At 38.3% G+C, this 144,179-nt stretch overlaps 2 protein-coding genes across 6 annotated transcripts; one reads left to right on the forward strand and one right to left on the reverse strand.

Annotated features, from left to right (window-relative positions):
• Positions 1 to 21,612: 21,612 nt before the first annotated feature.
• On the forward strand, positions 21,613 to 48,645 carry PITRM1 (pitrilysin metallopeptidase 1). Of its 3 annotated transcripts, none has more exons than XM_066200384.1 (27): positions 21,613 to 21,683; positions 21,844 to 21,946; positions 22,746 to 22,852; positions 23,402 to 23,553; positions 23,972 to 24,086; positions 24,198 to 24,294; positions 24,694 to 24,854; positions 26,099 to 26,225; positions 26,881 to 26,969; positions 27,494 to 27,622; positions 29,383 to 29,496; positions 29,878 to 29,974; positions 33,701 to 33,835; positions 35,762 to 35,900; positions 37,316 to 37,432; positions 38,522 to 38,654; positions 39,336 to 39,456; positions 40,235 to 40,311; positions 40,611 to 40,776; positions 40,900 to 41,000; positions 41,957 to 42,077; positions 42,862 to 42,933; positions 43,991 to 44,103; positions 44,568 to 44,693; positions 45,900 to 46,045; positions 47,625 to 47,727; positions 48,212 to 48,645. In XM_066200384.1, the coding sequence occupies exons 1-27, from the start codon at positions 21,646 to 21,648 to the stop codon at positions 48,303 to 48,305; spliced, it is 3,093 nt and encodes a 1,030-aa protein (XP_066056481.1). In that variant the 5' UTR covers positions 21,613 to 21,645; the 3' UTR covers positions 48,306 to 48,645. The 3 variants fall into 3 exon arrangements, with proteins under 3 accessions (XP_066056481.1, XP_066056490.1, XP_066056498.1); XM_066200393.1 differs by having other exon boundaries at positions 42,862 to 42,927; XM_066200401.1 differs by lacking the exons at positions 21,613 to 21,683; positions 21,844 to 21,946; positions 22,746 to 22,852; ... (1 more) ...; positions 23,972 to 24,086; positions 24,198 to 24,294 and adding an exon at positions 24,553 to 24,598 and having other exon boundaries at positions 24,698 to 24,854.
• A 679-nt stretch (positions 48,646 to 49,324) lies between these two features.
• On the reverse strand, positions 49,325 to 92,374 carry PFKP (phosphofructokinase, platelet). 3 transcript variants are annotated; one of them, XM_066200431.1, is made up of 23 exons: positions 92,017 to 92,374; positions 84,149 to 84,222; positions 76,735 to 76,812; positions 74,313 to 74,502; positions 71,670 to 71,835; positions 70,962 to 71,006; positions 70,759 to 70,867; positions 70,213 to 70,308; positions 69,383 to 69,475; positions 68,891 to 69,016; positions 68,251 to 68,315; positions 67,481 to 67,550; positions 65,115 to 65,261; positions 64,186 to 64,256; positions 63,652 to 63,739; positions 62,629 to 62,781; positions 57,292 to 57,444; positions 53,618 to 53,782; positions 52,545 to 52,606; positions 51,929 to 52,040; positions 51,081 to 51,180; positions 50,346 to 50,451; positions 49,325 to 49,857 (listed from the first exon to the last, which is right to left on the reverse strand). In XM_066200431.1, exons 1-23 carry the CDS (start codon positions 92,099 to 92,101, stop codon positions 49,707 to 49,709), a joined length of 2,505 nt encoding a protein of 834 aa, XP_066056528.1. In that variant the 5' UTR covers positions 92,102 to 92,374; the 3' UTR covers positions 49,325 to 49,706. The 3 variants fall into 3 exon arrangements, with proteins under 3 accessions (XP_066056528.1, XP_066056520.1, XP_066056511.1); XM_066200423.1 differs by lacking the exon at positions 62,629 to 62,781 and having other exon boundaries at positions 92,017 to 92,373; XM_066200414.1 differs by lacking the exon at positions 57,292 to 57,444 and having other exon boundaries at positions 92,017 to 92,372.
• Positions 92,375 to 144,179: the final 51,805 nt, after the last annotated feature.

Raw genomic sequence — 144,179 nt, forward strand, 5'->3', positions numbered from 1 at the left:
GAAACATTTGCTCATTCTAGGTGCAGAATGGATAATGAAGTCATCCATTACAGGCTCTGGTCTACTCTGTCATACTCAGTTTATTTAGCGGAGATCTGTCTCACGGATACAGGCACACTCTTGCTGTCCTTCCAGCAGGAGATACAGTCCTGGCTGACAGTATTTTTGTTGATGAACTCTACAAGCCACATTCCTGTAGGTGCCTTTGCATGCTGCCTGCAGGCCTGCTACCTGCCAGCTCAGGCAAAAAAATCACTCAGGCACTCCAGGAATCAGTTCCCAGGAGAGTATCCCGTGTATTTCCCCAGGCTGGATGGCAGTGTTCCCCAGGGAGCTCGGGGTTAAGGCTCCTACTCTGCCAATCTCTTTGCAAAGTGTTTTTCCTGAGTGTTATGCCCCAAAAGCTTACCCCTGCTCATTGCCTATTTAAGCTAATAGTTGGAAAATTTGTTTTGTAACAGAGGAAAGACAGAGGAAAGTCCATAAAAATTACGTATTCTATGTTACAAATCCAGACAGAAAAGTCCAGCTTTGCAGGGAAATTGGAAAAAAAGATTCCTGAAACCCTGTCAATAGCGTCCCTTCATTGGAAGATGCAGTTTAATGCTTAACATCAAGACAAAACTGAATGGACTTATTTTCACATGGGAATGTCAATAATCTTTATTTAGAAACTTTTTATTCTGTGGATCATTTTAATTATATTAATGGCCAAAAATCCAGATTTTAAAAAAGGACTGAACTGAAGGGTCTTCCCAGAATATGGAAGATCCAATTTTCATTTTGTTCTAATCCTAAAATTCACGATTAAATCCCAAGAGATTCCTACCTGACATAAAAGTCCCCACAAAGTCTCAGTGAAGAATGATGTATCATTGTTTTTTAACTGGTTACAAGCATTAAGAATAGCTGACAAATTCAAAAAGCTTCAGAACAGAAACAGTTTCTATCACTGTAAATTGAGAAGATGAGCGAAGAGAGAAAGAAAATGCATTTGGAACTTCAATTCATGTTCAGAAAAACACTTAAGTCCGTGCTTAGCTTTCAGCATGGCCAAGCTAAAGTTAAGTTTAACATGGTTAATATGCTTTCCTGAACAGAGATAATTTTCTGCATCAGGTTGTTAATGGACAAATAGTGAGACTTTTTCTCAGCTACACATTTAAATGAAGCACAGTAATTTCCAACCAGCAAGTAATAAAACTATATTGTGAGGAATACCTTGCTAAGAAAAATCTACTATGAAATGTTATATAAAAATAACAGATTGTTCTGCATTTGATTTCTCCAAATGATCTCATTTAAATGTAAATTTTAACTAAGTTATGCTTCCCTTGGTGGTATTACTGTTTAAACTAATTGCTGGCTGTTAGAACTCAAAATCGTGTGTATGCAGCTGTGAATAATAAATTTCTATCATCTCACTAAAGAGCTCAGGTTTGTCTCTCATGATATCTCTTTGTCTTCATGGTATTATTAGAACTAGTTTTTTACACCAAATAAAGTTCAAGAAAGGTCACATAAGAAATCTTGAAAATTGATTTTGTAAGAGATTAGGTAGGTCTCTTCCAAGTGAAACATCTGTAAGTTTGAAGAATTTTACCTAGAAGTCACTCTAAGATCATTTACTCCTGTCAGCACAAAACAACCTCTTGCAAATCTATGATGTCTTGCTTTTAGTTTCCATGTACCTCATTTTTTTCCCTCAGAAAAATCAGAGCAGTTTGATTTTTGCCAAAATTCACAATATAAGGAGAGGAATCAACTGGACAGCTAACGGATAAATGGTATTACTATGACATATCTTTTTTTTTTTTTTTTCTCAACAGATTCCCTCCAATTTGTATCAGGGAATGCTGCACATTCATGGATCCCCACGTCTGTTTGTCCCTTACAGTGGTGACCAAGTGCAGAGACCTAGACTTACCCCAACAAATACACTTCTAAAACCACTCCCTTTTGAGGCTAGCATGTTCCACCTGTCCCCAGTGCTTAGCTTGCTCTCCAAGAGAGTAACACAGCAGTTCAGTAGCTGCCATTTGTGCAGAAAAAAATAACGACAATATATAAATGGTTTGGCGTAGGAAAGACATAGCCAGGAAGTGGCAGGTGATATAATCTTTTCCAAATGTACAGGTCTCCAAGGGGGACCTTGGAGAATTTCCATTTCGTATTGTGATAATTTATTTGCAAAATTGATCAAAAAAATTGTAACAGGAGTGTTCTAAGTGTAAAAAACAAATTTTGTGAGGTGCTTAGATAGTACAGCCACAAAACCCCCAAACCAAACAATGCAAAATCAAAAAAACAGCAGAACACAAATAAATAAAAAAATCAAAGTAAAGTGCAGACAGCTAAAACTTCAATGAAAGCACAGACAGGAAACAAAGTGTGAATTCCAGCTACTACTGAGAAAGAGGAGACCATAAAAAAACCCAAAAACCTGCTACTTGAAAAACTAGGTGATCTGACTGGAACCCAATATAGAGTTTACATGCATTATTCAAAAGCCAAACTACTGGTCTTCCTTTATGCATCTCTTGCCAGCAAAGCTGAAATATTTTACTTTGTCCATTTCCTTTTTTTCTGCCAATGCTACAAAATAAATTAATTCATTCATCCTGCTGTCACTTTGCTTTAAATGAGGTTTCCAAATATTCATGTAACTTAAAATATGAGATGAAGATGATAAGTTTTGACCAGAGGTGGGAGCTTTAATGATTTCAGAAACCAGCAACTGGGCAGAATCTTTCTAGTTTGATTACCAATTAAAATCTAATCAAAGGGTAACCTCTCAGGGGCTGGTTATGAAATTCATCGACACCTTGCACCTCATTCTTTGTGCAAGGAACCACTTTGTAACTGGCACTTACTGGGTGACTTGTTTGCCATCCAAGCAGAACAAATTTTAAGATTTAAGAGAGTTTGAAATTGAATCTTTTTCCAAGAGCTGAAGAGTGTGCAAGGTCCTGCTGCTGCTGTAGGTGATGGGAGCTGGAATTGCTGGGAGCTCTTCCACTTCCCACATGGGCTTAAGTTCACAGGTTAAAGCCCAGCTTTAACTTTTCTTGGCACTTTCTCTAGGACTATCAGCAATGAAAATGTCATTACTTTATCACTGCAGCTTGTTTGCTGGTGGAGGGTGTGTTTTTAGGTTCCAGCCCTTAGTGCTAGGAAAACACTAACACAATGTAAAGAAACGGATCCTTCCACAAATGCCATAAACTTTATGGTTGCCAAGCCTAACACCTATATTTAACACACCCATGGACAGTTAAATTGCAACCCAGTAGTTACCAAGTCACCACAGAGCTACAATGAAGCGCTGCACCCCTTTTTATATAAGTTTTTAACCCCCCACATTTAGAGAAAAAAGGATAGTGTTACACAGTAGCATCCAGAAAGGTTGATTTCTCATGCTTGCTGCTGGAATACAAACTGTGATTATTGCAGTCAATCAAGTTACACTTTATTTCTACAATGATTTTTGTCTCAAAATAAATTAGAACACTTCAAGAACCATAAATTCTGCTCTGCTTTCTAGTCTCCTTAAACGAATGGAAATTACAGGAAAGTGTATCCCAAAGATACAATGATATTTTGAAAATTAATGAGGGAATACAAAATTATGGTTCTGACAACAGCCATTATATTTTCCACATTGCATAATGTAGTTGCTGCATAACTTGTTTTACTCCCTTTAAATCAGAGTTAAGGCAGCTTAGATGAAGTTTTATTAGTGTTAACTTAAAAGATGCCCACTGAATCTTCAGTAGCCTGGGACAAACCTAAAAAGATTTTTATTTTATTTGTTCTTGTTCTTGGGAAGTGAAATTACATAATTCTGACAAAAAAATATGTGCTTTCTCTTTGTCAAAGGAGATAGCATTTTTCACTGTGCAATACTGTCTTCATTGATTCAGATTGACCAGGAGAGTCAGCAATTGTTACATTATAAAATCAGGAAAACAGTGCAGAAAATCCCTAGAACAGCATAAAGCAGGATTTGTAGTGTGGAAAGAGTAAACCTCAGCCCTCCTTTTGGAGAGTTGCTCAAACACTCTCCATAAATTCTACCAGAATATCTTTTTATTTACTTTTGTGGACTGCCTATGCAGCTATGGAACATCAGTTAAATTGAACCAATACAGATATATCATTTGGTACTAGTGAAGGCAATTTTCTTTAATTAGCATAATAAGAGGGAAATTACATATCTTAGCAAGGGCCACTTGTGCCATTTCCCTGTGTAGGGAGATCTTTCCAGCTGATTGTTTTCAATCAACCTGGAAAGCACCAGTGCAGGAAACTGCTGCAGTGGAGCAGCCTCACTTCCAACGTAATCCCTTCCATACACGACATTAGCAAACAGAGTTTCTGAGATCCAGACCACATGAAAGGATTTCTTCTGACTGTTTTGGAAAGTTTGCGGTCTATCTGTTCTCTAACAGTCATCACAGAAAGGCTGATCCAATGACTCCATGTTTTCAGTGGTTTGGAGGTTTTTTTGCCCTTTCCTGTCTTGTGAGAGAAGATGAAAGAAGAACCTAATTACTCTAGGATTAAACTTCTTTATATGAAGGACACTTCTCTGTGACTTTGAACATTAATACCGCTAGAAAACACAGAGACAATAATTCTCATTTACCATGCAGGTTCAGATGATGCAACGCACTGAATGAAAGGATGTAAAACTATAATTATATATGTATATATACACACACCTATATGTCTTGTCAGAAAGTGAAAGGAATGTTATAATAGCTGCTAATTAACTTTTAGAGCATGAGTAAAGTTGGTAAAGTATTTTGAATTATAAGAAGGTGAAAAGCCTTGCTGCTTCTGAACTGTGAAAAAAAAGTGATATGAGCATTTTTGCCCCCAGAAAGATCACTCAAAAAACAGATAACGTTGTATTTGAAACTTGGCATGTGAAAAATGGCTAGTGATCCTGTTCTTTGATGCACTGTAAAAGACTTGGTTGTCAAGCAACACAGGGCAACTGGCAGCTAAAGAGGCATAGCTCTGAACTTCTAAAAATATGTTGTCATATATGCACATTAAAAAGTAAATCTAAGAATCTGTCACTGGAAATGTAGCAATACCACTCTTCAATTACTATGGAGGTTTTTTCATTTTCAGAATAAGGCTTCATTTTTGTTAAACACAAGAAAGAGAGCAATTTAAAGGAGATAGAATTAATTTTTAAGAGAATTCAGAAATTAAAAAAATGTAATTTTTGTTGATAATTTTACTTGACTATATAAAAATGATTTTTTTCATTTTTCATAGTTCTTTTATTTTTGAGTAGATAAAAGTGTTATTTTTCTCAAACAAATGTTGTAGAAAAATACAGAAACTTCTGACACATACATTTATATGTTATCCATGTAGCCATGATTCACAAGCTTGTAACAGTGGAAAACTAGGACACGAACACAAGGACAAGGAGCTAAACTCTGTCTTTGGCTAAAGGTTCTCACACAGATAAGTCCTAATTACTCACTTAGAGCTCGCTTGATAACTTTATCTAGAGTAAGCAACGCCCAGCTTCACTAGGAATTTTATGAAGGCACTGGAGAAATGCTGACTGAAAAGAAAAATATGAAAATCTGCCTTGCATTATGAATTCAGTCAAAACTCGTATGTACCACAGCCTGCATTCATTTTGAGGAATCTAAGTCAGACAAAAACTGAAAGTAAGTTTTATTTGTGTCACAAAGTATTGTTCAGTACCTCTGAGCAAAATGCTGCATTTTATTTTTAAATGGCCCTTCTGTGTAAAAAAAAAAATAACACCCCCCCCCCACTCAAAACACCAAACTCAAAACAAAACAAGACAAATCAAAATTCACCAAAGAAAATTCCATCTACAGAGGATATTTGCAGTGGAAGTTTTATTCTACTCAACCCGAATTTTCAAATCTCCCAATTCTCTTTTGATTTTTGGAACCTTCCTCCTGCTTCACATGAAGGACATCACTCATTGACAGTGGGATCATCAAATTATCCACATTTCAAGTAAATCAATTTTCTTCTTGGCACAAAACATGCAGGATTATGACAGCTTTGCCCACCACCAAAGCAGTCCTGCCATAAAGCCACGTGTCACTCACACTACTTATTGCCCACAATCCTGAGGTATGCTGACATGCACTTCACAAGCCTTTGAGCCAAACCTTTCTGTTATTCATTACCTGGCTTTCCATTCTCCCCAGTACAGGTGCAAGGTTGTAGCACCTGAGAAAACATGCTATTTTCTTTTTATAATAATCAATATCAACATCCCCTCCAGGTTGCATCCTTCTCAAGTAAGAGACTTCCAAGGAACAAATAAGTATCACTTTATGCTCCATTAATTAGCATTTATTTTTCAATGGCCAAAGACAAGGTCACATAGACTTGGAAAGGAAGTACTTTTATAAACTTCAACAAATTTAGTGCCCATGCTTCTCTGAGCAAATCAAAACCAAGGTGCTTTTTGCCTAGATTTTTAAAATGTGAATTACTCACGAAAAGCTTCTCTGGCTTTGATTCTCCATTTGGATTACCTGCAACTGCTTGCAAGCACTTAGATGCAAATAAGCACAATTTCCCTTCAAGATCAAAGACTTATTGGATGTCAGATTGTATCTCTGACAATCACAACTCTGTATGCATAAGCCTAATGCTGCTGTATGTTCGTGCAGTCAGAGCTCTGCGTTTACTGTGTTAAACAGAAAGTAGGTCATTGCCACATAGTAAGTGAATGAGCATAACAGTATAAGAAATCAATAATTCTCTCTTGAGGCTTCAACAAGAGAAGTAGGAAAAGAGATTGGATTAATTCTACTGAAACAGTGTGGTTGGTCATTATTCTTTATGTGGATCAATATGAATTGAGTCTGAGCTATTCTAAAACGTACTGTTACTTTCCAGAAGGCAGGGAGCTATTTTGGTGATGTGCTCAAACCATAATAGTTACATTTGGCAGATTATCCATTACACCTCACATCTCCATAGAAATTCTCAGTGCTGTGATGCGCTGATGGAATCATCTTGGGTACTTTTACTTGGAGGTGAGATAATATAGATGGAGCTATTTTGGGCAATTTTTTAATGACCTTTATTATCCTAATGATTCTTTAAAATATATTGAGGACAATTTGGTTGTAATTATCCCTAGACATTTTTGATATTTAAAAAATTCATTTACTGTCTAATCCAAGAATATCAAAATATGACAAGATTAGACCTTCAAATATAAGATGCCACCTTAATATTAGTAACAAAGTAGTTACTGCTCAGATTTTTCTGCCTCTTTAAATTGTGCTTACTTTCTTAGCTCCAGAATCCTGACAGATACCCAAGATGTATGAAATCCCACCTGTCCCTTGGGAATATGCTTCATGATGCTGTTGATGCCTGCTGATCTGATCCTGTAACAAATGAACAGCTTCTGGAACTTTTAAAATCCTTTTTCTAAGGACTAGGATTTTTGCTGGGATGAACTGTTACTGAAACAAGGAGAAAGACTTCAATGGATCTACAAGTACTTAAATCAGCTGATGTTTTGCCACCACTTTCAAGATTTCAGAAGGAGTTGCAGCCTTTCAACACCACATTGCAGGATGAAGCCCTGAGGAATAAAAGTTAAAAATCCCCTTACAACCTCTATCATAGGGACTATGTGCTCAGAATGTACATTCAAGGAAGTGTTTAGAGCTGCATAATATATGCTGTGAAAATGCCCTTCCTCCTTTTGACATTGACACAGATTGCCTCAACTCGTCGCGGAATTCTTCCTGCTTACAGCTAACTTCTTTTCCATTTATTATCTTCCCTGTATCTAATGATAGTGGGTGCAATGTGCAGTCATTTGGACCAAAGCAGTGTTCTTATATTTATACCCAGTAAATGGGAATGAAACAAGGATGTCCAGAAGCAAAGAAGGACTGCATGAAAGATATGGAGGGCACTGAAAAGTCAGCTTTTTGAAGGGAATGTGTAAGGAGATTATTGTAATCATCTTCATATGAAGATAAAGCACTTGACCTTTATCTTCACTGCAGCATTTAAAGGATGGGTGAAGTGTTCTGGTTTTTAATTCAAAAGACAAGGAATCAAATCTGAAAAAAGCACCTATTTTCAGTGTTAGCTATACAATAAAGTAAAACCTGTTTTCTCATATAATGTTTAGTAGACTGAGCTGCTCAGTAGATATCACTCAAAATGAATAAAAAGCATTATGAATAGTGGCTAAAATCCTTTCTTCTCTCATTTGCACAGACTTCAGTCTCTTTTCTCGTGAGATGTCATAATTTCATTGTATCTCCAGTTACTATAGCATTTTTCACAATGGACAAGAGCTGAAAGTACATTAAAGAATAATAAATGACTAAGCAAATAGAAGAAAACCCTTTTTATTCTTTTTCAAAATTATTAATATATGAGACTTTTCTTCCTGAGAAAATAAATGCAATGGATTAAATTAAAGCAATGGTGACATTGTGGCTGGAAAATGCAAGGGCATTATTCATTTATTACTTCCCACTGAGTCACAGAATTTAGAGAGTGAGCACTACCTCACAGTGTACTTAAGGTCCTTGATTCTGCTAACATGCACTTAAAACAGGGGAGTAATTTCATGTGATTGCAATGGCAAAACTAGCATGCTTCAAGTTAAGAAGCTGCATATGTCTTTGTGGGCTGGAAACCCAGATGGACAAGGCAGCTGATACGAGTACCAAAATTTACCAAAATTTCTGTATCCTAGACGTGGAGAAATAGATCTTAAGTTTACTTCTGCTGAAAGTTATAGGTTAATTTTGCCTTTTGGGTATTCTTACACAACAGGAATACGTGGAGATTAAAAAATATAATAAATTTTCAAACTGAACCCTTTAATGTACAGAAATTCCAGGAACAGCGCTGCCTAAAGGTAACATTGCACACTTTCTCAACATATTTGCATTCAGACAACAGGGAGTCCAAATATGCAGAACTCCTAGGAATCAGGTCATTGAGGCAAGTGACTGAATGTGGATTTGGTATTAGAATTTCCAAAGAAGTCAGATCCCTCCTCTGCAACACTATCCTCAAACCTAAGTGATTTAAATTACTTAAATGCCTGAACCTTACTGTTCTTTCCTTTGATCTGCTGAAACTCCTAGTCTAGCATTGAAATCCAGGTCCCATTAAAGTCCATACAAACCTAGCCATTTGATTTCAACAATCCAGGATTTCAACTGGAATGTCTAGTTTTACCCACCCTAGGAGCTTGTTCCTTTATCCTGTAATGTCTTCATTTTGCACTAGAATGAACCAGAGTAATTACCTTGACTTGAATCCGACTTGAGGTAAACAATCTTTAAGGAAAACCATCATACAGTGACAATAAGACATGAACAAAATAGCCCCAATAAAAATCACAAATTTCTGCAAGGACACAGGGATTTATTATGCTTTCTACGGGCAGAAGGCGGTATTGTTGATCTGTGCTGCCACCCTGTGTCATTCCACACACTGCCTGGTGATTTCAGTTGCTAACATATGGAGTACTTTCTGTGCAGCTCCAAATCCCTTACGATATTGGCCCCTTTTCCATTTCCTTTCTGTTGAACTTCGCCCACAGAAAACACCTCTCACTAGATTCCATCAGTGAGTGGGATGTATATTCCAGTTGGACATATTTGATATCAGTCTAGTTCCAAACACGTGCATGCACCAACCCTTGAAAAGTAAAAGCTTTCATCATAGCAAAGTCAAACCGATATTTTTTTACCACTAGGGACAGACATCATTGTGTGCTAATTGTCAAATAGGTTATGCTCCGATTTAATTGGAAAACTGTAATTGAAAATGATGGAGAATGTTTTCATTACATTTTTTTTTAAGGCACTGCTTAATCATAGTTCATAATGAGGAAATATTTCAACTGAATTTCTGTAGGCAAGTCTGGGGACAAAAACTGTCCTTTCATGTTCATGTGAAGTCCTTTAGGCAAGAAGATTGCAATCTTTAATCATGGCTTTAAACACAACTACAACTAATAAATGCACAGTTTACATACGTATGCATGTTTATAACTTTTTATAACTTTTAATTCTGTGCAGATGTGCAACAGCTTGAGTGGCCATGGGAAAACCGAGCTGGCTGTTTCCTCATGGACAATTAGTGTTTCCCTCTGTTTGAGGGTGCAAAGGGCAGAAACATTCATTCCTTTCAACCACAATCCTTCAGTTAAGAAAATATTGTATATAGAGAAACCTACAATCTATTTGTTAAAGACAGCTGCCAGCAAAACCACATGGTGTCCTCTTCTTTGGCAGACAGGATGAGTTTTAATTAAAGAATGATGTTTTGCACAGGGCAGTATTTACCGATCAGTGAGTGCTCAAACTTTGTTTTCTTACATCTGAAGCCGAGAGGCCTCCACTCTTTTCTTGTTTGGAGCTGTAACAGCCAGGAAGTTTTACAGAGACTCTGCAGTGTTGGCTTCAACTCTTCAGGTTTTTTCTTCATAATTCAGTTATCTTCCTTCTAGATTATCTCCTGCCCAGACTGCTGAGTGGGACATTTCTCATAGGTCCTGTCTCCTTTAGAGAAATACTCACTAGATACCAATCTTTGCATTTTATTTCACAACAATTTATTTCTAAATTAAGTTCAGAAACTGGTATACAAAACCCAGCACACAGAACATACAAGACTGAAGATTGTTAACTAATCGTTCATTAATGAATACTGTCTTTGATCACACATTGTTTTTTCCACAATATTATTTAGCGCTGATAATAGCAAGTACACCATAAACTGATATTTCTGGTAACTCTCAAGACATTCAGTGTCGGGATTTTATTTACTATATGCTGTTTATTTACATGCCAAATGTGCACACAGGATGTTTTATCTCCTCATGGCCTTTTCATGCTATATCTTAGCTCCATTTTTCACAAGCATTCATTAATAATCCTAGGTATGTGTGCACCAAGCAGTGGAGGGATGGACAGGCCAGCCACAAAACGAGAAGCATTACAAACGTACCAGAGTCAGATTGCACCTTGTCTTAAGGAGATGTTTTCCCCATGGAGTGAGAATCACACTGTTTCTGTAACTCAGATGAGTATCTCTGCATGGGAACGTGATCTGCCCTTCAGTCATACCAAACAACTTGAAGTTGGCAGAGGGATCTGGAACACGGTATTGTCTTGTATCACATAAATATGGCCTTATCTTCACTGTGCTGTGAAAAAGGAGATACTGTTCTTGATTTAGGAAAAATACTATCTGGTTTTACTCCTATTATGGAATACATTCAGCTTGGTTTTTCAGTGATGGCAGCACTTCTATGGCACTTTAAAATGCACTTCTTTTTTGCTCCATTTGCAAACCTAGGTTTTGCTTTCAGTTTCAAGTTAAAATAATCCCATTGCAAAGTTCTGTCATGGCATGGACAGTTTTCTAGAAAGATAAACAACAAAAACCCAGCCTACACCACATATTAAAAAATTTGTATCATTTCAGTGGAAATCCACATCTCTACTGAGATCTTTTAAAACAGTAAATCACAAATCCCACATACAGTAACTACCTTCAGTTTTCAGAGAAGGTTGTGAATAGCATTGGAGGAGTTTTATCACTTTGGTGCAGTGTCAGATTTTAGCTTTAGAATCTAATCCCACCCACCTAATGAGCTCTAAGTGCTCGGCTTGTCTCACTGCCAACTGTGTCAAACAAAAGCTCCTCCTGGAGGCAGCCCAATCGATAATGCAATTGGAGCAGCAAGAGGAGGGAAGCTAAAACCAGCAGGGTGACAGGCAAAAAAGTGGAGGTTAAGTCAAGGCTTTGCCGTAAAAAAAGGTGATAGCATCACCTTTAAACAAGACTGGGGTAGAAGTAATGCTGCAAAACAGGACTCAATCCTATATCCAGGAAGTTTTAAGATATGAGGGGGAGCCGTCATTCTCCAGAGGTTTGGTGACCAACAACTAACCTGGCTCTCTTGGGCTCACAAATCCTTCATTGCTCATGAGCGAAAAGGCTCATGTCATGGAAATTCCTGGGCTGCAGGGATGCTGGCAGGACAGGGATGTGTGCAGTCCTGGGAGCTGTCCATGCTGGTTTTGTCCAGGACAGAGTTAATTTTCTTCCCAACAGCTAGTATGTGGCTGTGCTTTGCTTTTGAGCTGGAACCAGTGTTGATAACACAGGGATGTGCTAGCTATTGCTGGGTAGTGCTTACAGTGAAAGCCTTTTCTGCTTCTCTCGCTGCCCCACCAGCAAGGAGCCTGGGGAGCAAGAGAAAGGGCACAGCTGGAGGGGACAACTGACCCTAGCTGACCCAAGGGATGTCCCACACCATGTGACACCATGCTCAGTGTACAAAGCTGGGGGAGGAAGGTGGTTGGGAGGGGACGTTCAGAGTGGTGGAGTTTGTCATGCTGAGTCACCATCACACATGATGGAACCCTGCTTTCCCGGGCATGCCTAAACACCTGCCTGCACACGGGAAGCAGGGAATGAATTCCTTGTTTTCCTTTGCTTGCACATGCAGCTTTTGTCCCCCCTATTGAACTGTTTATCTTAAACCATGAATTTCCTCACTTTGACTCTCCCAATTCTCTCTTCTATTCCACTGTGGGGAGGGTGTGTGAGCAGCTGTGTGGGGCTTAGTTGCTGTCTGAGGTTAAACCATGAAACTGACTGCAAAAACTGAACACTAAAGCTATCTGTAAGATGATTCAGGAGCTTCCGGAGCTACAAACTTGCAAATTGTGACTTTTCTGGAACAAATCAGAGCAGGTGTCACTTTCCAATATCATTTCTTGAGCATTAAGTCTGCCATGATCCACAATCTCACCTAAAATTGCTATCACCCCTTCCCATGGCATAGCCTCAGTTTAGCTTTCCTCTCCTTCCCTGTTCTCTGGCCAAGTTTAATGTCCCTGTGTGTGGCACAAGTACCCACCAGCTTTGTCTTGCATTCTATTAGTTTTCCTTCTACCTTCCCCACAGGCTCCAAAGGTGTGGAAGATGGGGGAGTTTTTTAATTTTTCACTAATTCAACACTTCTATCATACCAATCTAAAATTCTCCGTTGTCTGTATTGGTTCCTTAAAAAATAAACCATTAATACACGTGAAGAAAGCAAAATTTTCATCCAAGGAATGGACTGCCTATAGCAAAACCTTTTTGGTTGCAGAGGACAAATAATTTTTTGATAGTTCCAAAGTCACCAAACTAAAAGAGTATTCCCGAGATAATTTAAGCAATGCTAAACGCATCATTTAGCAGAAAACTCTTAAATATGCATGGCATGTAATAGCACTTCAGAAGCAGTTTGTACTTTTATTTTTGAAAGATGTGTAAATTTGACCAGAGTTCCCTAAGGTGTAAGTTTTAAGGCTCTGTTGAATTTTAATTGCTTACCAACAACATTATGTAATTCTCCAATTAATCTTCTCTCAAAACAAGCTTACCCATGAGATATTATTTCAAAGCCTATTTGGGAAAAATTGTTATTTTTGAAAATGAAAATGTATTTGAATTCCTAGGTGGACTTAATATCTTCTATTTTTGAACAATGTTAAGCAGGATCAGAAACTGTAGCTGTTCAGTTTTGCAAATAAATGTAGCCCTTCTCATAATTTAATGACATCAAACCTTCTTCTGGAAACTGTTGATGTACCAGAAGAAGATTTGGGGCCCATATTAAGAGAGCAGAATCTATAATCTAATCTATAATCTCAAACCAGATGTATTCTTGGTATGTTTGCTGATTTATTTAAATAGTTTGCACATGAATAACATATACATGGGTGCTTGATACATTATGTAGCACACAGTTAAATAGTTTATTTAAGCCAAACACAGTTATCTGAAAGCAAAATGTGAGTTTGGTGAGCTCTATTATTAATAGATAAATTACTGAGAGAAGTGTGTCTGTAAGTAGGTCTGGGACATGTATATTCAATGATTTTTCCATATATGGTGATTTTTCTAACGGTTGATGTTGTTTCTGACATTCAGGATGTACATTATTCCATTTATTGAAAGCTCGGTTGGTTCTATTTTGAATGGCAAACTCTATGTGCTTGAGTTAACCACAATAGCAAAGCTTATCATAATAATGGCACACAAACTGCAAGAGGGCAAAAGCTTTGGCCTATAGCAGCACTGTATGAGACATTGCCTCATCTGGTTGCAATTGCACCCTAACTTATGTTTAAGAGTTGAAAAAGTCAAAGTTATTATCATGTTCACTTTTGTGCTCAGTTGTCACTCTAGAGACAGAGTCTCCTGACACTTACACATTGCCTGGCCTTAATGTTTTTATTGAGTATTCATCTTATAGAGAAAATTAAAAAACTATATTTGATGTTCCAGAAACAGAGTGCCTTTTTCTGACTTGCTAGGTACTGAAATGTGAAGTATATAAAATGGGTAAGGTGAAAAATATTATATATATGTTATTGACAGTAAGATTTGGAGGTTCCAAGGATTCCATATTTCTAGCTATTTTTAATTTGAGTCTTCCAATCTCTTTTCAGTACTCTTTTGTCACAGCCTCACAACTTCATGCTGGAATTTTCCTGTTTGTGAATACATACCCCATTAGCCATAGACCAGTCCAGTTTCTCCTGATAAAATGAAAGGACAAACCCATAACTGAAACCCTGCTGTGCTGACCCTATTTGCAGAGTGGTCATTGATTTGATCAGCATTTTTTCACATACTCTTCATCCTCCATTAGTTTGTGAAAGACATGGGAGATGACATTTGAAACAGATAGAAGGCTGAATGACATGTATATTCCACATACATATGGATGAAATCCACACTGAAATGCTCCTCATTTTTTTTTTGTTTTAACAACACAGGAGGCTGTAGCTACAAAGCTAACAACATGAATTCTTTTAACATTGGTTTGCTAAGATTTTGGTCAAAATGAGAAAAATAAGATTTAGAGAATTTGCTGCTCTTGAAATCAAGATTCACTACTGAATTACTTTTCATGTTGCCAAGAAAACTAACACAAAAAAAACCCCTAAAGTTTTCGAAATGGATAAAATCACCACAGAGGTGACTTAGAAGTCTGTGTTCAAAGTAGATCCATTTGTTTAAGATATCCATTTATGCAAAAAATATATTTCAGAAAATTTCTTTGTTTGGAAAGTCATAATGAAGGATTAAGAGCAACATATATTTGAATTTCAAATATATACAAATAAATTTGCATTTCTGTAAAAAGTGTGCCAACTTTCCAGGAACTCCAGAAGTTTCACCCATATATATCAACACATAGGTGGTATGTGATTCTGACAAATAAATTAATATTGTTCCTGAGTCCTACTGATCAATTAATGTAATCCTATTATATATAAAACAGATAAGAATAGCAACCTTAACTCATGGTTCCTTTGACAAATAGTGAGACTGAGAGACTTGATGACTGAAGTAAAGATTATAGTGATGCAGAAGTCACCATTAACCCTAGCAAAGTCAGGGTTTCCTTTGGTAAGTCAGTGGCAAAGTTAAAAGATTCCTGGAGTCATGACATACAGTCTTCAGTTTTAATAACTACTAAAGCCATCAAAAATACTAACTCTATTTTCATATTACTGTTGCAGGCAGTCATCCAACACTAAGCTTCTGTAGTAGGCTGCCTTCAATTATTAAGCAGTAAAAGGTGGCAGGTCTTTATCAGGAACAGAGATGAAAGAGAATATTTTGCTTTAATACACGAAGGGAGAGACGTTGCTGAACATAATAAACTGTATACTATGTGGAGTACATCATAATGCCCTCTTTATTTGGGTTACATGTGGAAGATGAAACAAATATGTTCATACATTTCAGAGACATCTTTTCAAAACTTCAAATAATCTCATTTCATTCACTTTGGATAATATTTTACATCTGACAAAGCATGAGATCATTCAGCAGATTAGGTCACATTGCCTATTTGAAGACTTTATAGATTATTTAAAGGAGAGAGACTTACATGTCCTAAAAACTGTAAGTAGAAATGAAATGTGCATGATAAAAACCCTGCCCCAGTTCTGCAACCTTACCTAGGTGCAGCTCCCAGGAGATTTATAGGAATGCCTGTACCCTGCCTGAAACTCAAGGATTGCAGAGGCTGCAGCTGTCTGTCAGAAGGATGCTTCTCTGGTGGTAGCAGTACTTGTGCACCTCTCGTTCCACTCAGTTGCCACTGTAACCACAGCTATGGAGGAAGCACCATAAAGAACAAAAGCCATGGGACAGCATTGCACTGGTTTGTGCTTCATGAAATGCTATTTATTTCAGTATATGACTTACCATGGCATATGTAAGTTAGCAGAAATTGTTTGACCCATGAGACTTGAGGATTAATTGAAAACAAGGGGGTTTAGAGAAAATTAAAAAAAAAAACAAACACACAATCTTCAACATTTCTGAAGTGTTTTGACTCCAAATCTTCAGAACAAAAACCCGCATTTTAAAGTTTCATTTAAACGGTACAAAATGATGACATGTAAAAGACATTTAACAAGACTTGAAATTGTGTCTCATGTCTACAATGTGTTTATAAGAGCTGGCCAACTGCAGCACCATGTAGACATTAACAGTAGAAGATACAGATGGTTCCTGCTCAGCATTTGCTTACAATAATAAAGTGTAAATCAAGTTGCATTTTGTTCTGCATTTTAAACAGCTGTTTAAGACCCAGTACAAAATCTAAAACCAAGTACTACTTAGAATATAACATGTCTTGCTTTTCAGAAAGAGTCAGTGAACTGGAGAATGTTTTGATTACTTTAACTGTACATCCTTTGTACATCTTGGTTTGTTAAGAAAATTAGATTTGCAGCTCATGCTTTTCCTGCCTATCACTGAGTTCCCCTCTCCTCTGCCAACTAATTGCAATGGAACCTGATGAGCACAGAAGTCCCAGGGATATTAGATTCCATGTTTTGTTTAAAGAGACAAGATGAGCAACACAAAAGCTGAGTGCTCAGATGAGGGAAAAGCAGGAAGAGCCTATCCCTTACATGCTCATTTTGCTGAGCAATCTGTCCATGCACCACTTCAAATCAGCTGCAGCATATGATTGCCCAGGTGGCCTACATGGTGCTCAGGTAGCCAAGAAGGCCAACAGCATCACTGTTTGTGATGTGGTTTTACCCCAGCCAACAACCAAGCCCCACACAGCCGCATGCTCACTGTCTCCCCAGTGGGATGGGAGAGCAAATCAAAAGGGTAAAACTTGTGGGTTGAGATAAAGACCTAGGGAAAGCAAAAACAAAGGAAAAAAACCCAAGGAATTAATTCAGTGCTTCCCATGGCAGGCAGGTGTTCAGACATCTCCAGGAGAGCAGGGTCCCATCACACATAACAGTGACTGGGGAAGACAAACTCCGTCACTCCAAATGTCCCCCTTTCCTCTTTCTTTCCCCCACTTTATATACTGAGCATGACGTCACATGGTCTGGAATATCCCTTTGGTCAGTTGGGTCACCTATCCTGGCTGTGTTTCCTCCCAGCCACCCAGTGACCCCCAGCCTCCTGGCCACTGTAGCCATACAGAAAGCAGAGAAGGCCTTGGATCAGTGTAAAACCTGCACAACATTGCTAAATTATCAACTCTGTATTCAGCAAAATCTAAAATACAACCCCATACCCGCCCCCATGAAGATAATTAATTCTACCCCGGTCTAACCCAGCCCAACTTGTGTGGACAGAAAGACTGAGCAAGTTATTGTTCCCCTGCACTCCACACTGGTAAGGCCACGCATCGAATCCTGTGTTCAGTTTGGGGCTCTGCTGACAAGGAAGACATTGAGGTGCTGAATTGTGTCCAGAGAAGGGTAACGGAGTTGGTGAAGGGTCTGCAGCACAAGTTCTGGGAGGAATAGTTGAGGGAGCTGGAGGGCTCAGCCTGGAGAACAGGAGGCTCAGGGGAGACCTCATTGCTCTCTAACACCAGCTGAAAGGAGGCTGCAGCCAGGTGGGGATCAGCCTCTTCTCCCAGTGACAAGAGATGAGAGGAAATTGCCTTAAGGTGCACCAGGGGAAGTTTAGATTGGCTCTTAGGAAAAATTTCTCAATGAAAATCACTGGAACAGAGAAGTGGTTGAGTCACCAGTCCTGGAGGAATTTAAAAGACATGTAGATGTGCTGCTTTGGGACATGGTGTAGTGGTGGCCTTGGCAGTGTGAAGGTAATGGTTGGACTTGTTAATCTTAAAGGTTTTTTCCAAACTAAATGATTCTATATTTTACACTGCTAGGACAGGAAATGAAAACTCAGAGTAGGGATGAGAGCCTTTGACAACATTGCAATATGGGGCAGATAATGGGAATGGCTTTACTTCAATGTAATGTACACAACTTACGCAAGCACCTGTCTCTTCACATAACAAACGTCTGATACCTTAAATAGTCACAGATGCAAATATGGCATTTTTACTGTCATTGCTACTTCAGCATGTCAGAATTCATCCAGCTGAGTACACTACGTGTTCAAACATAATAAGGAAAGCTGAAGATCAGTAAAAAATTGCTCCTCTGGCTATTGGAGTATAGACTCTGGCAGTACCATCCCCTGGTGGTTCAGATCACATAAACGTTAATTCACTCTCAGGCTTTTGAAGTAAATAACCTAGTCCAGAAATGAAATCTGGTAAAATTATGGAGATAAGTTGCTCAAAAACCTTTTCTAAAGGCAACTGGACTAACCTCTGCTGCAGAGGATAAAGAATAGAACTTCTGAGTTAAACACAAAATAGCATTTCCATTCCTGAACAGATTATGTTGAAATTTTTTGAAAGAAACAGCTTGTGTAGGCATGGGACTTTTTATACCAAATATCTGGATAAACATATGATTGAAAACAAAATCTTTTGAAGGAAAATAACACTAAGTATCTCTCCACTCAAACACTGAGAATTAAATTATCATCTCATTCTCACCATTGGAAAAGCTCATTTCCCCAATTGCAGTTACACAGAATTTTTTACTAAATAACTGAAAGCAAAATCTGGTCATGGTAATCAAAATGGTTTTATGCCATTTACCAAGACAAGTCAAGAAAAATATTTTTAGATCTGTTATATTTTCATATGCCAGTGGTTTTTCTGAATTACTCTTCTCTTAAGATGCAAAAGTCATGTTACACATATATATAGATATTTATGTGTGTGTGTGACTATACTTCACAAAGAATATAATGTACTACTCTATCAGCGTAGCAGAAATCTTACACAGCAAGAAAATTAAAAAAAAAAAAGTACTGTAACATACCAATTTCTGTTTTGTTTCACAGACGAAAAGCTTTGTTGTACAAAACATATCAGAGACAATAGCAGGAAAAAGAAAAAAAACCCTTAAAATTGTCTAGGGGATCATATAAAAGACTTCCATCTTGTGATTAACTTTAGGAATAATGTATTTTGAAACTCCGCTTGCTCAGACTGGTTCAGTTTGTGAAAGGTTGCCTGTCAAACGCTATGTCAGTGATATGAAAACAGACAGCCAGAAAATCATCCTTCCAATATAAACATCAACTAAAAGTAAATAAATGTCTGCAGCAGAATGTCAGCCTGATGTTCCATTAAGATGAATGTTATAAGTCATGAAGAAAAACTAAATATTGATGACAAGAAATCTGCAAAGAGAGACAGTAGCTTATGGTCAGATTAGAAAACTGTTAGTAAAATGAAGAAAGTGAATAGTCAACAGAAACAACAGTATACCCTTGAACACAAAAATTGCTAGAAATTAACCTTGCTGTGACCAATGATAAACCATAAGCATATGAAAACATTTAGCAATATTTGAAAACTGAGCCATGCAGTGTAAACTCATGGTTCTACGCAAGGCTCAGAAATACTTCTTTAAATATATTCATTCCTTTGAGAACGTTGTTCATTATATGTTTACATCATTGTTTGGTTTTAATTTCAAAAAATGTTGAAGTCCCTATCATGACTGGTTCTTCATGGTGTTGGCCATAATGTCTGGAAATATATGGTAAAACATGTACTGAAAAGAAACACATACTGGAAGCAGGTCCTATGAAAAGGGTGTGATTTGTACCTAACCTGAAACAAACACAGAAAAATAGGACAAAGAGAGGAGGTGAATTGGTAGAAGGCAGGGAAGAAATCAGGTATAATGAAAATAGGGAGCAAACAGATTGCATTTGCTAGTATCCAGGATCTAAGATTTACATAAGCTACTTTTCTAACCTTAAAAAAGAATGAGAAAGATTAGTAATTAAGATAGATAACAGGTTATATCGGTTAATGCACAACATCCACACTTTAACTACAGCCAGTTACTGGCTTTTTCATTTAATTTAAAAATTAATGAAATGGGAAAATTACATGGAGAACACAAATGAGACAAGCAGAGAAAATGAAGGGTCTTGGAGCAATCAGGAGCCATGTGGCCACTGGGGAGGTGGTGGATGTGCCCTAGGACAGCATCCAGAGCCACGAGAGGGTGATAAAATCCCCACAGTGACTGACTGCAGGGGCAGCTCGAGGCAGGTAACTCCTGCCGGAGACGAGGAGGAAGAGATAAGAGATGGTAGACACAAAAATTCCCGGCATACTTTAAATGCCTTTTTTTTTCTGTTTGGTTGGTTGGTTGGTTGGGGTTTTTTGTTTGTTTTGTTTTGTTTTCTGAGAAATTGAGAATTGAGGACAAGCGGTGTGAGACATGCCGAGCACCTGCCTTTACTACATTTAAAATCCCGTGTACTCTCATTTGGCATCAGGCTTCTTACGTCTAAATCAGGTAACCAGGCTCTTATATCCAGGAACAAGAGACTGGCAATGCTTGGTGGCAATACTTCACAGGTGCTGTCCTTCTGGGCAACCTCATATGAACATGCAGTATGAAATCAAATTTCAAGTTACTATCTCAAAAGCTTATTCATTTACAAAACGGAAAGAATAAAAGCCCAGGCAAGTCCAAGCACTTTCCCGGTGGGTACGGCATCCTGCGAAGCCTCAGCGAGGTCCCATTGCGACATTGACATGGATGGCTCCAAGCTTATCTGGGCCGTGCAGTCGCTGTGCAGAGGCTTTGTGCGGCTGCAAGGGCTCTGCACACCCAAGGAATCTGCACACCCAGGCACAGCCACAGGTCATTAAAGGGCTTTTTACCTCCCCACTCACTGCTGCTTGCCCGTTTTCCTCACCAAGTCTTCGCATTAACATATCGATGCACTGGCAAAGGCATGGGCGAGCAGCGATGGAGCCCTTGGAACACACTGATCTCTTTTGTTTTGCTGTTTTCTTTAATTTGGAAAAGCAAACAATAGACTCTGCTCAAAGGTCGCTCCTTTCACAACCCACGGAGCTTTTCGATTTTCCTGAGAACTTCGCGAACAACGCAAAGGCATTTCCAAGAGACTGCCCTGTCATCCCAGGCGAACGCTCCCCCAGACGGCAAACAGAGCAGTGGAAACCAGACCCCGAAGGCCAGTCGCCGAGTCCCCGCAGCCCGGCTGCCGGGCGCTGGGGCCGGGCGCGGAGCGGCTCGGGGCGGGCGGAGCTGCGGGGCGCCGCCAATGCGGGCGGGGCGGCGGCGCCTGCGCCGGTGTGCGCTGCGCTGCGCTCCGCTGTGCGGCCCGGCCCGGCCCGGCCCGGCCCGCCTGGCCCGCTCAGCCATGTGGAGCCGCTACCGAGCGCTGCTGGGCCGCGGCCGGTGAGCCGGCGGGAGCGGGCGGGACCCTCGCCCTGCGCCGCCCCGGTCCCCGGCCGAGGGACGCGGAGCTCCGGGCCCAGGGCCCTGCTCCCCGGGCCGGCGTCGGTCGCGGCACCGCCGGCTGGAGCGCGTTCGTTTAGAGGGAATGGTGTCGTTTCAGGTCCCTGAGCCGGAGGGCGTGGAGGTGGAAGAGCGCTGCCGCGAATGAGAGAGCGCTGCGGTACCGGGTGGGCGAGCAGATCCACGGCTTCACCGTGGAGCAGGTGAGCGTCGCCCGCCGCCGGCGTTTCCTCTGTTTGTGTTCATAAACTTGGAAGGCAGCTGGGGGAGGCCCGGCGTCTGCGCATTAAATACTTGCTTTGCGTGGTCAGTCATAAAAATGACTCGGGGGTTCCTTCTCTGTAAACAAGTACTTCAGGTGCCATTAATACATATTCTTGTAGGGGACTAATTCTGGAGTAAAAAATGCACCCCACGAGCTTGTGTGTCTGCCGCAGATGTGACCATTCAGTGGGGCCTTCTAAAAGTCCTGGCAGATAACAGAACTCCAGTGTGTGAGTGTGATAAACACATTCAAGTAATATTTTATTTCCTAAGGTACTTAGAATACCTCCGTTGGAAACCTGCTGTGGAAATATGTTGAACTTCTTTCTACTTTTTTTAAAGGAAAAAAGCAGGAGTAGTGAGTAAATGTTATTTGTGAAAAGTGATTGCTAGTGACAGAGCTAGTGGTAGAACAGAGTCCTTGCTTTTTCTATATCTGCCCCAGCACTGACCTTTGAATATATGTCTTTTCTTCTAGTATTTCTGATTGAATTTTTATCTGTACCATAAGAGTATGGTTCTTTTGTGGTAGTATATTTTCATTGGGTTGTAAATTTCATTTAAGTTTTATTTTCCATTTGCATAATTATTTTTCTCCCTCAAACCACAGGAGCAAAAATTTAATACTGTATAAGCTGGTATTATATATAGGACCAACAAACTGATTCCTGTATCATGCACAGTTTATTTAACCTAGTTGAAGTCACACTGCAATACAGATGTGTTCTTCCAATGCAGGTGACAGCTGTTCCTGAGCTGTTCCTGACTGCAGTGAAGCTTAGTCACGATGGTACAGGAGCCAGGTATTTACATGTGGCTCGGGAGGACTCCAATAATCTGTTCAGGTAAGTCATTATTATAGGTATTACACATTCAATCTCCGCGTCACCTTGTGTTTTTTCAGTTGTAATCCAGCATCATGGCTGCATTATTCTGTGATAACAGGGAGGACAGTAGTTCCTTTATAGGGCTTCTTAGAATTTTTCAGGTTGGAACAGATACCATGAACTCAGTTGTTTCAGTCTGCTGCTCAAAACAGGGTCAGTGTTTAATTGAGGTCCAGTTCCTGCCTTGCAGACTCGCAAAGACAGAGATTATGCAGCCATAACCTTCCATTAGGTTTTTTATTTGAGCCTTTTGGGTATAAAGAAATGTGTTTACTCATGTGCAGATAACTTCTACACTAGCTCCAGAAATAGAACTGCAGAGGCTGCACACCCTCTGTAAAAGATGGCTGAGCACTCAGGAGCCTGAAGAACTCAATCTCTGCATCCTGTGTGTGCCATGTTTGCTGTTAGGCAGTGATGATGCTCCCATAAATCACAGGTGCTGGTAGGGCTGGCTGGACTTCTCCTCCCAAATGACTGCATCCCTCTGCATGCTCTCTCTTGCAGTATCCAATTCCGAACCACTCCAATGGACAGCACCGGAGTCCCACACATTCTGGAGCACACGGTGCTGTGTGGTTCCCAAAAGTATCCCTGCAGAGATCCCTTCTTTAAAATGTTAAACAGGTCACTCTCTACTTTTATGAATGCATTCACAGGTAAGCCCAAAGGAAATAATACCACTTGAAATGCATGAGGTTTCATTGCAGTAGAGCTGTCTGTTGGCTCTCCTTAATTTGGCTTTGGGGAGCCATTGTTATTGGGTGTGAATGTTGTGAGATATTAAAAAGCTAACAAGGCAAGACAGCAAAATAAGTCTTGTTCATTTGTCAAAGTCCCAGTAGAGCTGGAGCTTTGTAGTATACAAAAATGCATTTAATTATTTATATGGATATATGGCTAAAGCAAAGTTTTCATGGTAATATAGCTGCAGTGTTAAATACATGTATTCCTCAGCAAAAATACATTTCTTCTCTTCCAGTTATTTATGTGGATGAGAAATTTAAAATCAGCAATGGCAAAATGCGTCTTAGACTTTCTAAAATTCCAATTATTTTTACATTTATTTATATGCAGCTAGTGATTACACACTCTATCCATTTTCAACACAAAATCCCAAGGACTTTCAGAACCTCCTGTCAGTGTATTTGGATGCAGCTTTCTTTCCATGTTTACGTCAGCTAGATTTCTGGTAAGACAGTTTGATATGTATGCAAACTTTAAATTAAAAAAAAAAAAAAAAGCCCCCTCCCCCAAATCAACAAAACCTTCAAACTCTCAACACTTGTTACTAATTTTTCAGGCAAGAAGGTTGGAGGTTAGAACATGAGAACCCAGCTGATCCTCAGACACCTCTAGTCTTCAAAGGAGTTGTTTTTAATGAAATGAAAGGGGCATTTGTAAGTTTTGTGCATGTTTGGTTTAAGTTCTTACAGATGGTGAAGTAGCTTCAGCTGTAGGTTATCAATGGCATTATTGCACCAGAGATTCCCATTCCTCCTTTTGACAATTTAAGTCTTCAGTAAAGTCAACACTGTTGCATAGATTTTTTTTTTTTTTAAATTAGCCTGTCAAAAGTTTGTTTGTGTATAGAAAGGCACCTTGTTAATTGATTTTATTGTGAAATACTCCCTTACATTAATATGGAAACATAGCTAGTTTTATTAAAGTACATGGGACTGCATGCTTGTGTGGGGAAGTTCTGTAAGTTAAAGCTCTGAGATCTTATTATTGAGCAGCTTTTGTCTTTAAAATGTGTTTTGATGGCCTTTGCTGAAATGTGGTTTTTTCCTATTAAGACAGATAATGAGAGGATATTTGCACAGCACCTGCAGAACAAAATCCTTCCTGATCACACTTATGGTGTAATTTCTGGTGGAGACCCATTGTGTATTCCTGACCTTACATGGGAGCAGCTTAAGCAGTTCCATGCCACACATTATCATCCAAGCAATTCCAGGTATGTGAGATTGGTGACTAACTTCTAAGTTATTTGGGTGAGCGCTTGCTTTGTATTTTTGTGAGAAGAAAACCAGAAGCACAGTGTTTTTATCCATGTGGCCAGCAACAGAGATAACCTGTGCCCTACAGCAGCTAAGAACGGTGTGGAAGCAAGGATTTTTTTTCTAGAAAGAGCAGAGAAGAGTGAATTGAAAGCAGGAAAGAAAGGAGGCTGAACTTCTCAGCTATGTCTGTTTGCCTGACCATGTGGATGTGTTTTGGGGATTGATTGACCTGAACTCATATGAGCTGGGGGGGAAGGGAGCATACTAGTAAATATTTAGCAGCAATGTTAGGAAGTTAAGATAGAAGTAGCACAGATGAGTCTCAGGGCTCTTGTCCTCTTTGAAGTAACACAGATTCAGTTAGAAGTTACAAATGATTGATTTAATTTCCTCCTGCATCACATACTACTGCAGTGAGTTCTAAATAATGGATAGTCATTTGATTCAGGTACTGATTTGGTTGGTATTAATAAGGTATTTAAACTGGAAGTCAATTTGAAAGTTACATGCAGGAAAATAATTCTGTCTTCTGTACAGATTTTGTGGCCAATCTGTTATTCTGCTTAATTCACTTGTGGAACATCAGCTTGTGTCATGACAGGGAATTTACAATCCATAGATTTTTCTCATCATCCCAAGTGTTCTGCTGTACTGGTGTTGAGATTTTAATCAGGGGATGAGATTCACCTGAGGCATAGCTTGTGTTCATATTTGGTCCAGTGGAAGTCATTTAGGGGTGGGAATGTGTTTGGTGGATTGACCCATGGAGCACAGCCACGTTTTATAGACGGACAAAACCTAGGACAGGGATCATTGTATTATACACGAAAGTGTGAGGACCATAAGAATTTTGTTATCTGAAACTAAAGAGCACTGGGTTTCTGGCTTCAATTACTAATATTTCTTATCTGGAATGTTGTATATTCCTGCAGCTGTACAATTTTGAACATAATAAAACTGAATGTAGTGAAAATAATAAGGTGTTTCGTGGCCCACAAGCTGAGAAATGTGGATTTTTATCAAGAGATCTGTGAATTTTATCTATGTTACATAGGTTGAAGACCCACCAAACTATTTTCTGCTCCAGATGTAACAGAATTGCTGGAAAGCACATGAAATTCAGAGTATAGTACAAGTAGCTACTGTAAATTTCATATTAAATCAAATTCTTAATCCCAATATTTTATTTGAAATGCAGATTTTTCACTTATGGTAATTTTCCACTGGAGCAACATCTGAAGCAAATACATGAGGAAGCGTTGGTCAAATTTGAAAGAATTGAATCAAATACTGACATCCCAAAACAGAAACTCTGGGAAAAGCCTGTAAGTAAAACCAACAAACAAACAAACACCACTAAACCCAACCTCCCCCAGGTTAATATTTAAACCTAACCTCCTGGAGTTACTCTTTTGTTTGGAATTGTGTAAATGAGCTGAAGTATTTTTATTTTGGTTACATGGGGGACAAACTACACTTACTTTTGAGTTTCAGTAATGTAATGATTGCCTGCAGTTGTTTGTTTTTCTTATTTCCAATTTTCAAGTCCCTTGCCGTTTGAAGCTCTGAAGCACTTATTAGTGGAAAGCATTTAGGGCTAATGCTGATACTTAGTGTCAGGAAATATGCTTTCTTATGGTGTCAAAAATAATTTTCACGTTCTCTTCCTCCCTCCTCCTCCTTTTCCTCCCTCGGTTGCCCAGAAGTGTAAATATTTCTTCTAAAAACAGCTTAGATTGTTATTTATGGCCAGACTTTCTTCAGCCTCTCCTGTATTGTCCACTTCTAAAAATTGAGATGCCATGCACATTTTTAATATAACGTGTGTTTGTTTATTTGCTCATGGATCTTGAATTTACTCATGAGCCTCTCTAAAATTATTTTAAATAATTGGAAAGATGATGCTGTGAAGATGCAAGTAATTTTTTGTTTGTAACTTCTGCTCTGAGTTTAGTGGGGGTCATTTATTGTGCTTTACAGAGAGAACACAGGGTAACATGTGGCTTAGACTCCTTTGCTGCTGATCCTTCCAAGCAGACCACGGTCAGTGTCAGCTACTTGTTGACAGAGTAAGTATATCAAAATGAAATTCTGAATAAAAGGTTCATTTTAGATCTTTTGGCAAGGTGCAGGCATGTTTCTTGTCCCCAGTCCCTCTTGATAAATGTCATCTCTAAAGAAAATAATGCCATTGGAAAATAAGTCAGTCCTGCTTTAGTAAATGAAAGTGTAATTGCTGAATAATTAGCTTTAGCAAGTAGACACAAGAAAAATCAAGTGTTGCTTTACAGAACTGTTCAGTGGATGAGACATTTGAAAGCATTATCTTCCTTTTAATTCCCATGTGCCAGCTCTTCTCTATGACCCTCCTACTAACTTATCCCCCCTTGCAGCGCAATTTAAATTGCTTTCCTGGTAGTTACAACAAGTGAAAGATGCAAAGCCCCCGTTTCCCGAAGGTCTGATGCAGGGCTCACAGCTGACAGTTATTTCTCCCTTGCCGCCTCTGCCTTTGTTTTCTAGTTCTTTTGAAATGGACTCAGTGATGCTGGGTGTCACATACGGTTTTTAAGTACTAATACTTTTTCTTCAGTATTACAGACACTTTTGAAACGTTCACCTTAAGCCTGTTGTCTTCACTGTTGGTTGATGGGCCGAATTCTCCTTTTTACAAAGCCTTAATTGAGTCTGGTGTTGGTATGGATTTTTCTCCTGATGTTGGGTAAGTTGCAATTCACATTTCATCACTGTGAGCCATGTTAGAAAAACTAAAAAGCAATTTTAAGTTGGAAGAATTAATCTCTTATACAGGCAATTTACACCAGAGTAATCTTACTTTAATATTAAAACATTGTAAGAGTTTCTCCTGGTGAACTGTAAAGCATTCTCAGATGTAACATTTGGCTCATCAAAGTACTTGGATAGAAGCTATATTGGTTTAATCAAAGTTGTATTGTTCACAGTTTATGAACCATAAAAATGTATAGATGGAATAAAGTATGGAATACCTTCAGTGCCTTAATTTACCTGGGTTTTTCATCCTGGACATTTAAGTATTACTCAGAAGTGTTTGTGAGCTCTTCTCTGTAACCATGTTGCTTTTATTGCTTTAAGTCTGTGGTTTTGAAGTAGGTAGGTTTGTGACAAATGTGCCTTTGTGCAATCAGGTGCTGTTAACTTGCCATCACCTCAGTACAAAAGGATGTTTCCGCTGACACTTGCTCCAACGGGAACTCTCAGTCCTTGGTTCCAGCTGCAGCTCCCAGCCCATCTCCTGAGCGCGCTGTGGGTGCACTGTCTGCACTGAGCTTGGACTCAGCTGCTCATCACATTTTGCCTTTTTTGTCAGCACAGAGAAGGAAGTGCTTTCCAGGCGTGATTCATCTGACTGATTCCTAGACTTGAGGATGACAAAAATCATGCCTTTTTCTCCAGTGACTCCCTCAGGTGTTTGAATGCAAAACCTTATTATGCTCACCCATGAATTTAATGTCTTACTCTGCCTGGCTTGACCTGTCTCTGCATGAAGTAACTGGCTTCATGCAAGTCCTGGGCCTTGTCGACATCTTAATATTCGAGAGCATGGCAGTAGAAATCAGTCTTAAGACATTGAAGTAAGGTTGTTATATTTTTTGTCAGCTGCTCCCTTTCCAGGTTGGCTGGATTGATATGGAGTTGCACTGTTCGGTGAGCTGGCTTTCATTTGCCTTAGTGACTGTAGTGATGAATCTACAAGAAAAAGGTTGAGTCCAGAAATGAGCATTGCAGAATCCAGTGCCTGAGCCTTCCATTGAATTCTTTTTGTGTTTTTTAGGCGTGTAATGGTAGTTGTTTATGAATGCCTGAGCACCTATTGCTTTTTGTTTGTTGGCTTTGGTTTGAACTGCTAGGTGTTCTGTATTTCTTCAAGTGCCAATATGTCTCTTTAAAGATGACCTCTGTGATAAACCCTGCCTAACAGCTTGGACAAAGTTGTCTGTACTGTTAAATTTTTTTTTTTAAGACAGTTGATAACAATTGCAGCAAACATGGGAAACTTCACCTTAACCACTTACTATACAAATACTGCTTTAGAAATATTCCGCTCACCTGCTTAAGTTGAATGTATGTGTTTGGTGTTACATGCAGCTAAATTTTCACCTTAAAAAGGGAGACTTCTTTACCTGAAAGAAATTACAGGTGAATGGGAAGATTAACAGCAAATACTGGCTTTACATCTGTAGCTGTTTTTCTTTCTCTAAAACTGTATGCGGTAGGTTTTCTTAACAGTGGCTACTACTACTGAAATAGAACTAAAAATGCTTTTAAGTTCCATTTCTTTCCTCTTTGGTAATGACTTTACTTCCTATCTAGCTTTTAAAATCTTGTGTGTTTGTATATGTGGAAACAACGGGTGTTTTTTCCCTTCTCTTGCCCTTGTTGTCAACCTTAATGCTTAAGTTGTAGTACCTGTCATAACAGTTGGTTATGTTTTACTCTTAGGTTTAATGGCTCAACAAGAGAAGCTTATTTCAGTGTGGGTCTACAGGGTATTGCTGAAAGAGACATTGTTACTGTGAAACAGATAATTGATAACACAGTTGATGAAGTTATTGAGTAAGTAATGCTAAATTTTTAAGAATACTTTGTTAATATAATAATATGTAAACATGTAATAATACAGAGTTATGTGTAATAACATGCATTAAAATTCTAGTTATATTACAATAAAGGCACCAAAGCAGAAGTAATATTTCTGCTACTTCCTGTATTGTAGCTTGTTCTCATTAGTGTAACCTTCAGGAGTTTAATGATGTTAGTTCAGTTTCTCTAAATGACACAACATGATTAGATTATTTCACATCAATTTTAATTCAGTGTGAAAGATGTTATGTTGTAATGCTTCCTTTATCGATCTAATAATTCATTTTCATAACTTCACTTTAAGTGATCAGTGTTAATGGATATGATTTCCTTTTCTCTCACCCCTTCCCAAAGGAAAGGATTTGAGGAAGATAGGATTGAAGCTCTACTTCACAAAATTGAAATACAGTTGAAACATCAATCTACAAGTTTTGGACTTGCCCTGACATCTGTAAGTCTGTGTGTGTGGTTTTTTTTAGAACAGTTATAAAAAACCTGCTGCCTGTGTCTTTATAAAATACATTTTGTCGGGTCCTGATGTATAAAACTTTCCACTTAAGGGCTCTTCCTTTGTTCTGTTGTGTACATCTTTCTTCTTTCTTTTCAGTAGCTGTCAGACTGTTTGTGGACTTCCACTGTATATGAGTTAATCAGGCAGTGAGCCTGTTGTCTTTGCCTGCATAGCAGCTTTGATTGTAGTAGCACTGGTTACTTCTGTGAGGGGCGTATCATACTGGCTCTGGGAGCTGTATGTTTTGGCTGGATGCCTGTGTATTTTCTAAAAGCCAAATAGAAGGACTGTATTTTTCTATGGACTTTAGGATTGTACTGCTGTAAGTTAATTTGTAGATTCACAAGGGAAAATGTACACCAATGTGATTCTTGGCCTCTTAATACCAAACTGTTACAGAAAATCCATTCCACAGCAGAATGTTGTGTCTTGAAGCAGTCTGCAAGTCATCTTATATTTGGAATGAGTGAGGTGCAGTATTTGCAGTCACTGTGGAAATCAGGGTCTCCTGCAGCCACTCATTCTTTAATCTGCTCTGTTCCTTTCAACTGGGCACCAACTTCAGTTCCTCAGTGGCTCTTTTGCCTTCTGTCTCTCAGGTGATGTATTTTCTTTGCATGAGCAGGTTTTCATTCCTAGATATACACAGAAGAAAGAAGCAGAGCCCTGGATTAACAGGACATTTGTAAATGGGAGAGCACAAACAAAAGCTGTTTCAAATCAGATTGCCATGCAGCCAAATAGGCAAATTGTGGATATTAAAGTGTCTGTCGTGTTTCATGGTAAATCTGGCAAAATATGCCTGATTTTAATAGTCAGTACTTTAAGGCACGTCTTCATATGTTGTGAGTAATTCTGTCTGATGAAATATTTATGCATAAAACTTTATCCCTCAACATTTTTAAGTCTTGAAATTGATTCAACTGCTGTGCCTTCATTCTAAAAAAGAAAACTCTTGAGTATTTCTTGCATTTAAAGACCAATCTTGCAGCATTTAGTGTTAATTGTCCCATAGAGGAGAGTTATGTGTCAGTTTGTTTCTGTGAAGTCATATTTTAGAAGTTGGCTTTGAAGTTGGCTTTTACCACCCTCATAGTAAAGAATTTCTTCTTTATGTCCAATCTAAATCTGCCCTCTTTCCTTTAAAACCATTGCTGCTTATTCTACCTGTATGGGATGTGTCTGTCTTCTTACAAGCCCTCTTCATATATTGAAAGGCCACAGTGAGGTCTCTCCAAAGCCCCTTCCTTTCCAGGCTGAGCAGCCTCAAATCTCTCAGCCTTTGTAGGGGAGGTGTTCCAGCACTTTGGTCATTTTTGTGGTCCTCCTCTGGTCTACTCTAACAGGTAGATGTCTGTCTTGCACTTCAGGCCCCAGAGCTGGATGTGGTACTTCACATGGGGTCTAATGGGAGTGAGGAAAAGGGTAGCATCACCTCCCTTACCCTGCTGGCCCTGATTCTTTTGATGCATCCCAGGATACAATTGGCTCTCTGGGCTGGGAACACACCTTGTGGTCTCAGTTCCAGTTTCTCATCTACCATTGTCCCCAAGCCCTTCTCTGCAGGTCTGCTTTCAAACCTTAAATGACTAAACTTGTACTGATTATTGGTCATTGCCCCAGCCCCAATGCAGGACCTTGCACTTGGCCTTGTTTGAACTTCATAGGGTTCACATAGGTGCACTCCTCAAGCCTGTCCAGGTCCCTCTGGATGGCAGTCCTTCCCTCCAGAGTGTCCACCCCTCCTTTCAGCTTGGTGTCATCTGCAAACCTGCTGCCAGTGCCCTCAGTGCCACTGGCTGTGTAATTAATAAAGGTGTTGAATAGTGTCGGACCCAGTACAGACCCCTGAGGGACAGGCAGTGCTTCTTACTGATATCCCCTTGGATCAGCTGGCCATTGGACTGCAACTGCTTGCATGTCACCATCCAGCCAATTCCTTATCCATCCATCAAATCCATAGCTTTCCAATCTAATGATAAAAGATGTTGCGTGGGACTGTCAAAGGTCCTGTGAAAGTCAAGGCAGGTGACGTCAGTTTTGAAATTAGGAAAAAGCTGTTACAGGAAGGTGGTCACACATTGGAACAAGCTTTCCCGGGTGGCTGGAATAGAGTGGCTGTGTTCTGGGTTTGTGCTGATAACCGGGATGTTTTCATTATTGCTCAGTGTTGGCACAGTGTCAGGGCCTTCTCTGCCTGTCCCCCCACCCCACCTGCCAGGAGGCTGGTGATGGGCAAGGAGCTGGGAGGGGACACCAGGGGACAGCTGACCCCAAATGACCCAAGGGTTATCCCACCCCATGCTCAGCAGTAAGAGCGGAAGAAAGAAGAAAGGAAGGGATGTTTGGAGTGGTGGTGTTTGTTTTCCCAAGTCACCAGTGTGTGTGATGGAGCCCTGCTGTCCTCGGGATGGTGAACATCTGCCTGCCTGTGGAAAGCAGGGAATGAATTCCTTGGCTTGCTCTGTTTGCACCCAGCTTTTGCTTTACCTGTTAAACTACATTTATTTCAGCACATGAGCTCCTTTACTTTCACCCTTCTGATCCTCCCTCCACATCCTGCTGTGAGGGGCAGAGTAAGTGGATGTGTGGAGCTGAGCTGCCAGCCAGGGATCAGCCCTGACACCAAAGAAGTGGTCATGGCCCCAAGCCTGTCAGTGTTCAAAAACTGCTTGGACAATGCTCTTAGATACATGGTTAAACTTTAAGGCTGCCTACTGAGAACCAGGACTGAACCCCACAGCAGCCTGTAAGGAGTAATTTCTAAGTAAGGAGTGACTACTTTTATTTCAAGAGAATTAGCTCAAGCGTGTTCTAAAAGAATACTATGCTTTGTATCATATTAGGGAATTTCCACAGAATAGATAGAAATAGTTATTACTGAAAAATGCTGAAGGCTTATGAACCTGCTTGTAATTAAAGAGGTAAGAAAAGAGAAGGTGGATTTGACAGTTATGGTGCATTTGTTCTCTATATAAAGCCTTTAAAAGGCTTTTTTTTTAATATGTGTCTTGGGATTTTTATACTTTGCTCTGGTTTTGTTTTTTTCCCCATTCGCACAGAGTAAAAATGGAAAAACTTTTGGTATCTCACACTTGTGGTGTTTTGGAGAACTTTCAATAGCAACTTGAGCAAACTCAAATTAGAAAATAAAAGAAATATCCTGGAGATATTTCTGGTTATTTAGTATTTCTCCAAAGTCTCATCTAAATTACATACTTTGCATGTTTGAGTCACCTTCCTATAAATCATTTTATCTAGTTGATACTAAACTGTAGTGTGTATGTACTACTTTGTCTTTATCACCTGTTCCTGTTTTCCTTCTTTCTTGAGCTGAAAAATTAATTTATTGTGAGGGACTAAAGAGTATTACAGTATATTTCCAGATATGCATAGCTGTGCAAAAAAAAAAAAAGACTAGTAATTTAAGAAATGGTAGTTTGGTATGGTGAAATTAAAGGCAAAAATGGAGAGAACAGGGGATAGATGATGATGGAATATAATCTTTATCTGAACAATATTTTTCCCCCTACAGATACATTAGGAGTACTCATTCTGTGTCTGCTATTCAAGTATAAGTGTTAAGGTGGTTTGGAACACGGATGTTGTCAGTTAGAGAAATGCAGATGGATTGTCCTGCTTACCTAATTATTCTTTCCCATTCAGTACATAGCCTCGTGCTGGAATCAAGATGGGGATCCAGTGGAGCTTCTGAAGATTGCAGATAAAGTCTCTCAGTTCAGGCAGTGTCTTAAAGAAAATCCCAGATTTCTTCAGGAAAAAGTTAAAACATATTTCAAGGTAGGCAAACTTGCAGAAAATTATCTTGTATTAATTTTTAAATAACAGTTTTGTATTTGAAGTTAAACTGAAGGCTCATTTTTTTGTCACCATATTGCCTGTTTCCAGGTGTAGATTGAACAGCAACATACTCAAATGAAACATGTTGATTTTAATGGTTTGTGTTTCGACTTTTCAGAGAGGAAAAAAAAATCTGGCTGGTCATTTGGAACCACATTTAATAGAACACTGATGAAATGCTAATGTTTCACCAAACTGTGATTCACATAGAAGGGCACATCTTATTCCTGATAAGTTCAGATGTGAACAGAGAATTTTGGACCTAGTTATGTGTTCCTTAGTATTGACATAGCAAGGTGTATCTCCTTTTCCTTGCAAAGGATTTGGTTACAAGGGAGATTGTGTTGGTGTTCCTCATGTTCATTGAACTGCTGTCTGAATTTTGCTGTCAGTGCCAATTACCTTCTGCTCTTTCTCTTCTTTTCCTCACCATATGTTCTTCTGGAGTTTTTGCAGAAATAAAAAATAAGCCGTAAAGGCATTATAATGTTGAATAGTTCTGAAGCCCTGAATTAGTTAATTCCAGGGGAAAAAAAAAATCCAGTGACAGCAATGCAAAAGTGGTGTGGGTTTTTTGTGGGGTTTGTTTGTTTTGTTGGCTTTGTTTTGTTTGTTTGCTTTTTTCTGAGATTTTTGTTTGGGTTTTTCTTTTTTTCCTAGTTAACTTGTTGGTTTTGAAAGGCAGATTTATTATAAGTAACTGTCACCCTGATTGGAGTAAATCTTGATTCTAATATACTCAAAAGCAACAAGAGGCGGTGGCATCAGTTGGAATCAGTTTTCCTAAGAACATTTACTAGTGTCTGGAGGTAGTAGGGAGCTGTGTAGGGAAGAAATACAGGTGCAGTATTTTTGTGAATGTCCTTTATTGTGCAGTTCTGTTGAGGGGGCTGAGGCAAAGGCACATCTCAGTAGGAAATGATGAAAATAGTTGGATGTTCTTACATCATAGGATTATGCACTGTTGTACCTTGTGCTGGGAAATTATTAAAGCAGGCAGGCGGGGAGTAAGGGAGAGAATGCCACTGACCCTATCCATTTTACTATGGCTGGTTAATTTTGCATTTCCCACTTTTTTACTCTGCAGTCAGGTTTCTGTAGTCGTTTCACACAAGGCACGAGGGAGATAAACTCATAAAACGGAATCTGATTACCTTGTCCCAAATTATTGGTGTCTATCAGTGCCAAATGTTGCTGTTTGACTCCTGCATTGAAATGGGCATTTTTTGAGGTCACTGTCTTTTGACTTTCCTATTATGGAAAATGGAAGCTGCTTGAGTAATTTTGATATTGAAATTCCACAGTCTGGTATGAACAAAGAAGAATTCAACAGCAGTTAGGACACTTGCATAATGCCTGGAGTTCTGTGGCAGCAAGGCTGATGTGTAAAGCATTTCTGAGCAGGATAAGGCATGCACATTCTACATCATATGGGATCTCTGTGCACTCAAGCTTGGGCAGGTTGAAAGAGGTGTTGAATCAAACCGTCCTGCATTTAACTGAATTGCCCCATCTCAAACACCCTCCAGATAAAACTTAGAGCATGTAGCTCTATAGTGTTATGTACAGTTGTTTGACCTGGATTTAATTAAACTAATGAGTACTGTGTGCTGTTGAGAGATTCTGACTCTAGACTGAAACTTAGCAGAAGGCTGTTGGTGCTTGTCCTTGTGGTGAGCAGCCTCTTCCCCCATAGTGTCTTGTGCTGTATGAAACCAAGGGTTCAGTCTGTGTGGTTGGGATACTTTTGATAACATGCAAACCAAATGGTGCACAAGCTGTTTATCTGTTGCTAATGGAGCAGTAATCTGAGGCAATGAAGTTGCCCTCAGACTTAATGCTTTGTTTTGCGATATATTTCTGCAGGATAATCCCCACAAATTGACTCTGTCAATGAGTCCAGAGGAAGACTACCATGACAAACAAGCTAAAATGGAAGCAGAAAAGCTGGAAAAAAAGGTCAATGCACTTTCTGAAGAAGAAAAAACACAAATATTTGAAAAAGGTTGACTTGCTTTTTCACATTTTTATTTGTATAACAGTTTTTTAGCTGTTCTTCTGTAGAATATCTTAAATTCTCAGGTACTCTCCAGCATTTGCTCTGTAAAGGATGGGGTGTTTTTGTTGCAAATTTGTGTATATTTGTTACAGGGCTATGCAGTGCAGTGCTTACACTACAGTTTGTGGTTGTATATTCTGTTAGTTTTAACACTCAAAAATAGAATAATCAATATCTTCATTAGGGCAGAAGAAAGGAAAATGTTTTAAAATACCAATCTGTTTATTCTTTCCCATGTTAACTTGCATTGAGTGGAGAATGAATTCACAGAATCTCAGAAGGGGTCAGATTGGCAGGGACTGCTGTGGATCATCTGGGCCGGCCTCCCTGCTCAGGGAGGGACATCTTAAAGCATGTGGCACAGGATTGCATCCAGGGGGTTCTGGAATATCTCCAGTGAGGGAGACTCCACATCCTCTGTGGGCAGTCTCTTCTGTGCTTGGTCACTGCACAATAAAGAAGTTTTTCCTCATGTTCAGTTGGAATTTTTTGTGCATCAGTTTCTGCCCATTGCCTCTTGTCCTGCTCAGCACCACCAGGCAGAGCCTGGTTCCATCGTCTGGGCACCCTCTCTTCAGATACTTACATATCATGTACCTTGAAGCTGTTTATTTATGAGCCTGAGGTCTGCTCCATGCTCCTGCAAAACTTACATTTTATAATTATTAAATTTCTTGTATTTTCTGGTTAAAAGCCAACGGTAAAAGTAATGCTGGGTTTAACTTATTCTGGAGAATAACTTACGCTTAAAAACCGTGGGCAGTCATCTAATTTTGTTAAAGCGGTGTCTAGTCACAGAAATCCTCAAAAAATGTGGCATTAATCTTCTGAAGCTTTGGTGTGTGACAGGAGATAGGGAAGCACGAAATCAGAGGAGGTTTTCTACTTACAGAGATAAATTGGAGAGTACTCAGAGGTGACCAGCTAGTGTCTGAAAGTCTGAAATGTGAAAGTAATCACAACAATTTAGCTGCATCAGTGTTCTGCCAGAGCACTTGAGTAAGAGCTGGAGTGGATGGGGTTAGAAAGAAGCTGCTTATCTGCCAGGTCTGGGTCGATGCCTGCAGAACTGAGTGACAGGACAGACTGGCAGATGTCACTTAAAGATTAAATTACATGTCACTGTAAACACGTTGTGAAGAGGGGATGAGAAAGAGAATCTAACAAAAGTGTTCTCTTTGCTGTTGTTACATGATAATCTGCAGAATTTGCTTTAGTAAAGTATTTGCAAAATAGCCAATAGAAGACTCCAAACTTGACTCTTGAGTTTTTCTGGTCTGCATCATCTCAGTAGGTTTTAGGTCTTGACAGCACTTTCGCTACAAGCTGAAAATGACAATTTGATATTCTCTCCTTACTAGGTTTGGAATTAATTGCTCTTCAAAGCAAACCTCAGGATACCTCTTGTCTCCCAGCTTTAAAAGTGTCTGACATTGAGCCCAAAATCCCCTTCACTGTGCTGGAGACAACACTCACAGGTTGGTGTCACCACTGTCTCGTGTCCCAAAGAGCAGCGCTGTTGGGTCCTTCCCTGGCTGCTGGCCTAGCTGTGGCCCCTTGCCCAGCACAGGGACTGGCTTTGTGGCCCACAGTTGTGCTCTTTTCCCTCCACTTCAGCCCAGCACCTCTGGGCACACACGGCAGTGGATCCGCAGAGCCGTGGCCTCTGAGGGGCCACAGAGAACAGCCTCCAGGCCTCCCCAGGGCTGGCAGGAGCTCCTGATGGCAGCTCCCTGCTGCAGGCACGCTCCCACCTTGCCCTGCAGTCAGAGGAGTCTTTGCCTGGCACATTCAGTGCACTTTCCAAAGGCTTACCCAGGTTGCAGAGCCCTTGGCAGCTGGGGCAGCAAGCCTTCCTTGCTGCTGTCCCTCCCTACCTGTTTTTTACCCGAGCAGGACATTCAGGAGCCATGGGAAAAAAAGTAAGTTACTGTCATTCCTCATAACCTAAGTGCAGGTTTTTCCTTGCTTTGCTAGTTGGTTCTCCAGGGACTGCTAGGAGATGGTAGACCTGAATTCTGTTACAGTTATGTCAAAATTTTGCAGGTAAATACTGTTCTGTAGTCTATTTCTAACAGACGAATCTTCTTCAAAAATTACCAGCAAATGTTAAGACTGTATAATTTTGATGCAAAAAATGCCCTGGTTTTGTGAAAATTCTAATGTCTATATTTTAATGGCCTGGCTTAGGAAGAGTGTACAGTACAAGAAGCTGCTTTCCTCAGTTTTTAAAGGGGTGAAGGCAAAAATAAGGAGGAGAAACTCTTTGACTTGTTTAGGAACAAGTTACTACTTCTTTTGTTTGAATGTTGTCTCTAAAATTCCTCTGATAGAAGAATTCTCTAATCAGATTGTCCAGATGTCCATTACCTTACCATAGGCAGAAACAGAAAAACCCCTTTGGTCCAGCATTCAGTATAGTGTGCAAAATTTAAACAGGAAGTGGCTCTGAAACACCAGCAGGAAATAATTCTTAATGAGAGATTCTTGTAAGAAATCATTTTACTTTTCTGTGTTTGTAGTAGGAAGCTGCTGGTTATTCTTTGCTGTTGTTTGTTTATCCCCAGCTGATGAAATTCCTGTCCAGTACTGTGCTCAGCCGACCAATGGGGTGGTGTATTTCCGAGCTGTTTCCAGCCTGAACACGCTTCCTGAGGAGCTCAAGCCATATGTGCCACTCTTCTGCAACGTCATTACCAAGTGAGAGAGTGACTTTCTTAGAAGCTGAAGCAACAGGCTGTAACACAGCTTGCCAAAATACTAATACTGCCTTTAATAATTCCAGCATCTGTTCTTACTGTAAAAGGGAAAGGCTGATAAGTTGGTTTCCTGCAGAAAACTGTCTTATTTCCCAGTGTTGCCAAGTTGTTTCCCCTTCTGCAAAAAGTCTCTGCATTGCCTTTTTCCCAGTGTCAACACAAGCGTTCCCTCAACAGGTCGGAAAATTTCTATAAATGAGAAATAGCCTAGCAGAGATTAAAGTTTTCACTTAAATAGACTTTTGGTGCAATTTTGCCACGTCAGGACAGAAAGAGTAACCCCACCACAGGGGAAAGAGGAGCGCAGAGCTGAGCAAGTGATCTGGGCTGGGAGGAATATGTTATTATTGATAAGAACAACTGATGTGATGTTTTTAATGTAGTTCTTACGGATGCTGGTAGCAAGCCTGCACATAAAGCATGGTTTTTAATACAGCGTTTTAAATTAGCTGATGCTTTACTTGAAAAGCTTGGGGAAGCTTTTATAAGGCATGAGGTATTATGTTTGTTTGACAATGCCCCAAATTCATATTATCTTAAGTAGACTACTTTACAAATGCTATATGGATTTTGGTTTTGGCATACACTGAAAAGGGGAACAAATCTCTCTTGTTTTTTACAGGATGGGATGTGGAGCCCTGGATTACAGGGAACAAGCCCAGAAAATAGAGCTAAAAACAGGTGGTATGTCTGTCAGCCCACATATCATTTCAGATGATTCACACCTGGATGTCTATGAGCAGGTAAATTAATCGTACGTAACCTTGCAGATGTTACACTTGCAGTAAGAGTTCTGTAGCTGAGGGACAGTCAGGGCTTCCGGGTAGAGGGTCAAGCTAATGTGCATTGTAAACTTCATGTATGAAAGGACTCTTGCCTCTCTTGTAAGATATAATTTAGATAAAAACAGTAACTTAGTGTTTTGTGTTAGAGGAGTGCTTGATGTGGGTGTTCTGTCTAAGGCAGTGCTTCACTAGCATCTGTCACCATATTTTTGAGTGCTCCAAAATACTTTGGAAGCAGAGGGTAGGGGCCATAATGGTGTGGTGTTACACACAGAGATTGCTGTTAACGTGTGATGTCAGTGTTGGCAGCATCATTAGATCTGTGTGTTGGGCATATCAGTTCTGGCAATATTTCTGGAGATTTCTGCAAACTTGCTGGGGGTCTGCCCTCTGTGGATCCTGGAGTTAAATTAAGGGAATTCCCTTGGAGAAAGGTGCACCCCAGAACAAAACTTGTATTTCATGGGAAAAAATTGGAAATTTTGTGTCTGAACTGCTGCCTGCTGTTGAGAAGAAACTGAGGAATTACCAGGCTTGCTTAGCAAGAAGAGCAATCACATTTCATGTCTGCTCTGATTTCAGTAGCACAGCCTGCATTAGAGTGATTTTGTGATGTGTAGCATTAGCTTGGCATCATTGCATCACTTCATGAAAAGTTACTGTGCATTTCTTGGGCCATTGCTGTGGTTGTCTTGTGTGAAGGGTTTTTTGTGTTTTGTTTATTTCTTTCCTTCAGGGTGTGCTCTTTTCATCTCTGTGCTTGGATAGAAATCTGCCAGACATGATGAATTTATGGAGTGAAATATTTAACAAGTACAGTACATTGGGTTTTGTTTGTTTGTGGGCTTGCATGTGTTTTGGGGTTCTCTTTTTCACTCTTTCCCCAACCATTCTCCTCTTCTTAGAGATCCTACTTTGGGATTTATTTCCGTAATTCTATCTTTGATGTCCTTCTAAACTTACGCATTGCATCAAAAGCATGACTATATAGTGGATTAAATGGACAATCAACAGTTTAAAAGCACTTTGTTGAACTTGGGATGGTGAATGTTTCAGTAAAATATATTTCATTGGTGTCCTTTTGCATGAGACCTGCTTGTATTCCTTTTCAGCCCAAGATTTGAGGAGGAAGAACATTTCAGAGTGCTAGTTAAGAAGACTGCCCAGGAGCTGTCAAATGGCATTCCAGATTGTGGGCATTTGTATGCCTCTATTAGAGCCAGCAAAAACCTTACACCTTCTGGAGAGCTGCAGGAAATGTTCAGTGGGATGGATCAGGTGAGAAGTTAATAATGCCCTTCAGCAAGGCCCAAATCCTTGACTGTGGAGTTACAGGCTGGTTTATGTTAATTCTTCCTGTTGATTTAACCTGTGGTCTTTCTGCCATCCCTTCCTGCACAGGTGAAGTTGATGAAGAGAATAGCAGAAATGCCTGATATTAAACCAATACTACGCAAACTACCGCGCATTAAGAAGTATTTATTGAATAGTGACAACATCAGGTGAGCTAAAAAGAAAAGGGGCATTTTGGTTAAAGAGAGTTTATGGCCTGTGGATATGCTTTTCTCTGTGCACTTCATGGTGTACTGGGGTTTTATGAAATGGGACGTCTGCGGAAAAACTACAGAAATGTTCATTTAAATCCCCCTTGCTTACAGAGGTAGCTCATTTTGTTCAGTTTTTAAATGGAATGAGAAATTTAAAGCAAATTTTATAGGTAACAGTTGTACCCAAAGCTTGTAAGTGACCTGTATGATTGTACAGAAATAGTCAAAAATCTACCTTTTATTTTTCCCTTAAAGGTGCCCATTAGACAGGTACTGATACGTTGTTTTGTAACAGTCAAATTTGGTTTGGTTTGGATTTTTGTTTCTCTCCTAAAAGGAAAGCAGTGACATTCTGAAACTTGCTTTATGCATATATTGGAAAAAGTAAAGAGAGCTTTACTCTCTTAAACATTAGGGTGTTTAATGTCAGATGCATTAGTTCCAAAAATAGATCCATTTGAAGTGACATAAGTTGCAAAGTTTTGTTTTTTAAAGCATGAAATGATAAATGAAATTACGTAAATATCTGTAGTGTTCAGAACCACGTTAGGGCTGCCTGTAAGGAGAAGATACAGAGGGCATTATTTTCCTTCAGAGACATATTTATTTGCAAAACTGAATTAGTTCTGTGTTGTGCACAGAAGTGGTTTGACAGCTACTGCTCAATTATTGGTCTGAAAGTGTTCTGGGTCAAGCAGAAGAACAGCAATTGGACTGTAATTTTTTTTTTTTAAATCAGATGCTAGTTTGAGTATTATGCCTTTCTCTCTCTTAATGATTACCTGGGATCATTGACCTAGCATTCTCATGATTTAATAGAAAATGTTTAGAAAGACAAAGTGATAAAAATTATAAAAGACTCTATGAAAAGACAAAACCATATTTAAAAACTTGATATATATTTTTGACAGATGTTCCGTGAATGCAGCACCTCAGCAGATACCAGAAGCATCTAAAGAAGTAGAAAACTTTCTAAGGGGCATAGCCAGAAGTAAAAAAGAGAGAAAACCTGTTCGTCCACATGTGATTGAGGTGAGAAATTGTCATTTGTCATTAGGGCATCAAATACAGTTGACTCGATCATGTCAATACCATTGTGCAATCAGGAACAATTTGAACTCAGATATTGCGTCCATGTAAAGATGTCTGAAGAAATCTGCCAGACATCTCTGTGATCAGTTGTTCTGTGTTTTGCCATGGAGTGTCCTCACTGCAGCACAGTGGACAATAGAAATGCAGTTGATCAGCTGTTAAGCCTCACCCTGGGGTTACTGCTTTGGCGTGGGGCGTGGAAGAAGAATTTCTTCCTTTCCCTGTTGCATAAAACTAATTCTTTTTTAGCTGAGCTTTACTTGAAACGTTGGCCAAAAGCAAATAGGGCATGATGTGCAGTTCCTCTGTTGCATATGAGTTTGTTTTGTTGTCAGGGTGTTCAGGACATTTGGCACAAAATATGCTTGATTCAGTGGTGTTGACAAAGGATCTGCTCTGTCACTGTGCAGATCTGTCTTAATTTCTGATGAAACTGGAATAAGCTCCCAGTTCCTTACCCATGGGTGAAATGATAGTTTGTAACTTTATGGGCCTCATTTAATCTGGGTCTTGGTGTTTCTCAGTGCTGGATTACTCTTGGAAGAAAATTAATTTGGCATTTGTTTAAGAAATATAAAGAAGTAATTGAGTACCTTGCTTATGTTTGTGAAGGCATGGTTTGATGATTACCTTAAAGAGGTTTGAGTGGAAGGGGTTGCATTTGTAGTAGTCTTGGTCTAAATTGTTAAATCATCTTTTAATATGAGGACTGTCTCTCTTGTAGAAATCTTCAGAAGTGAAACCTGTGGGATGTGAAATGGTTACTGGTTTGCAGATCACAAGGAAGTTGGTTAGTGTAAGTACATTATTTCTGGGGGATATTGGTATTACAGGGCTGTTACTGATGGTAATGGTTCATCTTAAGCTGTTAAAGAAGCACAGCACTGAAACATAATTCATGCCCTCCAGTTCCACAACTAACATCAAACTTAATCACTTCCACTTAGTCCCTTCCTTTCCTTGGTCTCCTCCCTAAATGATTCTGTGAATGACACCTGACAGAGGAGAATTAGTAAAAATTAGATGAAAATGAAGATCTGTATTTGGCTACAGGAATGAAAAGCATACCCTGAACTCTCCTTTTAGAAGAGAGGGGCAGGGAGAGCCCAGCCCAGTGTTGTAAATACACTGCTCTGCTTCACCCAGCCAGAGTTGTGTGAGGATCTGGGAATGGGGTTTCTGAATTTAAGAAAGGATGGGGAGTTCTGAAATAGCAGCACTGAGGTGTGTAAGGATCTGCTTATGGTTAAGGGAGCTCACAAGCAGATGTCTGTGTGAAAGGGGCAAAGGAGTGAGCTCTGCAGAGGCCCAGAGACATGAGGAGGACTGGAAGTTTGGAAGTGAGGTTGTAAGGAAGAATTGAGTCTGTTGCAGGGGCTTGTTGAGCAGGAATTTATACTACAGCAGCAGTTATAAATAGTTAACTTTTTTTGTGGGTAGACAGTTTCTGACTCTGTTTTCAGTGTTTAGAATGGATGGATTGGGACATGATGTGGTGACGTGTGACACAAATGGAGAGTTACAAACACGTGTTTCAATCAAAGTAAATCTGTGGCTATATCCTAGCTCCTTGGTAGTGATTCAAAATCTGCAGAACTGAGAAGGGGGGGGTGCAGGGATGGGCAGCTGATGGATGGTGTCCCTCTCCTTTAGTTTTCCAAGGCAATTCTTTGTACTGGATTGCTGATACAGGTACAAGCAAAATGTCACTGGTTGCAGAGTAGGGTAAGTGGCAGCTTTAGCATTTGTGTCTGTATGTTTAGCAGAATTTCCTAGTTCTCAGAAAAAGTGAGTTCTCAGATGGATAAATTGTCTCCACTGCTAACTGTGACAATAATGTGTTCATCTCCTAGGATCCTACTTTCAAGCCATGCCAGATGAGGACCCATTTTGTACTTCCCTTCCCAGTGAACTATATTGGGGAATGCGTTCGAACGGTTCCCTACACGGCTGCAGACTATGCCAGGTGGGGAGCAGAACATAAGGGAGCTTCTCTGTGCACTGCACAGCACAAAATGGAAATGGTTGGGCTGACTGCAGAAAATAGTAGTGATAGAAAATGATTTGCAGTGCATTTGTTACAGTCTTTCCAAGCAACTGTTGCATGGCTGTGCCCAGAGCACCCCTGTAAATGCTGAGATTAAGTAATGAGGAGCTGCTCTCCCCTACCTTGGAATAAACAGCCGTGCCTACTTGGACCTGTCCTGATTGACAGTCCTGTTGCATGTGACAAAGCTCAGTGCCCTTTGCACAGTGATGTGACACTATTCAGCTGTTACTAAATACTGAGTATTGCTGCTGTAACTGTCATAGTTTACAAGAAGCAGTGCATTGCCAGTGGGGATCTGGGTGAGCTTCAGGGGCCGTTGACACTGTTACTCTTGCACAGTTCACTTCACATCTTCCCTGCTTCTGTTTCTCTCATTTCAGCCTTCGAATTCTCGCACGGTTGATGACAGCTAAGTTCTTACACACAGAGATCAGAGAGAAAGGAGGGGCTTATGGTGGAGGTGCTAAACTTAGTCCCAATGGCATATTCACATTCTACTCCTACAGGTAAACAGCCTTTCTTTCCTCTTGGTGGCTGAGGGGACCACTGACTGCATTTGGCTCTGTCTTATTTTTGACTTCATTTAGCAGTCTTGCAAGAAGTGAAATAAAAGGGATGAAATTAAGTGAGTGATTCATTGCTGATGAAGTTAGATTGCCTAATAAAACCATCCTTGCTTTCTCTTGTTTGTGTCCTTGGGAAAGCTTCATTTATCTTTGGTGGTAGCAACCACTGCTGCACCTCTGCACTTCGGTGTTTACCGTCTCAGTATCAGATTTATGTGTAACTGGCTTTCACTTGTTTCTGGGTTAAGGAGGCCCTAAAAAAGGAATTCAAGACTACTCTAAATTTGAGACCACGGAGTAGAATGGTGATGTTCCCTAAGGTCCTGAGTTTGAAAATGTGCAGCTTCCTTAAAGCAACTGGCTGAAATCATCAGAGATTCAGCAGAAAACATTGCTGGTGATGAGCTAGAACTGCTTTCTCTTTCTTTTCTATTCCTCTCTTTTGCCAGTCCAGAACAGTTACCTTGTATTTGGCTTACCAGGGCATTTTCAGATGAAATTTGAACTGGAGGTATTATAATTGTAATCCCCCCTAGAAATGTTGTGTGGATGGAGTCCTGGCTTCAGTTGTTTTCCTAGCCCAAAGGCAGCCTGGCACAGTGCTTGGTCAGGGATCCTAACTGAGCTTTGAGCAGCCTGGCCTTTCTGTGAAGCTTCAACAAGGTAGGACTTGTCCTGGTAGTCCTTAACTTGCCAGTAGTAGTTAACCTGTGGCACCTGTTATACAGAAAGTAAAAACAGGTGTGGCAAGAAAAGCAGCTGAGAGAAGATAGGGCATATCATAAATATCCCTGGTGTGGGCAGTAATGGCAGTGGTGCTTTTGGGGCCCACTGACCTGCTTTTATTACACCACTTCTCTCTACACTGTCTTGGAACTACTTTTAGGCAGCTGAACTTGTGTACCTGTGTATCTAAAACTGTAAATCTGCTTGGTTTGTAACACCACTTTCTTCTGGAAAAGAAACACAAAACCAAACCCCAAAACACCTTTTTGTACAAAAAAGGGAAGTTTAAAATTTGTTTTCACCCGTGTATGTTTGTGTGATGCATAGTAAATTACAAATGAAGTGAGAACAAAGGAATTGCAGTTTTTCATTTTGTAAGAACTGATGTAAGCAATTTTTATGTTTCCTTTTTCTTCTAAGAGACCCAAATTCTTTAGCCACTTTGAAAGCATTTGAAAAAGCAGTGGAATGGGCCAAATCTGGAGAATTCACACAGCAAGATATTGACGAAGCTAAACTAGCAGTGTTTGCTGCTGTGGATGCACCAATAGCTCCTTCAGACAAAGGTACATTCTCATCATCCTCCCAGGGCATTTGCTTTTTAATTTAGGCTTAAAGGGAAGAAAATAGTTTGCTAAACTGTGTCAGATGATAAAATTTGTGTTTGGCAGCTGAGGGGTAATGGCAGTTTCAGTGAATCCATCGGTTTCTGTTGCTCCCTTTCAGAAACGCCACATCCACGCAGGCTCTGCTTAAGTTTTGTGTTCATACTGCTCCTCTATGTCGAATGGAGGTAGATTGAGGAAATTATTTTAGGTTTGGAGAGCAGACAAATGAAAAGAAATCCTGGTCCTCTGCTTAAAAATGAGCCGAGGGATTACGTTCCTGACTCAAACTGGCACATTGACTGTGAATGTCACTAGCCCTTTTTGCATATGTTCTCTGAAGAAGTTAAAGCACAGAAGGCTGGCTGCTGGGGTGGAGGGTGTTAGCTTCTTTGCAGATCTGCACTCATGATTCATTGGTAGTCTCTTTTCAGTTTACTGACACGTAGCTTTGCTGTCCTCACTTCCCTCCCCCCTCCCTTGTTCTCAGCTGAATTTCAAGCCAAAACTTGCCCAGTTAAAATACGTTTCCTTCCTATACACAAAGGAATTGCAAGGCTAAGATTAGTGGTATTTTAAAATGTGCTTGTATTAACACTAACTTTCTAAACAAGAACATTTCAAGTTAAGCTTTTACCTGTCAGAATCTGGTTTTGGTCTGGGCAGTTAGAAAGCAATCAGTGTGAGGTGCAGAAGAGTGCAGTGCCTGCATGTTGGGTGTTGATGTCAAGAAGGGATGACGAACCTTCTTTGGCATTTGAACACAGATCTTAACAGAGCACTGAATAGGAGAGCTCTGTTCCAGAGGCCTGGGAAATGGTGCAAGAACGCCTGTCCCTTCATGCTCTTGAGTCACTGAGCCCTACCAGATGGATGTGAAAACCTTACCTGGCTGGGAAGTCAGCCCTGCCTTGGGCAGGAGGTTGGACTAGTTGACTCAAATCCTCCCAGCCACCTTTATTTCCCTATGGTTATTTGGCTGACAAAAAGCTTTTCTGTGAGTATTTTGGAGTTCTTTGGTTGTTCAAGGAGTAATATTTAGTATTAAAACGCTGTGGGCAAGTACTCCCAACAAAACATTAAAGCACTTTTCTGCAGATTGCTGTGTGTGTAGTACAGAAATCTGAGCAAACCTTCATGTCACAGATACATCAAAACGGATTGAAAATAAAAAATAGTTCTAAAAATAGAAGCTTCATGAAATGAAGTTTGTTTTAAAAGTTGTTAGAACTGACACTCTTCAGAATGAATTATGTCTTAAGTTTCCTGGACCACCGTTATGTTCAAATTTTTGACAGACTAAATCATTTTCTAAAATAGATTTTTTTTTTTTCCTAAATAGAAAACTGTTACTAGCTCACCCTGGTTTTAACTTAGGATGCTTGATTCAGTTGGATATTCTCTCAGAATGATGGTTTCATGGTAGTCTCTGTTCCTTCCCAGCACACATTCCTATTGTAGTTTGCTCTCATTCCTGCATGTGGCTGTGACGGATTCCAGTGCACCAGAGCAGTGTGTGGTTTTGTTTTCTTTTCCCTAGGAATGGGTCATTTCTTATATGGGATTTCAGATGAAATGAAGCAGTCGCACAGAGAACAACTTTTTGCTGTCAACAGTGATAACCTGGTTGATGTATCAAACAAGTAAGCCTGTGCTCAGTTGTCATATTTAAGTTACTGGATTTCTTCCCTCTTTTGTACTACTTTCACTATTTTCTTCTGTAACCTAGAAAAGAATATGTTAATTATATCCTGCTTATTATTGCATGTTTAGCACATACAACTCCCTCCTACACTCTGAGTTTGTGGGAGATTAGGTTTGATTTACTTTTGAAAGGCCCAGAAACTATCTGGGTAGACTATATGCGTAGGCGCGGGTAGAGACTATATGAGCTGGTTCTACTCCACTTGTAGCATTTTGTGTCTGACTTCTCTTCCAATGTGGATGTAAGAATTAGACTATTGCCAAGTTCAGGGTTAAGGAGAGACTGTCGTGATTGAGCAAAACGCAAGGTGTATGTAGCAAAGGACACTTCCTGAGACCGGAGCATTTTTAACTTCTATAGCAGAGCTGTGGTTAACTGAGTGTAGCAGTTTCTCACTTGTTTGTGGTTTGTTTTTTTTCAAGGTACCTTGCAGTTGGGAAGAGCACTCGTGGTCAAGCTATACTTGGCCCAGAAAATGCAGATATCACCAAAGATCCCTCATGGGTCAAACGATGACTTTGCAGCTGAACATCCACAGAAAACAAGCCAATCTGTGTGACTACAGCATTAGGGGTTTTTAGTAACTTCTGGCAGTGCTATGGTCCAACTGAAATACTCATTGCTGTTTTTCAACAGTGTTCACCAAACCAGTTAGAAGCTCCCCTTCGCAAAATAACGATGTGAAATTTTTTCTAACCATACAGTATTTGAGAGCAAGAATTACATGCTCTACATGGCAAAGACAGACTTTAATCTTTTAGTGAAGCCTCAGTCCTCCAATCACACATGAGTACTATATAAATGAAATATTTTTGTATATGTAAAACTCTAGTATTAAATGGTGTTTTGTTTGAAACCATGTCTGCTGTTTGCTATAAAAAGAGCTGTCTCTCATACTGACAGATTTCATTCTGTGGTGTGGTAATTCCAGCTGCCTTTGCATCAGCCACCTCCAGGCTGAGCAGCGTGACAGTAAATTCCACCAAGCTGAGTGCGCAGTGCAGTGCAGTGGGCGAATCCCTAATCAGTCAGGGGAGTCTGTTTTGTATAAAGTTCAGTTTAGCTTGACAGTTTGGGCAACGTTCAGTCAGATTTCAGTATGCCATCTAGTATTTACCTTACTGTCTAGGTCCAGTTAACATAAACTGGCACAAGAAAACATTTTTGGCTGTTTGTCAGCCTCATTACTCTTTTTTATCAATATTGGGGGTGTTCATAATCTTAAGCTGTGAGATAAAGGAAACATGAAGCAAGGGCCAGGTTACACCCTTAGGAATCTCAGGTTGCTAACACTGCTCCTCCCCACTACCAATCCCAAGAACTAGTTTTATCATTCCTGTATAAGGGGAAAGGATTCCAAGTCCTAGCCTGACCCTGATGCAGCGATGAAAAATACTTGGCCTAGTGTGACTGACTACTTCCTGGAGAGCTGAGGAAGGAACGGGAGTTTCTTCTTCCTTCACTGCAGTCTGTAGAGAATAGCCCTTCACGTTCTATTCCCACAGTTGTTTAAAAGCGAGTGAACACACATGGGATGTTTGCAACAGTATTTTATTTTACTTCAGAAACATTAAGCACATCCTGTAACTCAACACAAGAACTAGCCATCTACACTTATTTTTGGGGTGTAAGTTCTCTGAAACAAAGTGCAGTAGATGAGTAACTTACGGAGTGCATAGAACAGTGTTGCACTTGCTTGTTAAAGGGCAGTATTGGTAACTGGTGTTTTCCATTAGATGCAAGGGTTTGTTTCAAACATAACACACAAACAGGACAAAATCTGTGTGACAGCTGAACGTTTTGTTTCACATAAAGTGCTGGAACAATAATTTAAATGTTACAAAACAAAGCTTTAACGATTCTAAAGCATTGTTACTCACAATGTGCATCTATGACAACAATCTAAATGTGGTGTGTTTAGATGGCTCCGGTCTCAGCTTCCTTTGGGAGCATGGCCACGTGTTCCAGCTGGCCTGAGTCTGATACATCGTAGCTGGTCTTGTACTTGGCCAGGATCTTCATCAGCGGTCGCAGCTTTAGCCACCACTGCTCCTTGGGAATCCTGTGTCTGGGGGGGGGGGGGAAACAGGGAGGTGAAATACACAGGAGGTAAGGCAAACACCTTCCTTATACACGGGATCAGGCATTGACTGTCACGGGGGGATGTAAAACACTGACCCAAAATGAGGAGAATCAAGGACAGAATCCCAAAGAAATGAACAGGTCTTACTGGAAGATGTTAAGCATAATACCAAATTCGGCATAAAAATTTTGCCCCGCTGAACTGAAACAGAAGTAAAGTAATTCTAGGCATTAAGGCAAAGGCAATCACACAGAAGTTACTTAGCAGGACAGCAGCGTCCCAGACTTCATGAGACTCTGAAGTGTAAGGAGGATGAAGTAAAAGCACAAAGGCAAGAAAGAAGCAAACAATCCAAGTGGATCTGGCAGAATTCAGGCCTAAGGCAAAAGCAGTAAGGTGTTGGGAAGTGTTTGTTTGAAGTGCTGCAGGGCAGACTGTGGTGAGGTGTTTGCCCCCAGGCAGTGCATACGTACACAAAGTCTGTTTCACTCTTGAGCTCAGCCACGGGTTGGAAAACAAGGTTGCGTCTCCGCATTCCCAGCAAACAAACTGAGTCATCGGTATTGGCAAATACTTTCCCTGAAAAGAATGAAGTAATTCAGCATCTTTCTTACATCTATAAGGGCAAATACCATTTATCTGTAATTAAACTGAACAAAAAAATTTACAGGAGCCTAATTTCAGCAACTGATTATTTAACAGAATGATAAAACAACAAATTAGTGCTTTAATAGGGTTAGAGCTTCACTTTTTTAGCTTTTGTTGATTAGTAATGAAATAACAGTGCAATTAAACAACAAAAGGACTGAATTTTAGCATCCAGTTTTAAATCAGATTTTAGGAAGTAGTGCTTTACAAAAATTCCCAAAGACAACATATTACCTCCTTCTGTCTCCCATGAAGGCAGCATGAAACAAAAAAGAACAGATGTAACTATACGGATATCAATTCCTGCATGCATGAAAACCTGCAATCATACTGGCTATTTTATTGAAGAGGATGATGAAACAACTATCTGAATTATTGACCTCACTCAAGTGGAAAAGCTCCCACAGCAGGAAGCACAGCAAGGCACTACTGAATAATAAAATCACCAAGAAGGGAAGGAGTATGTTGACTAAGAAACATTCATATGTTTGTGGAGGAGTGGTACATACTGACAGACAATCAAAGACAGTGGTAAGAGACTGCACCAAACATTTGTGCACCTTTCCGGTAGGTTTCTTTCAGTTTTTTGGAGATCCACTGCATCGCTTTTGCTGAAATTTTTGTCCCGAAATTTCTATCAAATGGGGAAGGTGCTCCACCCTGTGTAGAAATTGAATTCTGGGTCAGCTTATCAAACAAGGATTGGTGTGTGTTTTATTAGTTATCTCTGCTAAAGGCCTGCTCTACCTCTAATTTCCATTTCCCCCACTTAGAAAAACAAACCATAAGCCCCACCCCATAAATCAATCTAAGGTGTTTGAAATTTGTGTTCAGCACCTATGGAATTCTCACTGAATCAATGCTACTTCTCACTTAGAAGAATGGAGGGGTCTGTGCACCTTTCCTTCATCTCAGCCTTGGTGATAGGAGTAGCCGAATCAGGAACTCCCTTTGCCCACCAAACAGCTGCATAGTGAGATAAAGCAATGCAGATAACACAGGCCAAAGGAGTAGCTCACTTTTGTCTCTTCCACAAAAACACCCATCTGCACAGATTTTCTCAATGGAATCTCTGCAAGAGGGTTTAAGAAGCAGATACATTACATATGGGCAGATAATTGTATTATGAAGATGGTATTACAATTAGTTGTAAGAAAAAAAGTGGATTTATTAATATAGACAGGAAAGGAATATAAATAAAATTAATAAATTTAATATTTTCCCTAGATTTTCAAAAAGGGTTTGCAATAAAACCTGATGCTAAAAAAACCTTTTGAGTAGCCTGCAAACAAAAAATCCACACTTCTCCTTAATTTTGAGTCAGACTTGTTTGAAATGCCTGAATAGTGTAGTGTATATATTCTGTGCATACAAAGTTGTAACTTTGTAACTTTAGGGTTATATTTACCTGCTGCATATGGCCCAATACATTTTTTCGACAGTCAAACACTCCTTTTCCTTCTTCAGAATACAGCTGATAAATGAAATCAGTTGTGTAGTTTTCATTGCAGTTCTCATTTCTGTAAGAGTTAAGGCCAGATAGTTAGCAAATTTACTCTAAAGCACTGGATATCTTTCCAGCTACTGAATGACAAGTCTTTTCCCTTTTCTTGATAGCAGTAATCCTGGCTTGACATTTTCACCTGATCACATACACTCACTTCCATGTAACAGGCTCATGATTTTTAGGGTTTTTATACTGAAAGCCATAGTGTGTGTGACACACTACCTTTAGTAAGAAAGAATCTAGAATAAAAGACAAACTCGATGAAAAAACAGACTGAAAACAGGATGAAGTATTAAATTACACAGCAAATTTATCTACATAGAAGTAAGTTTTGGACTTGAACTTCCAGACAGGTCCCAGAACTGCCTTTTGGAGCAACAGCTTTTCTAAAAACCTCAAGTTACAGGAATAATCAAGGAATATAGACTTGGAGTGTCATTCCAAGTGGCCAAGCAGCCTACCCGGCTGGGAATGCTCAGTATCACTTATGCCATCTATTACAACTGCTTTTACCTACCTCAGCACTAGACCACGCTGGATACTGGTTTTCATTTTTTCAGTCAAGTGTTCCACATTAGCCTAGAAACAAAAGTATTTTTAAAGATCCATAAAGAACTCTTTATCCAAAACAACTTTAATGAGCCTGCATTTCCTGACAAGAACTATCAGATATTCCACGTAAATGTGCAAATTCAAATTACCAAGATTTTTGGAGATTCAGGATAATTTAACCCAAGATGTGTATTGCTATTCATCTTGGGTTAAAATTAACATCTTTCTCTATATCAGAAGTAACAAATTTTATTAACTCAAAGGTGGTCTTAATATACTATACTGGTACAGCATACAGCTTGATATACATAAAAATACAGAAATTGCCACTGAAGTTTACAGCCTGCCCTTCCAGTCCTACCAACAACTGCATGGGGATAAATTCTGACTCATTTCACATCTCTGTGCTTCTCAGGAAATTTCTATCCTTTTAGCTTTGTGTTTGTCCATGACTGCAGCTGGCAACTAAGCATCTCAAAAGTGTAAAGTCCTCACAGCAGACAAGTTCCACATCAGCTTGTGTATGTACTACACCATAATCCATAATCCTTAAAGCCTGAGGGCTTTATTTTAGTAACACCTCCAGACATGCTCTGAATAGCTGGGGTAAGAGTCAGTATCTAATAAACCTGACATACTGGTCAGTTTCTGTCCTGAACAGCCTTTAAATACAACTCTACCATAATGAAAGAATATTATCTCTTGTTTTTGGCTTTATTTTAAACCTACCCAGGCCTGTTCATTTAATTTGAATTTTAATCAGAAGACTAAAAATGAAACAATTCATTTAGTAGTGCTTAATGGCCAATACAGTTATTTTTGTCATTTTACTGAACTGGGGTGTCAGCAGTGATTGTGTCTATGTTCCTTTAAATAATGTTATGGCACAGGAACTGGCATGACAAGTGCAGATTTTAGGTCCAACCTCAGCTGTTTTTTTCTTTCATGGGTCATCTATTTCAAGTATACACATTATGATATACATGTACAACAGCTTTAGATCTACTTAAAAATGAGCAAAAGGTGCTGAATACATACCTGGAGCTCTCTGATATCAAACTGCTCTTCAAAGATGTAGGCAGCATCAGCTCCTGCTGCCAAGGCGCCCATGTTGGCCAGGTACCCGCAGTAGCCGCCCATGGTCTCGATGATGAACACGCGGCGCTTGGTGCCGCTGGCCGACTGCTTGATGCGGTCACACGTCTGCTCAGAGACACGACAGCCTGAGTATGCACTAAAACCCTTCACTTTTTACATTTCTGTATGCCATGCAATTTTGTGTCATCTACTGGTAATATAAAAATTAAAAATAAAGTGTTTATAAAAAATAAATCTTTAAAGACTTCCAAAAAAGCATAACTCATGTAACTATAGTAATTATCCAATAAAGGATTTCTAATCATATACTGAACACCACGGTAGAAATAAAATGTTTTTCTACTAGCAACTCTTAAAATATATTTGCTTCCTGCAAATACTAAAACAAGTGGCATTAACCAGTTGTATATCTGTGTTTTCTAACACAGATACAAGTAGATAGAATGAAGCTTTTAAAGGAATTGTGGTATGAATAAACTTCTCTTTGTTAACTCTACTCATTACTTATGCTTTCTTCTTCTTAGTATTGATATTAAAATTCACTGTATTCCCATCTACACTGAACTTCTTAAGTCCTGAGCATGTATTGCCCAATTACTTTCAGGTAATGATTTTCACATAAATATAATTCTTTCAAGCACTACTAGTGCATGCTTTAAAATGCTTTTGTTTTTTTACTAACAGGTACATACTCATTGTAAGAAGACTGAAATCTCCACTTGCACTTTACTCTGACCAGCATAAAGAATGTTTTTTACAAGGAGATCTGTTACTTACATGAAACCAGTTAACACCAATATTTATTAGAGCTGCCTAAGAGGTCTGGAAAGTAAAGAGGCAATCTTTGGTCTAGCACGACCTAGGAATCTTAGGTAAACATCTTAACTCAGGAAAATGCAGAAACTTAGGACCCAGTTTACTATCCACCTTTGGGTTTTAACAATACTCAAGAATCTGTTTGACAAGCTCACCTTCTAGAATGATTTTTTCTCACTCAAAATTATTTTAAAGTTGTTGATTAATATATTTTCCTTTCAGAAAGCAAGTAAGAGAAATAAAGAGGTCCTATTTTCTTGTCTTAGAAACAAATAAATAAATAGGATATACCACACTTTATGACAGGAAGAATTTTATGAAACCAGTGTAGTGTCCCAACACCAGTTCTGTTTAATAAAAATGGAAATGAAAGTACCTAGGAAGTTTGTCATCTTGCAAGCTGAATTATAGTAACATTAAAAAATCCCCATGCCTTACTGATTTTTTGAATGAGTAAGTGTAGGTGCTGTAATTTTTGAGGTATTTCTATTTCACAGTTTTTTAAAACAAGAACTTCATTCAGCTAACCGAAAATACTCCTTCAGGCTGTAATTCAGATTGTGAGCAATATGATCCTTAAAACCTTATCTAACACATCACAGAAAAAATCATTAACTGACACATCATAAAACCTAATAAAAAAACTCTAGAACATCTAACATAATTCAGTTTAATGCATTTAAAGACTAAGACCAGTGTATGCATGTATTTAGGTTAAGCTAGGGAAAGATACATGTAATTTAATTTATAAATATTTATGTATTTGCATATATGCATATTATGTGCTTACACATGAAAGTGTAGCATTCACATGAATTTATTCAGAATATGGATATTCTGTTACCCTAAGCAGAAAAGTATTTTAAGAAAATTTTTAAGAGAAGTGTGTTGGGTTTTACAGTGTCCCCAGGCACTTTACTTTCTCCTTCCAAACATTGTTTCATGAAAATGTTTGCAGAATACTGTAGCACTGGGGAAATTTAACTAATTTTTTAAAAAGCTGCCAGAAACTGGATAAGTACTATGTGTAAAATAATCTTGTCTTTAGACAATAAATACACACATGAAGATTTCCACCATTTTGAGAGAAAGTATTAGTAAACCTTAAGATGTCTAAAAAGGTTTTCCATTTGCTGGTGGGAGAATGAAATTTTCTGCCTTTTGAGAATCTCCAAGTACTATGCAAGGAGGCCAATCAGTCATTGCCTATGGGACTTACCACTTGAAATCTACTTAGAAGGGTTTCTATCCTTGACTGAACAAGAGATGGAGTAGAAACCTTCTACTTTTCTTGCTTTCCCAGAATGACTGTGACAGAAATATCCAAATATGAAATTGGCACAGATGGACTTTAATGAATTATTAATTCATACACTACACTACAGCCTGGAAAAGCCAAACCTCGAACACCTGGTGCAGGTTTCAGACATCATAAACATAGCATGAGAACTCTTTGGAATTCCATTGCTAGTTGAGCTTTCATATGAACCGACCCAGTTTAATGACAAATCCTAATGTTCAAAACACCAAACCAAGTGCTATTAGCATTAACCTAACATCTTAATGGCAATAAAATTCAAATGATGGAGCCATATTTTTTATTTTTACTGAAAGCATTACTGAAATCGATACAAACTGTAATTAAATCAGTACCAAAACCCATTAAGTTAGAGGAAGCAGCACTATATGCATCATTTGTTGCCCCATTTTGTTTTCAAAGTAACCACTTTTGAAGGTGCAACAGTCAAAATCAGCAGACTTATCCACTTCTATATATGTCAGACCAAGGGGGGGGAAAGCTGAAGGAGTGGCACAGTACCCATGTTCTGCCTATGAACATTGCTACATGATGAGCCCACACCACACCTTGGGACATCTCAACCCAGGGATGCTGCACTGCAGCTCCCAAAGGCCAGGCCGCCCTATTTTCTGTCACAGCTCTTCCAGTTACCTACTGGAGCTTTTTCACTATGCAAGAACACTGTATAAAGCAGGAAAACAAACCTGCTTTTCCCAGCCCCCTGGATCTGTAGTCTTGACTTAACTTCCCTGGCAAATTACTTCATGATTAGTTACATGGCTTGCTAATGATGGGTTTGATAAAACTCAGAGGTGGTAATATTTACTCATTTGTTTGCATTAGATCTCAGCTCAGCTCCCTTTGCTGTGCCTTCAGCAGAGTAAATAGGACTGAAAGAACTCATAAAACAGTTGCACCCAAGGGAAAAACTATGGTAGACTGAAACTAGAATGCTGATTGTTCTGACCCTGCACTGTTTAGCTGAACATCAGGGACACACTTAACTGCTTATACTATCCATGCATTTATATGCACTTAATGTATGTTAAGCCTAATGGAGTCTACAGGACTATTCATGTGTTTGGTGTTAATCACGTACTTAGAAGACTGCTCTACTGCACGGTAGAGCTCAAGTCAATAATTCATCAAACAAATGGGGCATTTATTTATAAAATATGTGCTTTCTTCTTTTACCTAAGTAATACAGAAGATAAAAAAAGAAATCGAAGAAAGCAAAATATTTGATTCTCAGTAAAAGCAAATACCCTCAGCACCAACGCAGGAGTCTTGAAGAACAAAAGAGAGTACCCAAAAATTAGGAATATAACATAATTCTTTTTCTAAGGCTAATCTTTAATCAGTCTTGGAAAACTGAACTATTAACCATTAAAAAACACAGTAACTGAGTTATTTAAGAAAACCAGACATTTCAAGATCTTTAGGTATCCTCCTCTTATGCATTTTATCATCTTAACTTTTACAAGATACAGAGTCTTACCTCCACAATAGCATTCAAGGCAGTGTCAGCACCAAGGCTATAGTCTGTGCCTGGCACATTGTTGCTAATAGTAGCAGGCACCACACACATAGGAACTCTAAACTCCTCAAAGCTGGCACGCGCCTCGTAGAGCTGCAGACAACTTTCAAAGGCCTGAAGCAGTGGTACAAGTGTGAGTGAAACATTTCTTGTCCTTGCACTGCTCTGCTAATGACTCCTGGCATGTGATGGTAAATGTGGCTGTCCATTGGCCCAAGTAAACACAATTGGTGAGATTATTTGGGGGTGTGGAAATATCCTGTTCATACCACAACAGTGCACTGGGGCTGCATTGGCACAATGCTCTTTGAAGAAATGCAGAGGATTAGTACAAGTTAGTACAGACTGAACGTGAAGTGTACACAGCAGAGAGGTCTGAAGCAGCTGGGTAGGAAAGTATGGCAAAAAGCTGGACTGGAAATCATTCCACAAGAAAGGACTAAATAACAGAGTTTGATGCATGCTAAGAAGCTTAGAAAGTTAACTGGTAAAACCCTTGCAACTTGAAGAAAATGCTTAAAGAAAGACACTTAAAAAAACCCAGCAAAAAAAACAAAAAAAACCAACTATGTTATCCTAGAAAGTCAAGACACATCTATTTCCACCAAGAGAAAGGAAAAAAAAAGGTCCACCCATGCCTTTAAAGTTTCTATCAACATCACACATCTGCCTCTGTGCACATAGACTGGATGTAGGCCTAGAAAAATCCAGGAGTATGTGCACATGGATGAGTTAATAAGATCTGCAAGGTAGAGTTCAAGGATTCTTTGAAGAGCAGTTTTAGGTACTTGGAAATCCGACTCCAAACTCTACAAAATATATAATATGTCAAAAGGATTAGGTGTTCCTAGTGGATGTCAAAATAAATGTTAAGATTTTGCAGCTGTTTTAAGTAAACATACATTACATTATTCCAATTATTTCTAATCTAAACTAATCAGCATCTCTCATGAAGTGTGGCAATTCCTTGAACTGCCTATGGTAAAGGCTCTCCACCAGAAAGCCTGATTACATGAAACACTACTTTTTCATCTCTTTCTCCCAGAAACTGATGTTCACAGAAGTCTCATTTTCTTAATTTCTCAAATTGGTTCAGAGAAACAAACTACTGCAGATCAAAATCAGATACCTGAGGTATCTCCAGGCATATCTGCACAGTGACTGATTTAAGAAATAACTTAGAAGAAAGTTAAGGGAAAATCCCCTACCTGTGAGAGCTCTCCTGGGCTTTTGTCCTAGACAGAGCAGATCCTGTTCAGTGAGAAGACAGAATGTTTATGGCTGTAGATGCATAAATGCAAACTGACTTTCTAAAAACCTCTCTCTTCTCACATGTTTTGTAAATGCAATGGCTCAGTGCTATACTTTCAGGTTGAGGTTGAAACACAGCCTGAAAGATGGTGCTTTCAGACCCAAAGAACTGAGAAGCAGTACAGTCAGGAGCAACAAATTGTAGTGGCTTATTTGGGATTTGTTATTTTGAGTGGCTGAGACTTCACTTAGGAAATTCCAGTAATTGCCTGGCCCAACTCAGCTCAGTCAGGCTGCTTTGAACTTAGATTTCTACTAAAAGGATAAAGACATACAAAGTAACAGTGGTTTGGTAAAACCACAGTTTCCTGGAGATCTGCAGAACAGGAGCTTCTCTGAAAGGTTTTATATTAAGACTTCTAGAAAACCAAGTCAAAGGGAGATGGAGAGCAATAACTAAGGTAACTGGTTAGTCTGCATTCATGGTATGTTAAGATGCAGTTAAGATATGTTTTACTTGCATTAAATATTGCCATTTTATTTGATGCAAGTGATTTCAGCCAACATATCCAATGACTGTACCTTCACCAAGCATGAGCATTAGAAAATTATATGCAACATCTTTGCATCGCTGTGGCAAAATATGAAAATGCTTTTAATATACGGTCACCTAATTATAAAGGGCAAATACGTGAACAACGGTTTTAGTAACTGCTATGCTAATGTGTTTTGTTTTTTTTTTAATTACTACAGTAAGATCACAGAGGGATACTGCACTATGTTAATAAATAAAATGGCTTAATAATTTATTACCCTTTTATTGGATTTGTGTTACTAAAAAGGCTATGGCCATAACCAACATAACCAAGGATGCTTTATAAAAATTCATGCAGTCAAGCAAAGACTACTGTTTGTTGATTTTAAGTTGATCTAAATACAAATGGCTACTGAAGGGGATGGAGTTATTGCCCATCAGCTGTTACTAGGACTGAAGGAGATGAAAAATTAACAGGTTAGCTAGTGGCCAAGGCTAATTTTCAGCTTCCTACTTCAGAGTCATGTGGAGCCACATATGCTACTGGGAAGGTACAGGCGTCTGTTTTCCATGGGAAATGTGTGGAGACTGCCTTAAGGCATCTGACTGCAGCTTTTTTTGTTCCTCAGGGGATGTTTGATTTTTTTCTCTCACAAAACCAAATCATCAGTCTGTACCCCCTTTTCCTTTGCTGAAAGGAAAGGTTATATTGTCAAAGAACACAATATAAAGTTTTAGCCTCTCCCTTTTTCAGGTTCCATTATTCTCACCTAGCTAATATTTTTTCCTTTCATTTCATGGCTGTCACATTCCTGAGGTCTGATATCCAAAATAACATCCTATTAATTTCATCTCATTACATATTCATATAGAAACATACTTGAGAATATAGATGTTTTTATAATGGTAGTTATTTTAGTGATGCTTCATTTAACCGAAAACTCGAAGTTCATGTTCTTATCCTTCAAAAGGTTTACTTTGTATGCCTATATATATATATATATCAGCCTTAAGCATATCCTCCTCAGGTAGAAAAATCCAGTTTTTCCCAGGTATTTTATATTTATGTTGCCATCAGCAGTTTTTCTATTATTCTGAAAAGTGAAGTGAAAAATATGGTTTATCCTAAATTTAAAACATTATTCAAAAGATAAATCAAATTTAAAGCCAACATTTTAAAACAGAAGTGGAAAAGTGGAACATTTCAAAAGGGTCCCATGATCTGTTATAAAATCTAAATTAGTTATTGAGAAATGTATCCACTGTTTATGCCTTTGAGAGGAGCACATTCTTCACTAATCTCTCATTCAGAAGGTATGTATCTCTTAAATCTGTTTTTTAAACTGTTTTTCTTTTAAATGCGGAATTTTAACACATTTTATCAGCAAACATTTTAGGGTACTATTTACACGGCTTGACAAGTTTAAACAACTGCAAGTGTTTAACGATGCCAAACAGCAGCAATCCCTCATCACCAGCACAACTGTACTTACCTTACTAGAGGTAGGCAAGATCATACAAGTAAGAACTGTACCACAGAAAAACTAAGTGTGATGACACACTGGTGTTCAGAAGAGGTTCTACTGCTCTGAGAGCACTGTAAATTATGATGCATTTATTGATCTAACTGTGGTAACAGGAATAAAAAGCCATATATAAAACTAGATAAAATGGATATTCATGTCCACCTTCTACTTCTGCTTACCACAGTCAATTGTATGACAATGTATTGAGCTTATCTGGTCACATTTAACAGGAGGCACAGTTGCTACTCCACCTGATCTGAGCATGGCACAAGACTGAAAAGATGTATTTTTCACTGGGAGTTTTGATGAATCATGTTCAAACAACCAGAGCAAAAACGGAAAAGATACCAAGCAGAAATGTTTTCAGAATGCTAAAGTCTGCTCCATCAGGACAAAAAAAAAAAAAAATCAACCCAAATTTAATTATTCACTCAACACAATCTAAATCTTGCAAAGCCATTACTTTTCATATTTATTCCAGAGAAAAATCTAGGCAAAATAAAATTAAAAACAACCAGAAAAAAGCCATTAGCAAAACAAAAAATGCTTTTGAAAGGTTTTCAACTACCACATGGAAAACATGGAAATACGAACATTTTATCTAATGAAGGCAAATGATACCTAGAAACCTAAACAGAGAGCAAACCACAGCAGTAGAGACTGATTACAATATATTCCCTTTGCATGAAATAACCTATAAAAAGAAGTCAGTTTGGTTAACAAAGTTTATGAAGATGAGAGAAAAAGGAAAGCAGATGTTATTATGCACAATCATTTTACTCACCTCAGTTCGTTATCAGTCATTTTGGAGGGATATTTTTATTTACCAGAACTGGAAACAAGATCAACATTTATAACCCAAGTTGTCTATAAAGAACTCATGCAACAAACTTTAGTTAGCTTACAGTCTTATTCAAGGCAATATTTCAGGAAACTGATATTTCCTAGCTGAAGGGTTTCTTTCCATGAAGTTAAAATTATTTATGTCAGAACAGTTAAAAAAAAAAAAAAAAGAAAATGATGGTAGTGCATTTAAAGTTGGCGGCATCTGAAGAACCCTTGAAATGAAAAAGCTATCATGATTAAAATTTTTGAACACATTTAAGTGATAAGAGAACTGTAATTTCATTTTCAAAAGCAACTTGAAATTCTTTTTGTCTAACTGACTATGCTTTCCGTTCAACTGAGATTAGTATTAGAGAACTGAAGAATGGCTGGGGTTGGAAGGGACCTCTGGAGATCATGTACCCCAAGTCCCTGTCAAGGCAGGATCACCTGAGCAAATGACACAGGAACAATCCAGGAGGGTTTGGATTATCTCCACAGGAGACTGCACAACCTCCCTGAGCAGCCTTCTCCAGTGCTCTATCACACTCAAAGTAGAGAAGGTTTTCCTCCTAAGAGATTAAACATTCAATTTTTACTCTACGTTATATTACTGGATTTGATTTTTTAAAAAATACTTAACATGTATCAACCCTTTTAATTAAATCTGTTATTAGCAGAATAAATGTAATGTCAATTATTAGAAAAATATGGATTTTACATATTCTCTTAGAGGAGTAAAGATGCTCATAACTAACCATATACTTCTCAACAGAGCAACTTTCCTTCAGTGTTTCTTGCAGCTGGGTATACTATAACTCCACATAATAAGAAAAAGGATTTTTTTCCTTTCTACAGTGCAAATGATCATCAAGTCTCAGCTTTAGGTTTCTTTCTTTCTTATACAACAACAGATGCCATCTTATCTTGCACTTAAAAAATTCAGACATTGTTGTAGTTTCAGCAGAAATTAAATGGAAGCATTTAGGATCCCAGACTTCCTCTTTTCTAAAGTGGTGTCATGACTGTGGCTATATCAAGTAATTATAATTTCCCAGATCGCATTTCTGAAGTTCTGGTCTACAAAAATATCCAATTGTAGCCAATTGAGTAAGTTTAAACTACTGCTTTGTTAGTATGCACACACAAGAGCAGACTTACATCAGTTATAGTGTTCAGAGCAGTATCTGCACCAATGCTGAAATCTGAACCCGGTACATTATTGGAAACAGTTGCAGGAACCATAACCATTGGAACACAGAATTCGTCATATTTCTCCCGGGCAGCTGACAATTCCAGAAGTCCAAGGTAAGCCTGTTGGGCACAGGCATCAGGTGAAAAATTAGGATGAATAAAGTAAGGGCAGAGTTGGGAGTGACAAAATGAGAAGGGCCACAGGGGAAGCCATTTCTACCACAGCACACTTCAGCAAGTCAGAGCACTAAGGAACAACTAAAATCTAACACAGACAAAAAAGAAAGCATTAGAAATAGGCATACATTTAAAAACAATAAATAGAACTTACGTTCTCTTGAAAATAAATAATTTAGACACAAAATGTTGGTTTTCAAACAAAACAAACTAAGTTCCCCAATCTTCAGGTACTGTTACTCCTGATTTAAAAATCTTAATATTCCTGAATTAGGGTCATAGCTAACAGCTTGGGCAAAAAAAGGAAGGTACATCCTTTATCCAGAAGCAAAGAGCACATTCTTCTCTGCAAAGAGTAGGCAAAATACTTTCCTGAATAAAAATTTCAAAAATTAATTGGTTTTTTGAAACAAAAAAATATTTCTCTAGATCCATTACGGATTTGGACATGCACTATGTGAGAAGAGTGGCTTAAATAAGGAACCATAGTACAATTTCTACTAGAGTCAAGAACTTCTGCAAGGATTCACTGCAGAAGTTATTAATTTATTTTAATACAAAAAACTATAACACTCTCTCATTTATCCATTTAGCACATCTGTTTGGCAGTTTTAGTCACGGTCTTGAATGCCAGCTTGCCAGAGAACCACTGACTGATTCCACACTTACGATTCTAAACGCTATCTATGTCATGCATCATACAGAGATACAGTCAAATGCACCTTACATGAAGATTGGGTAAAAATTGAAAGAGGCTATTAATTTTGTTCAGAATTCTACTCTACTTAGACATAATTAGACATTTCAGTGTACCTCAAATCCACCAATAACCATAAGGGCGTTAATGTTGTTAGTGCGCATCTGCTCAGCAATCTTCTCCAAATATTTTGCAGGAAGAGTACTAAAATCATTAAACCAGAAGAAAAAAACAATTTACAGACTGCAAAGCACTAAGAACTCATTACTAAGCTGAAACCATAAAGTGAGCAGGCAACACAATGGTTTTTGTTTTACATATTTATCCATACAAGTAACTCTTCCAGAAAAACAACTAGCAATCATGTCAAGTGTAAAGAAACTGTAGGTTTGCCATCCTTGAAAGTGTAAAGACGCCAGGAAATTTTTAAGTTGAGACCCCAACTCACACTCTTCAGAGCTGGTTCAGTACTATAAAGATACCAAAGTTGGAGAACAAGGATTTGAACAAAAAAACAAAAAACAACACCCCAATGTACAAAAATTGAGCACTTAAAAACACTCTGTGGAAAGAAAAGTGCATGGAAGCATACAGAGGTTATATAAAATCCTACAGTTCATCATACCAATTGACAAAAATATTGATGTTACCGTTTTGTACCAAGAATTGATCCTCCTTGACCAGTCCAGCCTCCAACATCTCCCCAGGAAATTTCCTTTATCTTTGAATAAAAGTAAAAAAGGAGATTTTGTTAAGTGATTATCCAATTACTTCTCCTGAGCAACATCAGGTACTACTTCATGAAAAGCTGTTGGAACAAGCTGTTGGGCACTGACATCACTAAAACTAAATGAGGCAGAGAAAGAAAACAGCATCAAGAGCTTAACTCCATTTCTCTCAAATTACTACAATCCCTTTCTGTTCCATTTTTCTTTCTTCTTCCAGACAAGGATGAACCCTGTCTCTGTGTTTCATATTTCGATCCCATTTTCACATCCTCTCCTACTGAATGTGAAGCAAAAAAATCTAATGCCAGGTCTTTGATGTATGTTTTGGGATCTGTGGTTCCAGTCAGGCACAGAAATCATTAGTCTTGTATTCGGTTTCTCTTCAGTACACCAACCAATGCATAATGTTTAAAAACAGGCGAAAAGAATAACCTAACTTAACTAAGAAAAAAAGCTTCCTCCCTCAATAAGCACCATTACAAAGTTTCTTACAGAAAAGGAATACATGGGCAATCTCATTGTTCAGAATCAGGGATTTTTCTGCTGCTCTGTGAAGAAACTACAATATGCTAAACCAATTGACCAAAATTCAAAGGTAGGATTCATCTGAACTGATTCTGTAGCTGTGCAGCATATGATGAGTAACACTCAGCATAAATGACTCTACAGACTTGAATACTTGAGAAATACAATTATAATCTAGGTTTTAAAGATCTGTATGAAATAAAAGCACCTAACAGAAGCAGCTCCCTCAGCAGTTATGACAGAACATACATTCCAAGAACATGAACAAAGGTGGTAGTGTGGGATGGGGTACACAGCACTTTATAATGCACACACATGACACTGACCTTCCCTCTAGCGAACCCTTCGAAACCATCAATGACAGCAAAGATTTTGTGACCTTCAGTCATGCCAACTCTCACTGCAGCCCTCACTGCGGCGTTCATTCCAGCTGCAGGGGCACCCACATTTAAAACTGCCACATTAAAATTAGTCTGCAAGACAAAAATAATATTTAGTAAGGACTTGGACTTCTACACCATAGTTAATTTATACAACATATGCAGTTGCTAAATACTAGAATGCAGGAAAGGAAATTTCAAAGCCCCTAAATATGTTGAAAATTTAAAGTTAACTGGAAGGTGCAGACATATTTCCTCACTTGCAGAATATCAAACAGACAAACAATTTTTTAGAAAAGAATGTTTTTCTTAAATAAGACTTTATCATAGTTTCATTTGGCTTACAAGTTAAATTCTTTAGGTTTTTATATTCTAGTCCAGGTTTGAGAAACATAAAATAGAATCACAGAACGGTTTGGGTTGGAAGGACCATAAAGATCATTTTGTTTCAAGCCCCTAACATGGCCAGGGACAACTTTCACTAGACCAGGCTGCTCAGAGCTCCACCCAACCTGGGCATTGTTATTCAACCACCTTCATGTTACTAAAGCAGAATTTTTTTTTTTTGCAAACACACCAACAGTAGCAAAAGAAAAAAGTAGGAACTGATTCTAGTACCACAGCATTTATGTGTGTATTGTCAGTACAATGCAGAGTGGAACAGACAAGTTTTAAAATTAAGCTATTGGCCAGGTTTTTCAAGCAACTGACAATACTTCAGCAAACAGAAGCACTCAGCATCTTTTCCAAAACCACATATTTTCAGATTATGGAAGTTTTTAAAACATTTCTGAACGACAATTGTAACAATTTGGCCCTGCAGAAGCCATAGAAGTTATTTAGCTTTATTCTGGAAGATGAGAACAAAAAAAACAAAACAAAAAATAGAACAGTTGTTAAGTAATGATCATGGAATCTCATCTGATTAAAAAACAAACAAGCAAACAAAAGCAAACAAAAAAAAAAAACAACCAACCAAACAAAACCTAATCCAACAACAACCCCCCCAAAAAAACACAACAAAAGAGACATGAGCCAGAGTATACATAGTTTTTATGTTTTTTGGTTTTGGTACAATTGAAGGATTGTAGAAAAATGCATTGCAATCACAAACAGCAAAATAAAATGTGTGCAGAAGCACTGCTGAAGAAGAGCATTCAGCTGGCTCTCCTGATCTGATCAGCTTAGCTCTTTCCTCAGTTCCTGTGACATGCTCATTTCACCCACTTTTTAATTCCTATTCAACCTCTTTTAGTGAAGGCACACAGATTTTGTTAGTATGGTCAAATCCAAGTAGTTAGTAATTACATGTGGCCTACATTTCCTTCTAATGCCATTTATGACAGAAGGTATGACAAAAGTATTTTAAAAAAATGCAAAAGCCCAGTGCTAACAATCCTGAATTTGCATTGCTGTAAAAAAAACCTCATCACCCAAACACCTGATCCACCAAAGAAAATCTTAAATATCCACCTAAAAAATCCTGAATTACTTGATCTCTTGAAGGCTAGTCTTAGCTCCTTACTGTATTATCAGTGCAATTTTGCTCCCTAATAATATTGAGAAGCTGCCACCAGTAATCATTACTCAAATATTTATTTGGGAAAAAGATTTCTAGAAAGTGTAACAGCAACATAATTATGCAAATAAGGTAGCAAATGGTCACAAACTACAATTAAAAAAGGAATTAACAAGTGATATCACAGTCACCAACTACGATCAAACACAGAACTATTCAGTAAACTTTTAATAAAAACAAAAAAAAATCCCATCTAAGATGTGTTTGCGCACAAAATTTAGTGTCTGCTTTCTATACACAAATCCAAATTTCCTTATTATATTATGCACAGTGACTTATTATTTCACATAAAGGTGATGCACCTGTCCTCAGTATTGCTTCCCACGAACTCCTGAATTTGCCCTTGTTCTTCAGTGGTTTTACCCTCCAAAAGGAAGACTTAGAATTCTTTTAATATAGAATCTTCCTTTATCTCAAGATTTTCAGAGTCTTAATCATGATCTTAAATATCACCCTCTCTCTCTACATGGTAAGAAACAGAGGGCAAAACAGTAACTATTAGAACCAGACATTGCAACAACTGGGATGAGATGTAAATCCAAGACAGAAAGGAACTGCCTACAGCAATTTTCTAGTTACAATGGCATTTCACTTTAAAAATGTTACTTATTATTAGAATAAACTAGAGTGCTTCAAGCATCTTCATAATATTTAATTTATAAACTATGCTATAGTAGAGGTTTGAAGGGAGTTATTAATAGATCCCAAAAGCAGACATGTATTGCACACTCACCTTTGGAAGCTCAGCATCCGGCTTTTTGTGCGACAGTAATTTGTATGTGTTAAGGTTGTTTTCGAAGCTCCTAAACAAATGAGTAAGTAAGATAAGCAACTAAAATAGTAAAACTTTAAACTCATAGTTAAAGGAACATCTCAATTTTTCAGAAACTTTAACAAACTGGCATGAAATATTAATACCACTGTTACTGCAAATGCAAAACATGGCCAAAACTGTAAATGACTGAACAATGAAAAATATTCAACTCTTTAAGATAAGAGTCATAAAATATAAAACAACTACATGGTTAACAAATTAGTTTTCTAGACTGGGGAGAAAGCATTTTATTATCAAATGACTCGAAACAGAAACCACTCTCCTGACGGGACTGAAGTATACCTCCTCCAACATTACTGCTGGAAAACTACCAGCTACTTACAAACAGGCTCACAGGACTGGCCTCAAATTCATGAATAAACAAACTTATGGTTGCTACCAGTCAGGTCATACAGCACAGCAGCTTTTTGCTCTGTGACCAGTTAGCCTAGGAATAGTCACTAGTCTGACACAGCAGTGAGTTACAGTTTGCTTTGATTTGCATGTTTTATTGAAGGTAAGAATTTCAAATATTCTATTTAGGCAACTCTTCTGTCTCCTCTCCTTCTCAAACCCATAAAACCATACAGTTAGTAAAATATTTTAAATAAAATGTCACATGACAGCATAACAGCAAGGCAACTCAGCTTTTCTACAGCAAATAAACTGATAGAAGCTATAGGTCATACCTTCCACGAAGCCTCACAGCCTCAAGAAATCTTCCCTCATCCATGGCTTTCTGGACTTCTTGAGTCTTGAAAAAAGAAGTTGATTACTCAATATGTTTAAAAAATGCAGGAGGTAGATTATCTCATATATTCCACATATTAATGTATTTCCACAGTGAAAAAAGAAACACTGACAATTTCCTCACTTTATGAGCTACCTCCTCTCACAGCATAAATTACAGGGTACAAGAGAAGAAAGTAGAAACAAATACCTAAAGCTTTCATGGGACAAAGAAATCAATGTATCATTATGCCTTTTCTTTTTTCAGTTTAAACTGAGCAGTTTGCATGCAGAAACCTGACTTGTGTATGACATATAAATGGATGCAAGCATCTGAAGAATTTGTTGTAACAGTAAAAACAGAAGATCTGAGATGAAATTTTAGAACATATTAAGAAGATATGTATTTCCTATTCCTTGATAGTTTGCAAATGAATAGTAACACATAGAGAACACACGTGAACTTCATTACTCATTCTAAAATACGGACAACTGCTGTACACATTCCATCAATGTCCTAATGAGAACAGGCAATTATTGTACATAGTAGTCTGTTGTAGTAGATAAGTAACATAAATTGGTTTTTTGCCAGAGCCTCACCATCTGCACACACTCCATCAGAGGCAGACGGACAGCCTGGTTTCCAGACAGGGACACAACACAGGCAGGGGTATCTGGAGTAGCTTCTAAAAGGGCGAGCACGGCTTCCACACCCATACGACTGGCCTGCAAACACAGAATGTGTGAGTGCCCAAGCAAGCACTGAAATGCGCAAGGCTTCCTATCACAGAAATGGTCCTGATTTCTCCATAACTCAAGCTGACACAAACCACTCCTTGGTAAGGTGAAAAAGTTGTGGGCTGTTAAATACCCATATTACGGACTATTAAGCTTCACATTTTGAACCTAAACATAGATTTCTTCACACAAAGTGCTTCACTACTCTGAGCTGGAGCTATTCAGATGGTCAATGTGTGATAACAATTTGATTTGTCAAGTTAATCAGGTAGAGAACCATCTCGCCCCCAAATAAACAATCAAAATGTAGCTGTCCTGTGTGGTGCCATGAGCAGTTACATTGGGAATACTCACAAGAATTCTGTCAAAAGCCGAAGGGGTTCCACCTCTTTGCACATGACCCAGGATGGTTACTCGGGTGTCAAAACCAAGCCGCTGAACCACAAGCTGCACAGAATTGCAAAATACAGTGGGTTTATCATTATCATTATTTTATATATATGTTAGCATCATGTAACTTAACACCACTTAGTGCTAAATATTACTTCATAAAACTGCTATTCTGAAGGCAAAGGTTTCTCTAAAACTGACAGCTATGGAAAACAGAACTTCACAGTCACAGGACAGATAAACCCCAGGTAAAGCCAAAGAATTATACCTCCTTTCTACCAATGACTATTTCCCAATTTTTTTTTTTTTCTTAATGACCCCTTTAAAAATAAAAAAAAAAAAGCTGAAGAATTCAGCTTAAAAGTTTTCCTAATCTTAGACACCAATGAAACTTTTAGCAAAGCAACCATTTGGACGAGACTTTGTCCAAAGCACACAGTATTACTCACTGTGAGACAGACCAATATTAAAAATTTTATAAGACATGCAAAGTAAAATAGGATTATAAATAGAGATTTGAGCTCATTTCAAACTATCAATTAAGGCACCCATGAAGCAGATGCTTTTGAACTGCTGCGCTGTATTACAAGGAGAAAAGGTTCTAATTAATTGCCACTGAAAACACTGCCCTTTAATTTGACTATGGAATTTTAGATAATAAAGCACAAGCATAAAATACAACTGTGTGATAGGCTATCTTACAGGAACAGATTTTCTCTACAGAAATGTTGTTGTTAACAGTAAGTCCCATCTTAGGAACAGAAATCTTGTGTCATTGGGATGTTGACACTTACATCCTTAACCTTCTCTGATGTTATAGGTTTGTTGTGACAATCAATAGCTCCTTCAGCTACAATAATAATATTCAGCCTTTTCTTTCGTGCACGGTTCTGTAATAAAAATAAAAGCACATTCGTGTAGTTAAAAAAAAAAGAAAAGAGGAACTTACAGCATAATTTTATCATCAATTGCTCTACATTAAGCTGCTAGGATTTGAAGAAACATCTCTTGTACTTGATCACTCATACGTGATGTGTTCTCACACCTTTTCTTTTCATACACGGTTTTTCACTGATGAAGTAAAATGTCTAACACCAAATTACTGAGGAAATGTGCACATACTCCTTATATAGGTATAATTTTATGCAATTCCCAGAGTGGGTCATATGATTGCTCAAAACAATCACAGAGTGCAAGAAAAGAAATCTTCAAGATCAGAGAGAACTCTATGTGACAATGAAACCAACGACTTGCCTTAAGTCCTGATCACACTTTTCAATCACTGCTTTCAAATAAACATCCGCAAAGACATCGGGAATCTCAAACATATTAGAAATTACCTCTGAAAGCTTAACACACATTGAATCTTCCCAGCCTTCTTCTGGTGGGTATTCAGGAATAAACACCCAATCTGCACCACAGGCTAAGGCACTAACCAGAGCTAGATACCTAATAAGCAGAACAAATGATTAGACTTTTATGGTTCAGATTTCTTTCATGATTGTACCTATACAAGACACAAAATGCTGAAGACAATACATACCCACAGTGTCGCCCCATAACCTCCAGAACAAATGTCCTCTGATGGCTGTAAAAATAAGAAAACAAATTAACTGAACACAGTATCATGAAACAGCTTGTGTTTACCATGGTAAACCATGTACCTCATGCACTCAGAATTCCTTAGCAAAACAGAAAAACATTAAGAAAACAAAATTGTTGTCACATTAAACAATATATTTAAAATTAAGTACTTCCAATGCATAATTCATTTTCTCTACTTTCTTGCAAAACATGTATGGGCAGCTATAAGAGAAGATGTGACCCTTTACTGGAAATGTAAATAATGTAGACCCATAGTTAAGAACTGTACTGATATAGCTATATTTTAAAAAAATTGCTTAATTCTTACTGAAATAAAGCTTATATAAGACAGATGCTATTTTTGTACTATTCACGGTGTGTCTGGATCTTCTCTTACAGAGTATGTCTCAAAAAGTCTAAAAACATTAAAAACCAAGTCTGCCCCTAAGGCTGATGCAGTCTCTGTGATGACATACTTCAAGTGCTGCCATGACAGGAATGATGAAAAAGCAGTTGCTAAGTAAAAAAAGAAACCAAGACACTTAAAAGATGCAATCAAAAAGAACTTTCATTTCCCCAGCTACCTACCCACTATTTAAAATGAACTTAAACAAAAGCATAAACATCTGTGTATTTGTTATCAGTCTCTATATTATGCTCAATTTACCTCTGAGCAGTGGTCATGATGGCATCCACAACTTCAATTATTCTGTGCAGAGCTGAGTCAGTACCTATGGTCATATCAGTGCCACAGAAGTCATTGTCTATGGATCCAACCATTCCCACAATGTTAAGGTAAGCATATTTCTTAACAGCCTCTGCATCAATCTTTCCTGTAAAGAAGTATTCAGAGGAAGAACTGTAAGACTATTAAAAAAAAAAATTACACATATTGTTTGGGTGCTCTACTTTTAAAAATTAAACATATCCAAACATTAAATTATGTTTAGATATTTTGGGTAACAAGGTTAGTCGAAACTACAAACAAAAGCCAATCACACATCCAAACAAAAGAATCCTGCACAGAACTCCTTACAATAAGGAAGGAAATAAGAGCTTTTCAGTCCATCTCAAAGTGTCAAATAATTCCCAAGTTTTGTAACCAACCTTAAAAATGATGGTTTCAAGTTAAAACAGTACCATTCAAATTACAGTCTCAGTGTGTAACATGCAATGAAGAAGCAAAACAATGCAAACTGGATGTGGTTATGGGCATATGTAAACAGTTAGAAACCATAATCCAACTTTTGAAGACTTCTCTTTTGCAACACTGAAAGGCTCTGATTTCATGATTAATAAGCAAACAGAACAAAAAAGCTCCTATTCTACATCTTAGCAGTGTCTCCCAAGAGAGCAATAAAAATGCTGCATCATCCAAGAGTTCTAAAGGATCTCAAGGATGAAACACCTTAGCTGCTTAAGCACATAAAACTACCTTAGTATCTGTGGATGGGATGGTAGTAAATATAATGCCAAAATTTTAATATGAGATTCAAGAACTATGTATCAGTGTGTTTAATGTCTACATTACAGAAAAACAGCAGAAACCATAATGAAAAATATAACTGATGTCCATGAAGATCAATATAACATCGTGAAGAAGAATCAAAATGTTTTCTATGAATGTATACCATGCATTACAAACCTCTTCTAGAGCTCCAAATGTGACTTGATATCTGATTGACATATTCTACTTAGATTTCTAAAAAGCCATTGACAAAGTCTTTTGCCAAAGGATTTTGAGGAAACTAAGCAGTCACTGTGTAAGACAGAAGGCTTTTCATAGAGTAAATGATGTGAAACAGAGGGTAAAAAATATGAGGCAGAGGGCAGCAGTAAATGCAAATTCTTGTATCTTAGGAAGGTAACCAATGGAGTTCTACAGGGATCTGCGCTGTTCAACACACTCAGCAATAACCTAGAAAAGGGAATGAGCAGCAAAGTGCCAAAGTTTACTGATCAAACGGAATTATTTTGGATCTAAACGTATGGAGTGTTTGAGAAGAAATGAAGAAGACTAGCAAGACACAGTGAGCAGTAAAGTATCAGATGGAATTCATTGCAGATAAATGTAAACTAAGACACATGAAAAAAATGTACCCTAACATCACAAACAAAATAACACTATTCCCAGCATAACATAATAATGCTGTTTTCATTAATAAATCAGCTTCAATGCTCAACAGCAGTAAAAAAAAAATCAAAATATTAGAAAATATTAGGAAAAGAATAGAGAACAAAACAAAGATCATTATACTACTGTGTAGATCCATGGTTTGCCCTCATCTTGAATACTGGGTGCAGTTGTGGTCCTCCCCACCTCAAAACAGGATAGAACTGGAAAAGGTTCAGAGAAGGGCAACAGAGATGATCAAAGATATAGAACTTACATATAAGGAACAACTAAGCAAACTAGGACTCTTCCATCTAGAAAAAGAGATGATGAAGGGAAAATAAGACAGCTGTAAAATCTTAAGTGGCATGCAGGAAGCAGGATTGATCGTTCATGGTTTACTCTAACACAGAAACTACGGACATCAAATGATCTAGAAGCCAACAGAATCAAAATAAACAGAAGAAGATTCTTCACCATCTTCATTATTCAGCGAAGCTGCAGAACTCCTTGCTACACAATGTTTTCAGCAAAACTCTGTATGCTTTCAAATAGACTGTATATATTCATGGAAGAGAAATTCATTAAGGACTGCTAACAGCATCTGGTTCAGGAAGCCCCGAAGACAGAAATGGATGGAACCTATCAGGGTATTTATGTACCATGAGTAACACATGGCATCAATACAGCATTATTTTACTCTTCCCTATACATTCTCCTGGATTCTATCAAACACAACTACTGGGCTGACTGTACTTCTATCAACAGCCACTTGATGTTCTGATCTTAAACAAACAGTGACATACAGGCAGGAAAGCAACACAATTTGATAGCATACAAATGTGTAGCTTGCTGTAGGAAAGGAATTACCACCTCAGACTGGATATGAGGGCACAGGGCTTTTCAAGCAAAGGTAAGAAGTTCAGATCCTGAAAATGATTCATAGAAGAAAGCCACATAGACTGTTGCCCAGTAATTTATTTGGCCTTTTTTGGACCTTTATGATACTCATGAGTGGATGCACAGAAACCAAAAGCTATTACCCTATGCAGAACCACACAATGTCCTAGAATCAATGCATTTTGATTTTTAAACTTTAGAAATACCCTCTGGATACAATCTGCACACCTACAGCTGGGGTTCATAACTTCCCTGCAGACTGGAGGGGAAGTCTAGGGGGCATGAAGGCACCCTCACCTTTCTGTGCCAGCTCTTCCAGCAGCCCACTCCACTCCTCCCTGAAGAGGTTGGCGCCGGTCAAGCTGCCGTCGCCGCCGATGACGCAGAGGTTGGTGATCCCTCTCTGCACCAGGTTGAGGGCGGCCTGCAGGCGGCCCTCGCGCGTGCGGAAGGGTTTGCAGCGCGCGCTGCCGATCACGGTGCCTCCCTAGGACAGGGAAGAGCAGCACTTTTAGCTTATGATCCAGTGTATTACTATGCATTTCTCAGATGGATTAATGATGAGTTTTTTGCAGCGTAACCTCCGTCTTTTAATTTTACAGTGAGGTAAAGTAATGATAAAGAAAATGTTATCAAACCTGTGGGAATTTATGTTCAAGAGCAGATACACACACAAGGGAAAAACAAAAAGAACACTCAAAAATGACTGATAGAGCAACTCTGGAAGGAAAATGTTAAATTACATGTGATTAATTTTAACAGCATTATAATAAATAGGTTGCTACTTACATTAACTGGCAAGAGTAAAAGTGATAAATTAACTAGTTAAGCATTTGGAATAATTTGCCTCAGGGTGGTATTTTTCCCCCTAGTATCACGAGATACAAAAACAGTAAGATAAAAAAATGGATCCCTGAAATTCGTAATTAGCATTCATTGCCATTTCACAGAATTATGGAAATAACTGCCTTCAATTCCTTGTAGATTAGACTAATGCTACATTTACTGTTTTATTATCTGTTTCATTTATTAATATGAATTAAGAGGTTTCTTTTGGAAATGGTGGTGGTCATTCTTAAAAATAACTGAACTGCCCTGTCAATGAAAACTGCTGGGTGTCTTGCTGGACACACATTATTTACACATCTTCTGTTTATGTTGTTCAGTCACTCAAGAAGTTTAATTATTGCCTTATTCACAGTAAAAAGTATTATCAGTTAAGACTGAAAAAACTATTTTTTTTTTTCCTGCAAACAAATCTGGAGATGATTACATCACTTTTGCAGAAACATTCCCTTCACTGTAACTGGTAGTAAATCTGTCACATCTATCTAAATTTGAACTTCAAATCTGCGATGGCTGTACTGACACGATTTACCCAATCAATAGATGTTTCATCTCTCAGGCCAGTTTGCCATCTGTACTGCATGGCTGCTAGTGGAAAGAAAAAAGAAAGTGGAACAGAATTCAGCTGTCTCCAGACAAGAAGGCAGATAGGTACATACACAGAAGCTAAAAAAAAAACTAGGACTAAAAAAGGTCTCTAAAACGAAGTATTTTCATACTTAGAAAAAACAGCTGTAGGAGGAGAAGAAACTGTACTTGAAACAAAGTGCTACTTGCTCTGAATAAACAGAAATATACAATGGGCTGAAAAACCTTTCTCATCAAAACAACTAAACACATTCCGTAAGATACATGCTGAGGTTCATTGTTGGTCTGTGGAATTACCAGCTATAAAGCACAGAAAGATGTGTTTCTTTAATACTGCATATGTACAGGAGCCTACATCCTTCTCCTAACTATGCACTTGTGCGGCTTGGGCAAGAGAACTCAATTTTCCTGTCATCGTAAGAGGCATCTGGATGATGCTCTTAGTCATATTTTTTAGTTTTAGGATTCAATTATCCTTATGGGTCCCTGTCAATTGATACATTCTATGATTCTATTTACAGATTCTGCAAGATAGACGTGGGGGAAAAAAGAAGAAAAGAAAAACAAGCAAACATGGGACAAAATACCTCACAGGACTCCAGGGCATTGGTTTTTTAAAAAAAATTAGCTCTACTAAGTTCATTAACTTTACAAAAAACTCCAAAGAAACCCATGCTTCACCTGGAGGTAGTTTTCAGAAAGCCTGGCAAGCAGTGAGGCCTCTTCGCCAAACATAGCACCTGCTCTGGAAGAGGTAACAACATTACCATGCTGAGCAAAAGCTGAGGAGTTCCAAATGGCCACACTGCAGAATGTTGTAATAAAAATGTACAAAGTCATTGGCAGTATCTGAGCTCTGTAGAACTGCACTGTAATTACATCCGTTACTATAATTCTCAATCCACTTACAGAGAAAGCCAACAGGGTTTCATAAGAAAGTATTTGCCTTACAAAACACAGCTGTTTCATGTTTTGGGCCTATAATGTCTTTTATTAAATACAGACATGTCAGTATGGCTTTAGGAGGGTAATGACATGTGATGTTGCAAATCTAGAACAAAGGTTTTCAAGATTATTTCTGGACTCCAAGACCACACCAAGATCTTTAGCAAGTGTCAGTCATCCACATTGTAGAAGTCAGTGTCTGCTGGAAGTGGTACATGCTGGACACTGAGTCATCACACAGTTCAAATACATAATTACAGCAGTTGCCTGCATGAAGAATTTTAATTCTTTTGTTTAAATAAAGAGGTTTTGGGTCCCAGTCTCACCCCTTAGCACTTACCACTTGCAGGATACTTGAAACACTTTCCCATGAAACTTCCACAATATTATCACCTCCATCAACCATTCCCTGGTAACCCTGTAAAAGGGAAGGTATTTCATAAGTCTGATTTAAAAAACTACATCGAATTTCCCTTACAGTAATAGTCAACTTGTGCACTTTAATATAACTTTAATTAAAAACACTGAATAAAAAAAATACTCGATTTAAATAAAATAATATTCAAGCAGGTATCACTGCTTCTTTTAAGGGGGGAAAAGGCAAAACAAACCCTCTTCCTAAAGGATCATTTCCAAAAACAACTTCAAGATAAGGTAATACTTAAAACAGATTACACAGCTATTGAATTAGAATGGTACTGTGTTTCTTCTTTATGAATAAATATTCAAGTTTTTTTAAAAAAACTACAACAAACTTTGAAATGCATTATAAAATACATTCGTTAAAAACATAACCTCAGCCTGGGGCCATGAACTTAGAAAATCTTAATAACACATTGTACATTTTTCCCCCCCAGTGCTGGTAATAAGCAAAACAAGATAAAGAGCAATAACCAAATGTTTTTCATGAAAGAACAAGAAATCAGGTGACACAACCTTGGTTTCTTTTTTTTTTTTTTTTTTTTTTTTTGAGGCAGTCACACAATAAATAAAAGACATTTAATAAGAAAAATACAAATTTTTGTGATGCATTCAAGAATTTTCTAATACCTTAACTTAAATGGTCTTCTAAAACTACTGCATACTGTGAGAAGATCTGTACTCATGTGAAAGAAAGAAAACTATCCAGCAAGCAGCTAAGGGGAAGGAAGGGAAGGGAAGGGAAGGGAAGGGAAGGGAAGGGAAGGGAAGGGAAGGGAAGGGAAGGGAAGGGAAGGGAAGGGAAGGGAAGGGAAGGGAAGGGAAGGGAAGGGAAGGGAAGGGAAGGGAAGGGAAGGGAAGGGAAGGGAAGGGAAGGGAAGGGAAGGGAAGGGAAGGGAAGGGAAGGGAAGGGAAGGGAAGGGAAGGGAAGGGAAGGGAAGGGAAGTGAAATTGTAGGTTAGATATATGGAGGAAGGAGGAGGAGGAAGAGGAGGGGAAGGAGAAGGAGAAGGAGAAGGAGAAGGAGAAGGAGAAGGAGAAGGAGAAGGAGAAGGAGAAGGAGAAGGAGAAGGAGAAGGAGAAGGAGAAGGAGAAGGAGAAGGAGAAGGAGAAGGAGAAGGAGAAGGAGAAGGAGAAGGAGAAGGAGGAGGAGGAGGAGGAGGAGAAGGAGAAGGAGAAGGAGAAGGAGAAGGAGAAGGAGAAGGAGAAGGAGAAGGAGAAGGAGAAGGAGAAGGAAAAGGAGAAGGAGAAGGAGAAGGAGAAGGAAAAGGAAAAGGAAAAGGAAAAGGAAAAGGAAAAGGAAAAGGAAAAGGAAAAGGAAAAGGAAAAGGAAAAGGAAAAGGAAAAGGAAAAGGAAAAGGAAAAGGAAAAGGAAAAGGAAAAGGAAAAGGAAAAGGAAAAGGAAAAGGAAAAGGAAAAGGAAAAGGAAAAGGAAAAGGAGCAGTCAAGTTCTAAGTCTGGAAAACCTTAACTGACTGACATCAGAATAAAACTGGAATTACCATTTAACTTTTTGACATTTATTTAAATCCACAGGGAAAATCGTAACATGTTAAAGAAAATAAACAAAAGAACTACTAAAGAAAAATAACCATGACAATGTTTACGTCTCCATTTTTAGATTATGTGTACCTATTCCCCACACCAAGGAATAATTAGTTAATATTTTTTCTCTGTGCCGTTTTTTCAATTATAAGTCAGGAATTAGAAGAAGAAGGGCATTCAGAAAACAGCAAAACTGACATTATAAACTGGAGAAATTTAATTTGGCACAATTCAGAGTATGTGCAGGATTACTCAATAAACAGTAACTTGGAAACATACCAAGCCTAAAGTGTCTTAGTATTCATACAATGTTTATGGTTTTCTGTGTCAAACTTTTGAGTCCTCACCAGCATGAGAAAATAAGAATGTAAAGATAACCTGGATACAGCAAAGTATAAGTTACTCAATTAGTCGTTTTAGGATTCCAAGGGGAAAGCATGAAAGTTTCTGCTCAGTGAGACTCAACTGATTAATTTAGTGATAATATGATCAAGCAATAGCAAAAAAATCCAGATGGAAAACTACCTATGTCTCTAATTTGTGCCATCCAACAGACCTTTTCAATATTCTGTACATTCTCCAGATAACTCTGACATGAATGTAATGCATACACATAGAATGGCGTGGGTTGAATGTGTTGAACGAAAGATCATCAACTTCCGATTCCCCAGCCATGAGCAGGGACATCTCCCACAGGCTGCTCAATCCCCACCTGGCCTGGAACACTGCCAAGGTTGGGGCATCCACATCTTCTCTGGGAAACCTGATCCAGTGACTCACCACTCTCACAGCAAAGAATTTCCTCCATACATCTAACCTACATTTCCACTTTTTCAGTTTGACCCCATTACTCCTTGTCCCATCACTACAGTTCCTGGTGAACTATCTTCCCACTTCCCTTGTGGGTACCTACATACAGGACATACTATTTGTATGCTAATGCATACACAGAGTGACTTGAAGAGCTAAGCCATTATTTGTACAATTTGTTCAAAATCAGAGCAAAGTGGAAAGGGAATAATGCTTAATCTACATATCAACTTTTTAAAAAAATCCCCCTCAGATAAAGTGCAAAGATCCTCAGAAAGAAAAGTAAGCTTGATGATGGCTAATAAATTACTAAATTCATTCATCACCAGCTTTACTGGTTTGCTTTTCTTTTAAACACAGAATTCTATGTTCCTTATATCATACAGTAATGGAGTGAAAGCTTTTCCTATAAGTATTTCTATTGGTAACTACAATATCCCAAGAGATCCACTGGCAATAAATCCTGAAAGTGTAGTGTAATGTTGCATCTTAATTCAGTTTGTAACACTGACTACAGTAAACAGCACTGAGAGCTGACAAAAAAGTACACAATTTGTGTGTGCTCAAGTCATTCACCTTCCATTTTAACTTGAGAGGAAAAACAAAAGCGCATCCAAAGAAGTATTACGTATAGGAAACACATAAATAAATAAGGTAGATGGAATAAAATTCCAAATTTTCAGATTACCGAATCTAAAACAGAAAAAAGCAAAGAGATAAAATAGTAGCCTAAGTTGTCTGTAAGACATGAAACACCTCATAGCTAGGCTAAGAATGAGCTATGACCCAATCCTGCACCGTATTTCTTTGAAGTAGAAAGAATTTGTGCATTTTGGTCAGGAGTCTGTATCTGTGCAGGCAAGTGAGAACTGGGGATGCATTAATAATTCCTCCCACTACAAGGCAAGGGCACGGAACCTTTGGAATTGTGATCTGTTTGAACTTTTATATTAAATTTTCCTAATTCAGCTGTTTGCCAAGTATGTGTACACTACCTCTGAATAAGGTAGACAGAACTGTCACATTGTTTTCCACACCATTAAAAGATACAAGCTATAGAATTAGAAGAGTTTTCTAGAAAAGCTATTCGGGAAAAAAATTAATTACTAATTACAATTGAAGCATTAATGTTGATGATTTCCATTTATTGTTTTAGTTATGTAAACACTGATGAGTACTGGACAATGTATGTTTGAAGGTTCACCACTGTTCCAATAGTATGGTTACCAAAAATCACTGGTAGATGTGACTACAGACCTTAATATAAGGGTAGGAATCTGACACTTTACATTAACAAAGTAAATTCTTACTTAGATCCTAAAAATAAAGGAGCTTGGGTACTGAGATATTAAAACTGTAGGGCAAGAATGGAAAAAATGAACTGTCAAAAATACAGCCAGCACAGTTTGTGAAGATCAGCTCCATTTTATGTTTAGTACTTCAGGTACCCAAAATCTAAATATTCAAAGAACAAGAAGAAATCTCTGTGGGTCCAATGTCCACAGGGTACATTCACAGACACTGCACCTCCAGGAGAGCGTGCCAGGAGCAAACAGGGCTTCCAGCCTGAACTCTAAAGACAAAAGCTTTTGAAAAAGAATGAGCCATTTTCTGATGTGCTACATTTGGGGCTTTAACAGTTATGTCAATTGACTTACTGAGAATTCTTAGCCATTGCTCAACAACATCAAATACTATTGCCACTGAGTGCACAAACCACCACAGAAAAGACATGAAGTTTTCCTCACAGAAATCCATGACTGCCGTACCATTGCACTCCCAATGCTGGCCTCTTGAGAAAAAGACTCTTAATCAAGATGAAGAATCTAAAAGCTCCATAGCTTAGTAGCAAGAGCACGCATCCACTGGGAACTATGTGCTTCAATCCTGGAAAAAGGGCAGGTTATTTGTACAAATATTCAAGACCTCAAGTTTCTCAAATGAGTTGCCATAAATGAGAGGCATCACTTTTTCTTGCCATTCTCAATTAAAAAGGAGAAACAAGACAAAACAAAAAATCAACCTGACTTTTACAGCTTCTGATTAGTGAAAAAAATTCAACTAGCCCCCTAGAGCAGCCTGATACTCTACACATACCTCCAGCTCCTACATTTTCATACCAGGAGTGAAAGTAATCCATGGATATTCAAACTTTAATTCAGACTGGAGTAGATTTCAGGGAAAATGAGATGATAGTCAAGAAGGGTAACTACAGACTAAAATAAAATATTATAAAATACAAAACTGTGAAGCTAGCACAACTTTATACATTTGCAATTAACAGCAAAATTTTGAAACACGCTAACTTCAGTGAATTAAGATACACAAGGTTTTTTAATTTTATAGCCATAAATTTACAGGTTTTATATAAATGATAAAAAAGATATATAAGAAATTAGAGCTTTTATATAAATTATCTTCTAGTTTTCATTCTCACATGAGCTTACTCTTTTTTTCCTTTTGGGACTTGAAGTCCAAATAGGCCATGAATTCCAATATGTAACTGGTTTTTTCTCTGGGCTTTTGTAAAACCTATTTTAAAAATGCTAGAAAATTAGATCTAATTTGTTACCAATTTTAATTCATTTATCTCAGTAATCTTTTATCACAAGATGAAGAAAAATAGAGTTAGGAAAACAGAGTTACTTTTTTACTTAGAACATAGAACTAGTGCCGGCCACAGCTGTAGAAGACAGATGGTTTTGCAGTGCAAAAAAAGTTCATATGACAGACATAGCTACAAGAGAAATAGAGCGTATGATGACTACAGCAACATAAGCCTGAAAAGGCTGAGACCTTTAACTCAATTTCTGGTCTGAATAAAAATACCTTTTTTCTTCTTTTGAATATTGTCACTTCAGGTCTTTCCATCACTTTTTCAGAGCAGCTTTAATACGAGTAACGCTTTACCCTGACCCATGTGTTACAATGCTCAAAGGGTAGGCTTAAGATACACTATTCTCTTTGTTTAACACACTCAAGTCACACTCAAACTGTAACTCAGAAGGAACACCTTATTAAAAGCATTAAATAACTCAAACTATACCCAAAAATACATCTCCTCTTCATACACCACGCGAAGACTTATAACAGGGAACATTAGTGACCAGTCTCCAAAGAGGATTTTTACCTTCATTACACTTGTCACCTTCATTTGTTTGACATTTCAAAGGGGTAAAATAAAACAGCTGTTTCATTTTAGTGCTTGCAACCCTGTTTCTCTGAAGTACTTGTAGGCATTGTGAAAGAAAACTGACTTCATGTTTCAATTACCACCAGTCAGAGATGAACAAAGCTCAGCATTCAGTATTTTACGAAACACAGAACTGAATGGACTAACCTAGAAGCAAAGACATTTTTCAGAGCCCATGCTTGCAGTGAAATGTGCATTTCCTGGGAGACCCTACTGTTACATTGAAAACCGAAGGACAGTATTTATGGGAAACTCAAAATTCTCAACATTAACTTATTTTTTACAATCACTTTTCATTCAAAATTATCTCTGACTTAAGACTGGCCAACTCTACCAAACATAGGAACACCCTAACTTAAATAGTGCTATTTTGATAAGTTCAGAAAAAAAAAATATTCAAAATTCTCTCGAAACTTATCACTCTGTGATACCAAATACGTTTAAAAGGTGAAAAAATATGGCAATTCTTGACTTAAGCCTAATTAAAAAATAAATTCAAATCCAAGTTCTGGCCTTAAAGATGTCCAAAACTCCCTCCTTACTTCCAGAGAAGTATCTGACCCATTTCAGTGAGGCGGCAAAACAGCTGAACACTGAAGGAATTCCAGAGATTGGAATTGGCTAATGTAATTAGCACAAACTAAGTATTCAGAGCAACTTGTTGCAGCACAGTAGTAGGAAAGAATTTTGGAGCACAGTCCTCTGCTTATTTGCATTTCAATATACTTTGCATCTCATTAGTAAATGAGCTATAGAAACAAGCAGACAGGGAAAAATGATAAACAGCTACTTTTTAAAGATAAATTCTGTATTTGCCATGCACAAAACGAAAACCAAAGTATTTTCTGAGCACTTCTATGAATTCTAGTACTCCATATTAAAGTTAGACTTAACTGGGGACAGACCGAGCTTCCCCCTGTATCAGTCTTTTATTATGATTTGTAATAATCTTGAGCCACTCATGAGCTGTACAGGAATTCCAGTGGGAACAGAATCAATATATTTACTGTATTGTTTAACCTACAAAACTTGTATAAAAACTGAAAGTGTCCTTTATAAGGAAGTCTAACTTAAACAGTCTTCCAGAAAGACAAATAGGAGCATCACCTTGCATTGACATTAAACTTGTCCCATCTTTTTTGCTTTTTGCACATAAATTTACGATCTTTCTGCACATAAAGTTACAAATTTCAACCACAAAATTGTGATGTCAGGACAGACCAATGATGGTCAAGTTTCTGATGTGTTTTTTTGTTTGTTGGTTGAGTTTCTTCAGTTGCAACTTTCTACCTATAAGCCAGGGCCAAGATGGCACCAGTGCCACAGTATTCTTGATCAAAACCAAGCTGTGCAACCTGTGAAACGAGGGTGAGGATACATCCTTGTCATACTCTAGGAAAATGGACTCAAATGATTAAGAATCAGTAGTTTAACCATGTTTAGGAAAATATTTATGAAATACAATAAGTGGGGCCAAACGTCTAACAAGTTCACAGATATGTAACTCACTGCAGGGTGACAACTACCTTTGGTTTTCTTTGCCTTCAAGTCTTCGGTGGCACATAATGAATTCCCTATGTTTAAGAAATTACTTTTAAATTACATAGTTTTAGAATATACCTTGTGAGACATAAATTTCCATAAAAATAAGAAGTACTAAATAAAAGACACAATGAAAAGGAATGGCACCTCTTATAATTTCTATTATTTACTCTCCATGTTGTTTCTACAAAAACTCAAGTTTAGTCAGAAGACAAAATACAGAATGAATGAAACAAAAACTAACCTCATAAATAAAATAGACTTTGGCATTTACATAGATTCCCATGCGTACTACTGCGCGCACAGCAGCATTCATACCTGGGAAGAAAAAGCAAAATCACACTGTTATAGTCATCCAGCATTTTCTGCGCACCAAAAATATTCAGTGTCTGCAAAATAAAAGGAACATTAATTCACTCCTAAAGAAAGACAATGACCAGCATCCATTAAAACTGAAATTTGCTTAATGACAGTGCAAGCAGTCCATGAGCATGAAGGGTTCAGAACTATTCTTTGTTACAATAATTATGTGAATGCCAGTGTGTGTGTTAATCAAGAGATTAAATTGCTGCTGACTGTAAAATAGCATTGTAAAAGTTACAGCTACTGAACAACAAAGTAAATTAATTTTGCAATAATGGTTAGTTTCAGTCTGAAATGCAAAACATTCAGCGAGTTAAAATTCAGCTTCTTCAAATGAGAAATTATATTTGAACAGTTTTTCTGAGATTTCCAAAATAACACAGATGTAAATACAGCATTTTGTGGGGAGCAGAGCCAAAGTTCACGTGGACAGATGCTCACTTAAAAAGAAAAGAGTAGAAGTAAATTAACATAAATAATGTTACATTGACTCATTTGACAGAAAAGCCGCTGAACACCACTTTGGTCCCGAAAATGCAAGGTCTGTCTGGAATTCCTTGCTCACAGACATCTGACAAATTATACTCCTGAAAAATCTTCCACTAAAGTCCCATGGTCAAACACTTAACCTCCTGAGCAATAGTGGAAATCCCACTGGTCCCTCTGCACAGGCCAAATAAATTTCTGTTATAACTCATCCCTTCAGATACTGCATTACCTCGCCCATTATTCGGGAACTTTCTGAAACTAATCAACTAATTGCTTCCACACCACTAAAACAGACATAAGAGATCACACAAAGCATGAGGAGAAAAGTTGTTAGGCTACACTGATAGTCTTGCCACATCAGCAAAAAAGGGATGCCAGAAGGATGACAACCCAAAGTACCAGTCACCGTTTCTTCAAATCTGGTGCATTTAATATTAAAAGAGCCAAGTGGCAGATAAGCTCTGCTGCTCAACCTGGGTGTTAAGTGTTCACCTCTCTGCAGATATAAAAAGCTGGTAACTAGAATACATAAACAGCACAGCAAGTCACAAAGATCTAATCGTACAGTGTCTACCTTCACTGCAAAAAATAATGAGCTGTAAAGGTCAACCTGTCTATAATCAGACTAAGGTTTTCTCAAAGATTCGTTACTTATGAACACACCAGAAAGTTCCTCCAAGTTGCTCAATGTGAAACAAAAAAAGTAAGTTTGCTAAAATTTAAAAGTTGCTTTTGCTGTTTGTGTGGATGTCATTAACACTTAAGACAAAAATCACAAGTAACAGTGCTTTTACATAAGTTCTGTTTTAGGAAATTCTAGCAAGAATTTTCTCAGCCAGAGTTGGCCTTGTGGCATAGCTGGAAAAAGTTTTCAAATGCCAAGACAGCTAAAAGCACAGCTTTAGACAAAGAACTGGAGGATGCCAAAGAAAAACAGAATCTCATCTGACAGTCTGTAATGAAAAGAAAGTTAACATGATAAATCTCAGATTCAACAGAGCAGTTACCTCCCCAGTGAAACAGTTTTCATAACAAAATTAACACTCCTCAGAGACAAAAACTTTTAATTTTACCAAACTGACAGTTCATTACAGCACTGCCATTTTCCACAAACAGGAACACTCAGCACAAGGTACTCCTTTCACCAAAGTCCACAGCTTGCTTCTATTAAAGCACATGTTGTGCGGGAGGCTTTTTTGTTGTTGTCACTTAGTACGAGGTTTTTTGGCAGTTCTGTTTTGGCTCTTGAGGTTTTTTTTTGGAGGGTGGTTGCTGTTGTTTGGTTTGGTTTGTTTGTGGAAGGTTTATACAAATTCTTAATACAGCCATACTCTTTCATAGTGAATACCTTCCAGTTTCCATGTTTCTTGCATGAATAATAGGTAAAATTCACTATTTGCCTGCTCCCTCAAAAGGGAAAAATCCAGGAAAAAAAGTCCCACAGAATACAGACAGACAGCATCCTCCCAGTACTACCACTGCAGCTTTGTAAGTTAATGTAACCGATATTTTATTGTTATTTCCTGGTGTGTATTTTATCTCCTTATACAGAAAAAGGACTTGGTTGTCTACTGGCAGGCTCCTGGATGAGGACTGAAGGATGTTAGAATTTGATACCTACAAAATACAGTTAACGTGTTGCAGCTTTAAACTTCTACAGTTTGACTGTCTAAATTGCCGTAATTCAAGAAAAAAAAACACAAAAATTTCATAAAGCCTCTGTAGGACTGTCTAATAAAATTTCATTATTTATGGAGTCTTACAAAGGTATTTGTGAATTACCATGAAATGTTATTACTCAGGCTTATTACTTTAAAAGAGATTTATCATGTTAACCGTGGATTTAGTTCTGAATAATAAATGCAGTTTGATAAACATACAGGATTAGAATAGCAGCTTCAAAAGAAAGTCACAAGTAAAACCAGTATTTTTATTTTTTTAATAATATAGGAATTATTTAAAATGTTTCTGAGTTACCACTTGCTTATGCATTAAAGCCTTGGAAAGAGGGAAATATTTATTTTGCTCTTTTGGAGTCAGCAAAGATTAAGTGGAATGCAACTACTTTCAGGGCTTTACATAACATCCAAATTAATTTAGAAGTTGATCATTTATTGTCCTTGATCTTTTTTATTCAATTGTCCTTAAAAGGAGTACTTGGTTTTCATAACAGGGTTACAAACAATACTGCAGAAATCTTTAAATTATTTCAAAGGCTCTCTCTGCCTCCAAAAGAATATCCCTCTTTTGTGCCTGCATCCTGGTCCATGTACACAAGTACCACTACAACTGAGGAGGTTCTACGTAAGTTTTGTGTTTAAGCCAAGTTTGCCTTGCTTTAGTCAGCTAGACATGCCTTTAAATAAATAACTGTAACATAAACCATTCAAAAGCAAAATCAAAACTATGCATCTTGGACAAGCATCAAGAAATAAACTTAAGTACCACCAATTTTAAAGATAAACATTGGCTTTAACACAGGCTTAATGACTTACCACATATGTTTCAGTGCTACCCTGAATAAAGATCCAGACTTTAAAGACTACATAGCAGAAATCACTAAGGAAAATGTCTAAATATTACCAAACAGGAAGACTTTATTCAAATATGTAAGTGGTTATGTCAGTAAGAGTCTATAATCATAAAAAAAAAGAAATAGTGAAATACAAGAACTTAACAAATAATTAAAAACACAAATTTGTTCCATTTTCTTTTAATTGCATTACAGATTTTATTGCATATAATCACAGTATTCTAGATACCTGAAGAAAGCATTACACAATTTTCCTGATACTAACTGTATTTGAACAGAACATTCTACTGCACAGGTATACACAATAGCAGAATATCTAGATGGCAAATGTACCTCCTTCTTAAAAATTAGAGTAAAACTCTTAAGAGACCAGTTTCAATCATTGAATCCACTACAGAAGCAGCTTCTCAAAAATATTAAAATCATTGAAATAGTTACACTTTTCCATTAATAACTACATTCCTTAATTTTACATACAAATAGTACTTACTGTATCTATACACAAAAATATATGTATTTCATATACATGTCTATTTGCATGTACTATTCTTAGCTGGAAAAGGTGCCTTGGGGGGGGGGGGGGGGGGCTAGAATCCAAAAATTCCTTGTATTTCAAATTACATAAGTATTAACAAGTAAACTCTAATTTGGATGACATAAGAAGAGTTTGGGTTGGTTTAGTTTGTGACTTTTTTTAAAAAAAATATTCATTTATTTTACTGTTATCAGTTGAGAAGCTTATGGCAAAAAAAAAGAAATTTTGCCACCAGGACAAGAGCAGTACATTTATACTACTATATTAAATATGTCCTATGATGTTCCTCAGACTGTAATGCTTCAAGAGCAGAAATACATAAATCTTTGCTTCCACTGTCATGGTCTGTGGTATTCCAAAACTCTAGAATCCAAAAGGCTTCTTTAGGGTTCTTTTGAAACTGGTTTTAAACCCAGATCTGCTGAAGGAGTTGAGCTTTTCCATTTGCTGAGTGCCAAGATTTCTTCTCCCAGCCTATGTCACCAGGACAAGAGTCGGGTATGTACACTACTAACTAAGCCTTGGAACTCTGGGAAGCCTGGAATGCTTTGAACACAGAGACACGTAGCTCCTTTCTTCAGCAGGATGGGCTGCAGACCCCAACCCAGAATATTCCAGACCATTACATCCCTTGTTTATGCTGTCTTCCTCAACAGTGAATCTTTGAGTTGATCTGAAAAACAACACCGTCCTATTCCAAGATAATGATCCTGAGTCAGTGGGCTGGGCACAGCTCTGCAGCCACAAACACATCCTTCCCCAGGAGTGCACTGTCACTGCTGTCACCAGTGACTCCTCCTGTGCCCAGCCGTGCCCACCACGGTCCCGGAATAGGCTGTGTGAACGCCAGTGACCTATGGTGGCCAAAACTGTCTGTGGCAGCCACCGGCAACCCACAGAAAATTCAACCCGTGTACTTCATGACCTGAAGCAGAATGGCCACAGAATTCCACAAAGAGAAGTGTGACATATTAAACCCCATTTAGTAAACCACCTTCCTGAGCTGCAAACAGTACAATTTAGAAATAGTCCAGAAACTGAACCAACACATAAATATTGAAAACTGATTGTCAAAACTTCTTTTGCCTCTCGAGGTACTTGTGATTACGGTGGAAAGTACATTTTTAGATCACACTTTAACAGCTGGCTAGCTGAAGTGACAGACTGTGAAGTTTAGTATTTATACATACTGTGTACTAAATAGAGATCTTTTTTTCCTGTGAAACAGATCACGGATAAATTCTTTAACTCCAGAAAAAAAAAAGTCCAGTATGACATATATACATTCTATAGTCTTTCAAATTCTACAGGTAGGAAAACGAAAAAGAAAAATGAAACTTTCAAGTAACTAACACCAATTCAGGGAAATAACTGAAAACTTATCATGGCCTATAAATAGAAAGCCTTGTGTAATTTACATAATGCTACTTTTAAGTTATTGGAAGTACAGATAGCAGCAAAGAGAGTAATTTCACCTTAGAATAAGTGCATGTGCATTTTATTCTATGCTCAGACTTATAGTCCAATCTAAATACAGGCACCTATTAAGATTCTGTGTTTAACAGGTGTTTTTTTCTACTCAATTGTTTGTGAGTGTAGTTTGGAAACAGATACTTTGAAGACTTTCAATGAGAAATCTAACACAAAACAAAACAGAAGACTGCAATTTTTTTCCTAATACTAGAACTTTTTTTGCCTACTTCATAATCAGTAGCTTTGCCTCACCTACACTTTGCTTGAACAGTTTATTTTCAAATAGCAGTAACAGCAGTGTATTTCCTTCTGCATGTACTTCAGGACTTCACCTCTCACATATTTGCACTCTGTCCTCCAAAGGGCAAATAACCTTGACAGGGCATGACTCATTCTGTCCCTTGTTCAACTCCTAACCTTCAAACTGACTTGAGGCTGCTTATTTTACACATCTCTGCTGTTACCAAGATAGTAAGGGGTTATGGTCACACACTGTGTTGTGTGATTCAGGTGAAATGATTAAGTTCTAAAACGCTGGCGGGTTTATTTCCTTGTTCTTCAAAGTCAGGACAACAATGCTGCCAATGAAACAGCTTGGAAGGCATCCAGTTTACTTTTTTTGGTCTTGGTGACAACCCCACTCCTTAGACAGCAACTTTCACAGGCTGTTTCTCTGGAACCCTGGATGCTTCTGTGGCAATCTGCCAGATGCGAAGTCTAGATGTTACCCGTGGATTCTGCAAGTCCTTCAAATGCCTTAACTCACACAGAAGCAAGTGCAGATTAATACTTTATAAAAGGAGATGCATCTGCTGCTGCATTATATAATCTCCAGCCACGCAGAAACAAGTTGCAGGGCTCAGCCTCTTGCTGAGCAGGATACTGCTGCTTCAGGCAGTGCCCCGCCACACTTTTAAATTAAAATGGCGATTTGGCCACCAGACCATTAAGACAGAGATGCTCTGATTCTCAGTTCCTCCTAGAATCATTGAGTAGTGGAACTGATGTCACTGAGGGCGAGCTGGATAAAATTTGAACAAGTGTAGCCTCACCGAGGGGTAAAATAGTAGGCATTTAAACGCATCGATTTGGTTTTTTTCTCCAGAACTGCCACATTTTCCTCCTCGATGGCAACAAATCCCTTTCATCCCGATTAGAGTTTCGGATAATCCTAGGTAAACCCGGGGGCTCCCCGTTATTCCTGCGGGCAGGGGGAGGGAGGATGCTTCTCCCAGCCCAGATGACGCAAAGAGGCGGAATCTGCAGCGACTCGCAGCGGATCACGTACACACCGGCGGAGGGAGGGGAGGGAGGGAGGGAGAGCGGAGACACTGGTCCATGCAAGCCACCACCGCATGGACGCGCCGGGAAACCCGGCAAGAGGAGAGGGGAGGCTGCCCCGGCCGCGGGCTGGTCCCGGCACGTCCCCGTGCAAAACCTGGGGAGAGACTGGACCCTGGACCACCGAGCACACGCAGAAAGGAAGGAGAGGCTCCCACCCACCATTCTCTTCACAAACGCGAACGAATGCCGCTGCTTCTTTAAGTGAAAATACTCTCGAGACTCTCCCGGGGGAAAAAAAAAAAAAAAAAAAAAAAAAAGAAGTAAATAACAGTAAATTAAGAGAAGGACCTAAAAGCAATTATCATTGAACAACTCTCTTCGTATAAGCGGAGCAAGAGTCCTCTTGAAGTTCACGGAGCATTCCACGTTTGAAACCTTAATTAACTGGAACTTCAAACTATTACCACAGAATCACAGAATACACCGAGTTGGAAAGGACCCATCATGATTTTTTGGTAGGAAAAGGGAAAATAAAGTGGAGAAAGAAAATGGATTATTGACTAGGTATATTGTGATCAAGCCTCTTTTCTCTCCCATCCCTCTTAATGTCTGTAGGTCTTTTGTTCGCCCTGCCCTGTAGTAGCTACGACTTCCTCTACACTGAAGAGATTTAAGAAGGCGACACACGTTTCTAAGATACTCCTACAGGGGGAGAGTAAACCACCATCTGAGCGTTCTAAACCTCGGGTAGGAACATAAACGTGTTGCTGATGCCAAATCGAAGTGAAAAGCAGATGAGGCGAGGGCTGGCAGAGCCCCAGCAGCGCAGCCAAGCCTCCCGCCCGCCGTGCAGGGCGGCACGACCTCCTCCTCCCCCGCTCGCATCAGCCATCCCTCCTCACCCTCCTCTCCCCACCATCACTCGAGGGAACGAGACATCTTGGTAGTAAAAGTTACTGCAGCGTTTCTACCCTCCCCCTTGCCCAGCCTGGGGCAGAGGAAATGTGGCGAGGAAGGGAGAGGGGAAGGAAGGGGTTGAGGGGATGTTCGAACCTCAAGCGCCCAGGCCGCGCAAAAATTATCTTTTAAATGCTCTTGGTAGGAAAGCCGGGTCGAAGGCCAGCACGGAAAGAGGAACCCGAGCACCACTGCAATGCCCTGTGAACCGCTCCCAGAGCCCTCTCTCCACTCCCTCCATGTGCCGCACCGTGGCTTCCCGACACCAGCCCTGTAGCAGCCCACGCTGTTCCCCCGGCCTCCCGCATGGGCGCCCTGCCAGCCGGGGCGGCCCTTCCTCCCTGCCCCTTACACCGCCCTCGAGGGGCTCCTCGCCCTCTCCCGGTGCTGCCCCACTCCCCACCGTGCCCGCAGCTCCCCCGCGTTCTCCTTCCCCCGTCCTCCCCGTGCTCCCGGAGTAAACGGCGTGAGCCGCTACCTTGGGCATCGCCGCCGCTGGTCAGCACCGCGATGGCCTTCCCGGCGCCCGAGAGATTCTCGAAGAACTTGGGCTGGTGATCCATGGCGCTGCGGGAGCGGCACCGGCGGGCGAGGCGGAGCGCGGTCGCTGAGGGAGCCCCTGGCCGCCGGGGTCTGCCCCCGCTCCGCTGGACTGAGCGTTCGGCCTCTGCGGGAAAAGAGCCCGAGCAGCCCGATGCAGGTGTGTGGTTACCGGCAGGTAAATCTCGGCAGAAAGCCTGAGGGAAAGGGGCGACTGTGTGCAAAAGCCCGGGAAAAAAAAACTGAGCGAGAAGAACAGCACCTCCTACACTCCGCTCACCCCGCCGCCCCCCGCTCTGCCCCGCCGCACGCCCTCCCCGCCTCCCCGCGCGCCGCTGACAGCGCGGCGCGGCCCCGCCCCCTCAGCCCCGCGGGAGAGGCGCTGACGGGCGGGCGGCGCGGCCAATCAGAGGCCGAGCTGACGCCGCCAGCGCGGCGGGCGGGGCGGGGGTGCTGGCGGGGCGAGGGCAGGTGGGAGGGGGCGGCGGCGTGGCCCCAGCGGGGCGGGAGTCCCGGCGCCGCCTCCCTGCCTTCCTTCCCCTTCCCCCCTCCTGCTCTGGCGCCTGAGGTGGGGGCGATGCGGGAACATGGCTGGCGCCTTGGCACGGCGGCAGTGCGGGGGAGGGAGTTGTGTTGACTAGAGCTGGCTCATCCTCCCCGCAGTAGCGGCTGAGGAACGCCGCGTGTCTCCGTCGCGCCTGCGGCTCCCCTGGGCAGCCCCTTCAGCGCGGGCTCTCCGGCGGCTTCCCGGCGCCCTCACGGCTTTGCCGGAGCTCGAGGGGGGAATCCCGCTCCAGCGTGTGGGTTCTTCGCAGCCCGATGCCTCCGGGGCGGCTCGGGCTCGCTGGCCCGCCCGGCGGCTGCTCGGAAGGCTCCGGCAGGGAGCGGAGAGCGCGGCTCCCGCTTGGAATGCAGAACAGACGGACCGCGGCTCCTGCCGGCAGGGTCCGTGTCACGGGCAGGGACACCCAGAGGCCCCGAGCTCTGCTCTTTCTCTTCTTGCCTCTCATCCTTCCTCAGGTGTGTCTTCGCGCTGAGGCCTCTCAGCACCGCAGTGGGTGGTCAGGCGCCGGTAGGAACAGGAGGTTGTTCTGTGAGGATTCGCGACTGAGAGACAGAGTTTGAGTCAAAGAGACCAACAGAGGGAAAGCAGTTGGGAGGAATTGCTCTGGGTAGGAATCGCAGTCTTTCTGCCTGCCTTTTCGTTCTCACTGATGCTTTTGCTTGGGGAGTGATTAGTACTAAGTACTACTGCTTAAGTGCACTCTTAAACTCCCTGTAATACCACGCTGGCAGAATAATCCTGTTGGTCATACAGCGTGTGTAGTCACAGAAACAGTAAAAGCGCCGGGTTTTGGTAATTTAAGCAAATAAAGCTCTATTATAATACTGTATGCAGCTGTTTGTGGTACTTTGGGTAAGTGAAAGTATTTGTGGGATTGGGCCAACTTACTTGCACAAAATAGAGCAAGTCAGGAGAGTCAGGAACAGCATCAAAATGCTGACTCCAGTTTTATATTTTAATTGCTGTATTAATTACTGGTTTTATTCAACATCTTCATCACATCACAGACAACTCACATTGTAAAAATACACGTGCTCATCGTGTCAGCTTTCACACAGACACATGTGGAAGTACAGTCATTTGAATACTTCAGTCAGAATTACTCATAGATAAGTGAAGCCATACCTGAAAATGGATATTTATACCTAGTGTGTGGGCAGCTCACATTTGCAAATCTACACTGAGACTAAAATGAGTGTGATTTGACAACAGAAACAGAAATCCATTGACAAATAGATGGCATACCATGAACATTAATGACTCTGCAGGGAATTTACTATATTCTTTCCTGAGTCAGAGGAGAAGTCTTCAATCACAGATCACAATGAAGGTGAACTTCTGTTATAGAAGTATGTAAACATCCATAAAGTCACACTGTGTTCAAGAGGTTCTGGTTTTTTTTGAAAACACATTAGTTTATTTGAGAATAGCTCTGCAAAAGCTAAATTAAGGTCTTTGCGTGATTCGGGGCTTAATTGGGAACCTGTAAAACCGGGAAAATCTTTTCCTAGTAGAAACAATTGTGACTATTTCAGCATCATGGACCAAGGGCCATTGGCATCTCAGGATCACTTTGAGAAAGACAACAACTCCTTGTTGCTTGTATTTGGTTTGGTGGAGCCATTTCTAAAAAATGGCTATTCATTGTAGCTAAAGCATTCACACTTTGTCTGGAAGTATTCTTGTCCCTCTTGCTTCCTGATACAATCTCAATGCTAAGGAGCTCCTATTTTCTGAAAGTATTTTTTTTTCTTCAATTGCTCTATTATACACTATAAACTTATGAGTGATTAATTTTTCCCCTTCATGTAACTAGGAATCTGCCAATGATTTCACTGTTTTCATCATTTAGTATAGCTATTCCTTGTCTTCAGCAGAGCTGTCAGGGAAGAATTGTGTTTTGGCTGTGTCGGGTTTTTGGAGGTGGGAGGAGAGGAAAGGATGTGGAACTGTTTGTTCCTGAAGCTGTCTTGATATACTTAAATATCTTCCAGCGTTACAATTGCCTATAATCTTAAAAGGAGTGAGTGACTGCCTGGCTTAAGTGTTGACATTGTTGGGGAAAGCAGTGTTAACCTTGTGGGATATTGTTAATGCACCTAGGTACACATGTATAAATCATACCGACACTAAGAGAATAGGCTCTTGAGAAATAAACAAACTGATAAACAGAAACTGCCTATCTGAATAAAGCTTCAGCAGGTCATTTGCACACTACATTAAGTGCTATAATTGTCTTGTTATTGTAATAATAAATGGAACCAATTTACATGGAATAGGCAGAGAACAGGTGGGTTTGACTGTTTTTTGGTACTGACCAGAGTTGCAGGTGGTTTGGTGCATCCTTTTCACATTGCCTATTTGTTCCCTGTGCCATAGAGGTCAAGCCGATCTGCCCCATCTTTGAATCTTATCACTACCTAAAAAATCTTGGTTGACCCTTTAACATACTTTGGATTGCTACCCACCTCCTCTTACTGCACCAGCATCATCACAGGTGCTGCTTTAAACTATACAACAGTTCATCTTCTGGGTGTAATACCTCAGATGCATCCAGTACTACATTTGGCACAGCATTTTCCATTGAAATCAGATTCAACTAAGAAGAACAAGTTATGCCCTAAAAAGAACAAGATTGCAGCATGAATACCAGAACTGAATGAATGGATTTGCAGCCAACTGAAACAGTTTTCTACAGCTAGACCTTTCTTGGGTGTGGATTCTCTGGCATCTATGATACATGAGCCCACAGTTCCAAGTTTGTCTGAGGTACTTGGAGGAATTGTCTCTTCTGCTCAGCTGTCTTTTTTAGGAGGCTTATGAATCATAAAGACAAAAAAATTCTGCATATTCAACCTTTTAGTATTATTAAAAACCAGACAGAGAACAGAAAATGAGATGGAAGGATTTACAGAAATTCTGGTATTTTAAAATTATGCAGGCTAGTCATGGAATGCACAGATAAGCATGAAAAGAAGGAACTAATAAGTCATTTAGGTATCATTTCTGAGCAGATGGTGATAGTGATTTCTTCAAGAGAACTGACTGCTTTCTTTCATAATACTCCCCTACTTGCCATACTACAATATTTCCTGGTTCTACACATCAGCTATAGAGGATTTTTTATTGTTTTTGTTGAGAAATGGTAAAACATCACCATATATTCATCATGAAGGAAAGTCATGCAATGAACATGAGCTACAACCTTTTCTTGAATGTCAAATGGCTGTTGATTTGAATTTGCTGTAACTTCGGTTGAAAGATTAGGTATAAATTTAAGGCATTGAGTCCCACTGAAATTAAAGTACAAGAGTTTTTAATGGTGCTTGAATCTGGCCTTCTGTAAATGAAAAGCACAAATTTAATTCCTATGTTTGCTTAATTATAACTCTTCTTAATTAAAATAAAAAAGACAATGATTGAACAGTATTTTGTTGAAGTCATTTCTTCTACTGTGTTTTTATCTTGGAATCTAAATGTGAAACATGGTAAATCAGTAGCAAATTAATTCCTAGCCAAAACATTTTGAATGGGAATGTTGTTACATAGCTTTAAAACCAAAAACTATTGTTCAGCTTATAGTAGTTTTGAAGCCTCCAGGGCTTTATGGAAAATGTTCTATAAGTAGTTATATGGAAAATATGTCAGTGTGATCTTTAGGCTTGATAATATTTCTTCTCTGGTAAATTAATGTATGATTTCTTAAATGGCACATAGAAACTTTTAATCTGTGCTCAACAGATTCATTATGTGTCACTGTTTTTCCTTCCTCTTGCTGTCAGCTCCTAAATTTGCTGCTTAGTGCTACCATCAGACAACATGCCATGTATGTCTAGGTTATTTAGCTCTCATACTTTGATTATTGAAAAAAAAAAAAAAAACCCAACCAAGTTCTAAATCCCTAAGAACTCATCTTTCTGTGGTTTGATGTGACTTGGAGTCCACTTCTTAATTGAAAAGTGCACTGTTCTTTGTGTTTTATTGGGTAGGAAAATTCACAGCTGATCTAAATACCATCCAAAATTATTGCAGACCAAAGAGGATCTGTGTTACTGTGAAAGATCCATTGTGTAAGAGATACTGTTTTTGGAAAAATTGAGCCATGCTAGTCATACATGTATCATAACTGCTCAGAGGTTTAAAAAATCCTCAGAAACAGGAAAAAAACCTGCCTAACACTTCAATAAAAGGAAACATTGCTCTAATTAGACAATCAATCATACAATTGACTAAGCTATTTCTCCAGGTTTGGGGGAGAAGAATATGAAAGCCTTTCTCACCTAGAAAACTTCCGTGCTGAGCCATCATTTGGCACCACAGGATAATTTACAAACTTCCTGCACTATGAACCACGGAAGGTGTATGTCTCATTGGGAAATGGGTGGAGCCATGTACACGTGTTCGTAGTCTGCATTAAAAGGATATAGGCTACTCATGCATTCTCAGAATGTGGTAGTTCTGCAGCTTTCTCTTAAGCACAAAATAATTTGAGATATCAAGACGAATTCTTACTATTTGTGGGATGTTGCTAGACGGACACGAATAAACTACACTCACCCGTCAGGTTGAGAAACAAGAAAGAAGGAAGTTTATTTTGGAATCTCGACTTATATAGTCTTTGGAATTTGATCAGGGATTATGGGACGAGGTTAACACCTCTCTAACCCCATTGGTCAACTTAGAAGTTCATCAATTTGTCCTTCCCCCTGGAAAGAAATGCATTATTTACCAAACATCACTCTTTGTTTATATTACGATGTGTGAGAAAACTCCATTAGAAAATACAAAAACATCAGAAGGCTGAAAAATCAGGGTGACAGTGGGATATTCTCAAATTATGTTTGTTTACTTCGATGAGCAGTGTAAAAATGTGAACAATAACCTTAGAACATTGTCTAAAATGCAGAACTTCCTTTTAGATGAATGCCCTAATTGATTATAGGATAGGCGCTGTTATCCTTTTGTACAGTACTTCTGAATTAGTGAATCCTTGGAACAGCTTCACCAGGACTGTTGGAGTGTCCCCATCCAGAAAATTGGTGGGCAGGTTGTGGAGGAAGGCTTCAATGTCCTTGGGCAAGACTTACTGAGCATCACTTCCTAGTCATTCATGTGCTGAGTTGTTAGGCTATATATCTATATATCTATATATCTATATGTATCTATTTGTATGTATATGTATGTACATATATAAAAGGTATGCATTGTGGAATTCTGCATGGAGGTCACTTCTGTTGAAGAGTGAATGATATTAAGGAATTCTCTAAAGATTTGTTATACCATATTCCTTGACAGAGTTTGGTTAGAATAATGTTTGTTCAGGCACTTGTTTCCAAAAAGATGCAAATACAGAACACATCAACTAAGTGCTTATGTGGATTGGGGCCAAATGGATTATTTGGCTTGAAGCTTTCTCTGTTTCTTCCCGTAGCAGAATTGATGGAAACAATTGCAAGGGGAAAAGTCTGAAAGAACAAGGAGAGATAAAAAGTATAGATGATTTGTGCAACTTAGGGCTGCCCAAGAAGACAGTAGTCTCTTCCCCTATTTTATTACCTTGGGGATCATTTTTATGTGTAAAAGAAAAACAACAAAAAATTACAGGAATGTTTTTCTACTTAAAATTATGTACTCTTAACTATATTTCAAAAAATACTACCATTAGTAATGATCTGATCTAATTAATTTGATTGGTTAGTGTAGCTTCATTCCTAAATGTAAGCTCTAATGTTTTATAAACAGTTCAATGGTTGGTCCTTTCCACAAAGAATATAATTTTACAGAGTTTACATGGCAGTATAGTTGAAGTAATGTAAATGTAGTTACATGGTTACTGATGTGATGAATTGAGAATACGGTCCTCCCAACTACTTGTTTGTGCAGCAGTTCCCCCAGATATTCAACAGTTCTTGTGATACTGAAGAATTTTAGTTTAATTAAAATTAAACTGATTGTGGTTTATAATTTTCAATCTCATTGTTTTGTAATACATGAGGGTTAAATAGATGACCTTGTTGTCTATTGCAGTGTAAATACTCAACTTCCTACTTACCAAATGGTTTTGCTGAAGTTTAAGAATTTATATTGCCTTTATATGTACTGTTAGGCAATGGATTTGATATATATACTTCTCATGGGATCATTTTACCTTTGAGGATAGATTTCACTCTTTCCAATAGAGATTGTGCATGTTTCCTTTGCAGATTTGTGCCTGAAAATGGCAGCTCCAGAAATGCTTAAAATAGCTTAAGTGGTTGTGGAGACCTCGGGCAGCCATTAGTGATAGGCTGCTCAGATGGACAGAATGATACATGACTGCAGATTTTCTTGTACATGCTGTGACCCCCGTCCTTCAAAGGCTCTTGTTCAGTGTGGTGTCTTCGGATTGAAAGAGGATTAAAAATTGTGTAAGCCTAATGGGGACATTGATTTGGGGGGCAGCGGGGTGGAGAGAGAGCATAACTGCTCTAAATGGAATGTGTTCCTGAGTGTACAGGACATTTTTGTCTCTTTCAAAAACTATGTGGGGAGAGAGTACAGTGCCACAGAGTTGTGTTTGCAGGACTGAGGAGACGAGAAAAGCAGTTTTGGTACTAGAGCTGATAGTGGGATCATCATTGCATGTATGTTAGCAGCCAGTAGGTTGTTAGAGAGATTACAAGTACCTGGAGAACTCAATCAGGTAAGGCATGCCATCCAAATAATTAGCACTTCAGGAGCAGTCTTTGCCTTCCTTTCCTTCCTTTTATGTATTTTCTTATCATCCATTTTCCTTTTCTCCTTGCTTTCACTACTTTCAACTTTCTTCCCACCTCTTTCCTCCTTTCTTCTTAAATTGAAGATAAGAATGACAGGAGTTTTTTCACTCCCATTGTTGGTTTCAGTATAGTAGTTAACTGCTACAATTTTAATACTCATGCTTCTAAATATTTTTATGACTCAGTATCATAACAAATGATGAAAAATATGTAATGTGCCCTTACAGAATTTTAAAAATAGCCTTTTATAACTGGCAGAGCCATTTTCATTTGCAAGAAGTCAGTCTGGATGCCTTATGCAATGTGATCTGTTTTCTTCCTGTGAGGGGAATTAATAACATCTCATTTCTCCTTGTCTGTGAATTTTAGTAAGTTAGCAAAGATGTATTTAATATTGAATTCCTTGGAAAATGCATTTGTATGCATCCTTTGTTGCACAGAGCAACACCAGAAAAAATCTAATCTCACATTCTGTAGCACAAGGCCCACCCTCCACCCTGAAAAAAAAGTCAACAAAAACATATTGCTGATGTCAGAACCTACAGTTTAGAAATAGTTTGACAGGCATGGCTGAGAATTTAGGTGGCATATTTAAACTATGGAACAGAGCTGAGTAAAAAGCTCGAACCAGATTGGTTTTGCTTTTATTTACAGAATTAATAGTGTTGTGAACTTCTGTGGAGTGGAGAATTGATGAATTTAAGAATTTGAGCCAGTGCTCAAACATATTAAATATCCACATGCAAACATAATAAATGTCTCGTTTCTTGCTTTTTTGTTTTTCTTTTTTCTTTACTTGCATAATAGTTCCTTGAATCCTCTTAGAATTTTAATGAAGAAAATTTGATTAATTTGATTGTTTTTGCAAGTGACCAAAATCCTTTTAAAATACATTTGGGTAATACCATTGCGGTCATTATGTGAAAATGGACAGCATATTGGGAGTAAATTTGTTTGGTGATTGTTTGGTGATTGTTTGGATCAGGCATAGATGGAGCATGATTAATGTTTAATGTTTGCAGTCAGTTTTCTTAGGCTGATCATTTCTCTTCCAGGAAGGCAGTGTTTTTTTGATGTTGAGTGTCTCCATTTGCTGCTGAGGCCAAATGCCTCACAAGGGATCCTGTCTGTAGAATCTCGGTGTTGTAGGTAGGCTGGCACAGGTGACCCATTGCATTTACAAGTGTTATGGTGTAGCTGTCTTCGACTTTTTCATCCAGGGAATCAGAAGGTCCATGTGACTTATCTCCTCCCGTGTCCCAGTGTAGGATGTACTTTGAAGTATGGTATAGCATCTTCCATGGAAGGGAGGAATGTTGGTTACAGGCTAAAAACATCATGTGGGGCTTACACATGTCGTTCCACTGCCAATCGAGTTGCAGCTGGCCTGAAAATAAATTTTGTTTTAAGAAAGAACCAATGTAGTTTTAGAAACTTGGGCTCCTGTGAGGAAATTCTTACTGTGCAGCTGCCAGGGTGAACAGCATGAGTCAGTGCAGGATTGTGATTAATGAGAAAAGAGGAAGCATTTTATAGCTGGAAGATTCAGACCCAAGGGGTACCTCCTTGTCCAGGGAAAAGAATTGTTAGAAGCATGAAGGAGCTATAATTACTGAGATTAGAGGCATTTTCTTTGCAGGTGTTAGGGCCACAATGTCCCAAAAGCCATGCACCCTGTCAGGAGGCCACCGTGCATTGCTGCTATAGATGATGTCATTAAAGGATGGGATTTTGCTACAGTGTTAGTTCAGTACTGAAAATGAAAGTGAATATAACTTGTGGAATAGGTCTGGCAGCACGCAGCCAAGTCTGGAGCAGCAATCCCTTCCATGGCACCCTTGAGCAATGTCAGTCAGCAAACACCTGGACAAAGAATGATAACCACCCTTAAGAGGAAAGGTGTGGTGTGGGTGTTTGAGGGAGAGGTTGCTGAGCACAGGTCCAGCACACGGATCACATGAGGAGGGCAAATGGGAGATTTGTACTCTGTTCCTTTATCATGGAGCATATTCAGTTTTACAACCTTTTCAGCCTTGTAATGAGTTCACATCATCAGGTTTGCAGCAGTTTCTGCTCTGCTCTGGGTTAAGCTTTCAAAGCTGAACCTCATGAGATAACATGAGATAAAAATCTTGAAGTAATTTCCAAATTAACTTTAAATAATTTTGCCACGTAGATATTGTAAATGAAGATTGCATCCAGTTATATCTTTCAGGACATGAGAGTTTAATAAGAAAAATTATTTGGCCAGAAATAAAGGATTCAGATGTAAGAGAGTACCATAGGATAATTAGTATTTTCATTATGTTACCTGTAATGTTTAATATTCACTAACAAATTTACCTATATTGTCTGTATTTCTTAAGAGGTAGAAGTTATCCACAAAGCAAAAAGATGGACGGTGGTTAAACAGCAGAAGCACAATGTTCATTCTCGTCAATAGGAGCAAATGTTTACGGTAGCCATGTAAACTCTGTATTTCTGGTGAGACTGTTTTATGAACTCAGATTGTTGATGATAGAATTATTTTCAGGACTCTGTACTGCAAACCTTACTTTTACTTGGAAAACAACTTGGTATCTCAGCTAGACTTTGCTTGGCTTTTCAGATGTGCAGCTGTGGTATCTTTGGGAAAAATGCAAGTGAAGCAGTAAAAAAGATGAGGTGGGAATATAAAAACATGGAAAGGAAAGAGCTTGAGCCATAAAGTATGACTTCTTTATTGCAGAACTGCTGTTCCCTTTGTCAGAAAGAGCATTGTCTGTGAACAGTTTTCATTAGAAAAAATCAGTTTGGTATTCCAAGCTAGCTAGAGACAATGGGACTATTAACTTGTATTGGACCTGAGTGATTTCAAGAATTGGAAATTAGTAATGTTGCTGTATCACAGTGGATGAAGTAGTAAAAGTAAATTGGAAAGAACTACAGGGTTGTTATAAAATCCTTAACATCTTTTTCTTCAAGTATTTCAGAATTATCTAAAGCAAATTAGACTTAGGATGATTACAGCAATAAGGTTATCACGTGAAGAGTGTGTTGTTAACAAAGTCCAATAAAACATTATAAAATTATCCCTTCATGCAAGCACCATAAACTATTAAGTGTTTTGATTTTCAGTGTGGACTCTGACTCATATGAACTTAAGCTAAATAGAAGCTCTCTGTTATGATCAGGGATGAAGGAGAGTCCTCTGGAGTATAATTCAGAGCAGCTTTTTTTTTCTTATTAGCAACAGATAGCTTCCCCAGCCTGTGACAGGCCTTGCTATAGCAAGGTTTTTTCCTCTGATATGTCTGAGTGAAGATCACATAAAAAGGCAATGTGGGGCTGCTTTCTTCCAATGTTGTGGTAAACTCAAATTAAACTGAAAGCCATGTATTCTTACTAAGGTCTAGAAGCTGGTTTATGGCACTCATTTCTTCTTGTTTTCAGCTGTGAGTTCATGTTAAAAAGCTGATACACCACTGTTGTCTCCTAAATAGCTCAGTTGCTATAGATGAGTAAATCACCAGTAAGCAGAATTTTCCAATTTGTGTCTTTGCCTCATGCTGCTCTTCCCCATCCCTCTTGAAATGCCTCTGTGCAAATAGAGTGGATTAAAACTTTAAACATCAAATAACTAGTGTATATTTGGGTTGTCATATACTAATAGCATAAATATGTCCATTTTTGCTTGTTCTTGCTATTCTTGCCATTCCTGTATGGCACCAGGTTCATTTCTCCTGAGCAATAGCTGCGTCAAGGACAGCTACAAACTCTTACCATATTGGGCACACTAGAACATTCACACTGAATCTGAGTGACAAACCAAACTGTGTTATGGGCTTCATTAAATTAATTAGTTCAGACTGTAAGAAGGGTACCATTAGACTTATAATGATATTGGTTGTTCGATACAGACTAGGGAAGAGTTTAAAATCAAATTACATTGCATGAAATTGGGAAAAGCCTATGGAAATAAGGATGCAGGTGTGAAAACCCTCAAAGTCATCATGGATCTATGTGTGTGTGTTGAAAAGAGTGCCCATTCTCATCACTTTTACTTCTTGCAATTATCAAGGCTGCTACTGAGGAATAAGATTTTACAAAGATGCTTTTAAGATGAAATTTTCAGTGTGAATACTCAACTGGGAAAAGAAACTATGCTTAAAATTTGATATTAAAAATTCCTCTAGGCAGATAAAATCATATTTGCTGGACATAAGTAGTTGTCATAGAAAAGAGTACTTTAAAATTTGTGTATTTTAGTGACTTGTAATGGGAGAAAAAAAATAAAGCTAGTTTATTCCAAAGATGATGTCTCATAGCTTGTACAGTCTGCTTGCTTTATTTATATTGTGAAATACTTTCATGTTGAAATACTTCGTAAACATATGCTAAATAAGATAATATATATCTTTATCCTGTGTCTACAACTTTTCAAGTAAAAATGTAGGCTGTTTAACATGGTAATTTTTTCATGTTTTTATTTATCTTCCTTTTAAAAATCTTTTTCTTCCAGCCTTCCATTTTCTCTCTCACTACAAAATTAATGTTTTAGAAGATGCTAAATAGCTTCTGTATTTTTTCCCCCCAAAGCATAGAAACCTTTAGCCATTCTAATGCTGTTTTTCAAGAAAAATAAAAATTTAAATAACCCACTCTTGAATAGTGAGTTATGCACTGATATTTTTTGAGTCCTGATAAATTTTTGTAGGATAAAACCGAAATTGCTGTTATTCTGCTCTTCACAGTCTAAGTGAAGTCCAGATGCTATGAGCTTTAGCCTATGTTTTAATCATGCTATGGCCAAGTGTTTTAAAGTTAGCTCAGGTATTTTTGAACTACCCTGTGCTGTAGAGAGTTTTCGTCAGAATGGTCCCTAATGGAGGCCTTACACCTGCTGGTCCAAACTTTCTGTCACTGTCTGGCATACAGAGTGGCTTGTGGCCATGACTTGTGATTGATGGCAGAAGATAACAGATGTTTTAGTTTCATGTATTACTCTAACTTGCCTGAAAATCTGTGAATACACAGAGAAATATGTTCCTATGAAGAGAGCACAGGTTGGTTTATTCATTGGAGACCAAAGAAAGTTAGAAATTGCCAGCTTTTGCATTAGAAACTGAAGTTCCTGTCCTTGGCTATTTGAAATGCACCGTGTCACTGCTAGATGCCTAAAAATTTCCTATTACTAGTTACTCTTCCTCTGTGGCAGAAGATTGGGATAGATACTGTAAAAATGATGCATTCAGCAAATGATTCATTAGCTGAAACTTGAAAGCCCAGTGCACCTCTTCTTCCTTTATTTTTCCAAAGTTGTTTTTGTCTCCTTGTATCCAATCTGTTTAAAACACAGTAGGACCAATATTAAAAGAAATAATCAGACGTGCATTAGAATAATAATCATACCCAAACTCAGTTTACAAATGTCTACACGTTAAGTAATAAATATGTGTATGTTTTAAATTGAACTATAATTAAGGGAACACATTGGAAAGTGACAGTAAGACTTTTTCATTATTATTATTGCTCTAATTTTCTTTTTAAGTCTTTAATGCTATCAGTATATATAATATACTTACACTGGCACTGTACCATGTATGGATGGAAAGGCCAGATTCATATCAAAACTACACTAATATGTATCAATATCTGCCTTAGAAGGCAATGAATGCAAATCACTCCCTCAGTTCAAAGATGTGGAAATTCTGTTCATTATTTTAATGTATTATTTGGCTTAGTGGAATTTATTCATTGAAGAATTTTGATTCTTGTACTGATTTCTGTGTGACTTCAGGGGGTTATTTTTTTCGGCTGGAACAGTGTCTGCACACTGATCAAGTCTCAGGTGAGTGAACACTTTCCAATTCAGATGATGCATGGACAGGGCAGTATAATGAATATGTTATGAAAAAGCACAACTGTGTTTGTTGTTAAACTTGGTGACAAAGTGATGGACCAAAAGGGTTAATATTGATTAACCGGTTACTCTTATATTTATTTGTAAAACATAAAAGCTTGGGTTTTTGGGCTTTTTTCTGAAGCCATTTTTTGAAAGGAAAGATGAAGGGATCTTGTGAATTTGGAAAAGTCACACTGAAGTGAGGTGCTAGGCTGCCTGTAGACTCAAACCAGATTTAAGACCAACCAACAAAACAACAAAACCAATGTCCAAGAATGGTAAGAAAATGACACACATAGGGTATTGCAAATATTTTTACTCTTTTTATCTTTGTGCAATCTAAATTAGATGTAAATATTAGAATCCTTCTGATTTGTTTTAACATCTTTGTATGAAGAGGCAGCTTGAAAACCAGTGCCTAGAAATCAGGAACTAAAGGAATGAGGCGTATCTCACTGCTAAAAGATGTTATGAATGTTGTTATGATGTTCAGTCACTGTAGCCCCCTTTCTCTCCTTCAAAACTGCCAGTTTCATAGATGTTATCTTCTGCAGGCTCTCAAATAATCAGTGATCTGTTTGGAAAAATGTGCCAGTATGCAGTGCTGCCAGTGCCTATTAGATACCAGGAGAGCATTTAAAGGTGTTTTGCTGTTGAGGGGCCTAGTCTTTACAACAGAATGTAGAGATTCTTTGTTTGTTTTCTTGTGTTTTTTTAAAATATCTATACGTATATAAAATTTACATCTGGGTGATCAAACTGCAATCTCAGAATTCCTGAATGGCAATGGAAGCCTGGCAGCACAGTGCTGTGGAAAGAGGCTGATCTTTTCACACATGAATGGTTAGGGAGCCTTGTGACTGCAGTGGTAAAAGTGCAAGAGTGCAAATGTGAGATGTGCATTGGAAAAGCATTAGGCTGTCAGAGGCTCGTATTTCCACAGCGTGATGGATGTACTGTGAAATCAAGCAGTGTAACTGAAATGCTCACTTTTTAGCTTGAAAACAAGTTTTGGAGGGCCTTATATAGGATACCTATTTTATGAAAAATATCACCTTTGTTTTTGTAAAACAAATAAATACAAATGTATTTACGTAGGGGGTTTTTTGCATCCTTTTTATTAAGGTGTAAATTTTATAGTAGTTTAGAAAACTATCTTGACAAAAATAAATTAATCTGTTCATAGTCTTACATTCAAACTGTGTTTGCTTCTTCCTTTACTTTTTACATTTTGACATGATAGTAGATCCTTGAAGTATGTGATACAAACTGACTTTGCTAATGTGTTGCTCTTCTCTTGAAAGAGTAATTTTCAATTCTTTGGAGTATCTCTCTGAAATGTGCATGAATCTCTTGCCAAATGCAGTGGTCATTTGCCTGTGAAAAAAAAAAAAGGTTATTAAGAAGTTTCTATTAACTGGTTTGTGAAAAATTACATCCAGTATTATGGCAAGCAAAATGTGAGTTGAGAACAGCATACAATCATTCAAAAGAAATTTAAGAAAAAAATAATACTAATTTTAGGAAGTCTACCTAAAGTACAAATATTCTTTGGTATGCGTGATGATAATTTCTTTTCCACCAACAGACACATGGCTAATCCTGACCCATGAGATGTAAAGGTTTTCTAAAAAGGCACAGACTGCCATGGGTTTTGGTGCTGAATTAAAACTAAATGATTTTAAAAGCCCATGATGACACACGGGCCTTGACATGAGTGTGGACCAAAAGATTTTAAGTGAGTGAAAATCCACAGTGCATGGAAGTGGGGCACAGTTTCACAGGTATGTGCAGCTTTGATCAGCGGTGGGACTTCTTGCATAAGAAGCCGCTTTTTATCTTTAGACTTCCTTAAATTAAGCTGGAAAGAAACAGCCTACTTACCTTGGCCACAAATTCATCCATTTTTTTGAAGCAGCCTTTCACTATAGACTCATGGCTAATGTTACGTCTGGGCTTCAGCTGTTATTTTAAAGGAAAAGAAAAGAAACTGTTAGTTTGAACAATGACTAGGAAATAAAAGTTCGAACAGTGCCCTCTGATGGACATAGTCATCGACTGAGAGCACTGTAATTCTGCTGCCATTTGCCAGCTTGCTGAGCGGGTTAATGCTGAAGGTAGTGCAGCACACAGTGTTTGCAGAGAGATCAGGAAATGAATATATCAGTGTTCAGGGCAAGGCAAGGATCTATGGAACTTTTTGTTTTGTGACAATACTGGTCTTGCCAGTGGGTGCTGTCTGAAGGAAACAGATTACAGAGGAACTGGTGATCATTGACATTCAGTGTTGCAGATGTACAGATGTGATTATGTTCAATCAGTAGCACAAAGTAATTATCTAAGTATTTTTGATGTGTATGTGTGTATGTACACGTATTAAGCAGTAGTAATTGTCCATAGCTGAACACACACAGTGCTGGGGCCTGGCCTGGTCAGGAGCAGCAGCAGTGTGGGTTTGGAGGTCAGTGCTTTGTGCTCCCGCTCAGGCCAGTGTCCAGTGAAGTTCTCTGCCCTGGTCAGGAGCAGCAGCAGTGTGGGTTTGGAGGTCAGTGCTTTGTGCTCCTGCTCAGGCCAGTGTCCAGTGAAGCTCTCTGCCCTGTAGGGCTGTGCAGTGGGCTCCCTGCTGCAGCACAGAGGGGTAGGGTAGACATTTCTATGCCCAGGTTTGCTCTCCTGCAGGTTTGTTGCCAAATCTGGTGCCTGGCATAGGCATTAGTTGCAAGGGAAGCTACAGCAAATCTGAGGCTTTGTCCTCTGTAAATAGTTCTTAAGCTGACCCCAACTGAGTTAACTATTTGCACATATGTTTAAGTAGTTTGCTCAGCTAAAATAGGCTGAATGCAGACCTAAGATTTTTTTTGTCCAGAACTTGCATGTAACTTTATGTTAGCTTGTCTTGACAGAAGTCATCAGTACTTGAAAAAAAACACATGAAATTGATATTTAGTTAAAATAGTAACTACTTCTGTTTAGAATTACTGCAGTCTTTAAGGAGAAGAAAGTGAAATACTGGTTTTTAGGTGTCACCTCTTTAAATAAGCCCATAAATAAAATGTGTGAATTTCAAATTGCCTGTATCATACAGGTCAGTAAAAGAGTTGAAAAATGCCTGTCTTTACTTACAGACATATGATTTAGGTATCATCATTTGAAAATTTAGTCTTTTAAGTTTTCTATTGCATTTTCAGCATACACATTATCAGTTTTATTCACCATGAATACCTGACTTGAATATCCTGCCATATAAATGAATAAATTGTACTTACACATGTCTTGAGCTGAGCATGAGCCTCATACATTTCTCTTAGAAAAGCATTCTTATTTTGAAGAGGGGTGTCTGCTCTCTTGAAAAACTCAGCGATTTCATGCACTATATGAGCAATGGCTGCATTATCATATTTAACCTGTGATGACCAAAAAAAATGTTTAGACAAATTCAGTTTCTGAAGTCTGCACTTCAACATCAGTTAATTTTTCAACTACCCGAGTCCAGTTATCATAAGTTGTTAAACAATTTTCACCACTTTCTTGTGCTTTTCTAAATTTTTTAGTACATAAATTCTATCTAGTCGTATTCATTGCAAAAATGGCATTTATTTGAAAATTTGGAATTGTATGTTCAACTTCCAATTGCAATTCATACATTGCTTCAATTCAAGTTGCTTTCATCAGGAGGACACCTAATTAGTATATCTTGCATTTTTGGGCTGCATTTATATGCTTAGATATTTACAATGCACAGGCAATAGTCAATAAAAGGCCAAGAGGCAAATGCAGATCTTTTGAATTCAGGCCCAAGACACCAGACTGTGCAGAGCTTTCCTCCAAGCTCAAACTGTCCCTGTCTGATGAAGGCCAGCTCCCTCCACCTCGGGGGAGATGAAATACAGGAGAGGCCAATGTTGCCATGCATCCCTTTTGTTCCCTGGGTCCATTGAAGAGATGAGCTGGAAACAGGCAGAATGAATTGCTGGGGTGCAGTACCACATTCTCAACCAGTACCTTTTTTTGTGGGGCATTGCAGATCTGGACAGAAAGTGAGCTGAAGTGCACATGAAGTGATGTATGTGCCAAGTAGTACATGGAATTATTCCTGCTCTGCCTTTGTGGGATCTGCTTCTGACTGAAACTGAGGCCAGCATGCTGTTCTGGTGGTTTCCAGCCTACCAGACTGATTCCAACTAATTTTTCCCCTTTAAACAGCAGGACTAACAAGAAAAATCTAACCCTTTTCTTTGAAGAGTGGCATAGTGACTTAAATAGTAGGAGAAGGAAGAAAACAGTGATTTCCATAAATAACCTCTCCAGGAAATAATTCAGACTGAAAAGTCAACGGTCAGAGTTACCACTTAAGCCTGTAATACAACGTGGCACAATTCTAATGTAGAAGTCTCATGACAAGATGCATAGGCTGTGTGAGGTAGAGCTGCTACGGCGAGATGTCAAGTACATGTATTTTTCTACTTACTGCTTTCAGCATCTGCTCAGGGAAACACCAATCTTCATCGCTCACTTCCTCACAGTCCAAGGAAAAGCCTCTTTTGTTCTTAAAAAAACCATAACGTAGAAATTATAAGCATATCATGACCCAGGTTTATTGTGTAAAAAATTTATGAAAGTCACTCCTCAGTTGGTTTGAAGTTGGTTTGGTCAATAAAGTATAAAAGTGACGACACTAACATTATATCTCATGAGTTTGAAGAAGATTCATTTGCTTCCAAAGCCTGTCTGAAATGGGAAGAATAGCTGCTTGTTTCAACGTTTTTCAGATTTTCCAAGGATGGCAATGTGTACAGAGTTGAGGAAAGGGCAGGCCACAAAAGAAGCCAAAGTGGGAAAGGAAACTTTCCATATAGCTGTTTTCAAAAACAGCTCCAGAGAGTATTTGTACCAAAAACTTTGTGACTGCGCATATTTTCCTTTCAGTGGGATTATGTCATGGTAAAGTACATTATGGTGTTACAGTTTCAGCTGATGCCAATTAGAAGGACTCCCAGACAACTCCGTAATCTTCTTGGGAAGGCACACAAATGTCATATATTCAACAGAATGAGTGTGCACTAAAAAATCTAAACTTAAGATTTTTGGTTTTGTAGAGAAGGAACATCTGACTCATAACTTTTTAATTATGGGAGGAAAAAAATCATAATCTGGCAGTTACACATGTGAGAATTCCTTACACCAAAACTGAAGAAAGATGGAAAACGACACCTATAGATTGTGGCAGTGTCTCACACTTTGACTTACCAGTTGCTCAAGCTCCTGTAAAAGCTCAGTCCAAGGCACATTTTGGAAGCACTGGTGGCTCTTGCGTTGGGGGTTGCCAAGGCATGTGGCAATGAGACAGGCAGTTAACAGGAAGAAGCAGCTCCCAAGGCAATACATTGCCAAGTTCTGGAACTAGAAGAAGACAGGAAGGTTAATAAAATCAGGAAGGTTTTACAGTTTTAAGTCATAAGTGTAGGTGATTATTAGCTCCTGCTTGTTCACTGTGCTCTGTATTTATAGATGTTCTGTGATAAACCTAACAAGTTTAGATCTTGTGGTGGGACATTTGAAAGTTAAATACGTTTATCCAATGAATAAATAAGAAAAAATTGTTTGAAGAACCCCCCCTTTTAAAATACTATATATATATAATTATATATGTTTATTTATAATTATATATATTATATATATAATTATATTTATATAATATGTAAAGTGTTGCATGTGTGTGGTTTTTTTTAAACCCATTTCTGTTTTTCTGAAATACATATTTTCATAAATACATATAGTATCTAGAAAACTGGCATTATTTGCTGTAGTATTTGCTGCTAATCAATTAATTAAAAATGAGTTTTTCCAGTTTTCCAGCATTTGCTGTAATTCATATTAACCTGTAACTTTGCTACCTGTAACTCATAACATGATTTAGAGCAGTTTTTTTAAAAATATAACATTGTATTTTAATCAGAATTTTTAATTAAACTCATTTTGCATTACAGCAGTAAAGTAAAAAGGAAAAAATGAAATTAATAAATAAATCTCATCTAGAAAAAGCAGAAATAAAATCAAAGAAGCCTACCTTGTGGATAATACTCAGCTCCTGATTGTGCACTTCTGTGGGGTTCCTGGGGTACCATTCTGTCAGTTGAGTCCCTTTTAAATAGTCTTCCACTTCTATTATTTTCTCACCACCTACTCTTACTAGATGATGCAGAGTGAAACTATCTTCTTTCAATATTCCATCCTTTCAGGTGTGTTGATTTCCAGGCAACAGAGAGGCTGTATGTGGGTGGCATGTTCTGAAGGTTTTATTTAAACAGAAAAAACCCTAAAGTCTGTAGAACAAAATGTAGATTTTTATCTTACGTGATTTTACAACAAGTTTATTGTTGACAGTTTTTAAATACTCACATTCAGGTGATAAAATACACAGCTCACTGTTCTTTTATACGAATAGTATTGTCTTCTGTATTTACAGTATGGATGTAGAATTTTGTATAAATTACTTGGAGTAATTGAAAGTAAAAAGGTTTAGCTCTGCTCTTTTTGTGTGAACTTCTTATAGTTCTGTAACTATTATATTTACTTTTGAATATAAAGTACAAAGTCATATGCACACACATATTACGTGTCACATATATGTATATATAGACGTGTTCATTCCAGAAGCTGCACCAAGTACTATGAAGTAATCTGAAGAAGTTTTTATTTTACTGTAGATTGGAGGTACTGAAGAGAATTAACTTCCAAGAGAGCTAATCCCTACAAAATCAGAAAATGGAGTAATAGTACTAATAATATGAATAATAGAACAGTAAAGTTTCATTACATTTTCTCCCTGGGGGTTTTAAATCCCATTAACACTCAAAGCAAGTCTAGCATCCAACTGTTCTGTTCTTGTTATTTCATACCTGTCTGAGCTCCTTCATCTTAATTCCTGAAGTTTCTCTGTGATGTTTTGGCCAAATGTTAAGAACTGCATCACTTGCTGACAGAAAGGGGATTGCACCAGCTTTTTTGAAGTTCTTTCTGGATGGATTTGCTTGTAATTTTAGAAGTCCTTAGACACCTAACTTCCAGCTTCTGGAAATCACATAAAGATCATATTTGTAACTTTCATCTGTAATATTTTGTCAGTTGTCAATTCTCTATGTGTCATTCATAAATCATCAGGAACTGTAATGAACCTAACAGCTGGAAATAAGGGGCAACTTCTGCCACTTGTCTGAGAATAAGTAGCTAGATTTGTGTGTGGTAAAACAGGCCCCATTTCATCTTGTCTTGGAGATGTCTCGTGAACATCTTTTCAGAAGTAGATTTTGGATACAGGACTTGAATATTTACCATAAGATACCTGCAGCCACCAGGGAAGGGTAAAATTGTCTGTCTTAGCATAGTGCCATGTCAGGATTGAATAGAGGGCAGTGCTAACAGGGCAAAGTGAGCATCAGTGGTGGAGCCTGGAACATTTTCACACTTGATGGCCAATCAGTGTGATCACACCTTTCAGTGTGAGCCCTCTGACTACCTAACATGATGATGCAGATATGGACCTAAATCTTAGGGATTCACTTATAGTCAGGATTACTGACTTGTGAAAAAATCATAACTATTCTTTCTAGAATTTTACTGCACCTCCAATGAAATTTGGTTCAATCACTTTGGAGAGTGTATTCAGGGAAGGAGCGTGGTGAGAGGTTGCAGCTAAAACACATCAGCTTTCAAAAGGTTTTTCTTTATGTTGTGTGTGGTAGCAGAGGTTCTTTCTCAGACAACTGATGAAATAATCATATTGTGAGCCTCCAGTTCACCTCTGTGAGTGTCTGTAATCTGTTAATGTTGAGATTCAAATATGTTCTCTTGAAGAAAAAAACACAAAAAATGAAGAGAGGAAGCAATACATTTTTGTACTGATGTAAATAACCTTGTTAGAACCTACAAATATTTCAGTGACAGGGTTTTTTTAAAATGTATTTACTTTTAAAATTAGACTGTCTTAACGGCATAAATGCTACTTGTGTGTTGTTAAAATGATAGACTTTACTTGGTCTGATAGATGTCTGACAAATGTCTGTGTAAATTTGCTACTTCATTTTTTCCATCCAACTTGGCTTTCAACATTAGGCTTCACATTTCAGGATAATATCATTTCCTTTCGTGCACTGGAAGTCCATTAGTGTCTGGGGGTGTCACCTGAAATACTTTTAGCTTTTTTACTTTAATATTTTGTTCCTGTATTATGGTTTTCCTTTTACAAGGTTCTCAGCACTGATGTGGTAAAATTTTCCTCTGCTGTGTTTCTCTTTAAAGCATTTGCAAACAAACAAAAGACTTGTAAAATAATTAAATAATGCAAAATATTTCACAGAAAAATTATTGATCATGAGAACCAAAGTCTTTATTGTGTTTTGGCCACTTTCTGCTGGTTTGACAGAGGAAATATTTTCTCATTTTCTAAAAATGAGGTAATGGAATATTGTCAGTGTCACTATGGAACTGTAGAAATTCCTTATGCTAGGAGATCCCATTCTGTTTGGGATTAATGTGTGTGGGAGACGTGTTCCTACTCTGCCCCACCTCTTCTTTTTTTAGCTTTTTTTGAAAAGACACACCTTGCTATGTGAAACATGACTGCAGAAAGTGAAAGTGACATCTGAAAGAAAGGCATTTCCTGCTCTTCAGAAAAAGGAACCCAAGCTTGGAAATTAAGCATCTGACTTTACCACATGGAATTTCAAAGACCTGTAGCTGAAATGATAGCATCATAGCTGTCAAGAAAAAAAAAATGCTTTCACTAGTTCAAGAAGATGGATAACAAGGAAATTATTAACCTTTGTTAGGCCTCATAAAGATATAGACTATAAATTTTCTTTAAGGCACCAAAATGGAACTTGGAAGATCCGGACAGTCAGACTTTGTATTTTGGTGACCTTCGTGCAATTACTTTTTCTTTATTACTTTGATTCTTATCTCTAGAACCATGTGTCCATTGGGAAATTTAACAGAAACCTTTCCGTCTGCAGAAAGCAACCTAAATATTGTTAGAGAAACAGAAAAGTCTAAGTGAGAGCTTGTGTTAGTAGCAGAGCGAGGAACAGCAAAGTCTCTGGAGACTCAACAATGTGAGCAAGGACAGATTCTTTCCTATGACAATCATATATTTCCTGCCATAATCATATCGACCTGTAATGATTCCTACCGTTCCTAGTGGAGAAGGCTGCAGCATGATCTAAACCATGTTTACACAATATTAATTTCCATTCATGGTTTTCACAAGGCAGTTCTCTTGCAAATTCATCATAGCTTAGAATGACAAATCCTAAAACTAAAATATTTACCAGGAAGGGGAGAGAATACTAGTATTTTTTCACGGCTATAGGTACTAGAGCTTCATGGATAAGAAATTCAGATTGCTTAAAAAAAACCCAAAACAACCCTATTAAATTGTGTCACTTTTTAACTTCGGTGAAAGTGAAGTTATCAGTTTTATAATATTTCTGAGTATTAGGATATGAGGCATGTGGGGGTCCAAAGGGTGAATGTAGAAGACCAGTGGTGATTTAATAGCCTGACATTACAATTATGGAATTTTAGGAATATTTTATTTCACGGTCAGTATTGTCTTGTTTCAGCATACTACGTTTTAGAAGAAAGGCAACTGTGACTAAATTTTGATTGTATACCAATGTTCAACTGCTTTGAAAGGAAGGTATTTGAATCCTGAAGCTCTGAGTGTGTGGCATAACTGGGTGGCAGGAGTAGGTTGTAGAGAGTGACAGCCATGACAACACATCACTCCAGACATCTTGTGCCCTTGTATTTGTAAGAAGCTGAAGGAACTTCTCTGCATCTCAAGAACTTGTGCAGAGACTGATGGCTTCCTGATCTCACTAGGGCCAGGCCCTCCAGAGCACTCAGCACAGCTAAGGTTCTAGGGTTAGGGTTAGGGTTTTGTTTTGAGAGACACTACTGTACAAGAACCATTTTAAACATATCAATATTTAATTGTTATTTTATAACCTCTTGTATTCAGGAACAATTTTCTAATTGAAGTAGTGATAAACTATATTTTGCTTTACCATAGGACCTTTAAAAATTGATGAAAAGTATAATGAAATCCAGTGTGTGCCAGAGCTGGAAGCTGGATTTGGTTATTTTAGAAGTCCCTGCATATTTTTTTCCACGCTTCTGTGAGCTAGAGTAAATATTCTTCAGAAAGTTTAGCCAGATTGAATTCTGATTTGAAAGCCAGAATATTACAGTAAAAAGGAGCTGCTTCATTTTCAGAAGCTCTCAGAACCACATCACTGCCTAATTACAATAATTGTACAAATGGTCAGATTGTTTGAACATTGTGGTGATGCCTGAACTCATTTGGAAACGATTAATCCTTACCACTTTTGGTATCATTTCCTTCCATAGGATTTAATAATCCCTGCTTTCTATTCCTGAAGTTTATGCATCTGTTTTAAAATTGTCATTCATTACTTTCTGTGTATAATTTTTCAGTAAATGACTCAGCATTATGTGCCAGATATTCCTGAGCTCATGTTTGGATGTATTTTGTGGTTTATATAAACTCTTTCACCAATATTGTAGTATGAAGCATTATAGATGTCATTTTCTTGGCATCCAGACCAAGACACTGCCAAAAGGACTGGCTTCCTGGAAATGCTGATCATCCAGTCCCTGAAAATCATACTTTTAATAACTTGAATAAAAGATCATCAATTATTTTTAAAATCATGGCCACACATCTTTTAACTTTGCATGAACCTTTTAAAGATTATCTTTTGTAAAGCTTTCTCTAAATTTATCCTGTTTCTGTTTGCATGAATGTAAACCTTGCTAGCATTTAATTTTTTTAATTAACTCAATTCTGTCAGAAAATAATTCAAAAATGCTTCTGGAAAGTCTACTAATTAGCTACATAGTCAGCAGTTCCCTAAAGTGTGACAACTTATCACTCAAAATTTAAAATTAAAAACCTCAAAAATCACTGTTTAATTCCCATTAAATTCCATACGATTTCTCACTTATTTAAAGGTCAATGCAATTTAAAAAAATGTACTTCTGTGTTGAAATTATAAATTAAAAACAGTCATTTATGCTTTTAACACAGAAGTATATTTATTAAAAGATGAACAAAAACCTGTAGTGACATAACAGAGTATAAAATGATGGAAACTCACTAAATTCTCATCAGAATACCTTAGCTTTTTGACTGGCAGATGAAATTCCTGTTTTGGGGAAGAATTAATGAAGCAGTAGAAAGGCCAATAACAGAAAAAAGAGTACAACAAAAAAGGAAACGTAATTGTAGCAAAACTCTACCAGTTTTCAACTCTCCAGAAACTTCTCAAGCCTCATCATATTTTTATCTTTACGCATTTCCTGTTGTGGACTCTGGGCTCCTGAGCTAGGCACAAAGGCTCCGGAAACTGAACTTGGAAAAGTCAACTGCTATAAAACAGATCTGGTACACCAGATACAGCAAGAGACTGAGCTAAAAAGGGAATTTGCTCGTTGTTCCTTGCCATGGGTAGTGTCTGCTGCTTAGTTACTGGGTGATCTCCAGACATTCTCTTCCAATCTCAACTGTTCTATTGATCTTCGATTGAATACAAGGGCAATATTTTTGGAAAAAAAAACCCCATTATTTTTCAGTGTAGGTTAAAAAAGCCAGAAACATAGCTATCATCCCTCAGTTTAGGATAAATTATAACCTGGAGATTTAAGGAAGGGTGTACCAACCAGGGGTGAACATAATAGCCATGCTACTTGTGTTAACGTTTTAGTTAAATCTTGTGCCTGCCCAGACTGCCTGGTAAGGCAGAATAGGCAATGTGAGAGCTGTACAGCCTTCCAGTCCAATTTGTGTTTCATTTGTTACAGAGAGAGGAAGAGGCACTGCTGTTCTTCCCCAGATACACTTTAAAACTAAATTTCATTGACTTCTGTCTTGAGTTGATCCTTCTCTTTTTTTCTCACTGAAGAAGAGCTGTGACATTTTGTGTTCTCAGAATACTAGACTGTCTCCCTTGGGAGTTTCAGACACTGGATCTGTGCTGTGCTTAAATGTGAGATAGATGTTGGTCAGGCTCCATAGTGTACAGGGGAAGAATATTACATGGCTTGAATAAACGAATTCAAAGAGCTGAAGTTCTGATAAATTCAGGCATCTTTAGGGCTTCCAGAACTGAAGTCTTGAACAAAAGTGTGTGATGTAGGACTTCAATATTAATTCAATCTTTTTTGGAATAGTTCCAGAGTAATCCTTTTTATAGAGCAGACATTACTGTCTAATGGTAGAGCTACTTCTTTTTCCCCTTCCAAATATGTATGTAATGCACACTGTAATAACTGGCCAGTATACATTAACTCATAACTTGAAAAAACTCCAGAAATTCACCTGATTCCACCAACCACCTGCAAGAAAATGTCATGAAAAAATATATGATGTTTAATAAGTCAATGAAATTAGAAATATGCAAGACATTTTCAGCTTTCAACAGCTAGTTGTTTATTATTAATTACTGCATGGAAAAGTTTCAGGATTAAAAAAGAAAGGGGGGAAACAATGAAGAATGGATAATACAAGCTAAAATGTGAAGTTTTTTTCCAGTGACTATTTAATGTCCTTGTTTCTGAAGTACTACGCCAGAAATGAGAATTTTTAAATCCATAAAAACATAACAGATGACCATGGAACCATGTGAGGTGGTTTCTGCTACAGTGACTTTGGCTTCAATTCTCCATTCTTATCTCTAGCTTTGATAAAGTAGCTGAGTGGGTGGTAAAAAACAGATGCTGCTGTATAGTGTAATTGGATGTCTCCAGAGACTAAGCACCTTAATTTTGGTTTTTGGGAAAATTTAGGATTACTCATACCTTTAAAAATTCATAGCAAGTCACCCATAATTATGTGAAGCCTGGCAAATAAACCTGCAACCTGATGTAGGAGACCTAATGTCGAATCTGTCCTCTGCTTAATAAAGGGCAATCTCATAATCCAGGTGCTGCCAAGTTATTTGAAAGAAAATATTTTAGGCTTATGGCACTTGTGCAGGTATGTGTAAATTGAGGAGTGATGTGCACAAGGCAGATACATTTCTATAATAAAACAGATTTTTCACACTGTGCTAAGAGAATCACGGTAGTTTTGGAATTGTTGATACAGGGTTTTGGACTACCTCCATCCACTGATATAATAAAAAGACTGAATTAAATTAATGAGGATTTTCATAAGCATTATTTTTTAAATCATTTTTAGATGGCAAAATTATAGAAGATAATTTTTTAATTGCTACATATGGTAAGCACTCTGCAATTTATTTTAGGAAAGCTTAACTTCAGTTCAAAATGAATGGGAAGAGGAGGTAATACATGTGGAGAGAATGAAGCCAGTTTATTTTCATTTCCCAGAAATGGACATTTAGAAGACTTTTACAAGCACTCAATCTTTTAGATTTGTCAGTCATAAGAAGCTCTGCCCCGACTTGCAGTAACAATTGCAGTCTTACTCTCTCTTTTTTTTTTTTTTTCTTTTTTTTTCCTTTTTTTTTTTTAAACAGGGTATTATAGGAAAATGCATCATCATGGCATAGGCATTTTATAAAGTCTAGTCTTAGAAAGCTATATCTAGATTTTCATACAGCCTAAAAACTGGAAAGTATGAAATGTGTATTTCTGAATTGTGCTTTCAATGAGTTTAAATTTCTAGCACAATTCTTTTCTGTGTTTTTTAGACGAGATATTTGAAATAACATTTAACAATTAGGTATTTTCAAAGCTTTGTGATTTTTGTAGTTAGCAACAGAAACAATTTTCCCAAAATCCTAGAATATTTCATAGCATAAAGTTACAGATTTATCCATCTCATAATCCAAGATAAAACATTATATATTTATTTTCATTCTTGCTGTTATCAGAACTCAGAAAGATATTTTAAATGTTGAACATATAATTGCAAGACATTCTAAACTGATGTGTATATATAAAGATATTTATCCATACATAAAAATATTATTTGCAATGTTGATTTATTATACTATAAAAAAATTAAATAATTTGCCAGAAGATCTGAAAACAGAGGTTTTTGGAATTTTTTGAACCAAATTTTTATACTGACTGGTTTTTTTTAACTCCAGAGGTAAATGAGACCTTAAAAATTGTTGATTGTTGATAAAAGAAAACCAGTAAATTAACTTGAAATGTTACCATTTTTAAACACTTATTTCTGAGTAGAAAAACTTATATCTGTATAATAAATACTTAGTTCTCTTTACTGTGGACTTGGAAAGCAATGCCAGTAGTGTGACATGGATAGTTATATATAATGTTCGTATATGTACATACCTAAGAAATTTTATATTAAAAAAAATCTGATTTCTTATGGTTTAGATTGTTCCATTTGCCTAATGAGCCTAACTTTTTATTGTGCAAAATCGGATTGTTTAATTCCTTGCTTTCACTTTTCTTGGTCAGAGTAGCACTGAATGGTTTCACTTTACTTTGACCAGCAGCTGGAAAACACTCTTCTCCCTTCCCACAAGTTAAACACCTCACTTTACAATAATTTGCGAAATCTTTTTAATGGCCAACTCAGTTTTTGTTTTGTTTTATAGTTCCATTTGATGAAATGGACAATTGTTTGTACAGTGCATTCCTGCCAGTTCCAAGTTGAGTTGTTGTTGTTGTGGTTTTTTTTGTTTTGTTTTGTTTTTCGTTTTTTTGGGTTTTTTTGTTTTTGTTTTTGTTTTGGGGTTTTTTTTGGGTTTTGTTTTGTTTTTTAATTCATGGCATTTCATTAATGGGTTTCCTGGCAATAAATGGAACATCTCTGATGATGATGTAACAGTGACACTTGGGGAATTTCACGGTTCTCCACATTTCATGACTCTACACTGAGAAAAAGTCTGACACATTTACTTTCCTTTTCTTCTAGCGTGCCCCTGACCATTTCACAGAATCAACTAGGCTGGGAAAGACCTTTGATTTCATGGAGTCCAACCTATGATGCAAGAACAAAGTATCAACCAGACCATGGCACTGAGTGCCATGTCCAATCTTTCCTTAAGTACTTCCAGTGATGGTGACTCCACCACCTCCCTGGGCAGCTCATTCCAATGTCTAGTTACCTTTTCTGTGATGAAATTCCTTCTAATGTCTAAAATTCCTACTAATTTCCAATTTCCTTGCTATATGCTAAGCTCCAGTAGCTCTGGGCTTTGTATCCTGGGAAAAAAACCTTGTAACCCTTAGGCCAGCTGGGTAATTTTGTCTGTGAGGGATTCAAGACCCCAGAGAATATATTTTGAATAGTATCAAGGAGTGACTTTACAGAGTACTCATAACTTCTATTGATCATCTCAAACTTGATTTCAAGGCTGCCTTCCAAAATGCCATTGTTCATGTAGGACTGATGTGTTTGTCCCTTGTGGATCTTGGGACATCTGGCCAGTTGGAATTGATGGCTATTCTTCATATTCCTGGTATATAACTGAGTTGAAAATGGAAGTCATTTGAGGTTTACTTCACTGTAGGGCACAGAATTTTGCACGGCCGTCTCACTGGCCTGTGTAGTTTGACAGAAAAACTCTTGCAATGTCTAGTACCATTGCTGCCTGTACTTGCCACTGGTTACTAAAAGTAGCAAGAAGTACATTTTTAAATTACGTCATGCCATGTTAAAATGATAATGTTGCCTGGCAAAACTTGGTACATCTTTATTAAGTGGAGTTATTTTGCTTTATTTTACCAATTTGATACAGTGATTGTAAAAGGAACACCAAAAATGAAACAAACCTTGAAAAAATGAAGCAAACAACAACAAAAAATATAGGAAATAATTAAATTAAAAACATACAATAAAATAATATGGAAACAAATTATTAAGTCCATTACCAGTGAGGTATGCTGCATCTGCTCCTAGGGATCTATCAGTGAGATTTCCAGGAGATTTTATTTTTTTTTATTTCATCATTTTATTCACCATTCAATTTCATCTGAATTGTATAGCAGGAGTCTGTGACTTTTGAAACTGTTTCAAGTCTGGTAGACCTGATTGACTGGTTCTCCCTGAAGTGAAGCTTAATTACCCATCAGATTGTTCATTAAATTTTTTATCCTGCCTAAAAGACAAGATGTCACTGAAGAACATGGACAGCTAAAGATCATAGACTTCTCCATTGTCTAGTGTAGGAGGGTTAGTTTTCAAATTCATTGCAAAGCAGGTGATGAGACAACTAAGAATTGTTAAAAGGAAAAAAAAATTAAGTGCTTCTATCCCAAGGGCTCGCAGGGAACCAACTGCCTCTTAAACCTCGCTTTAACATGGGGACCTTCAACATTCATGGGGACCTTCCAAATGTCAGTAAAAGGCCACTGTGAAGATTTAAATATTTACAGATGAAACTTTATGTCATCGTTCTTTTTTTAAGTAAATAAAAGAAGCCAATAAATGAAGAAAAATTCTAAATCACAAAATCAACTAAGAGCTTCAGTGACATCTCATTCTGAAAACTGGAAGATAAGCTGTAACCTCATGGTGGCATAAATGAGTAGTCTTTAATATGAATGAGTTTTTAGTTACTGGATATCTAAACTGAGATTAATCTTTGTTAAACATATAGGTCTCAATATAAGTTCTGGGCTATGTCATCATTAGAAATTGATGCAAGCAATAGGAATGAATCTGTAGAACCCAAACAGTTGATTTGGAGGAGTGGAGTTCTAATAAACTATCCAAGTTTTGTAGTGGTTATTTGTGATTAACTCTAGTCTCAGTAGAAGTATTCAGTTGTGATCAGGGAGTGCACCTTCTGGTTGCAGATGAAAGCAGTGCCTCCACTCAGGATCTGAGATTTGCCTTAGAAACACACTCCTGACCCAAAACACCATTATGCCCTTACTGTGAGTTAGTCATCTGGGGGGTTTTAACAATCAATGAAGGTAAATAGGCAACTCCAGGATGTGATTTGTTGGCACTTACACACTCTCTCAGGGTAATTGTCTAGAAATGTCTAGTTGTTTATCAATATGAAAGGAATCTACAACGAGTACCTCAGGCTTAGATATCTAACAGCTCAAATTTTAGATTTGGGCTAGGATCCAACCTCACTAATGTATAAATTCTATCAGACTGCTTAAAGTATCTTATGTAGTTGCTAAAAAACAAATCACCTGTACACTTAAAATAAATCTATTATTCTCAAATTGATCAGCATAATTTTCTTTGATCTATCTCAGCTGACAAATCTTTGAGGTTTTTAGCCAAAGCCAATTCCTAATGGATGCATTCAAAAGCTTAGCTGTTTAAAGAAATCGAGTGGTTCTGCAATATATTTATAATTTCTGATATGGGAAGTAAGGAGTGTAGCTTTATCATTTTTATTGGCCTATGTATTTGAATATCAAAAATGAAGTTTGTATACAAGACAATATATTCTTCTAGAATTATTTCCACTTCATTTTCTTAATCCTCAATTTTCTCATATAAGGTTTAGTTTGTTTTTCTCAAGAATTTCTGGTTTAAATTCATGATTGTTCTGGGTGTTAGATAACCAGCACACTAATTGTGTTCTTTCAAATGAGAAATTTCCTAGATGAAAAATAGTAAAGGTTGAATTTATTTTGTATAATACTTGTCATCTACAAGATAGCAGTTATACGATTACATATTTTCTATAATGGTAGGCAATGAAGAAAGAGGGACTTAGGGTAAGTCACTTCATTCGAGAATGGATGGAATAAATTCACATATTGAGGAATCTGTCGTAATTCTTAATTAAATAGATGAGAAATGACCTCTAGAGGTTTTCTGGTCCAACTCCCTGCTCAAAGTTGGGCCAGATTTTGGGCAGGTTTCACTGGGGTGTGTCCAGCTGAGATTTGAAGATCTCCAGTATGAAGAGATTGAGTCTCTCTGGATATTATTTTGATTACCCTCATTGTGAATGTTTTTTCCATACTAGTCAGAGTTTTCTTTATTGCTGGATGTATCCATAGGGAGTTGTTTCATCTCTTGCACCTCCAAGAGGGGTCTGGGTCTCTCTTCTCTGTATCCTCTCTTAAAGCAGCTCTAGGCCTCCCTTTAGATTTCATTCTTTCAGGCTTACAAGCCAGTTCTTTCAGTACTCATCTTGTGCTTCAGCCCCCTAATCCTCTTGGTGACCCTTGTGCTGAACATGCTCCAGTATGACAGTATCCTTCATTGCGCTGGACACAGAACTCCAGGGGAAGTTTCACAAGTGCCGGATGGAAGAGAATAATTATCATTGGCCCTGCTTGCCAACCCTTGCTAATAGAGGCCAGGATTTTTTCCACTGGAAGGGTGTAATTTTGACTAATTTTCATGCCCCCCAGGACCACAGGTGTGTTTTGCACAGCTCCTTTCTAGCTGGTGGCACTCATCATGGGCTGAGTGTGATTATTCCATCCCAACTACAAGGACTTTCCATTTGCCTTTTTTGAGCTTGATATCAGTCCATACCTTTAGTCCTTTGGAATTTCTCTGAATAGAATTCTTACACCTTCCACTATACTGGCCTCTTCCCTCCACTTTGATATTCTCTACAATCCTGCTGTGAGTATATTCACTTTCATTGTTTGGGTCAGTAAAAACGACACTGGAAGCACTGACCCCAGCAAAGGCTGCTGCCCCACAGCCACCAGACCCGGGCTGAGGGAGCAGGTAATGTGCTGGATCAGTGACTGGTTGTACGTGTCTTTTCCAAACTAAGTGATTTTACAATTCCATGATCCCATGACTCCTGAGGATCAGTGTTGGGAATTCACTGCACTCCATGCTGTTGATTGCAACCTGTTCCCTGCCCAGTCAATTTTCCACTCATAGGCCATGAATTGAAACTGTATTTCACTGGTTTGATTAAAGGCTACATTAGAAGACCATGTCAAAACCCTTGCTAAGGTATTGAAATTAATTGAATGAGTTACAATGAGAGATTTTAGTCAAAGATCTGGAAATCTACAAACCCAACAGTGTAACCAGAGAGAGCTACAAAATATAAGATCAAACATTTTAACTTTGAATGCAACTTGCCAGTCTGAAACTATCACATGGTCATTGTGCTTTTTGCCATTTGAGTGCTCTAGATAAAAGGGAATACAACTTCAAAGGCTCAGCAAAACATTCCTGATGATTCATCTTCATACTTGTTTCATCTTGCAGCTCCCAATATTTACTCTGAGTGTTATATCCTTTTGTATAACAGCTGTTTTCCCTTCTCTGAATATGGTAAATGTGGAATATGCATTCCAGGTGAGTGCACAATAATTCCAGTCAGGAAATAATTTTCTTTTATATTTGGATCTAGGGAATTAGGGTTTGAATCTCACCATGCTGGGGTATTCCTATATTTAATTTAAAAGATTTTAATGTCCCATGTATTTCAGTAAATGTCCTCAGATTAACTAGAACTACAGGACTGAATTTACACAAATAAATCAATGCTTTAATATTTAAAAAGCCTATTCTATACTTCAAGTGAATACATTTTCCATGGAACTTCTGCTCTTGTTTCTCTTAGGCTGGGTTCAGTCACCTCACGGTAATTATGTGTTATTACCTCTTAGTGTGTGGCCTGACCATGTTGGGGCAAGAAGTGAATCTGTGTTGGGATGATGCAACACTCTTTCCCTTCCTGTTTCTGTACTCCTGTTCCTATTTGAAGAAAATGTATTCACAGAGGCCAGAATGGTGCTACAAGCCTGCTGAGGACCCAACCTACCTCAAAACTGCATTTGTTTGGCATGTTTTGTTTTGTTTGCCATGTTGGTGCAGTTATATTAAGCAAGTGAGGGGATGGTTTATTATGGCAGAGAGTCTCCTGCTGTTACTGGACATTTTTTAACCCTAAAAGGGAAAGATCTGAACATTTCATTTCTCTGTCTAGCAAGATATATGAACACCCTGTTCTACATAGCTGTTAATTCCATATATACCAAATAACCTACAAGAATTATCAAATATATTTTTTTCCTAAAGAAGTATTTAAAGCTTATTTTTCTCGCTGATAGGGATTGATTTGGGGATTTTGGTTGTTCAATTGTTGGGTTGTTTTTGGGAGTTTTTTGTGGGTTTTTTTTGTTGTTGGTTTTTTTTTTTTTTAATAAATAAAGGAATATTTATGGATGGGTATAATGAAGAATATATAAGACTAATAAATTTGAGCAGATATGAAATAGTCTTTCTGAATATTGAAAAACTCAGATTATACATGTGTGGGAAAAGAAGTAACTCACAGTAAACCTCAGCAGGTATGCTGATAATAGTCCAGATGAGAACTGCTCCGCAAACAGCCAAGACAGTTTCTTCAGGATGTTCCCTTTGGCATTTTTGGGAAATGCTTCAGGAAATAAGGTGTCATATTCTCTAAACTAGTTCTATACTGCACACCCTGAGTGTAATATGTACTGGCCTAAAGACTTCTCCAAGCTACTCTTTTGCTACAAAGAATCCAAATTAAATACAAATATTTTCTCTAGCTGCCCTAGACTGAAAAGGAAAAACAGAATAGGGACCTTTTTTTTTTTTTTTCTCAGTATAAACCAGGAAAAATGTTCATTTTAAACAACAGAAATTACATTTTCTGAAGGACTTCATCACCCTAATCCCCACATGAACCATGCCATATTAAACCCATAAAAAGGCATTAAAATCTGAAGTCCAGATCTTATGTGAGGGCTTTTCATTTCCATCCACCAGGCTTTCTGTTCATCTCTTCTTTCCAGTTTGTCCCTCTTGCAAAAAATTTTGCAAGTTGAAATGAATAAAACATTCAACATCCAACAGGAAATGAGACCTTGTAAGATATTTCATCATGTTTGTTGCAGCACAAAGAAAACCACCTTTTGTTTCTAAAAGTGTACACATTATCCCTGAAATGATACGATAAAAAGAAAAAAATTAAATTCAAGCTGTTGTACAAAGGGAAAACCTCAGCCTAGTATTTTGAAACATGCAGATAAAATCTGGTGTTACCACTGCAGGGAAAGGTCACTGGGAATACACAACCTGCCCTAGATCAGGCAGGTTTTGTGGAGGAGCACTTCAGGAACTGTCACACTCTAGAAAAACTCGGATATACACAGAAGAAATTTCTTCTGGGTTCTTTGTTTGAAATGCATAGTTTTTCATTTTCATGTCCATTGTTCTTTTGGGTACTGTGAGTGCCAGCAGTGGACCCTCACTGCAGGGAGGCAGTTGTTTCTGTGCTGCACTTGTGTCTCTAAGACATCACACAGCATTAACATTAACTAAAACAAGACACTTCCATCCCCAGGCCTCTGGAGTCCTTAGCTTGCCTAATTCCTTGAATTATTGTTTACAAATAATCTTATGTACTTGACTGCTTTTATTTATTCTTTCTATTATGTTTCCCTGCCTGCCATTATGACAGAATTCCCAGCAGAATGGCCCTGTTTGACACCATTATGGGCTATTTGATAGCATTGCGGACTATTAGCTCTGTTTCTATTTTCAAGCCTGTGAGTAGCACTATGCCAGGAGAATCCTTTACAACTCTACTTAGACAATAATTTTGGTGCAGATTGCCTTTACCTATTGTCATGGCCAGAACAGGAGCTTCAAACAGAGTTTGTTAGGGAAGTTCTCCCACTGATTTACAGGGTGGAGAAATGACCTCCTTGTTTTCTGAATTCCTTTGCAAACAGGAGTCTGGGTGCAGCTGAATCCAAACTTAGCCACATTCTTAATCAAAGGTTTAGATATAAAGTAATGTATGGGTGTAACCGAGCCTTTATATTGTTTAATCTCACAGGATTATGGATGGCAAACCAAACATATTTATATCAAATAAATTATTGATTTAAATTGGTGGTGATAATGATCAAACTAGAAGATCTTAATCAGCACAATTTACTACACAGTATAGGTAGTTAAAACTAACTATAATGTACTAAGTGTTGAAGTAGTATTGAAGTAGTGATGTTAAATATACAAAAATAATTAATAAGTAGAGTTTTATGTCACTCACACCCATGTAACCCATACCAATGACTGCAGGCAAATCTCTGTCACTCAGACTCAAGGACAAGCCTTGAGAGACATCCTCACTCAAGGGGGTAAATTCCACACACACTCCAAGAAAGGGAGGATATGTTAGAAGATCCTGCTATGGAAAAGTGGGACTGGGCTTTTATAGGATAAAATGATTTATTTATCTGTCATAAATCACTGGGCTAGCTGTGTCAGCTTAGGGGCTTTAAATAAGTAATCAATGCTATCACAAGTGGTTCTTTAAAAGGAACTTTGTCTGCCACATCCTGCCCACTGCCAGCTTCTGTCAGGAAACCTTGTTCTTCTAAGGGTGTCTAACTTTGGGATTAAGGAGCTAGGCTGGGCTCAGCATTCTTTACCACCAACACCAGTGTTACCCCCCCATTCTCCATCCATCCCTGGTAACATTTGCAAAGAGGGTATTTTTGAAGCTATTTTACCTCCATGTGGCTGAGCAGCCTGCTACACCCATGTTATCTTACTTTGATTATTTTATATTTATTTTATTCTGAAAGTTACATATTCTTACATGTTGTAATGCAGAGAATTCCACCTGGATTAAGATGTTGAGTAGCTTGAAAGGAGACGTTGCAACATGTCTGGTTTTTTTCTGTATAGGTTTTTATATCATTCTGAAGAAATAAATGCTAAATCTCCAACTGGTATCTTCAGTGCTCAACTAGGATGGATTTCTTGAAAATGATAGCTTAGGAGTATTACAACTTGCACAACTTTTCCTGCAGTGGAAATCTAGGTGCCTTCTCAACAGTTTAGATGTACATGACTCTGGTTGATACATTTTCTTCAGAAATGCCTGTGACTGTCGATGTGACCATGTTTACTGTCTTGCCTATCAGTGCCCAGTTTAAGAAATCTTACAATTGAACTATCATGAGTGTTCATTCCTTTGCCACTTCCTTCAAAACTAGTTTGAGCTGTGCAGTGTGAGCTTTTGTGTGCGTTGTATCTCAGGACTGGAATAACGCAAAAAACCCAGCAGAGGGACCCCTCATGCCTTAAAATGCACATGCTGCGTTTGCAAGAGTCTTTTGTTCCTGTATGAGTATTTTTTTCTCACACAATTTTTTTGGCTTTTTTAATCTACATGAAAATTAAACTTCAACACACTAGATTTCAAAATAGCATATTAACTTGTAAAAAAGATGCTTAGGGTTTCTCCTTGTCCTAGGAAAATTTGTAAATAACAGGAAACAAGGGTGTTGTACTAGTGAAATATAATTTATAGAATAAAAAAATGCTTAATATGAATTCAACAGTAATAAAATGGAAGAAGTACTTCTTTGTTTATCCATTGGTTAGACCCTTCTTTTCTTTCAAGTTTTCATGTTTGAAATCTAGAACGTACATTTTAACTGTCAATTTTAAAAGAAGGCCCTAAGAATTTATGCTGGTCACACCTCTCCCAGCTGTGATGTTTGGTTTTAGCACCGCAGATGAGTCAAGTTGTCTAGGTAACAATCTGCTGCCTTCACTGAGTTTATTTAAAGTATTTTCTCATATGATTCAAATCTTTTTAAATCAGATCAATATGGAGACTTTGGAGACACTGAAGGTATTACCATATACCTGAAGTATCTAAGATTTTTCTATTGATTTATGTGTAATTTTAATAATATTCTACAAGCTGCTTTGTATACTGTATTTTGACTACATTTGTGCTTATATCCAGTGCAAAAAAAGACTAATGTGAGGCCTACTGGATGCACAGACATTTTGTGACTGTTTTTTGCAGTTTCACCAGAAGAGTTAAATCCTAAATGTAGCTGATCTATCTCTACAATTCTTCCATTCATGCTGTCAAATGCTCAGTCCTTGGGTCTGTCTGGAAGCTAGACTTGCATTTGGTGGGTGGTCCTGAAGTTCAGCAGCAGAGCATGTGCCCCTGCACACACAATCATGCACATACAGAGCAGAGAGCATGAGAGCCTGCTTGCACAGAAAATAAGTAGAAATAGAGTTTAATGGAAATGTCAAGTACAGGAAAACTATCCTGGCCTGCCACCTGCATACCTGTGACTTGCCCTCAATGAGTCTGTCCTTTTCAATTTTCCATGCCTACTCTTCCCAATCCATCTTGATCCCTGCCACTACCTTTCCCCTAAGAATCCCACAGTCAGGCCTTCACATTCCTACAATTCCCTCAAAATACCCTATAATAAGTCTCATGCAGTGCCACAAGCCTCTTCAAATATTGTGTAAGATATTTGGTCTCTCCTATGAGACCCTGATCATGGTGTTAACTTACACGTGAATTGCAAAGTGCTGGCTGACCCTTTTGTAGGCTGAACAGGTGGCACATTGGGCACTGGGAATTCTGACCCTTGTTGGTCACAGTTTGTGTCCTGTTTTCAATTGATAACATTTTCTGTTCCTTCTCTGAGTCTCCTTCATTGAATTAACTAAACACCTTTCTGAACCAGCTGTCCTTGCAACCCAGATAACCTTGCCCTGTTAGTGTCAGCTATACACGCACTGCAGAAGAAACTTCCTAACTAAATTCTTCCTCTGTCTCATCATGCAGGAAAGGATGCTCAGAGTCTCAAAGAAATCATAAAAATTCTACAGTCCATCAGGTCCTATGAAATGAAATGAAGAAATTATACATCCAGGACTAGCTGGCTGATTTAGGTATTAGCATTAGCTGCTGCTTTTCTCTCGGTGAGATGATTTCTCTGTACATCACTGTGGTTTTGCATGTTCTTTTGGATGCTGTGCCACAAAATGAAAAAAACCACCAAACTTCTTGCCTTAGTCCAAGGCACAAGAACAAAGGAAAATGAGTGAACTAGGAAATACTAATGCAGTAAGTATAAAATTATCTTAGGAAATACAGCAGGAAGAGGACTGAAGAGGCCATCTGTTCCACCCTGCTGCCCCAGCTCAGGCCTGACTACATTTGAGCTATTAATTCATGGCAGCCTGGCTAACTGGTAATTAAAAAGCTCAAATTACAAAGCTTTTCTACAACCTCCACATCTAATTTGTTCCAATCTCAACTATTCTTTTTTGTATAAAGGTTTCTCTTATGTTCTGAAGTAAATCTCCCTTAATTCAGTTTTAAATAAATTAGAATAACCCAGCAGTCTCTTAGTCTGGTGCTGAATTAGTGCTGCTATTTAGATTATTGATGTGAAAGTATCCTCACTGATGCTGTGAAAGGAAGGCTTAGCTCTTGTAGCTTTTGACAAAAGACTTTTGTAGCAGAGTTGTGTCACGACCAAAAAAAAAAAAAAGAAAAAAAAAGAAGATAGAAGAGAGCGATTCTACTTTGTTGTTGCAATTGGATCTCAATTCTAAGGCTGGCATCCAAAGAAAGAGAGTTTATGTCATCATTGCAATTGTTTGTCTGTCTGCTAAATTCAAAATTTTGTAATGCAAAAAAAGAAGCACACCTTTTGAGTAATGCCAAGAATTTATTGTTGTTACAATTTAAATCTCAACAGGATGATCAAAGGAATTGCTATATCTAATTAATGAGGGGGGAAAAAAAGGAAAGGGTCCAATTTTTCTCACAAAGAAAGCAGGGAGCAATATGTTGCATAAAAGTTCATTGCCCTCACGTTATGTCCTGGGAGGAATGATGGTGATGATTTGGTTTCTTCCCCTTTGTCAGGCAAGTATCACACTGATGGTTTCTTCTTCATTTTAAGCTGTCTTTATGTTTTTTGACACAGATTGATGCCTTGTGAATGTCTGCAACATCATACTGCACTCAAATTTTGTATGTAGACTGTTTTACAAATATTAAAAGCTTTTACTTTGGCTTTTTTGTGACCCTGAAAACCAGTTTTGTCCAGCTCCATGTGTCCATTTGTTAACTAACTTCTGAAGAATTACCTGTATCCCTGACACCTCCAGTGTGACCCTGTGACCTTTCTTACCACCCCCAAGCCTGTTCTCTGTATTGCATCCCGTGCTCTCAGCACTGTCATACCATCCCTGTGCCCTACAACTACAGTATCACGTTGAAAAGGGAAATATTTCCCTCTACATAGAGGAATTATTTTTTACTCTGTAGAAAAGCTACGGTTTACCATTGAAAGATAAGCAAAGATAAAACTAATTAGGCATAGCAACCCTTCCACATAGAATAATTGGCGTTATATCCAAATAAGCTGGTAGAAAAGTCCGGGCAGACCAAGTTCAAACCAAACCTACCAAGCCTCAGTCCCAAGACTTTGAAAAGCCAGCTCAAGCCTGTAGCCTGTTAATGGCAGTGGCAGTGATATATTTTTGGGGCAGCTGAGCTACAGGGACCTTCCGTTACTACCTTTCAGCTTGAAGGTTAGAAATCCAGAAACACGACAAGAGAGTATTAATGATATTCAGTGAGAAGCAGGTCATATGGGAGGCACAAAAGTCTGTATCCTCCTTAGCCTGCAGGTGACCCTCAGCCCCAGGTGCTTGCCAGGCACTCCGTGTGCTCATCTCACAGCTGCAGAGCCACCAGTGGGACACAAAAAGAGGCTGGTGCTTTGTGGAGGTGAGAGCACAGTGGCAGTTCGGCTCAGCAGAGCTGGAGTTAGGCTATTTGAACTCCTGAAACAAAAAGGGCTCACAGAAAATCAGACACTTATCAACAGAACACTGGGCTATGGTGGCTCTCTTTGCAAGCATGTGTTGTGTGAGACTGAGACTCAGATAACCTCCTGCCTGAGGACACCAACAGGAGTTTTAGAAGTAAGGTTTTGCAGAGAATGTCTTTCACAGGTCTTTGCTGCTTGCTTCTAGACCTGCTGCATCAGCCATCCCAAATACAATTTAAGGTACTGATTACAACAGCGTCTGATTGCTTCATCATCATCATCAACATACCTTTTTCTTTGCACATAATTCCTATAGAGAAATGCTATTGTTCTGATTGTAGGGATGGGTATCTTAATCATGGCTTCTCAAAGATACTGCAGGGGTGTAACTAGCAGCCATTCTTAAGCAAATAGGTTTCCAGAGACTTAGGACCTGTTCAAAGTCATGGAAGCTGAGCACACTTTATATCCCATTTTAAGACCTAAACCTCTTCTTCTCACCCCCAGAGTTCTCTGTTTATGTTCTCTGTTCTCGTTTTATTTTCAGAGCAGCTGTACTTCTTGGGCTTTCTACTGTCCTTGACTTCATTGGCACTGCTGGGGGAAGGAAATTTCACAGCCCCATACAAAGGAAAATTAAAGTGTCTGTTGAGTCTATATTTGTACTGCAGAGTTCAGGAGTCTTGGTTTCATACATTCCTAATTTTTTTCCACAAAAATAGGAAAAAAGAAGCCTCATGCAGTTAAGAAAGCAGTATGAATGACACTTGAAGCTGGATCCTCCACTCAGCCTTCCTCTGGAAGTAGAAAACTGTTAATGAGTTTTTCCATGAGCAGCAGACTTAAGGAAACACAATCTTTTGCAGAATTTTGCACTTTCTTTTTCATAGTTTCTCCATGACACATATCACTGTCTTGCAATGCTCTGTAGCACTGCCAGTTTCTGCTATACCTGTGGTTGCCCACCTAGCTACTGTGCAGCCCCTGCCTGGGCAGACATGCTGTGCTTAGCTCTGCTTGCATGTGTGGATTGTTTGGAAACATATCTTGAGCTCATGGCTGTCCTTCTTTCCACAAGGATATTCAATTTTTCTCTTTTCTCAAGTCACTGATTTTTTTGCAAAGCTTACAAGTTCTTCACATCTCTTAGGGCCTCTTCTCCCTTACTAGCTGAAATTGGCTTGAAGTGATTATCAGAGGACTGCCACATGGACAGACGAACTGACACACAGCAAAGTCCAATAACCCTTATTTTCTGAAGTGAGGAAGAAACAAGTGATGCCCAAAAAACCCAAACAAACAAAAACCTCTCCAAAAAAGAACATACATTAGAAAAGAACAGTAGTTTTTCTACAGCTCTTCCTCTAGCACACCTTGCACTATGCTCTAGAGAGAAAGACAATGTTTATAAAGATAACTGGAACTAGTCCTGCAAAAATTCTGTTCTGAATCATCTTAAGCCTGCAGTAGTATTTCTAAAACTCAGTTGAATCATTAAGAAGTAAAATCTCTCCTAAAGCTGTAAACTCTCTTTTCCCCTTATTCTCTCCATCTCTCACAGCATCATACCCTTGAGTTGATAAAACTCAGGTTCTTGATCTGGGACTTGAAATTCCTTGCCTCCTATATTCATTTTTACCATTTTTCAGTGCAATGGCATTTGTGTTTTATGAAGCTCTGAAACTTTGCTATTTCAGCAAGTACAGGAAAATACTGACTTCATAAAATTCCCAGACTAGTACACAAAGAAACAGGAAAGGCCAATAAGACAGAAATGTGATACCTAAAGGCAAGTCTACATTTCAAAGATGTTTTCTCTCCCTTTCTCACACACACATACTTTCATCACAAACTTCGTATCTCTACACTATGAGTATGAAGGAGCACTGTGATCTAAAGGATCCCAGTATGCTGCCAGAAAACTCCTGAGAGGCTAAATAATCATTATTGGAAATGAGATCATAGTATATACGGCTACTGAGAGGATTGTTGTATTCAAGTGTAAAAATGTATTGTGGCCAAGCAAATTTTGCAACTGAAAATCATAATTTTATGTATTTGAAATTTTCTGCTAGAGAAGAAATTACTCATTTCCAGATTAATTTTATTTTCTAAAGGGAAAACATTAATGTAGTAATATGCTTTGACTTTGTTGATCTGATTCAGAGAATTTTTGTTCTTGTTGAACTGAGACAATGCATTTAATTATGAGTCAATTTTTAAAAAAAGGATAATAAAATACATGAGTCAGTTACATTGCTCTGTCAGCAAATGGCCTGTGAGATGCTGTCAACCCTGCCTCTGGACTGGCTCTGCTGGTAGAGCTTTCTGGAGAATGAGAGCTGAAAAGATGCACACAAATATCACTCTCATCTGCACGGCTGCCCAATGCTCAATAAAGAATGTAAGTAAGCATGGGAAAATCTGGACGAGGAACTTTCAACTAAACTTCAGAAAAAAACAAAGTGCCAATATGGAGCAAGTAGTTTTGTTGTGTAATTGACTCAAAATTCCAAGTTGATCCAATAACAACAAAAAAAAAAGTTGTTTTTTTTTTTTTCTTTTTTCTTTTTTTTCTTTTTTTCTTTCTGTTTTCTGAAATGCAGTAATATAGATTTGCCTGGGGAGATATGAAATCAGGATAAATAATAATCAGTCCACGTCTTTGGTTGACATGGTTGTTTAATAATCTGACTATTTAACTGTGTCATGGAAAATTGCCTATGGTATTAATTGTCTATATATATATGCACTCTAGATGATCTCCACAAACCTAGTATAAGATGAAATGTCACCTGTGTGGCTGGCATCACTAAAATAAAATACAATGGGAAAAAAGAAAGAAGAAGCAAAGAAGAAAAAGACCAAGAAAAAAAAAAGAAAAGAGTAGCAGTTATATTTTCATGTAATAACTGAGATATGAGAAAGGGAAAATGTTACATTGCAATTTGGTGAGTGAAGAATTTAATCTGTGGAACTGATCCTGTGTTATCTTCACCTGGAGTGTCAGTCTGAGATATTAAGTAAAATGAGTGTGTAATCACCACTGGAATTTAACGTAGCTCAGTCCATATCCCAGAATATTACAAATTTCATGTGATATTGTGGACACTAGAGGGAAGCACATCACTGAGCTACAGCAGTTTATGGTGCTGAAGAGAAAATAGTACAGCCCTGTAATCACAGACTCATTTAATGGCAACATTAAAATTTTTCAGGGAGAAAACACAATTAGTGGACTAAGGGAATAAATGTAGGTTATTAGGATTATTCTTCCTATAATGGATAGAAATGAACTTTAAAATTTTAGTTACTGTTATGGATCATGGACAACCAAGAAATTTATATATTAAACTAACCACAGGTAGTCCTTACATATCACGTTTTCATCTTTTCTTCCTTTCTCCTGCACCTGATGTTTCCCAATTTAATATGTTCATCCTTTAGTAGAAGTAAAAGGAAAAAATCTTTAGAGTCTGATTCACTGCCTTCTGTAGTGTTTATTTTTGGCTTGACATGGTAAAGTAAAGTCTTGTCTAAAGAAGCTTTTTTTACTTTGTGCCAGAGTTAATGACTATAACGTATTGGATCTCATGCACAATTCATGAGAGCTGATTTAGCATTAATGCAGGTTCATAGAATGGCTGGAGCTGTTCACCTGCTCTCCCTGATGGAGACAAAATGCTGCCACGATTTCTAAGAAGGAGAAAGTGGAGGAATGAATCACAAAGATAAAATGTATAATATATAATGTATATATAAATGTGGCTTAAAATGCATTGCAAATGATTTGCACATAACTGGTGAAATACCCTTCCCTGGTGTCAGCGTAATCTTCTAGTCAATGCTAAGATACAAGGCTGGATTGTCATGCTGTTGGCAGCCCTCTGAAGCAAATTAGGACTTTATCCCTCTGCCAGCAGATCATTGGCAGGCAATCATATGCCCAATATGCTGCTCTAAATGCAATCAGAGAAATAGAGTGCATTTGACTTAACTAGGTAAAACTCTTCAGCTGATAATCACCTGCTGATTTATAACCACCTGATAACTTGTCACTTCTCTAATTGATGTTCTTATAATATATAGAAAAAAATTCTAGTAAAATAAGAATTTTTTTTTTTAATCTCCATGCTTATACATTGAAAATAGATTTTGTTGGTTGGTTATAGTAGCCTTCACAGCTGCTATTAAAATTGGTTTTCACTTAAAGTGATCTTATTATAGAGTCATTGCATTTATAGGACTGAAATTATTTTCTTCCAAAATCGATATTGACATGCATTTACCATTCCTAAATGCTCCAGGCCTGTATAAAGAAATCACTATGTCCTGTTTAGCTTCCCATTATTGCTCTTTAGCTTTTGCCCTGATGAGGATATACCTAAGCACTTGGGATTGAGATGGCTTGTTTTGACTAGAATTATAGCTTTTAGTAGTTAATGTTAAGTAGAACTCCAATAAGTAAAGAGGGCTCAGGGGAGATCTTACCAATGTATATAAACACCCCAAGAGAGAGGGTTGAGAAGATGAAACCAGGCCCAGTGTCAGGACCAGAGGCACCAACAGAAACTCAGGAGACTCCCGCTGAACATCAGGAAACTTTCTCACTGTGAGTGTGACAGTGCTAGCTCAGGGTGCCCGGGAAAGTTGTGGAGTCTCCATCCTTAGAGACTATTTTTTGTTCTGAGAAAGCCCATAATTCTTTATTTAGGATTATGGCTTCATTTCCTTTCCTATCAACTTAGCTTCTAATTCCATCATACTGGTTTTCTAAAAAGGAACTTTTTAGTTTCCTTTTGTACAACAAGAACTTGGTCAACTATGCACAAACAGCTGTGTTACTGTTTGCTGTGGCCAGAATGGCAGCTTGAAGGTAAGTCCTGGGCAGCCTGGCCTGCTGTGAAAAGCTAAGAGAGAATTTCTACAACCAGGAGAGTAAAGGACTATGAAATGTCAGGCTTTGCTTTATGCACCAAACATTATAGGGGACTATTTCTCCCCTAGTGGATACTTAACTTTATCCAGTGTTGTATTTCCCCACTCATTGTTTGTCTTTTTCTGGGTATCCTGTATATAAACCGAGCTTCAAGTCTGGGGTTTTGAACTGAGATGGAAATGAATAACTATTGTCTATTATTGCTCTGTATGACAATCAAAAAAAAAGGGAATTAAGAGAGCAGTGTTTCAATCCATAAAGACTGAAATTTCAAAGAAATTTCTAGATAACACAGATAATCTAGATAACAGAAATTTCAAAGCCTAGATAACAGAGTGATATTACTGGAGTTACATTAGGGATCACACAACTAAAGATCCTGAGACTACAAAGTGCAAGGCAGCACTATGCTTGTATTATGCTGAGAAAAATTCTATGGATAGCCTAAAATGATTACTCAAAAGTAACTGTCTATTTTAGAGTTGAATATATCTCTAGGTTTCAGTAAATTTATCTGATTAGATCTCTCTTGATTGTAATGAGATCTTAGCTTGCTTGTAAACATCTAAATTTAAATGTCTAAATCTGTGAGCTGTACTCAGGATGACTATATTGTAATAAAAAGACGCTCAAGATAGCTTTAAACCATATGGCTTGGACAAGTCCAGTCTAATTTCACAGCAACATAGATTTTAGCTCAGAATAATATCCTGGCATGAAGGGTGACTACAGTATAGGCTATTTTAGAGACTTGCAGTAATTTACTTTGGGTAATAAAAATTTTAGCATTAACTTAAATGGAATATTATTTGGAAACTGTGCTATTTGACGAGCTGTGCTCTGCAACCTTAATGCAAAAAGTATTTATTCCTTGTGCATTAGTGCTAGGGATATAGAATGAATTCACCTGGTAAAATCCTGGACACTTTGGGAAAGAATGACATACTATAATGACATTATAATAAACTTTATTTCATTTTTAATTGTGTAATATTGCTTAATTTGCTTGCACGGACATTGAACTTGGATGAGGTCATGCAGTGGCACATAGCTGATTACTGTGGCTGGCTTCTGTTAAATAATAATTTGCAGTTCATTCAGATAGTCAAAGTTACACTTCCCCTAAATGTGCAGCATTAAGTTGCTTCCACAGTATATATTCTGTCACCTTTCTGAATACTTTTCTGATTCGCCTTTTTTTATTGTCTTCTCTAGTAATAAGTATGAAGGGGCTCCAGGGAGACCTTATTGCAACCTGTTATTAAAGGGAATTATAAGAAAGATGGAGAGAGAAATTTACCAGGATCTGTAATGACAAGACAAGGGGGAATGGTTTAAAACCGACAGATGGCAGGTTTAGATTTGGTCTTAAGGAGAAATTCTTTACTGTGAGAGTAGTGAGGGGCTGGAACAGGTGACCCAAAGAAGTTGTGGATATCCCATCGCTGAAATTGTTCAGGTCCAGGTTAGATGGGGTTTGAGCAATCTGGTCTAGTGAAAGGTGTCCCTGCCCATAATCTAAGATCCTAAAAATATGCATATATTTGAGTTCTAAGTCATTAATAATATAAGTTGTATTACTGATGCAAAACTACAGTTTTTCAGTTTGGAAAATTGACTGGATATCCCATTCATTTTTTTTCTCTGTAACACAACACCCTTCTCTTTCATTCTGGGATTTTTCTTTGGAGATTAATTTGGCCTTTCACTGGACTTACATAAGTAAAAGTCTTCTTGTAAAGTGTCACAGGAATTAAAAAGTAACCAATTTACAGACATGCTCTTCCAATGATCCTCAGTCAATCCTTTTGTATTCTCTATTTGTAACAACCAATTTCAGGCAACTCTTCTAAACTTAATATTTTCTTTCCTTTTTTGCAAATGAATTAAAAATATACACTTCTTAAGATACAATATTTGATGAAGCTTTTTTTTTTTTTTTGCTGTCTAGTATATCATTAAGACTGACTTGGAATTGTCCAGATTTAACTTTCAGCAGGTTCTTATTTGTTCTGTTTCTGGTGATAGGATCACACCATGCTCCTAGATTTCAGAGGGACCACACGTGGCCACTGTTAGTAGATGGCTGTTCAAAATCCCTACAGAATTCAAACACTGGGAAAACAAAAGAGGCTGGAGGAGCTTTGCTGAGGTCAAAAAAGGTTACATCTGTTGGCTTTCTTAGAACAACTAGGTGAGTTACCCTGACATAGATGGAAATTAGGTTTGACAAGCAGTACTTCCCCCTCATAAAGTTGTGTGCTGGCTGTGACTGACGACTGTGTTGTAGTCCAGGGGTTTTGGACACTTCCCATAATAATAACTTCCATGATTTTACCAGACACTGGAGTGAGATTGACAGGCCTGCAGTTTCTGAGGTCCTCCTTCTTGCCCTCCTTGAAAATCAGGACAATGTTTTCCAGCTTCCAGTCAGCTGAGACCTCTCTGGGTTCCCAAGACTGCTCAAAAATCATTGACAGAGGTTTTTGCAATGACATCAGCCAGCTCTTTGAGGATTCTCAGGTGAATCCCATCAGGCCCCAGAGATTTGTAGGGACCCAGTTGGAGCAGGGTAAACTGGAAGATGATAATTTTTGCAGTCATAGCCCTTCAGCTTAGGGCACTGAGATCCCCTTTGTCCATTACACATGTTGAAAATAAAGACAAAGAATGAGCTAAACACCTCTGCCTTGTTTATGTCCCTGTTTTGACATGACCATTCTCAACCTGTAAGTCTAAAATGACTCTGTGTTCGTTTGATGGGTTTTTTTGTGAGTGTGTGTTTTTGTGATGTTTTGGGGGTTTTTGGTTTTCTTTTCCTTGCTTGTTTGTTTGGGAGTTTTGGGGGGGGGGGGGGGGTTGGGCGTTGGTGGTTTTTTTCATTTGTCTGTTTTTGTTTGTTTTGTTTTTTGTTGGTTAGTTGGTTGGCTGTTTTTTTGAAATGAATTTAGCAATCCACTTCACAATGCACTTTTTAAAGTGCAAATTTAGGCAAAGATTCTTTATTATTCCTTTTGCTGTTATCCTCAGGTAACTTTCCCATGAAATTTATATTCACTGTCACCTCCCAAGTACAGCTGGGAGGTCTACTTGGATATACAGTGAGGCATTCAATTTTTCTTTTATAACACTGTGAAGAATAATTTGGTGGTTTTTGTTTTTAAAGCCCATGGCCTATTAATATTTGCTGGTAAGGAAAATTTTCCAACCTCAGACAATGCCAACAGTTAAAAATTTCATTGTTGACTACCTGTGGGGTGTTACACAAAGAGTCACATTTGATCCTGAGGTTCTGTCTTGTTACATTCTGTATGACATCATTGTTTAAAGACCATAAAAATATATAAATATATATATGTGTGTATAAGTATTGTATTTGTATATGTAAATATCCATGCACAACACACAGAACGGATGTCAGAGCACAAGCACAAAAAGATGAAAATTCAAAGTCATTGTGATTAAATATAGATGCCTGAGAGATATTGCCTAATAGATGTCATCAATAGAGTAATGACATCTGAAATAACATTCTTGGGGTTTTTTTATAGCATTTAGACTTCCGGAGCCATACAGCAGGTTAGAGGAAAACCAAGAGCTGATTCTTGGAATAGGAGTCACCTCATGTTCCTTAAACACATGTAACAGCTATTTCTGAACCTCCTTTTATATTCATTGTAGAGAAACAGACCTTTTTAGGATTCAATCCACCGAATGTATTTAAAATGTCTATTTTAGAGTTAGAGAAATTCTGTCTTAGACTTTGTAATCTATAGTGACTAGATTTTTACTGATTATTTCTGGAGACTGGCGTGACTCAGATAAGGAGCAGGCCTCTGCATTTAATCAGATGAATTCCACCCTAAATCTTTCGACTGAAGGAGCTAAAGTTTCCCCTCTGAACCATGAAATCATTCTGAATGAGAAGATAAAACAAATCTAAGTAACTGTTGTGCATTCCAGAATAAGTTCAAATAAACCTTTTCCTCTTCACTTAGTTAAGCCAAATACGCCTGCTTTGCTATTCTGGAGATGCCTGACAGAACTGACTGTATTCTACCACCCTGTTATCTCAGACAAGGCACAAAATTTTAGAGTGGACCAACACATGGCTGTGTAATTTATAGTCTTATGTTATCTGATTTGCATATAAACTACCCCAATAAACCAGTGTCTAGTGAAGTAGGTCCAAAAATATCAGACATATGCATAGTTTCAGTTACTGACTTATAAAAATCCCTTCAACCAGAAAAGAGTTCCAAGGATTCTAACTTGCAATTTGTATTCCTGCTATATTTAATAACTCTTTATATAATCCATCTAGGTCAGGTTAAATGAATGCCTTGTTGCTACTTAGATGATTATGGGTTGCAATTCATTTAACGTGCCCAACGATTCATGTTTAATTTATTGACTTTAATGTGGTATGTGAGTGACCTGTGCATGTGTAGTACTTTAAATGCATGCACAGTGGCACACACAGCTCTCTGCAGTATTTTGCTTAAGTAATCAGCTAATCAGTGTGTTAGAGTCTGAGATATTGTGTGACTCTTTCTGTCACTGTTTAATTTAATGCTACTTGCAGTAATGAGCCTGTCTGGGTTGACTGGCTACTGCTCAGAAACTCCATGGCTTTTATGCCAGCAAGAATGGTTCAAGATGGGTCCAGTTCTGTGATTTGTTACCTAGCCATCTGGCATGGGCCACTGACTCCTCTTTGTATCTCATTCTATTTTTGGGTTTGAAAACTAATTAATGAGTGCCCTTTGTTTACATCTGGAGCCATGAATCTTCCTTCAATACCTAACAAGTCAGATGGCATTTACAACTATACCTTTTGCAGAAATGATCTTTCTGTATGATAGGGGTACACTTCTATCATTTCCTGAGTGTTTTGTAGCAGTTTTTTTAACATGAGGAAAATGGAGAATGTTTCAGGGAAATCTGAGCTTTGTTAAAGTCCAGAAGTTGGGCAGACCTGTATTTTTATGCTACATATTAGCCTGTTCCATGTTCTGTTCCTGCTAAAGGCAGCTGCTTTCAGTTCTTATAGTGATACCGTATCCTTGCAAGATAGCAAAAATGAAATCATTGAGGAAAAGTGTTATTGTCCTGATGAAATCCACAGTAGCAACAATGTTTTCTACTTTAAACATGTTTCTTCTATCTCTAAACTTCAGTACTCAAGCTGGTGGTTGACATTTCTGATATCAAATGAGGGTAAATTCATACAGCAGTCTAATTACACAGTTCCAGATTTTTTTTTTCTCTCTGTCTGAGGCACGACAAAATTCTGCTTTTTGCATTTGCCCTGTCCTGTGATTTTTTTATTATGTGCATTTTCCTGGATTTTAAGTCATCCTCATAGCACCCTAACTGTCAAAAAGGACATCACTGTAATGGACTTTGTTTCTGACTTCTTTTGAGGTATCTCAGAAGAAAAAAAAAAAAAAGAGTCCAGAAACATCTTATTTGCCAGATTTCGTATGTCCCATGTACTAAATATTTGTATTTTAAATGGTGAAATATAGTTCAGTTTTCTTGTGAAGCAGTTCCCAGGTAAACATCACTGTGCACTGTAGTGTCAACTGAGATGTGCTAGTTTTAATTTCTTGCTAACGAGTAGACTCCAAATCCCCAAGGAGCAATGATAGTTCCATACTCAGATTTGCACAACTTAATTATATTAAATTATACTCTGTAGAGGGTCAAAAAATGTTAAAGTAGGTGCTGACTGACTGTCAGCACATCTGAAGCTTTGAAACGTAGGCCAGAGATATCCCCAGCAGGGGTATCTAGCAGAGAGATCCAATATCAGAGTTTCATTTTTTAAAAAATATGCAAATTTAATGAAAATACCTTTATTGTCCCCATAAACATTTAGAGCTTTTACTAGAGCTATCCCATCCTAGACTTAAGCTATCAACTTTTAAGATAAAAAATTGCTGACACAGCAGACTTCTGCACTGAGTGATAGTTTATTTCCAGGATCCTTGGAACAGCTGTCTAGCAGAGGTAAAATGTCATCATTCCGCAACTGGAGCTGTGATTTATGTCAACTGATATGCCAACAGTTGGCTCATATTTATTTCTATTGATATCTATTGTTTTGGAAACATTCCAAATGCTTTACACAATCATCTAAAATTAAACTGAAACAGCATAAGCCCCTAGCCAACCACTTACACATCATCCAAGTTTGAAATGATTCCCTGGTATTTACCTGTAATGAATTTCAGACAAAAAGTGGGTTGCCTTGTAGAAAAACTGTATGAAATTTAAAAAAAGGAAAAAAAAAAAGTGCTGTGGCCCTAAACATATAATGGATTTAAAAGATGAGAGGGTTGCAGGCAAATTTAGGATAGATGAACAATATTAGGAGTCTTTTTCAACCTAAATATTTCTATGATTCTGTGATTCTCTTCATGCCAAACTGAGAAATATGATAGTTCTATAGTGAATATCACAGTGCCTTGTAGCCCCCAGATGGCTCCCTGACAATCAGGTCAGGGCTACAGTCCAGCACCTTTCCAGTAACTAACATATAGAATTGCTACCTGACCATCTGGATAACACCACTTGCTGTTTTGTACATTTTCTGTAGTGCCTAGAACAAGTTCCTTAATTAATTGATATTCCATTTCACTTCTATAAAGTGAAGACAATAGTCGTAATGGTATTGGGAAATAAATACATTCCGGATTTTGTATGCCTCAGCTCCTATGGTAATAGAAGCAATATAATTTCCATAGAGGATCGATTTTTGCTTTATTTTGCAAGATGATTTACAACAAATCCATGACTGAACCTGATATTTAGAAATATCTTTGAAGCATATAGTACCCGTTTTTGTGCCAGCTCTTGTAAGAATCCTGGGTTAGTTACATTCTGCCTGCACTGCAGTTAATGGAGAGTTTATTGTCCTAAATGCATCTTCTCTGGCAAAAAGGCTTCCAGACTGAGTTTCCTAGCAGCAGCCTGCTGATTTCAGAAATGATGTATTTCTATTGGAGGAAGACATGCTCCTCTAATTGCCTTTTTTTGATTTTGTCAAGATATATATTACGTGTAGTTGTTAAATTGCTCAGCAACTTTTGGTAATATATATCCTGTGAGATGTCACTTTCATTTCATGCTACACAGCTTTTCTTTCTTCCTTTAACTCCGTACAATAGCTCAGTATTTCCCTGCTTGCCTCTATGTGCTGAGGTTGTGTGATCAGAACAGTAGATGCAATCAAACTCACAATTAGACTGTGATTCACATTATGTAAAAGATTCATCATGCCAATTGATGTGAAATGACGTGCAGCCTCCAGGCAGTGATTGCACACAGTTTAATCTCTCCACACGGTAAAACCTGCACCTATCGCGGTTCA

This window comes from Chamaea fasciata, unplaced genomic scaffold (assembly GCF_029207755.1).
Source record: "Chamaea fasciata isolate MVZ Bird 193981 ecotype frontalis unplaced genomic scaffold, bChaFas1.0.hap1 SCAF_1, whole genome shotgun sequence".
Classification (NCBI taxonomy): Eukaryota; Metazoa; Chordata; class Aves; order Passeriformes; family Sylviidae; genus Chamaea; species Chamaea fasciata.

What these genes read in the sequence shown, in the direction of transcription:
- PFKP (XM_066200431.1), bottom strand. Translation starts at nt 92,101, where the DNA reads ATGGATCACCAGCCCAAGTTCTTCGAGAATCTCTCGGGCGCCGGGAAG. An exon ending in CGGCTTTTGACAGAATTCTT is followed by an intron (nt 69,017 to 69,382) that starts GTGAGTATTCCC and finishes CTGTGTTTGCAG; the next exon opens with GCCAGTCGTATGGGTGTGGA. An exon ending in TTGATATCAGAGAGCTCCAG is followed by an intron (nt 52,607 to 53,617) that starts GTATGTATTCAG and finishes TTTTGTTTCTAG; the next exon opens with GCTAATGTGGAACACTTGAC.
- PITRM1 (XM_066200384.1), top strand. Translation starts at nt 21,646, where the DNA reads ATGTGGAGCCGCTACCGAGCGCTGCTGGGCCGCGGCCG. An exon ending in GATTTTTCTCCTGATGTTGG is followed by an intron (nt 27,623 to 29,382) that starts GTAAGTTGCAAT and finishes TTTTACTCTTAG; the next exon opens with GTTTAATGGCTCAACAAGAG. An exon ending in GCTGGAGACAACACTCACAG is followed by an intron (nt 37,433 to 38,521) that starts GTTGGTGTCACC and finishes GTTTATCCCCAG; the next exon opens with CTGATGAAATTCCTGTCCAG.